This window comes from Nycticebus coucang, chromosome 8 (genome assembly GCF_027406575.1).
Source record: "Nycticebus coucang isolate mNycCou1 chromosome 8, mNycCou1.pri, whole genome shotgun sequence".
Taxonomy (NCBI): Eukaryota; Metazoa; Chordata; class Mammalia; order Primates; family Lorisidae; genus Nycticebus; species Nycticebus coucang.
In genome coordinates, this window is record NC_069787.1 from 4169152 (window position 1) to 4310715 (window position 141564).

General features: G+C 52.7%; 1 protein-coding gene across 2 annotated transcripts; it reads left to right on the plus strand.

The window, feature by feature from the left end:
• Positions 1-15886: 15886 nt before the first annotated feature.
• FBLN2 (fibulin 2) lies at positions 15887-93183 on the plus strand. Of its 2 annotated transcripts, XM_053598890.1 has the most exons (18): positions 15887-16038; positions 39231-40550; positions 64832-64943; positions 66021-66150; positions 69622-69802; positions 72501-72710; positions 73292-73405; positions 74076-74177; positions 76175-76315; positions 80707-80841; positions 82025-82162; positions 83702-83845; positions 83969-84097; positions 84584-84709; positions 85723-85839; positions 86303-86431; positions 91319-91442; positions 92369-93183. In XM_053598890.1, the coding sequence occupies exons 2-18, from the start codon at positions 39272-39274 to the stop codon at positions 92724-92726; spliced, it is 3669 nt and encodes a 1222-aa protein (XP_053454865.1). In that variant the 5' UTR covers positions 15887-16038; positions 39231-39271; the 3' UTR covers positions 92727-93183. The 2 variants fall into 2 exon arrangements, with proteins under 2 accessions (XP_053454865.1, XP_053454866.1); XM_053598891.1 differs by lacking the exon at positions 76175-76315.
• The last annotated feature ends 48381 nt before the right edge of the window (positions 93184-141564 follow it).

Sequence of the window (141564 nt, forward strand, 5' to 3'; positions counted from 1 at the left end):
TTTTCTGCAGCTGGGCCACAGCCTAACTCCCCTTCCCTAACCCCCCCCCCCCACCAATCCCCTCCCATGCTTCTTTCACAAAGTACAGCTTCCCAACCGAAGCCACCAGTTTACTGGTCTCTGGGAGGACAAAGAGGAAAGACTTTTCCTTCCATCTATGTTGTCCCCTGGGCTCTGTGGATTCTGGTGTCCCCTAATTGACACCTCTGGGAGATCTCAGACTGTGTAGGCCACTGTCAGCTGCTACTCTCCTCCCCTCCCATCCCCCTGGGTTTGGATGTGGCTGTGGCAGCCTGGACCGGGGTGGGCAGGGTGTGGCCTTTTCTGAGGTCAGAGATTGCAGGGAGGAGGCCTGAGTCTGACTCTCCTGGCGAGTCTCTGTGGTTTTCTGTGGGTTCCCTGGTTGCACTGACTGGCCAGCAATGCCAGCATGGCTGTTGGTGTGGTTTCCATCCCCAGCAGCACCTTTGTGATTCTTCCAGAGTTGCTGCTTGGGGAGGCCCCTCTACAAAGAACCCTGACCTGGGCAGCATTTGGCTCTAGCTCGATCCCATCCCACCTGTCTGGTCCCTGTCTCCAGCATGGATCCTTGCTGCTGTGGTCTCCCCATGGCCAGGAGTCCATCCCTCCAGGGTAGGGAACCAGCAAGATATGCTGGATATGCTGGACCTGTGTTGTGGCACCATTTGACTTGGCAGACTCACCAAGGGCTGTGGACAGTCCCTGCTGCCCTTTTTGCTCCCCTCCAGGGCATAGAGCTGCTGGCTTGCTGAGTGAGATGACACTTGTGCTGAGAGGGAGGTGCCCCCGTCTCTGACTGGCAGATCCACTCAGTCCCCTGGAGATGCAGCCTTGGGAGGGGCTTTAACCTTGGCTTTTTATTGAAGAGGGAGGGGAAGTGCAGCTCCCTCCCCACAAGGAACAGTTCACAGCCCCTGGGTGATTGTCACGCTCCCTCTCTCTCCCTGGACAGCTACATATTTAGATGGATGGAGGTGGGGTGAGGAGGGGATCTTGGGGTGATGGTTGGGGCTACAGGGTGGGTCTGGTTCCCATTTGTTTCTGGTTCTCTTTAGAATATGGGCTTCAGGATGCTTCTTTGTCCTGAGCTTTGGATTCCAGCCACTAATTCTGCAAAATGAGAAGTCTCCTCCAACACCCTGTTCTCCTGGGGGCTCAAGCAAGGTTGGCAACCTGCCCACGGCCACATAGTGAGCTCTGGTTAGAGCTGGGGCTGGCACCCCGGCCTCCTGATTACCAGATAAGGACAATCCTTCAACCTTTCCTTCTTGTTCTAACATTTGGGGACACAAAAGAAGACCTAGGGCAAGGATTTGGGTGCAACCAGTTTATCTGGGAGCTGTTCGCAGAGAGCGCAGTGAGGGTATGAGACAGGATAAGGAGGGGGCCAGCAAAGGGCATCACCACAGGGGCAACAGGGCCTGGTCCAACAGGGGCCCAAAGGGACCCTTTAGAATTGCCTCAGCGAGGGGCAGGAGTCTGGGGCATTTGTCCACCAGCCCTGCCCCTCCTCAGGCATGAACTCTATGGCCTGCTAGGGCTGCCCCATGCACAGGGCCAGGGGAGCTCCTGCACCCAGAGGTGCAGAGGATGTCTGGCACCAGCTGAAGGCGATGGGCAGGACATCATATCTACTGGACCACTCTAGTCATCCCTTTAGAGACTAATGACAAAACAGACTGACCTGGGAAACAGCAGGCCACAGCCCTGTCTTATCAACCTCTCAGCCTGCACCACCCGTGTGAGAGAGAGAGAGTGTGTGTGTGTGTGTGTGTGTGAGCTTTTCACACATTGAACATACTCATGTATCTGGCACCCAGATCAGGAAACAGAACCCAGCCAGGTCCCCAAGAGTCCCCTTTGTACTGTCCCCTTCCAGGCACAGCCACCCTGTGGGTACTGGCTCCCGACTTTTAACAGCAGGTTGGGTTTGCCTATTCTAGAACTTTGTAAAGATGGACACATCTGTGTGTGCTCCTTGGCGTCCAGCTCCTCTGGCTCCAGCTTGTGTTTGTGAGCTCCATCCACGTTGCTGTGTGGCTGCACATATGTTGTTGGTGTTCAGGGTGGGACTGTCCACACTTGCTTACCCCCACGGTCGGTGCCCATCTGGGAGGTTTCCAGTTTGAGGAGCTGGGGCTGGTGCCGCCAGGCTTCTCTTTGCATGAGTCTCCTGCCTGGAGGACTCAGGCTGTCCTTGTCTGAGATGAAACTCAGTGGGGTTTCTGGTGGTGATGAGTGTGTTTGTTCCACGTCAGTCTGTTCTAACTAACCTGCTTTCTACAGCGAATGCACCGTTGGAATTCCTGCCCGCAGGTCAGCATTCCAGTGGCTTCATTTCCTTGCCCACGATTGTTATATTCTCTAGTCCTTTCCCCTTCTGCAATTCCAGTGGGGTGGAGCCTTGGTTTTCTCACACCATCCCCCTGTCCCTTCCTCCATTCAACCTTCCTCCAAATCTCACAGACAGGAAGGGGCAGGGATGGGGGAGGGGAGTCCTTCTCTCCACATCGCATGACCTGTGGGGGTGGGATGGGGACCTGGGCCTGAAGCCTCCTGGGTCCTGACTGGGATACAGGCTAGTGGAGGGAGCTGTGGGTGTGGGCGTCACTCAGCAGATGTTTGGAGCTTTGACGTGGTGAGTGGGTTGAGGGCAGCTCCTCCTGGCAGTTGTCCAATAGGCCAGGTGACGACGTGTGTCCCAGGCCAGGTCTCTGACTTGCTGAGGAAAGTGCACTTGTACCCCATGGTCTCCAGGGGAGGTCAGAGTGGGGCTTGGCAGCTTGGGAGCTTTGCAGGGCACTGTGGCCCAGGCAGAGTCTAGGGGTGGCCGCAGAGTGGGGTCAGGCTGCCTCTGCCCTCCCAGCTGAGCCCAAGGGCTCGTGACCACCTCCTCCAGGCCTCCCTCTTTGCTCATCTGTACAATGGGCCTGGTAGCAATGCCCACCTGGCTGGTTGGAGCGAGCCTTGCATGAAGCATGAGAGGAACATGCTTTGACTGGCTCCCTCAGCCCTGTGGGAGGCCCAGCTGAGGGCTTGGTCCCATGGGGTGGGGGTGGGGTGGGTAAAAAGGGAGCCTTCCTCAGAATCCAGCATCTGGTGTTCTGGGCGGGGGCCCAGACATTGAGAAGGGTGTTGGGATGCTGCCCGCCTACCTGCCCCTTCCTCCCACATGTTGGCATATGGTTTTGTTCAGCTGGAGCCAAGCTGTTTGGGGGTGGGGGTGGGGGTTCCGCCAGAGAGCTGGGGAAACAAGGCCCCTTTGTGTGATCTGGGGTCTGCCTGCTGCCTGGGCCTGGAATTGCGGGTCAGACCACAGGTCAGCCATCTAGGGGCACTGCCTATAATGGGGAGGAGGCCAGGGGTTCCCCTCTGTTAGATGGGGAAACTGAGGCAGAGAGTACAAAAAAACTTACCCAGCGAGTCCGGAGAGCTCACTTTGTCAGGCCGAGCTCCCTGACCCCCAATCCAGTGCTCTCCCCCTGCCTCCGCCCTAACGTGGGCTCCTAGGTCCCTGGGTCCTTCCCTGAGTTTGTGTTGCTGCAGCCGCTCTCCTTGAACAGTCAGACTGCTCCTGCCCACCTCGTCGCCTTCCTTCCTGCCCTGCCACAAAAAAGTTTTTGTTTTTTTTCTCTTAGAGACGGGTCTCACTCTGTCATCTGGGCTGAATCTCGAACTCCTGGGCTCAAGCTATCTGCCTGCCTCAGCCTCCTGAATAGCTGGGACTACAGGCATGTGCCACCATGCCTAATTCTTTTTTTCAGTAGAAATGGGTCTCACTGAGTTGCCTAGGCTGGTCTCAAACTCCTGCTCTCAGGAGATTCTCCACCTTGGCCTTCCGAAATGCTGGGATTATAGGCGTGAGACACTGTGCCCGACCCCACAAAGAGTTTTGGAGAGCTAGCACTACACAGCCACACTCCCTGATAGCAGGGATATGGTATAAACAGAACAGACATGGTCTGGGCCCTCAGGGACAGCCTTGCTGTCCAGTGGCAATGCCTAATGAACCCACTGGCAGTTATGGTACAGGGCTGTGCCCTGAGATAGGCGCTCACAAGTGCTGTGGCTGCACAGTCCAGGCACTGGGGGTGGGCAGAAGCCCAGAGGGCTTCCAGGAGGAGGTGATGTTTCATTGAGACCTGAAGCTAAGAAGAAGCCAGGCCAGAATGTGAGGCCACTGGGGAGGGGGAAGGTGTTCCTTGTAGGTGACACTACACAAGTAGGAGCTGGGAGGTTGCAGAGTGCAAACAGGCAAGTGAAGGATGGTCTGTAGGACAGGAGGGGAGGGAGGAATGTGAGATTAAAGAGGCAGGAAATGGCTCCCATGGAGGCACAGACTGGAGCCAAATTGTTGCAGGGCCTGATGGCCAGGCTGCCAAGCATGGGCTTTACTCAGAGGCCCCTTGGACCCACGGAAGGCCTAAAAGACAGGGAGTCACATGCGCAGATTGTGCTTTATAATTTGGTGATTACAAAGAAACCAGCAGTGTTTTAAAGGGCAAAAGCCATGAGCAGATATTTCACAAAACAGGAATGAAGATGGCCGACAAATACATGGCAAGATGCTCGTCCTCATGAATGACAAGGGACATGTAGATAAAAACCACACCAAGATGCCATTTCATACCTATTACATGGAGAAACAAGCGTCTGCAGGGAGGTGGAGCATTTGTGGCAGCTAGTGGAAGCTTGCATGGGTACACACACTCTGCAGCAATGGCTTGGCAGGCGCTGGTGAACTTGACTGAGGCTGTGTAACACCCCATGACCCCACACTCTGGCTCCTGGATCCCCTCCCTAAAGGACTCCCTAAATGTCACAGGGAGACAAGCACAGGATAGTTATAGAATCACAGTGTGTAATAGGAAAAATAAAAACAAAAACAGGAAATGAACTAGATGTCCATAGACGAGAGAATCATTGTGTGTGTTAGAGCTGGCTGGAATATCATACAGCACTGAAAAGGAACGAAGGGGCTGCAGAACCAACGTGCACAGTCCTATCTCACCATAGCAACAAGGAACACTTAAAGTACGTCTCTTTACATTAAGTTCAAAAACAGCCCAAACTAAGCAGATTAGGGATGCATTCAGAGGTGTTATCTCATTTAAGGAAACCTGGAGGGGCCGTGTGACTAGGGATGGGCTTGGCAAGCCTTTGCTTTTCATAGGACCTGCCTTCTGGAGTTTTATATCACCCAAATCAGCCCCTGGGCTCATGTCGAATTCTCTCCTGCTGGCTAACATTTTTGCAATGGGTGTAACCTGCTTGTTTTATTATTAGTCACCAACCGCAGGCGACTTGCTTTTCCATCAAACTCATAATGCTTCCCCGCACTCTGCATGCCTGGCCTTTTGTACCCAGCCTAGTGCAAGCCAATGACCGTGTGAGATCCAGAAATCTCCAGGCTCTGATTGGCTGGATCATAGGGGTTTCCACGGCCGAAAGCCAATCACAGAGGAGCTTGATGCCATCCCCTGTGCCTGTTGAAGACTTCACAGAGAACATACTTTAAAAATATGTGCTAAATAAATATCTGACGGAGTCTGAATCCAGTGTAGAGGACATTGACCTGAAAGCTCAGGCTACAAATGTACCAGCCCTACTGGGGCCACTTACGGATCCCTCTCTGGCATCTGGCCACAGTTCCACATGGGGATTCATCCCACCCTCAGGCTCTTGTGGGTGCACATGAGCTGGGTGGAGCCAATCAGCACAGCCCGTCCCCCTGCTGGAGTGCCTGGTTTAGGCCTAGGCATCTGACATAACCCCTTCCAACCAGGGAGAACTATAGACCAGAAGACTGGTGCTCCATTTTGGCTGGACTTGAGCGTTATGGGCTGGCTGCTGGATAATTTTGGCTGCCAGAAGATACGGCCTTGGTGAGAACTGGAGCAGAGGGGAGCAGAGCAGAAGGACAAGGTGGGTAGGTGACAACCTGGATCAAGCTGTGCTTGAAGCCTGCCCCTCTGCTCTTTCAGGACTGAAGTCAGTAGTTTCCTTTCCGGCTTAAGCTTTTTTAAGTGAACTTGTAGCAGTAGGTCCAGACTGGTGTCCTTCCCAACTCATCAGTGATATCTCCTCAGCCAGAAATGGGGGAGCCATTCTGCTACCCCCCCTTCCTGGTTCCCAACACCACGTCAGCCTGCACAGTCTCTCTCAGTACCACCAGCCTCTCCTGAATCCCATCATGTCAACCTCAACTCTTGCACCAGCTTCCCCAAAAGGCTCCCTGCAGATCTCAGAACAGACACCAAACTTCTTCTTCTGCCATGGGGTTCCCTGTGAGGCCCCACCATCTTCCCTTCTCCATCGGTTCTTCCTGCAGAGGTTGCCTTCCTCATCACTGCCCCAGGATGAGGAAGGTACCGACAGGGAAGTGAGACCCAAAGGGCTTGGTCACTGCTGCCCTGCACCACCTCTTCAAGGTGCTTCTCACTGTTCACTTGAGGTCTCTGGGTTTACCTCCCACTAGAACATGAGCACCCTGTGGGCAGGGACAGGTCGGCAATACCCACTGGGGGGCCCTGGTGGGATGCACCGTGCCTGTCAGAGGGTGGGTGCCCAAGAGAGGTTTGTTGGTAAAGTTATATTAGCTCTTACTTATTGAGCACGTATTAGGTGCAAGCTACTTCTTAAGCACTCTTCCATATCTTAACTCACTTACCTCTCCCAGCAGCGTGCTGAGGGAGGCAGTTATTTTATAGTTGGAGACCCTGAGATGTGGAGAGGCAACTTCTTCAGGCCAACTTTCCCCCAGGTGGTGGAGCTGGGATTCAAACCCAGGCAGCCTGGCTTTGCAGTCTGTGCTCATAACCTTGTGTTGCGTCATCCCTGCATGGATGGATATGGAGATGGACGCTGAGGCCATGTTCCAGCAGGGGGTCAGGGTGAGTGGAGATTAGGGAGGTGGAACTGAGACTGGGCCACATCCCAAGCACGTTAGGAGGCCCAGGCTGGACAGAGTTGAAGGATTAAGACACATCTCGCTGGGGACTTCTCTGCTTCCAGAGGCTTAACCAGCTGGCCAATATGGTCCAGAGGGTGTGGGTCTCCTGCTGGTTGCCTTATCAGGGCCTTGGTGAGGAGCCCTGAGGTAAGGTGAAGTTGAAGTAGGCTCTAGGGGGGAAAGACCAGAGGGCAGCTCAGGGCTGGTGCCCAGGGCAGATGGGCAGCACTTGAAGATCATCACCCCGAGAGTTTCTGCGAGCTTGGACACATTACCTGAAGACTGAAGGCTGGAATGTGGAAGCTGAAACTTCTCTCCAGGCTGTGCAGACCACCCTGGGGTCCTGTGCTCGATTCCTGGTGTAGCTCCGGGAGAGGCCCCAGAATATTGGAGGAGTTAAAGTGACCCAGCCTGAGGAAGAGCAGCCATGGGGCCCTGGCTGAGGAGGAGCAGGCGGGCCTAGAGGACAAGAGGGCAAGGCTGGAACCTGAGAAGGGAGTTCCCTCTCCCTGTGATGAAGACTTTCCTCTTAACACCCAGCGTTGCCCAAGAAGGAAAGGCGTCACCCTCCTACCCCCTATCCTGGCTCCCTCTTCTGGGTTCAGCTGAGGCAAGAGGACCTGAACTCTTTCCGCCTAGGAAGGGAGGTTAGGGGGCCTTAACCCTCAGCATTCCTGAGGCCCAGTGGGCCTCCAAGGTCTCAGAGCTGGACAAGGAAATACAAAGCCTGCTGGGCCATGGCCCTAGAGCCAAGTCTGGGGACTGAGAGGCTTAAACAGAAGAGTCTGGGACTCCAGGAGGCCATGGAGTTCACCCGAGCTACCTGGAGGGGCAGAGAGTGCCTGGATTTGGATTCTAGATCAGCTGTCTCTGAGCCTCAGTTTTGTCATCTGTGAAGTGGGAACACAGTCATGTCAGAGCATTATCGACTGCGTAACGCAGTGACTATTTTAGCTGCTATTTCTACCACCACATTAGTTTGGGTCTGTCAAGAGCCCAGAGAGATTTGCTAAATAGTACTGAGTGTGCAAAGGGGATTTCAGGGGAGGGGCAGAAGAAGGCCAGAGAGCCCCGATGGCAGCACAACTCCTGCCAGGAGACCGGGAATGAAGCAGGATGGGGGTGGGAGAGTCTTGGAATGTGATGCAGTTCCACAAAGCTTGGCCAGGATGACAGGGATTTTTCTGGCAGGTGGGCTGGAAGCAGGGATATTCCTGCAGCCGTCTCTCTCTGTTGTCTCAGAGCAGCTCTTGGTGGCCTCAGCACAAATTCCTTAATGGATCTGCAGGGGTCATCAGTCATCTGTGTCACACTAACCAGAGATCTGAGTGATGCATTTTAATGGCCACTATAATCTGGTTTCTAAACTCATGAATCTCCAAAATCCCTGTCAAGTAACCATAGGTTATTCGGACCCTCAGAGGCCAATTTTTTTTATTTAAACAGAGGTGTATTTTCACTCTTCGCATTCCTAAAAGGGGAGGCTTCCAAGAATAACTGGAAATTTCTGCCCCACAATAGCCAATGTGCTGAAGGACCATCTAGCTGAAGGAGTAGCCAGAGGGGGTTTCGGCTGGACTTAAGGGCAGTAGTAGATGAGCAAGGAGGGGACGGAACTGGAAGAGAACACAGGTAACTTGCTATCTCTATCTTAGACTGGAAGAAGCCCTTCGAGTCACAACCCCAAAGCCAGTGACCACAAAGAAAGTACAGGTAGATCTGTCTAGGTCAAATTTTAAAAAGCTCTATATGCAAAAAAAAGTACATAATCAAAGATAAACAGAGGTGGGTGGTGTCTGTGGCTCAGTGAGTGGGGCGCCCAGCTCCATATACTGAGAGTGGCGGGTTCAAACCCGGCCCCGGCCAAACTGCAACAAAAAATAGCTGGGCGTTGTGGTGGGCACCTATAGTCCCAGCCTCTCGGGATTACAAGCGAATCGCCTAAGCTCAGGAGTTGGAGGTTGCGGCGAGCTATGATGCCACAGCACTCTACCGAGGGTGATAAAGTGAGACTCTGTCTCTAAAAAAAAAAAAAGAAAGAAAGAAAACAAAATAAACAGAGGAGTCTGCAGCAGGTACTTGGCAGGCAAAAAGTCAAGCCTCTTATTATATCAAGCATTCTTATGATGATTATTATTAATATTATTATTATTGCAGTTTTTGGCCAGGGCTGGGTATGAACCCACCACCTCCGGCATAATGGGCCGGCACCCTACTCCTTTGAGCCACAGGTGCCGCCCCATTATTATTTTTTGAGGCAGAGTCTTACTCTGTTGCCCTGGGTATAGCCCTGTGGCGTCACAGCTCACAGCAACCTCCAACTCCTGGGCCTGAGCAATTCTCTTGCCTCAGCCTCCCTAGTAGCTGGTACTACAGGCGCCGGCCATCACGCCAGGCTAATTTTTTCATTTTTAGTAGAGACGGAGTCTTGTTCTTGCTCAGGCTGGTCTCAAACTCCTGAGGTCAAGCAATCCTCCTGCCTCGACCTTCCAGAGTGCTAGGATTACAGTCTATGAATTGTTAACATAAAGATGCATGCTTTAATAGTGATAGTGAACGAAGAATATGTGAATGCAGTTCTCACAAGAAATGTAAATGACTAGTAAACATTTTAATAAGATAGTCAACTTCAGACAATAAAGTACCGTCTCACTCAACAGACTGACTAAGAACTTGAGAAAGTGGTCATGCCTAGTGGGGGGTGAATGCAGGGAGTAAACACTGTTACGTAGTATGAGGGGAGGAGAACATGCCATTTTCTGGGCTCCTTTGGCAAGAGATTGAAAATATTTAAAATTTACATGTCCTTTGCCCTCCTAACTTCTTGCAAATCAATAAGTACCCAGAAATATAGATGCAAAATTATTCTTTTTTTTTTTTTTTTTTGACAGAGTCTTACAATGTTGCCCTCGGGAGAGTGTCATGGCATCACAGCTCACAGCAACCTCAAACTCTTGGGCTTCAGTGATTCTCGTGCCTCAGCCTCTGAAGTAGCTGTGACTACAGGTGTCCGCCACAACACCCGGCTATTTTTTGTGGAGGTTGTTATCATTGTTGTTTAGCTGGCCTGGGTCGGGTTCGAAGCCGCTGGCGTCAGTATATGTGGCTGGCGCCATAACCACTGTGCTACGGGTGCCGAGCCCAAAATTATTTTTTAAATCACATTTTATAATAAAAAAATTAGAAGTGATCAATGGAGGGTCAGATAAATAAACTGTGGTTAGAGCATACAGGGAAATACTGAACAGCTGTTGACAGGGATTCCTTAGATACGTGTTATGGATGTAGACAAATGGTCATGATGTGTCACATGAAAAAAACATGTAGCAGAAAAAAGTTCATTAGAAGTCGCAGCCAGGGAGGTGCTACATACACATATATGGATGTGTGGAACAGAAGTGGTTAGAAGAGATGTTCCTGGGAAGGCAGCATCTCTCTGAGCTTGAATGTTTTGTTACATGTGGTTTTTAACTTACTAAACTCACGGCCAGCCTTTCCATTTCACAGGTAGGGTAACTTGCTAGGACCAGGCTTCCAGTCTCTTTGCTGTTCGGAGGTCCTCCTTAGCCTCTCAGGGTTTCACCACGTAGACTTAGGCAAGTACCTTCCCTCCCTGGGCTGCTCTGAGGGGCTCTGTGGCTGTTCAGCCTCCTTTTCCAGCCCACTGCGGGTATCCTAGCCCCTGAGTTCAGAAAGCTCAGCTCCCTGCCCGGTAGCCCTTTGCCCCAGGAGAGCTAGCCCAAACAGCCAGGCTGGGCCACGTCTCCTCCAGGGTGACTAGAACTTCTAAGAAGTGCCAGAAATTTCATCACACCAGGACAAGGGCTGGGCCAGGGTGAGTCACGAGTGAGCCGGGCCATGGGAGGTAGGGAGATGTGCAGCCAGGCAATGTTCCTGGAATAAGCAGACAGCTTGGGAAAGAGTAAAAAATCTTGGCATGGAAGAAAAATTGCAGTGGTTCCCCACACCTTCTCTCTCCATACACACCATTCCATGCAAATCAGCCACTCTGCCAAAGGGTCATCCAGTCAGTCCCTGTTCACATACCCCTGGTGATGGGGAACTCACCACCTCCCTACAATGTTCTACTCTTTCCCTGGAAGGACAGGGAAAAGAGTGCTGCCTCTGGAGTCAAACTACTCTGAGCAGGGCCCCTAGCCCTGCCACTAAGCCTCACTTTCCTTGTCTGTAAAATGGGGGTAATATTATTTAGCACCTCTAGGATTGCTTAGAGGATTAAATGAATTAGAGCACATAAGACATCTACCAAAATGCTTGGCACTCAGTATACTGCTATTTTTGTTTGATTCTTTGTGTTTTTGTTTTTGAGCCAGGGTCTTGCTTTGTTGCCTGGGCATGAGAACAGTGGCATCATCATAGCTCACTGCAACCTCAAACTCCCAGACTCAAGTGATCTTCTGCCTCAACCTCCTGAGTGACTGGACTACAGACTCCTACCCCCACACCTGGCTAATTTTTCAAATTTTTTTGTGGAGATGGGGTCTCACTGTTGCTCAGGCAGGTCTCAAACTCCTGGACTCAGGTGATCCTCTTGCCTCAGCCTCCCAGAGTGCTGGTTTACAGGTATGAGCTGCTGGGCTTGGCCTGAACACAGTATATTATTAACATACATGAGTTTATTTTTCATTCCAATCATTGTCCCCTTTACTAAGACAAGTCACCCTTGAAGAGAGTCTGGATGTTATAAAAAATGGATCCCCAGGTATCCAGAAGGGCCTGGAAACTGCACACAGGACTGGGTAGGTAATTTTGTCTTAGTGAAACAGATTCTATTAGCCAAGACTCTTCAGTCATAGAATTTGGGTACAAGAAATCTTGAGTACAAAGAAACCCAAACTCAAACTGGCTGAAGCCCCAAAGAGCATTTGTTGGCCTAAGTGGCTTAGAAGATCCAGGGGTGGGATGGCTTTAGGCCAAGCTGCGACCGGGTGCCCAAATTTCCTGCCATTGGCTAGCCACTCGTCTCTCTCTCTCTCTCTCTCTCTTCCTCCTCCTCTGTCTTCTCTCTGCCCTGCCTTCATCTGAGCTGGTTTCATTCTCAGCATGTTTCCCTAAGAGGTGGCCACCATACAATGGGCTCACATCCGCAGCCAAGCAATGTGGCAGAAAGGGCACCCTGTCCCCCGACTCCAGCACGCAGTCTGCCTTAAATACAGAGACCCTTCACTTAAGTCACACACCCCTCCCCAAGCCAACTGCTGTGGCTGGGGAGAGAAGACTCCAGTGGGCCACATGTGGGCCAGGAGCCCACCCAGGAAAGGGAGGATCAACTCTACTCAAACAAACCACACAGACCCAGAAAGGAGAAAAGAGGCTCTGTGGAGGATACTGGGAGGCTGGTAGCTGCAGCAGGGGACGTGCATGTAAACTGCACGTTTTCAGTAGGGTTTCAAACTATGAGGTTTTACAGGAGGCTAGAGCATTCGATGCATTCATGACTGCTTATTGGAGCATTTGAGTCTGATTTTGAAGTGGGAGGAGTGGTGTAAGAAGGACATCCATGGCTTAGTGAATTTCCATGGGAAGGTACAGCCAGCCTTCGTGATGCCCAGGGACACCAGCTAATATAAAGTGGCTGCTTCTAGCCAGCAGGAAGGGGAAGGAAGGGGAAAGCTTATTGTTTCCTTTAAAGCCATGAGCCAGAAGTTGGCCACACCACTTCTGCTCCCCACCCACTGGTCCCAAACTTTCACAACCTTACCTGGCTGCCTGGGAGGCTGAGAATGGAGTCTTCAGCCGGGCAGCTGTGTGTCCATCTAAAGTTTCTATAATTGTGTTTCTTACATGAACAGTGGGGGCTGACTAGTAGTTTTTGCCACAGGTTGAGAGGATCTGGGTGGGTCCAAAAGCATTCATGGTGGGATGGAAAGGCAGAGACATGGGAAGTTCCTGGTGTAAGTTAACAAATTAGCTTTTCTTGGGTGAGTAGTAGGAGTCTGGGATGTAAGGATGGGGCTGTGAGTGGGTGAAGGGCTGGAGAGGTGGCTGGGGTCTGGACCAGAGAGGGTTGGAACTTGGCCCCGAGGAGTGATCGTGTGGCCACATGTCCAAGCTCCATTCATGTTACTTGCCAACTACTTCTCTGGGCCACCCTAAGGCTTGAGGCCTGAAGACCGGTAGTACAGCCCCCTTGAGAGGAGGGATGAGAGGAGACTTGCATACTCCACTTTATCTTTATCTATAAGATAAAGTGGAGACACTTCTCCTGTCGTCTGTTATCTGAGCCCGAGATGGCCAATGCGGCTGTCCCCGAGGAGCTCTACCAGGGCTGTTATCACAGGCAAAGCATGTATCACCCACCAGGAATTTGGAGCCCAGTGCTTGCTGAGATATGGTTGGAGGAAGTTCCAGGCTGATAAGACCTAGACAGAAATGATCACAGTGGGCAGTGGAGTTATTTACATCACTGGCAATCTGACCAGCCCCCTGGGAACCAAGGCTCCAGGGCTGGCATGTGCAGGGTTACCTGCACCAGCTGGCCAGCCCAGATGGGATGAGAGGGCTCACTGGGCTTGCTGGGTCTGCATCCTCACCAGACAGTCCCAGGGAGGTCATTGTGCCTCTTTGAGACTCAGTCCCAGCATCCAGAAAGTGAGCAAAGTAATAACTCCATAAACTGTGACAGGCTTAGGAGCATGGGGTCTGGCACCCAAGGGCTTTGGTTTAAACCCACATCCTCCCTGTGTGACCCTCAGCAGGTGGCTTCACCCCTCTGGCTTCACATCCTTACCTGTAAAATAGCTCCTGCCTCTTAGGATTGCTTTGAAGTTAAAATGCTTAGAGCAATGTCTAGTATGTGATGGGTCTTCAATTAAATGTTTGTTATTGTTAATTACAATCTAAACTAACCAGAGATGTTTGGAGGAGAAAAGGGATTTACTCACAATTTGATCAGGATGTCTTTGGAAACCATGCCCGGGGAGGAAAAAGAGTCAGCCACAGGGTCCAAAATCTTGGCACACTGTCTGGGTGCAGACAATGTGGGGGCTGCCCGCTTCTGAACCAGAGGGCCTGGAACCCCTAGTAGCTTCCCCTGCCATGGCATCCCCTCCCCCAGCAGTGGGCTCTGCCTAGATGCTGTGTAATCTCTCTTGCCTCCTGTTCAACATCTGGTGCAGCCACAATGAGGGCTGCATGGGTCAGCTGTCTGCCCCCAGCTGCAAAGGAGATGGGAAAAGTCAATGTCAGAGCCCACCAATAATGTTGAGGGGGAAAACGCCACAGATAGAAGAAAGATGTTTGAAGACGAGGGACAGTGACTGCCAGGCAGAAGCCCAGCTCACCCAGGGGATCCTGCTGCTCACCTATCATCTGCTGCCCAGCAAAGACCCAGGACAGCACTGCCCCAGTCACCAGCTTTAGAACAGGCATCTCAAACCTGGCAGGGCACTAGAATCGCCTGAGGAATTTCTTTTGTTTTAAAATACCACTGTCTAGACTCTACTCCAGAACAATTAAATTTGAGTTTCCAGAGGGTGGAGTTAGGCGTCAGTATTTTTTGTAATCCCCAGTTGATTGTAAGGTACTGCCAAATTTGAAAGACAACGTTGCTTAGGAGATCTCCCTCCGGCCTGGTCTTTTAGCTTTGAAACTCCCCAAGGTGTGAGGAATCTAAGAGAACAGGAGACATGCCCACCCACAAGGAGTCCGTGCTATCTCCACCACCCCTTTTTAAACCAAAGGCCAGTCCAGCGCCAGGCCTAGGGCTCCTTGTGCTGCAGGTTGAGTCTGAAGCTGGCTGATGACTTCTCCTCCAGCCTGGGAAGTGGAGGCCTCAATACAGCACAGGGATTTGGGTCTTACAGCCTGGCACCTCCTATAGCCCCAGGCCACCTCTCTTTTGACAGAGGAAAGATTCAATCTGTCGTTTCCTCATTCATCAGTTATTTACTGAGCACTCCCTTGGGTCCAGTCCCATTCAAAGCACAGAGTTCCTGACTTAATGATGGGTTTGCTTTATGATTTTTCAACCTTAATGATGGTGTCAGATAGATACACATTCAGTAGAAACCGTACTTGGAGTATCCAGACTTTCATTCAGGTTTACACTTTCAATACAGCGTTCAATGAATTGAGTGAGATAATCAACACTTTATTATAAAATAGGTCTTGCGCTAGACGATTTTATCCAACTGTAGGCTAATATGTGTTCTAAGCACGTTTAAGGTAGGCTAGGCTAAGCTGCGATGTTTTGGAGGTTGGTGTGTTATCTACCAGATTATAGTCATTTACAAATGAATTTGAAAAGTCATCTAGTGATGAGTACTCTGGAGAGAATGCAGCAGAGTAACAGGGTAGAGTGGCAGTTGCTACCATCCAATTGTATGCAGACTTTAGCAAAGTTAAAAGGGTGAATTTTACACCATGTGAATAAAAGACATTCAAAGGTGACAGGCAGGTAGAGGTGGAAGGACAGAATTCCAGAGCCTGCCTCTGCTGGGGCCTGGCTGGCTTGGGAACCCTAAGGTGGCCCTAGGGAAGGGACTTCGTCTTGGGGTCCTGTGTCAGAGTCCAGGCCTGCATTAGCAGGGTGGGAACCCCCGGGGCAGTAGGTGGTTGCGAGTGGGGGATTACCCGGCCTCTGACAGGCCTTCTCTTCTCAGCAGCTTCCTATCCCTGCCCTGCAGGTCCTCACAATGCGCCCCAAGTTGCAGGGTTCATCTTCCACGAGGGACAGGGAGGTTCGGGCGAGTTGAGGAGGCCCGGCCAACGCCCCCAAGCCCGTGGGCAGCAGTGCGGGATCTGGAGCTCACGGTTTAGGTTGGGTGGGGGAGACGGGGCTCCGCCATGCACGCGCAGGGAGGCCCCTCTGCCCAGCTCTGCCGGGCTGGGCCCCCTCCCGGCGGGCGACCGAGACCCCGCCCCGGAGGCGAAGGCGGAGTCAGGGGAGGGGGCCCGCCGGCCCGGCCCGCCCCTCCGCGCCTCCGCCCCGCCGCGCTCCGCACACAGCCTGGGGGCGCCCGGGCTCTCGAGGCGCAGACTGCCCGGCGGACCTACCCGCTGACCCTCCAACGGACGGACGGACGCCGCGCGGAGTCACCGCGGTGAGTGCACAGGGGAACCTCCCGCCCGGGGTCTGCACCTCCAGCCTGCGCCGCGCCCCGCCAGCCCGCCCTTTTCCGCGCAAGGCTGGGGGCTCCGCCGACCTGGGCGCGCCCCGCGAGCTGCCCGCGCTTCCCCCCGCGCCGCCGGCCGGTCCGGGTCTAGCTCTCCCAGGGCGGGGCTTTCCCTGAGCGCCGCGCCCCATTGTACAGATGTGGACACTAAGGCCAGCTCAGGGTGGGAGCTGGGAGGGTTTGCGAGCGGGTCCTGCCACCCTAGTTCCTCCTCTTCCCCCGAGCTGGGTTCCCCAAGCTCCCGGGTCCAGGTCCCGCCGGTCATCTCCCCTTTTCCCACTGCTAATCCCCACAGGGTCCCACTGTCCCTTTAGTGCAGAGGCCGGGTCACCATCCCCTAGTGGGATGATTTGGGCCTCTAGGTCTGGCACCACCCCTGTCCTGCCCTCCCACCCCCCTCGCCCCCCAGTCACACCACCACACACCAGCAGGAGTTTCCGCACTCTGCAATAGCGCGCTCTCTACTTGGGCTGCTCGTTTTCCCCTTTCCCCTCTCCCGTCCGGCGCTCATCCCGCACCCCCAGTCCAGAGTCTCTCCCTGGGGTTCTTCAGACTCACCTCTTGTACCTGTTCCTTGGCGCACCCATGCCTCGGATCCACGTGCACAGGGATCTCTGTGATACCCCTGACTGTCACACAGGGGTGCTGTCACATACACAGCTCCATCACATGTCCCCACGTGTCCCTCACATAAAGTCACAAACAGTCCCACTCTGGGAGGGTCACACACCTGTGAGTCTGCCACACACTGTCACAAATGCCCGTGCCATTCTCCACTCTGTCTGAGGGGATTAGAAGCTGAAGCCTTGTGGGTGGTGGCAGCAGGCTGGGGTTGCTCTTAGCCAACTGTGGGGTGGGGGGATGGCTGTGGAGAGCATGGGGTGGGGTGCCGTGGGGGGGGCTCAGCCTCGTCAGGGGTCTCACTCCCCTCTACCCTGTGCATCCTCTTCCCTCCCCCTGCCCCAACCTGCCATGTAGGGGTACCTTCCCCTCCACTCTTGGCTGTCACAAGATCTCACCCATCTCAGCTGTATGGTGGCCTCTTGGGCCTATCCAAAGCTTGTCTGGGCCAGCAGGTGTCGCTGTGACAGGCCAAAAAGAGGAAAAGGAAAGTGGACGGTTTGGCTTGTGTCTACCCTGAACCCCCCTGAAGAAGAATGTTGGTCTTGGAGGAAACCCCAATGAATTGTATGGCAGCTGGGCAGTGTTCTCTGGGGCCTGGCACAGAGTGGATGTGTTTGTGGCTGAGTGACTGGGGCTCTGGGCACCACTTTCCCCATATGCAAAGTGGGGTAAAGGCTCCCTTGGGGGGAGGGGAGGCATGAGGAGCTGTTGCCCTGGGTGCCCCCAGACCTCCTGTCCTCCCCTGATGCATCAGAGCTGTGATGGGGGAGTGGGCAGGGGATGAAGTCAGAGAACCTTACTCTGCCAGCTGAGGCTGTGGTTGGCCTTGCGTGTTTTGTTTGGCTCTTACCATGTTATTATTATTTTAAAAATTAATTAGCTGCTAGCATTTACCAAATGGCAGGTTTCACATAAAAGTCCGGATTTCCGTCTTCTCTTGAAAAAGCACAAATTCTGGCAGTTCGGGGTCTGCCACGGCTGCCCGCCTGCTGCCCCTTGCTCCTGCCCAGCCTGCACAGGCCTCTGTATTGGCCATGTCTGCCGAACAAATTGGGCTGTTTTTGCTTCACTGCCTTCCACAAGGGTGGCACCCATGGTTGGGGAAGACTCAGGAGAGGGTCGGACCACTCAAGGCCTTAGTCATTGGAGCAGTGAGTGGTACCCAGGGGCTTGGACCACAGGACAGCTTGGTAGTGATGGCAAGTACTTTCTACTGGGGTGTGGAACAGTGGTCTGGTGTCCCCATGGAAGAAGGCAAGGGCTCATGCCAGACCACGTTCTCCCAGTCTGTCTAGACACCCATCCTTCAAGGCAGGGATTTTTGCCCATCTTGCAGGTGGGGGAAGGAAGGCTGGAAAGGGCTCCCAGCCAGCAAGTGGGAGGGCTGGGGTTCCAGTCCCAGATTTTCTGTTTCAAGAAAGCTCCTGCCCTCTCTCATCAAACAGAGGAAGGACTCACATTGGCCTTGGGGAGAAGTCCTTTCTCCCACTCCTATCTGATATACAGTGGGAGCACAGTAAGTGCTCAGGCATGACTGAGGTAAGCTAACTGTTCTCTGTGGGGGACAGGGTGGAGCTAAATTCAGGGCCACCTAAAGTGAAATTGTTCGGGCCTACCTTTAAGGATCCTTTTCCTAGGCCATGAAACCCGAGGCAGGATTTCTGAGTCTTCATGGTCACATTCACTGTGGCCCCATGACCACCAGATGGAGATGACAGAGCGTCAGGGTGAGTCCCAGGGGCCTCAGGACCTTAGGAGTGTATCATTTTGGATCCTGGATGCAATGTTGGCTTTGCCTTCGGGGGCTGTGGGGTGTGAGCATTTTCCCCTTAAACTCCTAGTTGGCCTTGGCTGTGAGCTACCACACAGAGTGGGATCTGGGGACACTGCAGTCAGGCCGAGGCATATGAGGTCCAACAATTAACTTGGAGAACTCATCCTAGAAAAAGTGCTTTGAAGGGTGGACTAGGTGCTGGGACTCCTTCGAAGTCCCTTTGAAGGAGACTGTAGTGATATTCAGCCATAAGGCACGCAGCACTTTTCCCAGGGTGCGTTCACAAGCTTAATTGTTTGGTAATTGTCTGATCTTGTAGCCAGTTCCCACCTGCCAGCCTGGGCGCCCTCAGCTGCTGAGTGGGTGGCATGGGTGGGCAGCCGCTGCACTGTTCCAAGTCCCTGTTCCTGTGACTGGGTACTGTTTTGTCTCTGTCTGCATGTGGCTGAACTCATGTACACTAAATGTCCCTGTGACATGTGGCCTCCTGGATGTTTGTTGCCTGTGAGTGGCACATGGGACTTGGGGGTGGCGGGCAGCCCTAGCCTCTTCCTTGGACCTCCTGGGGCAGACCATAGCTTTTTTGTTCTTTCCTGCTGGGCCTGGCTGCATGAGATGGCACAGAAGGCTTGGATCTCGCTGCTGTGAGCCCATAGGCTGTTCCTCCCTTCTCTGGGTCTCAGTCTTCCCTTCTGTAAAGTGGGTGCTTCTGGTGGTTTTCCAGTGCTCATAGTTGTGGTGAGCAGGTGAGCATGGAGTTCTGGGAGTTTCGTGCAGGAGGCATGGCCTACCTCTATGGCTATCTGAATTCCGAGTGGCCTTCCCTTGCTGAAGGCCTTTCCTTGGGATGCAGTTCCAGCCTGGGACAGGATTCTGGGTGCGGTGCTCTGCCAATCTGGGGGGCAGGGGCATCAGGAGCAGCTACATCGGGCCTGGGCTGCTGCTGGCGGCTTGGCTCTCCTGGGCTGATGTGGGAGTTGTTTGGCCATCTGGGGCTGAGTGTGGTCCAAGTAGCCCATGCTCAGGATAAGCCTGGACACTTGGAGAGGTGGGGGGTGGGGTGAGCCAATCAACAAGTGAATTGAATGAAGAATTATGTTGTAAAGGATGTACAGCCAGGCAGGCAGCGACACCCAGTGGGGCAGGAGGATCCCTTTAAGGAGGGGATTTCTGAGTTAAGTCAGGAGTGGTGAGCAGGGGGATACCTAGTGCAAAGGGCCTAGCGTGGGACCTACTTGTTGTGTAAGGGCCAGAAATAGGAAGGAGGCTAGAACTGGCAACAGAGGGGAGAATGGGGAGAAGGGTGGGGCAGGGAAATTTGAAAGCCAGGGAGCAGAGAGGACTCCTTTCTCCTCTAAGACATCCTCGCTAGCTGCCAGATCAAGAGGCCTTGTGCCTCTGAGAGGGGTGTTGGCAGAGCCCAGCTGCCTGCTCACTGCTCACAAGAGCCAATGCCCTGCCAGCCCTGTGCCAGGGGCAGGTTTTGCCTTGAGAAACCACAGACCAGGGGGGAGACCAACCTGATGGCAGACCTTGAGATCCAGGCGATGCATGCTGGCTGGATAGACGTGCTTCCAGCAGAGCATTGTGCAACTGTGAACACTGAAGAAGCTCTCTACGGCAAGATCTTCAAGATCTGTTACAGTGGTTCTCAACCTTCCTAGTGCTGCGACCCTTTAATATAGTTCCTCATGTTATGGTGACCCCCAACCATAAAATTATTTCCGTTGCTACTTCATAACTGTAATTGTGCTACTGTTATGCATCGTAATGTAACTATCTGATATACAGGATGTATTTTCATTGTTACAAAGGGGTCGTGACCCACGGGTTGAGAACCGCTGTAAGAGGAGAGAACAGGTGCTGGATGGTACGTGAAGTGTGATACCTCTGGTGTAAAATAAATGTAAATTCTTACTTGCTCGTGTGTGCATATACAGACCAGGAACTCGTTTCAGTGGTTACCTGTCGTCCGTCACCTGGGGTTGGAGGGACAAGGGTATAAGGAGAGGTAAGGCTTCCTACTGTGTGCTGGCTGTATTCTCTGTGTTTTGAGCCATGTCCCTGTATGGCCTATGTGGCATGAAATGAAAAAGCAGTTGGTGGGTGAATGTTCATTCATGAGTTTCAAGTGAAAGTGTTTAAGATGGTTTTAGAATAATACCCTGTGTTAACTGGCCTTGTTTTTGAACAGACTTCTTCCTGGCATGGCCTGTGAAAGTTTCCACTGTGATTAAGATTATATGGGTACTAAAGTCACTTATTGCAAAGTTTGGCTAAGAGACAAAAGGCTCTCCCCCCCTTTTCCTTCACCTCTTTTCCTGTGGGTATTTTTCCTTCTAGTGTTTTGACTTATGGGCTCTTCTGGGGGTGGGCATCACCATCTTTAACATTCTGTCTTGAAGGCTTGGTGGCTCACGCCTATAATCCTAGCACTCTGGGAGGCCAAGGCAGGTGGATTGTCAGAGCTCACAGGTTTGAGACCAGCCTGAACCAGAACAAGATCTCGTCTCTAAAAATAGCTGGACGTTGTGGCGGGCGCCTGTAGTCCTACCTAGTTGAGAGGAGGAGGCAAGAGAATCTCTTGAGTCCAAGAGTTGGAGGTTGCCTTGAGCTATGACTCCAGGGTGACAAAGTGAGACTCTGTCTCAAAAGATAAAAAAAACCCAGAAAACAAAAAAACATTCTGTCTTGAGCCTGTTTTCTGCCTGCTCTGCTGACCTGGAATTTAGTGACAGGTCCAGGCCCTGGAGGACAGGGAGCAGCTGGGTGCAGGTAAGTTCCCCTTTGGCGTTCTATGAGGTTCATAACCCATCTTTGCTACTCACATACCCATGAGGCCAGTGAGTCACCCCTCTGAGCCTCAGTTTCCTCCTCTGTAAAATGGGTGTCCCACTGTCTACCTCCCTGGCTGTTGGAAAGGGGAAAGGAGAGCACACTTGCCTCATTCAGCAGATATGGAATAAGTGTCTGTTGGGTGCTGGGTATAAAGTGGTGACCATGTCAGTGTCCTCTGCCCACACAGAGCTTGCTTCTGGTGGGGGACACAGATGGGAGAGAGACTGATGCTCACTGTCATGTCCTGTGCTGACCGTGTGTGTGAGGAGGGCGGGGAAGACTGGGGCAGGACAGAGTCTGCAGTTCGGGCTGTCTCAGGTACAGTGTCAGTTGTGGGAGCAACCCAGTTGGTGGGCATTGCTGAGGGAGGGGACATTAAGACAGAGAGCACAGCAGGTGCAAATGACTGGGCACAGCTGGAGGACAGGACCCCCATGAGTGAGGGGGCTGGAGGAGCTGCCTGGCCAGGGATGGGGTTGGGGCTGGCCCCGGGTGTGTTAAGTTGCTGCTGGGAACTCTAGTCTGGGGAGCTTCCCCCACAGCTCAGGCTGCAGGGTGGCAGCAAGTGTCCCCCAGCAGCATCCAGGGGAGAGAAACTGGTGCTCAGATTAGGCTGCTGGCAGTACTGGAGGTCGGAAGCAGTTAGATCTGGACTTATTTCGAAGGTGGGGCTGCCAGGACTTTTCCATGGACTGGAAATGGAGTGTGAGGAAGAAGAGAGGCAGGGAGAGGCCGAGGGTCCCACCTGGTGGTGGACACGAACACCGAGCCTCATCTCTAGCCCTTAGCAGCCCTCAGTCATCCTTTACCCTCCCCAGAAACCCTGAGTGTGGGCTGTCCAGGTGGCCATGTGACTGCAGACAGCTCTGCCCCCGGGCTCCCTCTGGACTCCGGGGCTGGTGCACAGAGAGGCAGAAAGCAGGGTCCCGCCTGAGGCCACCCCAAAGGCCCCAGACACGCCTGCACAGGCAGTTCTGAAACGCTCTGTCGGTGCCATCCTCTTGGAGAACACAGAAGCCGTGGGAGCAACTAGAGGGGCAGGAGGGCAGGCAGGAGGCCTGTGAAGGGGCCAGGGCAGGGAAACTGAGGCTCGGAGAGGCTGTGCCTGACTGCAGTCACACAGCGAGGGACGAGGAAGGACTGGGACCAGAGCCAGCTCTGTCTACCTCCAGGTTCTGTTCTGGCGAGCGCCTCGATGATGGGGCCTGCCAGCACACCCACATTGTTAATTCACCTCCTTTGGGCATGTCCTTTCCCAGGGCCCCTCTTAGGTCAAGCCATGCGTCATTTTGCACCATTGTCCTCAAAGTTACTGGAATTGGAAATGTTGCAAAAATGCCTCTCTCCCTTCTCATATATGGGGCTTGTTGGAAAGAAAGGCTGGTCTGGAGAAAGGTTATTTCCTTCCTCAAGGGTGGGGAGCCTGGCTTTTCTGAGGGGCTGTATTGTAGGTGGCTGGTGAGGAAGTGGTGCCGCCCACCTGCCCCGGCCCGGAGTGGGTAGGCAGTGAGCACCCTGTGCCAGGGGAGGCCTTGGCCTCAGCAGATCCTGCTGTCCCCTCCCTCTCACCTTATTGGGCTGTAGTTTGCTCATCTGTGAATCCAGGATAGTCCTAGCTCTGCTGACACTTGGTGCCCAGGAGTGGTCTGAGATGGGCAGAGGCCTCTAAAGTGTGACAGGGACCCAGCCAGGCATGAGGGAAGCCTGGAGTTTCTCTCCCAGCCTCAGCTTCTCCATCAGTAAAGTCTCCCAGAGGCAGTGCTGCAGTAGGGTTGGTGTGAAAGACCAGAGGACGAATCTTAGGCACACTCTGGGCAAGCACTGTGCTGAGTTAGTGTTAGCTGGGTCTTTGCACGTGGTGGCCCATCTCTCCTGTCACTTTTCTCTCTTCTGGTAATGAGAAGCCATGTGTGTTGGGGCCAGCTCTTGGCCTTGTGGACAGGGCACATCAGTGTATGATAAACCTCCTGAAGTTCTTCCACCTTAGCCTGGCACCCCCATCCTGGCCTGAATTCCCAGCCCTATCCTTGATCCCGAGTCAACTTTGAAAATACATTAAAATTTTTTTTTCACTGGAGAACTCACAGGACCTCTGAACTTACCTTCCCAGCTTCCATAGGTCTGTGGTCTGTGGACTAAGTGGTAGCCCTGAGGGCAGTGGGGAGCCAGGGCAGGGTGGTGAGGAGAGACACCAGCCCTGGGGGATGTGTCAGATTGAGAAGAGTGTGGAGGGGGCAGGCTGGGACCCTGAGGGTCAGGGCATGGGATGGGTGGTCTTGACACATGCTCACCCCTTGAAGGCACAACCAGTCGTACCCTCATTGGGTTCTGACATGCTCTCACTGCAGACCCCCCTCATCTCGGTGGTTTCTTAGCCTCCCTGGTCCTTGGGAGCAAGAGTGCACAACCATCCTCATGCTTTGGTGCTGGGGATCATTTCAGGGCCCCTTATCTCTTCCCCTGCACAGCCTTGGAAGCAAATTGATTCCACCAGCTTTGTCTGATCCCTGGTGGCTGCTGGCTATTGTCTCATTATGGTACTGATAGGAGCTGGCCTCTTCAGGAGACCTATGCCCTGGCTGGAGAGAGCCAGTGGGCGTGGGCTTCCTCTTCTAATGAGGTGAGATGACCTTTCCTCCCACCTCCTCCACCTTTACAGCATGTTATTTAAAAAAAAACAAATCCTCCTCTGTTTTTGCTTATACTTAACTTTAAATTAAGGAAACCTTTTATCACAGCTGAAGATAGAAATCAGGACCTCTTGCCCTCCATCAGCTATACCAATCAAAATAAATGTAGCATTAACAAAGCAGCACGTGGAACCCCAGGCACCTTCTGTTCCCTGCCTCAGCCTTGGCACGAATCAGTTTCACCTTTTCTTTGTTAACAGGGATGGCTGGCAAGTGTCCGAGAGATGTTGAGGCACACCTGTGCTGCGCAGAAATGTTCTCCAGTGGCTCAATTGGTTCAAAGAGACTTGGAAGGGGGACAGTTCCTCACCAAGGGCCACTGGTCCTTAACTCCTATCCCTGAAATCCATATCTCTGTGTATAGCTGTCTCCAGCCCCTCTGGCCATCGTACCCCTCACATCTCTCTGGGCCTCCTTGGCAGGTTGTGTGCTGGGGCAGGGTCGTGAGAGGAGGCTCCAGACATCCAGCAGGGGTGTCCTCTCACAGCCCAGCCCCTGTGCTCAGGCCATGGCAACCTCAGTTCTGTGCCCGAGACTGTCATAGTCAGGCCAGCTGCTATCACAATATACTGCAGAGTGGGGAGTAGGCACAGCAGAGGTTTATTTCTCACAGTTCTGGAGGCCGGAAGAACCCAGGATCAGGTGCCCCGGATTTGGTTCCTGGTGAGAGCTTTTATGTGCCTCCTGCCTGCTGTGATCCACATGGTGTGGGGAGACAGCTCTGGTCTCTCTGATAAGGACGTTAATCCCATCATGGGGTCCCCACTCCCATGGACTCATCCAGACCCCTTAATTGGAGGCCTCACCTCCTGAAACCATTCCACTGGGGTTAGAGCCTCAACACAGGAATCTGAGGGGGACACATATGCTCAGACTGTGACAGACTATAGACGACTAGGTGTCCCAAAAGTTGCCCCCAAAGTTGCCATATATAGGGAAATGAGAAATTGTAGCTAAATGTACCTTTATTTACAAAATACTCACTACAGAATTTGACAAAGAGATGGCCAACACATAGGGAGTATTTTGTAAAATTCTGTTATGAAGATTTTGTACATAAAAGTACATTTAGCCACAATTTCCCCTTTTTCCCTATGTATAGCAACTTTAGGGGAGACTTTTAGGATACCCTGTAGTTTACTGAACTGCTAAGGATAGAAAGATTGGAGTGCCAGCTGGCTGTCCCTGAATCGCCCCACCGTGTCCCCACAGCAGGACAGGCCTGGCCCAGGTTCACCCCCAGGGATGGCTATGGCTTCCTGTGCATGGGGTGGGATGGGTGACCCCTCCTCGGCGAATCGCCCCACTGTGTCCCCACAGCAGGACAGGCCTGGCCCAGGTTCACCCCCAGGGATGGCTATGGCTTCCTGTGCATGGGGTGGGATGGGTGACCCCTCCTCGGCTCCAGACGTCAGGGGCTCCCATGGGGCTGGTTGGGCCTCGTATGGCAGCGTAGCCCACTGTGACCTGTGCTCGGTCCTCCCACTTTGTGCTCTTGGCTCTGGGATGGGCCTGTTGGTTGCCTCCTTTACACAGCCTCGCCGTGTCTATGGGAAGGACTAGTGGCCCGTTGGCCTTGGGTAAAGCTGCAGCGCCCCAGGACTTCCTCATGCCCCGTCTTCCTTTTGTCTCTGCCTTTCTCTGTGGTCCACCATGTGGCAAGAAACGCGTCCATCCTTAGCTTGGAGGCTTCAGAGCTCATGCTTTCTTCCATCGCAGATGGGCTGCACTGTTTTTTTTTTCCAGACAGAGTCTCACTGTGTTGCCCTTGGTAGAGTGCCCTGGCATCACAGCTCACAGCAACCTCAGACTCTTAGGCTTAAGTGATTCTCTTGTCCCAGCCTCCCAAGTAGCTGGGAGTACAGGTGCCTGCCACAACGCCCAGGTATTTTGTTTTTGTTGCAGTTGTTCAGCTGGCCTGGGCCGGGTTCGAACCTGCCACCCTCGGTGTATGTGGCTGGGGCTGTAACCACTGTGGTACGGGTACTAGGCCATGCTTTCTTTTATTTACGATGTGGCTCCAGGGGCGTGTTGGGAGCCATTCCCTGAGAATGGGGACTGATGAAGCAGCCTGCCACCCCACAAGGGGTCTACTGCAAGGGCAAAGTTTCCTAACTACAGAAACTCATTCTTGAGGTCAAGTCAGCCACAAACAGAAGAAGGTTATTATTCTTTTTTTATTTTCACAAATGTCAGGGTTATTTTGACTGTAGGTGATAGAAAGTACAATTTAAGCAAACATATCATGGAACTAAAAAGCAGTGGCATCTAGCTTCAGGCATGGCTGCATCTAGGGGTCATCGGGTGCAGTCAGGACTGTGTTTCCATGTCTCACTCTCCTGTTTCTCGTGGTGCAGCATTGTCAGGCAGGCTCACAGCCTGAGAGCCAGGCAGCCCTCTTTCCCAGGAGCTTTAGCTTAGGTCCTTATGACTGCATCCTGCAGCCGTCCTGACTATTCACTGTGGATGGTGGTGGGAGACCTCTCATTGGCCATCCAGCAGTCAACATAGCTGTGGGTGGGTGGGTGGGGGTCAGCAGAGGAACATTGGGGTACTTTTAGCAGGAGAAGATGGTAGAGATCCCGGGCCCCCCACCAACAGCCAGCACATTTCTCTTCCTGTGCCTATCTCACGTGGATCCATCCAAACAGAATGTGAAGACATTCTCACGTGAGTGACAGCAGCTATTCACAATCTGGAGTGGTTCATGTTAATATAGGGAGTTGTAGAGAAGCAATGGAGGCTGGGGGAGGGGGGTCCTGACCTCCAACCAGCCCCAGTATATAGCAAACAGCAGAGTCTGGCCTAGAGTATTATACTTAGTCTCCCCAAAGCAATCAGCTACCACTGCCCCATAAGAGGTTTGCTTTAAACCTCTCATGTTTTCTACCTTCCTTGTCTGGAAACTGAAGATCAAGGAATTCCATATGCAAAGTGCAGGAGGTTATAGAGGTAGTGGTGAATTCTGAGGAAATGTTTCCTAGAGGAGGGGATATTGAGCTGGGTCTTTAGGGATGAATAGGAGTTTGCTAAGGGGGTGGAAGCTATGCCTGGCAGAGGGAACAGCCTTTGCAAAGGAATGGATAGATTTGAGGAGCTGTGAGAACTTTAGAGTAGTAGGGGCTAGTAATTTGTCTTTTGTATTAAACATTTATTGAGTGGCCACAGTTTTCTAGGCACAATGCTAAGGTCTTTACATTGTCTCCTCCTGGTATTGCTGAGAGGCTGCTGATTAGGCCTATTTTGCAGATGAAAACATTGCTGCTCAGAGGGTCCCAGGCTTTGCATTGCCCAGCAACCTGGAGGAGAATTGGGTTCAAATTTGAGCTTTGATTTCAATCTCTGGAGTCCAGAGCTTGGTCCCGCTGACCGTCCCTCTTTACTTTGGCAGCGGTGGCTGACTGCTTTGTGGGGGTCCGACAGTTATACCCAGACTGGGCCAGACCCTGCTGTTAGCTACACACCAGCCACCTCACTGGCAGACCTGAGAAATTCCTAAATTTCAGGCCCGTGCAAATAAATTGGACACAGCACAGACCTGAGGGAGTCATGGAGAGGCTGGGCCGTCCACTCCCCTGGTTGGTGCCTCCTTCCGGACGCTGCGGCAGCTGAGAAGCCCAGGTCTGCTGTGGTCCAGCCTCGCTGGCCTGCCTGCCTGTCTGCCTGTCTGTCTGCTTGGCTGTTGGTCTCTGTGTCTCTTCATCTCTCTGCCTCTGTCTCGTGCTCATCCCCTCCCCGGTGCATATCTGTCCCTGTTTCTGTCCGTCTCTGTGTCTCTTTTTGCCTGACCCTTCTCTGCAAGGAAGAGCAGAATCTCAGGCCTTTGTGAGGCTAAGGGAGGACACAGGACTGAAACTGCTTCTGTGTCAAGAGGGACACGTCCCTTGGTTGTTACAGTGGGAAGCTCCCAGCAGAGCCAGTGACTTGCCAGATGACCTCAGGCAAGCTTTCTCCAACTCCTAAAGCCCTTATCTGGGGGAATGTTTTGACACTCACAGTCATAACTCATCCCATGCTCTTTGCCAGCCCTGTGCTGGGGCCACATAGATTAATTAACCTACCCCCTCCACTTACCCACCTATCCACTTACCTACCCACTCATCTATTTAATACCTATCCTTTCATCCATCCATCCATTTACCTGGCCACCCACCTACCCATCTGTCCTCCACTTAACCATCCACCCATTAACCTTATCCATCCATCCATCCGTCCGTCCATCCGTCCATCCATCCATCCATCCATGTACCTTATTCATCATCCATTCACCTGGCCACCTACCTACCCCATCCATCCTCTACCTACTCATTCACCCATTCACTTTATCCATCCATCCATCCCTCCATTCATTTTTCTGCCCATCCATTCATCCATCCAATTACTTATACACCCTTCGGTTTGGCTTTAAAGTAGGGAATAGAATTGGGGTGTGCAGTTTCAGGAGTGAGGGCATCCTGGGTTGGGATAATGATAAGAATAAAGATGAGGGGTTGGGAATTAGAGAAATTTTTCTAGTTTAGCAGGAATTGGGTACATGGAAGGGAACAGGAAAATGAGTTCAGAAAGATAGGTGTGGACTAGATGGTGAAGGGCTTTGAATGCCATCCTTAGCAGTTTTTACTACATCCAGGTCTTCAGCTAGGGTTCATGAGTGAGCTCCAGGAAGTCTGAGACCCCCCCACCCCAAAAAATAGTTTTAGATATGTCCATATGTCTGTTAAGGTTCTTGATTGCAAGTGACAGAAATTGTAGTCCAAGTTAGCTTAAACAAAATGGGTTCATGTCATTGCAAAGTTAAGCTTTTTACTTAGTTTCAGGCATGGCTGGATCCAGGTGCCCAACAGCTATCACTATGACTCTTTTTTTCTTTCTTTCATCTCTTGGCCTTTATGTTTGATAGCTGGCTCAGCCTCAAACAGTCTCCCCCATGACAAGATGGCTTCAGGGACCCTTGACCTTACATCATCTTATGTCTAATACAGTGGGAAAGAGAGAGGCCATTTGCCCAATATCTCACCTCAGCTGGGTCTCCTGGGCCTACTGTTTTGAGGGGCACAGGAAGTGTTGATTGGACAGACAGTGGTGTGGGCCCCATAATGAATCTGGGGCTGTTTTTAGAAAGAAGGTATATTTGTGCTAGGGGGTCAAAAGCCACCCAAAGTCCACTACCAATCTTTGTGCATATTTTCCTTTTTTTTGGTGGAGGTAGGGATGGATTATCCATAGCTTTTCTCAGACTCTCAAAGGGGTCAGGGCTGGCTTTTGAGCAGGGAAGAGAGGTGCTTGGGTGAGCAATCCCTGGGGGCAGGAGCTCTGGCAAGCAAGGAAGCAGATACCTGGGGATCACAGGGCTGGGGCAGGGGTGCTGGGTGTGCCTTCCAGTGGGTGTGCAGAGCCAGGTGGGGGAGCGTGGTGACCTCAGCTTTGGCTGTGGGCAGGCCCATTCCTCATTGCTCCCGCCCTGGGAGTGTTTCCTCTTTGCAGAGTAGTGACTCGTGGAGAAGGAAAATATCAGCTCCCTCCCGTGCCAAGAGCAACATTTTCTTTTCTTAAAGATTGATTAAAAGTCACGGACATTAATCCTTGTAATTTTTCACCTGCTTATGTTGGTAATAAGATTAGTAATTATATATGGAGGGTCAGGGCTTACCCAAAATTTAAGGAGCTTTTTATTCATTTCTTTCTTTCTTTTTTTTCTTTTTTAGGGAGGAGAGGGAAGGGAGGGGACAAAAACCTGGCTGTTCCACTTGAAGGATTATTTTTCCCAGTGTTCTCATGAGCTCACCCCACCGAAGGCAAGCCCCAGGGGCCGGTGAACATGTGAGGAACATGGGGCTCCCAGCACCCTAACCCCCACCGGGCCCTCTGCTTGGTTAGCATTTTGCATCCACAGCTGTTTCCCTTCTCCCCAGGTATCTCACACCACCCACCTGTGCCTTCAGCCTCGCAGTGCCCAGTGAAAGGACCACAGATTCCTCCCCAGACCCTTTGGCCCTTTCCTCATGACCAGGCTTGTTTTCTTTGTGCAAATCATGCCATCAATTATTGAGACTTTTAAACTTGATCACTTTGGTTTTGATAACTGGTAAGTTTCACATCCCTTCCCCCCTTCCATTTCTCCTGCCAGTGCCCTCTCTGGTTTTTATTTCCTTTTCTCTAGAATACGACAATGGCTTTTATTCCTTTTCTTTGAAGTCTTTTTGATGGGGAAAAAGCATATATACAAAAAAGTACTTAAAATTCAGTGCAGGGTGGTGGGAGCCCTACACTGAATTTTAAGTACTTAAAAGCAAGCCCTCAGGTAACCGTCATCTGGGTGAAGCCAGAATACAAGCTGCCAGTTATTTAGCACTTGACTTTGATGGTGATCACTCCCGCTCATCTTTCTATTTCTGCTTTCTACGTTTGTAGTCCCTAAATGATGTAGTTTTACCAGGTTTTATACTTTGTACAACTGGAATCTTTCCCAGACTTCTTGAAAGCATGTCTACAATTCTACACTGAATTCCCAGGGTGCTGTGACCTAGTGCTGGCCCCACTATCCAGTTGGGACTGTACCCCATACTTTGCTGAGGTTTCCAGGCTCTAGACACACGTGACTGACTAGTCTCTCCCACTTGGCTCCTCTCCTACCTGCATGTTCTCTCCGCACCAACTCCTCTTACTTTCCCTATTGCTCTTTCTTGCCTACTGCATGTCAGTCACAATGACTTGTCAAGCTGTTTCCTGCCTCAGGGCCTTTGCATATACTGTTTGCTCTGCCTGAGATGCCCCCTAGATCTTTGCACGGCCACCACATTTTTACCAGGCAGGTATTGGCTGCACTGTCATTTCCTAGGCTACTCTGACCACCCTTGCCAAAGGAGTGCCCAATCTCTCTCTCAATGCCCAGATTACCTTATTTATTTGTTCCTTATCTCTTCCCTCTACTAGAATGTTGGCTGCTTGAGGGTAGGACTTTCATTAGTCTTATTGACTGCTATATCCCAGTGCCTGTAACAAGCAGGCAGATAGCAGTTACTTGATGAATAGCTACAAACTGAAAGACTCTGGCCGTACTCCCTGGGGCAGAGAGACCTGGGTTCAAATCCCTGCTCCACCTTTACGGGATCTTGGACAGATCATTTACCTTGTTTGGGCCTCACTTTCCTCCTTAAATAAAATAAACATATCTGGAACTCACAGTGCACAGTTTGGCATTTTGTGGACACTAAGTGTCAGTGAAGGAAATGATAGTTAAATATGAACTTGGTCAACAGCTACAGTCCCTACTTGTATACCAGGGACAAGTTTATTTTTCTCAGTGAACTAGATGACTTCCTCTTATCAGACAAAGAGCACCAGGTCACCCTCTAATTTCCCTTTTGGCCTTGGCTGCCAGGAAGGTTATTTAAGAGGAGGTCTCAGGAGAAGCCCTTATTTCCTGTCAGGCTGCAGGGTGCTTTCTCCACTTTGCTCTCTCTGCCCTTTGATTACTCGCTTTTGGCTCTATAGCACACCTATATTATTATCATTTTTGATTTTTGTAACCTATACATAACATAAAATTCACCATTCTAGCTATTTTTAAGTATAGTTCAGTAGCATTAAGAAAATTCACATAGTTGCTGTGTGTGGTAGCTCATGCCTATAAACTTAGCACTCTGGGAGGTCTAGGCAGGTGGATTGCCTGAGCTCTTTAAGACCAGCCTGAGTAAAAGGGAGACTCCATCTCTACTAAAAATAGAAAAACTAGCTGGCCTGTAGTCCCAGGAGCCTGAAGTCCCAGCTACTTGGGAGACTGAGGCAGGAAGATCTCTTGAGTTCAAGAGTTTGCAGTTGTTGTGAGCTATGATGACGCCACAGCACTCTACCCAGGGTGAGAGAGTAAGACTCTGTCTCAAAAACAAACAAACAAAAATTCACACTGTTGTATAACCATCATCACCATTTTCAAAACTTTTTCATCTTTCTGAAAGGAAACTCCGTCCCCATTAAACACTCCCTCCCCCTGCTACCCTCCCCCAGCCCCTGGCACTCGCCACACTTTTCTGTCTCTATGAATTTGACTACTCTAGATACCTCATGAAGTGGAATCATACAGTGTTTGTCCCTTTTGTGCCTGGCTTACGTGACTTAGGATAATGTCCTTAAAATTCATCCGTGTTGTAGCATGTGTCAGAATTTCCTTCTTTTGCTCCCCCCCTCCCCCATCTATCCATCGATGGGCACTTGGGTTATTTCACTTGTGTCTGTTGTGAATAATGCAGCAGGGAACATGGATATGTAAATATTATTTTTAATGAATTACTTTCTTACCTTTCTGGACCTTGGGTGATCCTAGGCTAAATTATAAATTAAAAGTAGGATTTTGGACAGTTTCTAGGACCAGGCTGTCTTACCTGCTCTTGATTGGTGTATCTGTGTGTCTTTGTGTGACGGAGACTGGTGCCCTCTCCCTGGAGGTACATGTGTCCCCAGCTGCTGCAGGTGCTAGCTACTGATGACTAACACCTGTTCCCTCTCCAGCCATGTGCCCTTGGCTGGCAGGTGTCACTTCTCTTGAGATGCCTGGAAAGAAACTCTCTGTGGCCTTTGGCCAGTGACTAACAGGTTCCTGAGGGGAGTGAGCCCCTGGGGTCCCTCACCCTGCAGGGCTCCCCATGGGATAGGCTGGTGCTGGTCTCCAGTGGAGACCACAGTTTTGCCTGGCTATCCTCTCCTCTACCTGCTTCCCTTTTCTCTTTCTCCTAAGAGGCCTCTCCCAATAAGCCATGTATACAAGCATCCCCACCTTGCTTTGCCTCTGCAGAGCCCAATCTAAGACAGTTGCTCATTCCTCCTCCCATTGTGGGTCTTGTGTAACTGTCGGGTGTTGGGTTAGACTCTCCTATAACTGACCTACTAAGGTCGAAAGGCCACGTTGCTAGGACTGGTCTCCTTGGAAGGGGTGAACACTTCAGGGTCCCGCATATAAAGAAGAGGCAGGTCCTAACCCTACTAAACCAAGCTATTTGGGAGGTGACCCTGGGGCAGCAGGAACTCCCACATCATCAAGGCCTTTCTTTCTCCACTGTGTGTGGACAGGAGAAGCTCAGGGTCTTGGAGAGTCCAGGCCGGATAGAGAGGACTGAGGGAGTCCAGTGATGCCACTGGGAAGTGAGTGTGGATCCCAGTTAGAACAGGAAAGCCCTGCTGCCCAGCCCCACAGCATCAGTGTTGAATAGTCTCATATTCAATGTTACACTGTTAAATCAATTATAAATTAAAAGTATTGGCAACTAATTTAAAAAGTATACCACGGGGCCCCACTAACACAGTACTGGTTTGTGCCTGCCTTCTGGTTGGACTTGGGGCCAGGGCAGCCATCCGGGTGGAGCGGGCAGCCAGGTGGTGCTGATTATACGCTATCATCCCCGCATGTTTATCAGTCCCAGTGTTTTGATATAGCTGCCTATTGTTTGAAAGAGAGATCCCCCGCGAATATTTTAAAAGTTTTAAAGCCATTACCAGACCAACCTGAGATGTTTTTATTGTCTAGAGTTGTCTGATCAAACATAGGCTACCCAGTTAAATTGGAATTTCAGGTCGATGACAAGTATGCTCCAAATATTGCACAGGACATTGCTTAAATATTAAACAATTATTCATCGTTTATCTGAAATTTCAATCTAACCACAAGCCTTGTGTTTGCGTTTGCTAGATCTAGCAATGAAAAGGATCAGAGAATGAAAGGAGGGAAGAACTTTTCTTCTTGATCTCATGTCATATATGTGTCTGTGTTCTCACTATGGCAGGATCCCAGGTTTGACAATGGCACCACTGGGGATGTCCCTCCAGGCAGCCTTGTCCTTCTCACATCCTTGCTCGCCCAGAGTGTTTCCATCTTAGGTCTGCTACAGACAAATGTGAAGGTTATTTTGCCACAGGAGGCGGTGTCACCTTATTATAAGTTTTCATGTTTGTGTTTTAAGGCAGTTGGGGAAGTGATGAGGATGGCAGAGAAAGGAGCTTATGGCCAGGCAAAGGAGGGCAGCTGGGGTCTGATTGACATCCTGAGGCACTTCAGACTCTCTAAGGCCAGAGACCTCCCTCCCCCAACCTGTTGCCCCTGGGTGCCCTGAGGAGAGTGGCATGTCTTCGGGGGTAACACTGCACAGTGGCCTGTTGGACACTCCTAGGGAGGAGACCCTTGCTTTGTGTGCCCCCCTCACCCCCCCCACTGCCCTGTCCACATCCCGTTATGGCCCTGAGAATGTAACCCTGGGTATGAATCTACAATGCTCACAGCAGGGGTTCTGGGCCCCCTACCCACCCACCCACAGCAGGGATTTGAACAGCAAAGACTGAAGTTGTGGCAGCCCCAGTGAGTAACCTCAGCCTGCCTCTGCTCCTGTCTTGAGCCTGCTCCTCTTTCTTTACTCAGGTGTCAATGACTTACCCACAAGGCTGGACAGTCCCAGATGCTGCATGCAGAAGCCACTTCATGGTGGCTTCAGCTCTTGCGTACGCTCCTAAACGTCCACTGTCTTGTGCCTCTTCCTATGAAGAATGGTCAACCAAAATAGGGAGGATGGTGAAAGGACCCCCAGCCACCCATCCCCTCGATTTAGCAGCTGTTAACATTTGCCCACATTGCTTGTGACTGGTTTTCATGCTGGAATATGAGCACACACTGCAGACATGATTTGTAAAGTATTTATCTTTTCGCGAGTGACTCCCAGACGGCATTGTGGTCCTTCCTCACAGTTGCTCAGTCACTCCCAGCCATCTTTCTCTGCTGTCCGCTCACACCAGAGTCCAGTCAGGAGCCCACATGGTTTTGGTGGGTCCATCTTCAGCCTCTTTTAATGCAGAGCGGTTTCCTCCTATTCCCATTTCCTACACGAGGAAGAGGCTGGGCCATTTGTCCTAGAGACAGTCCCACTTCTGGATTTATCTGCTTTGAAGTGCTGCTGACTTTAGATTCCCGTGGCCTGACGACCTCCCTATTGCTGCATAAACAGTCGCCCCACATTGGTGGCTGAAAATAGTGACAGCTGTGTAATTTGCTCTGGCATTGAGGTGAAGCTTGGATGGCCCATGGTGTTAGCTACGGGCACTGTTGTTATTCACCTGCTTTCTAGGCTTAGGGGGTTCTGAATGACTTCACACCCTTGCTCTGAGCCTTGGTGGGGAGGAGTGGAGCTGACAGTCAAAAGTCTCACCTGCTCAACCAGGGCTCTCAGAGATCTCCACCGCTCTCCCATCATCCTTCTGGCCCCCTCCACAGTTCTGAGTCTCATTGGTTAGGCTTGGTCACGTGCCTGTCCCTAAGCCAATCACAGCGAGGAGGGCAATGAGCCTCTGTGATTGGCCAGGTGTGGGCTGGGTCCCTGTGGGGCCAGGCTGGTGGGGTCCCCAGTGGGTAGGAGGCCCACTTGGGACTCAGAAATTCTTTTTTCCCCCCAGCCAGACCTCAGGAGAAAGAGTTGAGTTAATTATAGTCTTCATTTAGTAACCCATGATTATCTTGGTCTCCGCAGGTTCCCTGCTCCCCGCCCTCCCCCTACAGGCGGATGCCCCATTCCCTGTAGTGGATGTCTGCTCCTTTGCCTGCGTCTTGCAAAATGTATCTCTGGCTTTGGATACATGCATTTTTACACATGCATTTCACACAAATGGCGTTGGGCTATATATCTTGTTCGGTTTCTTACCTTTTTCACTGAGCATTCTATTTTGAGGGTACACTGAATCGTTGCCTTTCAGTGCTGGGGGTGTGTCTATGAGGGTTGCTCACGTTGTCCTCTGAGGACTATCTAATGAAGACTTAGGGTGCATGTGTGGGCAGGGTCAGGAAACCTCCAGGAGTTGGGGCAGCTCTCAGGAGTGGCACTGGTGGGGGCCCTTACCACCTGGGCCTTAAGGGGTGGAAGGGGGGCCCCTGTGAGAATCTCCTGCAGGGCCGTGGTGTGGGGGAGGGAGGACAGCCACTGGAGACCTCTCTCTCACACCCGCAGCTCTCTTGAGAATGGTACCCACTTCTTGGGCCCATGGGAGGCTGGAGGGCGAGGGAGTTGGCTGCAGCCTGAGGCCAGCTGCTGATATGGAGCAGGTGGAGAAGGGCAGGCTGCATATATGAGGGTGGGCAGCTTGACAGTAACTGGCAGTGTGGCCTCCATGGTACACCCTTGCTACCCCTGTTTGGTGGCACGGTGGCCATCATGGTACAGATTTTCCTTAGTAATCCCCTGGGCATCAGAACTGCAGGTCACTGAGCAGGTGTGCCTTCTTCCAGAGAGGTCACTCCAGGTGACACTTAGGTCAGTGGCATCACAATAATAACATTATTCTAACCTTTGTCTTTATAAGGGCCCTAAGGGGAGAGCTTTTGGTGGCTTTGCTTTCCATCTCATCTCCCCAGTTCCCGATGAGTCCTCCCCAGACCATGCATAAATAGAACCTCATACCCCATGTGGCACTTCAGGGTGGCCAGAGTTCCATCGTTTTAAAGAGGAGTTGGAAACCTGAATTTTCATATAATATTTCTAATTTGTGAATACTGGTAGCCAATTTAAAACTAAAAGTCGTGGTGTGGACCATATACAATGCACTTGTGGGATAGACAATGCCGTGGGCCTGGAACATGATCAGAGATGTAGTAAAACCTCTTTATTGTGTGGACAGACCCTGTTTCCCCGAAAATAAGACAGTGTGCTCCCAAAGATGTGCTAGGTCTTATTTTCAGGGGGACGTCTTATCTTTCCTGTAAGTAGGTCTTATTTTCGGGGAAACAGGGTAGATTTGAGGCTCAGAGAGGGCTGGTGCCTTGCCTGGCGCTGCACAGCAAATGAGAACACAGAGTCAGTTTGGGCCTGCTGTTCTTCATTCCTACCCTGGGATGGGGGTGGTAGGCAAGCCCAAGATTTGGAATCCCCTGGGTGTGGCATGGATAAAATGTGACACTGGGGGAAGGTGTCAAAGGGCCGGGCCACCCTATAGACAGGTAGCAAAGCTAGGAGACAGGCTTGCGTGGGGAGTGGGGTGGGACCAGCTGGGAACGAAGCTTTGGGATAAGCTCTAGGAGAGCCTGTTTTCCTCTGGGAGGGGTGGATCCTGTCTGGTGTTTGATGAACAAAAGGGCAAATGGCGGTGGGAGTTTAGGTCTCCTGCAGCAAAGATTTCCTTTCTTAAGAGGCACTGTTGGGAGTGGATCTGAATAGTTTGCAGTTTGCACACTCGTCCTTTAACCATCCAGAGGACCGTTGACTTTGTTAATTGGGACTGAATACCCCAATTATTCCAGGGGCTTTATGGAGACTTCCCCATCGGCAAATCCTGTCCACGAAGCTACCTTCAGAATAAATCCCTGTATTGTCTCTTGCCGTTCCCTGCCCTGTTCCCCCGTCTTATTTATTTATTTGAGACAGAGTCTCTCTCTGTCACCCTGGGTGGAGTGCCGTGGTGTCATAGCTCACAGCAAGCTCAAACTCTCGGTCTTGAGCAATCCTCTTGCCTCAGATTCCCCAGTAACTGGAATTACGGGTGTCCACCACAACACCTGGCTAGTTTTTCTATTTTTAGTAGAGAAGGGATCTCGCTCTTGCTCAGGCTGGTCTTGAACTCCTAAGTTCAAGCAATCCACCTGCCTTGGCCTCCCAAAGTGCTAGGATTACAGGCATGAGCCACTGTGCTTGGCCGGGTGAATCCTTTCACTAGACTCTGAGGAAGTCACTCAAGGCTGTGGGGCTTCCAGGCATGCTAGAGCTCATCCGCAGCTGCCACGCTTGTACTCAAGCACTTGGCTCCCCAGGTGGCCCTCTGCCGGCGCCGTCGTTCTGCTGGTACAGTCGCAGGCCCTTTGCCCACACTGTTGCCACTGTCTGATGTGCTTCACCAGAGAGACCATTTGGGTCTCAGCTCAAATGCCACCTCCCCTGAGAAGCCTTCCATTAGCCTGGCTCTTCCCACCCCATCACGTCCTGTTTCCATTTCCTGCTTCCCCCCATCTATTTCTTCATTGTACTTACTATAGCCTGGCAGTCAGCTCACTACAGATTTCCTCTTGGGTTTATTATCTGCCTCTCCCTGCCTCCCTCCCCTATCCATGCTGGGAGGATGGCCAGGAGCCTGTCTTGCTGGCTGATAAACGCCTGGTTCCTAGAGGGCTGGCATGGAGGAGCCGCTCATGGTGCTGGTCAATCTGCTGTGCCAGGGCCCACAGGCTGCTGATGATGACAAGCTGGGCTGTCACCCTGGCACTCCCTTGCTGGGCTGGCAATTAGTGGAGGAGGAGCTATGCCTATGACTTCTGGGACCATCAGGCCTGAGCGGACTCTGTGTTCTCATTTGCTGTGCAGTCCCAGGTAAGGCACCAGCCCTCTCTGAGCCTCCACTCTGCATCCACACAGTAAAGAGGTTTTACCATGCCTCTGGTCATAGTCAGGGCCCACAGGCATTATCTGGGGCTGTGGAGACTGGGAACAGGGGAAGGGGTGCAAGTGGGTATAGGAGAGAGGACCAGTAAGAAGATGGCATTTGAGTGGCTTGTTCTGAACGATGGGGATGGGGAAGAGAGAGCCTCAGGAGCATTCAGGCCTGAGGGCCCAAGTGCCAGGCTGAATCAGGAATCGGGAGTGCTCCTTGCTGGCAGTGGGGAGCTGGGGCAGCTGTGGGCTATGGTGTGTTGGTGTCAGGCAGATGGGAGCAGGGCCTAGAGATGGAGGGAAGGGGCACAGAGAGTGGGGAGCTGTTTGGGGGAGAATGAACAGGACCTGAGGGTGAGATTGTCAAGGACAGTGAGGTGTCAGGGTGCAATTGCTGGAGCTGCTGATGAACTGGGCAGGAGTGTCCTCTGGAGCTGGACTTGCTGTCTGAAGGGGCCTCCAGAGGCATTGCTGAGCCCTGGGCTGCATTGGGTTTTCCTGCCCAGCATCTGCCACTGACCATACCCTCTGGCCAGCAGTTGTGGTGCAAGGCTGGGAGTGGAGTTGGAGTTTTGGGAGAGAGGATATTGGGTGGTGGGGCAATGTTGGCGACGCCAGGCCAGCACCTGCGGCACTGAGTGACTGTGCACTCACCTGTCTGTGTCAGAGCCCGTGTGCTCTGTACGAGCTGGACTCCGTGTGTGGATGTGTGCTCGTGTGTGAGTGCGGTGGCTGAGGTCGGGCCCCATCTGTGTGTACTCCCTGCCCACCTGCACCCCCGGTGCTGACACCTTCCTTTCCATCCCCCAGAGCCTTGCAGAAGAGGGGACTGTCCTGGGCTGGCCTGGACCATGGTGCTACTCTGGGAGCCTGCAGGAGCCTGGCTGGCCCTGGGCCTGGCCCTAGCCCTGGGCCCCAGCGCAGATGTGGCCGCCCCGCAGCAGGACTGCACAGGTGCCAAGTGTCCCCCACTGGAGAACTGCATCGAGGAGGTGCTGGAGCCAGGTGCCTGCTGTGCCATGTGCATGCAGCGGGGCTGTGCCTGCGAGGGCTACCAGTACTACGACTGCCTGCAGGGCGGCTTTGTGCGCGGTCGCGTGCCCGCTGGCCAGTCCTACTTCGTGGACTTTGGCAGCACTGAGTGCTCCTGCCCCCCGGGCGGTGGCAAGATCAGCTGCCAGTTCATGCTCTGCCCAGAGCTGCCACCCAACTGCATCGAGGCCGTGGTGGCAGCCGACAGCTGCCCTCAGTGTGGCCAGGTGGGCTGTGTCCATGATGGCCGTAAGTATGCTGCCGGCCACACCGTCCACTTGCCACCATGCCGGGCCTGCCACTGCCCTGATGCTGGTGGGGAGCTCATCTGTTACCAGCTTCCTGGCTGCCATGGGAACTTCTCAGATGCTGAGGAGGGTGACCCAGAGCGACACTACGAAGACCCCTACAGCTATGACCAGGAGGTGGCCGAGGCAGAAGCGGCAGCAGCCGTAGGGGGTGAAGGCGAGGTCCAGGTGGGCGCAGCGGTCCCCCCAGCTGCTCTGGGAGGTGGAGGTCAGCCTCTGTTCACTATCCAGGCAACTGCCTGGCCTGCCATGCTCCCCAGGCCTACAGCAGCTGCTGCCTTGGGTCCCCCAGCCCCGATTCAGGCCAAAACTAGGAGAGTGACCGAGGACAGGGAGGAGGAAGATGAAGAGGAAGAGGAGAGGAAGGAAATGGCTGTCACGAAGCCATTGGCATCAGGTGGCCCCAAGGGGCTGGACGATCTGCCCACTCCAGGCCCAGCCGGACCCGGTCTCCCTGTCCAGAAGGAGAGGGCAGAAGCCAGGGCGAGGCCTGAAGAAAACCTCATCCCAGATGCGCAGGCCATGCCGGGCAGCACAGGGCAGGAGGGCGCCATGCCCATGCCGGGGTCAGGCCCAGCTGGTCGCATCCCGACACAGGCCATGCCAGGCTCTCTCAGGGGTCTGGTCGAGCCCAGCACCCATCCTATCCTATCCACGCTACCGCCCGATGCAGCCCAGGTCCCACCCACCCAGGAAGTGCCCAAACAGCCACAGGTTCTGCCGCGTTCCCAGGCAGAGGAGGATGCAGACCCCAATTCTGTGCATTCTGTCCCCAGAGGCAGCCCTGAAGGTAAGGTCTTTCCTGGTTTCTCCAGGAGCTCTTGGCCCCGGGAGGGCAGCCTTGGGGGGTTGGCTGCTCCAGGTCTCTGAACAGCTGCTTGGGGCAGGAGACATTGGGTCTGCAGGGCCATGTGGCCGTGGCTATGTTCTTGGTCTCTGGGGTGGCAGCAGAGGGGATGTGTTCTCTTGTAGGAGCTCCTATGAAAGCTTAGTGCCAGAAGCCAGCCCTCATCCCTCTCCCACTCAGCACCCTACTGTGGCTTCCACCTTGCGCAGAGTAGAAGCCAAGCCCTGCACAGCTTGCCCTCACGACCTCCCGACCTCCTCTCTTGTTGCCCTCCCGATCACCCTCTCTGTAAAGCCCCAGTGGTCCTGGCCAGGCAGCTTCTCTTGGTGTTTGCCACTACCACTTCCCGGCCCCGTCAGGTGTCCACGTGGCTCACTCCTTCCCTCCATTCAGCTTTCCAGGGAGGTCTTCCCTGACTACCCACCTTTCCTCTTCCTTTGTTTTAATTTCTCAGAGCAATACCTAACATGATAATGAATGATTACTTGTGTACTTGTATGTTGTTTTTCTCCCTCAGTGGAATGTTAACGTCGTGAAGTGAGGGTGGGGTCCACATCTGTCATATTCTCTGCTGAGTCAAGGTCTCTGGCAGGGCCTGCACACAGTTGGTGCTCAGTAAATATTAGGTGAAGGAATGAGTGAGTCAGCAGGGGGTTCCCTGGGTACCCCTTCCCTTAGTGATCCCTCCTCACTTTAGTTTCCCTGCCATTCTCTGAGCACCCCACACTGTCTCCCTTCTGTTCCAGGCATTTGCTCACACTGTTCCTGGTCAGCTTAGACAGCACCTCCTTCAGGAAGCTTCCTTGAATCTTCCTTGTCTCACTCTCTCTGGCCCCAGCTCTATGTTCTCCCTGCCTCCTTTTTAAGGGTGCTCTGGGGAGTTCTCTGATTTCTAGAGATTTTTCCCCACAGCTGGAAGCCTGTGTCTTGTTTAATCCTGTATCATTTACTCCATAAAGCTTCATTAGGTGTCATCTGTGAACAGGCCCTGGTGGCCCTGGGAAGGCAGGATGGATCAGTATAGACCTGGCCCAAAGGCTGGGTGCTGTGAGGGACAGATGCCTGTGTGATAAGTGGGAAGGCTTCCTGGAGTAGGGGGCATGAGAAGCCCTGGGGGTTTCTGTGGTTTTCCCATCTACCTATCTCACTGTGCACAGCTGTGTGGCCTCAGGCCAGGTTCATAGCCACTAACACCCTGTTTCCCCATTTGTTGAGTGTTGTCACCACACCTGCTGGGCACGTGCAGCGAGGATAAAACTGGGGTCTCTGTGGGCTCCTCCAGCCCCAAGGCTGCTGCCCCTGATGGCTCTGCCTCCAGCTTGCTGGAGTGGGTGGGGCACAGAACTTACCCTAGCTGAGTGCTTTCCAGGTGCCTCAAGCCTGTTTCTGTGACACTTGATTCTCCCCACAAGCTGGGGTTGGGAAGGTGGGCTCGATTTCCCCAGTCTAAGCCAAGTATGGTCTGAGAGGTGTGGCTGGTAGCTCCAGGTCACAGGTGGGAGGTGACAGGCCAGGACAGGGAGGCAGGGCGCATGTGTGCGGGTGTGTGTGTAATGAACTGCATGTGTGGCAGGGAAGGCTCACAGCCTGCCCTGGAGTGCCATGCACACAGTGCGTTCAAGCTGTAGCCTCCAGGATTTCCAAAATAGACACAGCCCCTTCCCTCCCAACCCCCACCCCCATCCCTGCCAGAGGCCTCCCTGTGTTCTGGGCTTTGGAATCTGGAGAAAATTTTGTTCTCAGATGGATTTTGGGGTGTGGCCTTTCGTGAGGGTTGCTGGGGGATGCCCTCCCTGCTCTGGATGGAGTGCTCCTCATCCTGTCTGAGGGCTGTCATGCCAGGGGGCCCAGCATGTGCAAAGGCCCAGAGACTAGAATTACCAGGGAATGGGAAGGGAGGCATGAGGAGTCAGGGAATGGGTGGGTTAAATGGGACAAGAAGCCTCAGCCCGACCAGATAAATATCTATACCTGACCTCTTACCCTTCTGCCCACCCAGGTCCCCCCGCCCCATCACCCACCAATTCATGGGCTCTGGCTCCACAACTCATGAAGTGGCTTAAGTTTTGTGCCTCAGTTTTTCCACCTGTAAGTAGCAGAGAAGACCCCGCATCATGGGGCTGTTCCAGGGATTAAATGAGCTAATTCATGTCAAATGCTGCACATGGAGCTGAGTACTTGCTGAACAGTTGAAAACACCAGTGTTTTATTCACTGTCCACTCTGGAGAGTCACAGAGCACCTCTCTGTGCCAGTGGTGAGGCAGGCGGGGCCTGGGCACTCCCCTTCTAAGGCCAAGGGGGGAGGAGGGCATCACTCAGATACCCACATGCAGGGGCTCCCTGATCATAGCCGTGTGCACGCATAAGGGGTGGAAGGTAGATGGGAGCCTAGAGGTGGGGGTTGGGTGGAGACCATCTTGGGGAAGTAGAGTCTGGGCCTCAGAGCTCCCGGCTGCTGATGTGAGGGGAGAGATGGGGGTATCTGGATGATGGAGGGGCCCCTGTTGGGAGAAGATGGAGAGGCAGTGGGGCCTTGCTCAGCCCCTGGGCCCTCTAAGAGGCGGGCGGTGGGGCCGGAAATGACCCCCTAGCCATGTTGCCATGGCAGCCCTGGGGCCTGGAGAAGGAGGTTTCCAGCCATCGCCCAGGCCTGGCTGGGGCGGGGGTCCTGTATGGGAGCCGGAGCAGTGCCAGGGATCCAGGCTGCTTCGCTGGGCTGTCTCTGCCTCTGAGCATGTCCAGATGTGGCCTAATGGAAGCCACATGCCCGGCTCCCTGGGCTGGAGAGAAGGGGTCTGATGTCTGTTGTCACTCAGGGGGCTTTGTGAGGGCGACTTCTCCTGCAGGGCTGGCACAATGAGAGGTCACAACAGAGGGGGCCCAGGGGCAGGGCGGTCCCCGAGGAGGTTGGAGGTTTCAGGAACAGCTGGAGGCAGCCCCTGACCTGGAAGAGGCCTCAGTGCAACTTCTGTGGGCCCCAGCAATGCGTGGTAGGAAAGGGGCCCCTTCCTTGGGCCTCACATAACCAGATTCTGTGGGGCAGGGGTCTTTGAATGCTGTGATGCTCTGGTAAACAGAGAAACTCTTTAAAATTCAAATGACTGTTTCTATCAATTACAGACACCATCTAGCACTTGTGACTTGTGCCAGGCATTGTTGTAAGCACTCTGTGACTAAGCCCTTTAATCCTCACCACAGCCTGTATCAGTTTGCAGGAGTGGGAAGTGAGCTTCAGAGAGCTCGGGCCCTTGTCTGTGCAGAAGGTGGTGGGGCCAGGTTTCCCTCACATTCTTTATCCCTTCATCCGCTAGCGGTGGTTTTTGAGTGCCAAGTGTGTGCGTGGGCTGGGCAGATGCTGAGCATACAGTGTGGATCAAAACCCAGCACAGACCTGCCCTTGGGGAGCTTGTTAAAAAGATTTGTTCTGTAAAATTTAGATTCAGTCCTAAGTTTGTACTGAAGGATCCAAAAAGTGGCACGCTGGCTCCAAGGCCGGCGACGCCCCACCCTAGGGTAGGCTGAGGAATGAGGGGGCAGTGCAAGTCTTTCTTGGGGGGTGGGATATCATTTGGGGATGAAGGAAGATTTCCTGAAGGAGGTGATGTTTGAGCTGCAGCATGGAGGAGGGGATGGTGGGCAGGGAGTGGTGAGAAGGGGGTGCTTCTGCCGGAGGGAACTGAATTAGATTCAAAGGAAGCCCTGTGGCTGGTAGGAAGAGAGGGTGGGAGGAGGCAGGGGCTAGATCCAGGGTAACATGTGTATCTTCAGGACGATGATTTGTGCTTTTGTTCCCAAGGGCAGTGGGCAGCCACTGAAGATGTAAGGCTGGGGGTAGCATGATCTGATTTGTGTTTTGAGGTGCTTCCTCAAATGCAGAGAGGAGACATAGGGGCAGGGCTCTTTTCCTCTCACCGTAAGCCAGTGCTGGGCTATTCCAGTGGCCCTGGGTCTCCATGACCATCCAGAATCACCAGGCAGTGACTCCAGGGAGCAGCGGAGCATGACTGCCGAGGCTTGCCCTGTTCCCTGGAGGATTCTTATAGACTCTCTTTTCCACTGTGGGCCTGTGGGGTTTTTAAACCCACGTGGGGTCTGAGAAATTCATGAGCACGATCTTGAGCTCCATGGAGCTGGAGCAGGAGTCTGGATACGGCTCCTGTGGCCAGTGTGGCAGAATTACACCCTGCAGGAGCATGCGACTTCTGGCGTGAGCTGGGGGTCGGCCTTGTGGAGATTGCAGCCCCAGTCCAACAGCACAGCCCTGGGAGAAAGGCTTATTGGTGACTCAGCTGACTCTTCCTCTCCTTCATCCCTAGCCCACTGGTCCTTGAAATGTGGCTGCCGAGGGCCTACTGAAAGCCACGGTGCAAGAGGCCTGGTCCTCCCATGAGCACTGCACATCCCTGGGCGGGTCGCTGTCTGGAGCCCGGTTGCCTGTCCGGCTGCCTGCTTTGATTCTGAGGGCAGAAGCCAAGGTGTGTTTCAGGCCCATGCCTCACTGGCGCGTGACCTGGGGCCTGCAGTCTGAGCCCAGCTGCCTCACTCATGGAGGGGTGTGTGTGTGTGTCTGACACACGTCACTTCTGTGAGGACTAACAGGGATAACTCAGCCTAGGAGCAGGGCCTGTGAGTGAGAGTGCAGCTGGCATCCCTACCCTCTGCTGGCCCTGTCTGGACAGCAGTCCTACTGAAATGACCCACCTACCTTGCCTCTGCCCACCTGTTAACTTCTTTCTGCAAAGCGTGCTCGTGAGCGTTAGAATTTGTCACAGACATTTAGCGATGGGAAAACTTCACATAAAATTCAGCTTTCTGGCTGGTGTTGAGAACTTGGCAGATGCAGCCAGGCTCAGCCCACATGTAACAGGCTGGCCATTGAGGGTGCTGAGAAGAGGCTACTCTTCAGACTGGACAGGTGCCCGTGTCTGCTGCAGCCCCTGCAGGCCAGCTGTCCTGGGTCTCATAGCCAGCTAGTCCAGGTTGACGTTGGGTTTGGGTCCGATGCTCAGGGGCACCTGACAGTCCTGGGAGTTTCACCCTGTGGCAACCTTGAGGAAGTGCGTGGGGATACTGTCATTTTGCAGAGGGGGAAACTATCATCCTGTGGTGGGGGGGCTTCTTTGGAGGTAGAACTGACGGCAGAGGAAACAGTCTTCCAGTGGCAGGGGCGGTTGGTAGCTGGGTCCTGTCTGTGTTCGCCCTTCTGGAAGAGTTGGTGCATTCACAGCTGTACCCGTGTGAGGGTCTGAGACCAGGCTCAGCCTGCAGTGGGTTTCTTTATCTTGATTTTTAAACTGTTTCTTCTTTTCTTTACAAATAGCTTTATTGAGCTATTATTTACATCCATAAAGTTCCTCCCATTTAAAGTGGTTTTTAGTATATTCACTGAGTTGTGCAAACATCACCTAACGCTAATTTCAGAACATTTTCATCACGGGCAAAAGAAGCCCCACATCCGTAGCATCAGTTTCCATCCCCTCCGCCAGCACTCTACTACTCTGCCTTTTGTCTGCCGATGTGCATATTCTGGATATTCCTGGAATAACCGGAAATCACGCATTACCTGGTCTTTGCGTGCGACTGCCTTCTTTCCCTTAGCGTGGTGTCTTCAACGGTTATCCATGTGGTAGGGATCCTGTGTCAGTACGTCATTTCTTTTTATGGCTGACTAATATTCCATGGTATGGATACAAGATATTATTTTTATCCATGCATTTGTTGATGGACAGGGTGTTTTCAACTTTTAGCTATTATGAATAATGGTGCTATAAATATTCATTGGTACACATTTTTGTATGGACACATGTTTTCATTTTTATCTTGGGGCTATGCCTAGGAGTGGAATGGCTGGGTCATCTGGTAACGCCATGTTTAACTGTTAGACAGACTACCAGATTGTTTTCCAAGGCGACAGCACCATCTTACAATCTCACCAGAAATGCCCAAGGGTTCCAATTTCTCTCCATCTTTGCCAACACCTCTTATCGCAATCATCGTAGCGGGTGTGAAATAGTATCTCATTGTGGTTTTGGGTTGTGTTTCCGTGATGACAAATGATACCAAGCCCAGTTGCGTGAGATTACTTTAGAAAATTCTATATTCACAAGTGCACATTCCATCAGCTGTCAAAGTGATGACATCATCACAGTGTCGCGTAGTCTCTGGAAAATTCCACTGTACACTGCGCTCACTCTGGGAGAGAGGGGTGAAGAAGGCACCCAGTGTCCTTTGACCTCATGGATTTCTGAAAGGGTCTCGAGAACCCTCTGGGGGTTCTCCACACTTGAAAACCACTAGTCAGTGCAAGTGCAAGCACGTAGGTGTGTGCATGTATTTCTCACAAGGACTAACGTATGCACACCGTTCTGTTCTGTGCTTGTTTCAATTAACGGCATATCTTGGGGCTTTTCCCTGTCACTACTTGGAAAGTTCCCTTACTGTCTGTGACAGCTGTGCTCTGCTGTCTGCACATCCCAACTTTTATTTATTTACTTATTAGAAACGAGGTCTGACTATGTGGTCCAGGCTCGTCTCGAACTCTTGACCTCAAGTGATCCTCCCACCTGAGCCTCCCAAGGGTCCCAGGTTTCAGATGTGAGTCTGTCTTCCTGTATCAGGCATTTTATTAATGGCTGTTCAAGTCCTTTTGCCACTGACCCTTTCCAATCCAATTTTTCCACCACCCAGAGCTCTTATTATTTATTTTGGGTGGAAAAGAGGTTGGTGGGTTACCCTGTAATTATCTCGGTTTTATTTATTTAAGGCTACATAAAATAAAGCGTTTTGCCCCGCATAGGACTGGAAAGGGTTAAGAAGCGATGCTGCCGTGAGCATCTCTGCACCCTGCCCTGGTCCAGAGTCTTGGGGTCAGTTGTGTATCTGCATTTCCCTTTGTTTCCCCTTGGTAAACCATTCACTGACGTGTAACCAGCAGACCCCATCAGAAGCATCCACGTCAATAATACTGACTATTCACAAGTAAACACGCCTGTAGAGCCAGCACTCAGATCACAAATAGCATGGCCAACCCTAGGAAACCCTCTTTGTGCCCCGTCCCTGGGAACCACGTCTCCTTTGACTTCTAAAGCAGGGTTTTTTTTTTTTTTTTGTAGAGACAGAGTCTCACTTTATGGCCCTCGGTAGAGTGCCGTGGCCTCACACGGCTCACAGCAACCTCCAACTCCTGGGCTTAAGTGATTCTCTTGCCTCAGCCTCCCAAGTAGCTGGGACTACAGGCACCCGCCACAACGCCTAGCTATTTAAAGCAGGGTTTAATCTTTCTGCTCTGAGACTTTTGTAATTGGAACTAGACAGCATGTTCTTTTGGAGTTTCACTGTTTTCACTCAGCACAGTGCCCCTGAGGCTTGTCCTGTTGTCTGTCAGGAGTCGGTCCTCTTTGTCGCTGAACAGTTCTCTGTTGTAAGGATCAGCCCTCCTTTGGTTGTTCATTCTCCCTCTGGGGGCACTGGGGGCACTTCCCGGGTGGGGCTGTGCGTTGCCTACTGGTCCTTTGGTTCTCACTCGTGTGTGTTTCTGCTCAGAAGGGCAGGCTGCTGTGTGCTCAGCTTTAAGCAGATACAGGATGTATTTTTTTTTTTTTTTTTTTTGTAGAGACAGAGTCTCACTTTATGGCCCTGGGTAGAGTGCCGTGGCCTCACACAGCTCACAGCAACCTCCAACTCCTGGGCTTCAGTGATTCTCTTGCCTCAGCCTCCCGAGTAGCTGGGACTACAGGCACCCGCCACCATGCCCGGCTATTTTTTGGTTGCAGTTTGGCCGGGGCCGGGTTTGAACCTGCCACCCTCGGTATATGGGGCCGGCACCTTAACGACTGAGCCACAGGCGCCGCCCCAGGATGTATTTTTATAACTCTGGTAGATAGTGTTCCTCTCTGTATACCTTGGAGGGTGTACGGATTTTACCCTCACCTGCAGCACATGAGGATGCTTCTCTCTCCATTTTCTTCATGCAACAGATATGTATCACGTGCCTCCCCCACTGTTGCAGGGGCTGGGGAGACAGCAGGGGGAAAAATATAGCAGATCCCTTTTCCTCATGGAGCTGCCCGTCTGGAGAGGAGCACACAGCCAATAAAATGAACACATAAAATCTGTGGTATGTTAGATGGTGAAAAGTGCTAAGGAGGAAATTACGCTGTGAAATCTTCTGAACTTTGCCGATCTGAGAGGTGGAAAACAGCATCTAGGGTGGTTTTAGTTTGCACACATGTTTGCTCTTCCCCTGCCTTGACCAAGGGCTCTGCAGCAAGTCTCACTGGTCACTCTCCCACCGGCACTGCTGCTGGGATAAATTATCTATTGCCACAGTAATGCAAGTGGCAAACAACTGCAGAACCTCTGTAGCACACACAGTAAACATTTATGATTGTTCCCAGGTGCACCAGTCAGCTGGGCAGTCCTGGCCACCTGGGCAGTCCTGGCCACCTGGGCCAGATGTGGCTGCGTCAGCAGGGCTCCGGCACGTGTCTGTGCTCAGCTGGAAGCTCCACTGGGGCTGGCTGGTTGAGGATGGTCTCAGCCACGCTGACTCACTCTTTAAGTCGTCTCTCCTGCGCTTGTTTTCACTGGCCTTCAGACGGGGGGGGCGTAAGTGGCAGGGGAGCATGAGAGTGATTGGGGAGTTTAACACAAGCAGGTACGAAATTTGAAACAAGCCAGTGCAAAACCTGTTCACCCCAGGAGGTGTTATGTTAGAAGCCTGCTGGTCTTGAGGCCAGGTATGACTTTGGGGAAAGAGCTGTCTGGCCTCAAGCAGAGGGCCAGGTCATCTAAGTTAGATAGCCCAACACACAGTGGAGGCTGATGCAGCGGATTTGCTATGAACTTTGATACTTGCTATCCTGTGGCGAGTGTCAGTTTTGTAGGACTCAAAACAGCTTAATGCCTTGAAGATCAGGGGACTGAATCTCTGTAGACGTTTCAGGAGGCTTTTTGTTAATGTTAGGATGATGAATCCCCCAATGAAGAGACCAACAATGGCCTAAAAGCTGATTCAGAGCCATTGTCGCCATTGTTGGGGGGTACGTGGGTAAACCGATCAAACATTTTGCCTGGAGTTGGTGTGGGGATGTTAATAGACTTCGGTAAGGTTCGAAGGTGTGTACCTGTTCGGCCAAGGCTCTCAAATCTCTTTGTATCTGGCTGGAGGTATTTTGTACACGCCGCAGGTTGTTTCTGAGATGGCATAGACCCCTCCTCACCAGGCCAAAAGATAATCTAGCGTGGGTGAGTGTCTCATACCACTGGGGCCAGAAATTCATGAGATTGCTCCACTGGGCTGAGGCTGTGCTGTGGTAGGTTTGTGTGCTCTGCTAGAGGTGGAGAGATTTGAGGTGGTCTGTGTGAGCCACTGTCCCTTTGTTAGGGTGGTATCTATGAAGGTTCCTGCTAATGAGACTAATAATCCCAATCCCAAGAGTATGGGCCCGAGGATGGCTCACCTCACCTGGGGGCATGTGGCCAGCCGAGGGAGAAGAAGGGGTTCTGCCAGGGGGTAATGACTGAACCGGGGGGCCCAGGGAACAGGAGGACAGCTGGGTGCTTCTCTTGCAGGTAGCTTGGCAGGGCCTTGGGGGGTGGAAAGTGCACTCACTGAGGCCTCCACTTGGAACCCCGCAGTAAAAATCAAAGGTGCTTCCCAGGGCATAGTGCTTAGTTGGATTTTTGGCTGTGAAGCCAGGAACTTTAGTCCATTGCTGATTTATCTGTATGGTTCCACGCAGCGAGGTTGGGTGGGTATGTGGGCCATAAGTGATTCGTGCCAGCATGTGATGGTACCAGGGTGGTCCCAAAGGCCATGCCAGAGCCACTGGAGGAAGAACGATTCGGATGGAATGCTAGTGGGGTGTCCAGGCACAGAGAAGCATGGGGAAGGGGGTATAATAATTAAAATGGGTGGAGTTAAGTCTGTTAGTGGGTTAGGCCGGCAGACCAGGTAGAGTCTGGAGAGGGAGTATAGCAGGCCCAGCCTTGTCTGTGTCACATGGCCTGGGCTCCAGGCTCGGCCCATTTAATGAAGATACTGCCTTTGTCAGTGGATGGCAGAGGCAGAAGGCGGGGCATTTGGTGGCATTTGCCTGGTTGGAGGTAGTTGGGAGAAAAGTGGTGTTGTGGGGGGAGGAAGGATGTGTTCCGAGTGGAGGAGAGAAATGGAGTGGAGAAGAATGTGGTGGGTGGAGGGGCGGTGGTGAGAGAATAACTATCTCAACAGAAGTTGAGAAGGCGCTGGCCCAAAGGGACACAGGTGTCAGCCCAGCTCCCTGCGGTTGGTGTGGTCAGACAGGGAATGACTAAGTTAGCTGGGGCCCCAGAGAGGTTTGGGGTAAGCACACACACTTAACTGGACAGAGATGATAATGGCAGGGGGGAGTGGCCTGGCAGGTGTCCTAAGGCTGACAGATTCAGTGCTGCAAACAGCAGGTAAGCCAAGGAATTTGGGGGAAACAAAGCATGTGTTCAGCAAAGTGCCATTTCAAAGGTCATTGTCATCAGAGAGCTCAGAGAGGCAGGTTTATGTTCTGCAGCCAGATCCTCAAGGGTTTGTTAGTCATTGGTGTCTCGTCTTTCTGGACACCTTGGAGGCCAAGAGTCTAATCATAGGAGCGGAGTTGCCCACGTTGTCTCAGGTGGGGAGGATACATCAGAGGTCAGGTGGTGGGTGTCCCTCCTAGGTGACTGTCCAAGCTGAAAGGAGTTGTGGCCCCCAGGGAGCCCTGGCCCTTATATGTCTGATGCCATGTGGAGTGTGACTTTACATTTATTAGCCCTCTTGCTGGTTTTACGGATATCTGATATCTCCTTGGGGATCTGTGGGGTGCATCTTGCAAAGGACTGTGCTCCCTCTGGGTCTGCTGAGCTGCAGTCCCACCCGTAGTGTATTCCTGGGTTAAGATGAGGTTGTTTAGATTTTTCTTACAATCTAGGCTTTGCAGCATAAGAATGTTTGCAGCATCACTAGTATGCAAGGAATTTAGCCAGCCTGGTATGAAAGAGGGACATCCTGTGGGCCCGTCTCCATTGTAAGTGTAAGTTCAGCAGTACTGGGCGACTGTGTGTGGTGTAGGTGTTGTTTCTAAGACAGTCGTCCCTGGTGGAGGACCCAGGCTACGTGGCAGGCTGGGTGTAGCCCCTCAAGGAGTGCCTCCCTTCCAGCAAGGGCTTTGCCCTCACCCAAGTGTGCAATTTCTAATTAATTCCATCTGGTTGCAGCAAGAATCCACAGTCGGGGTCAGGTACTAGAGCTCTGCTGCTAGCCCCATGATCCAAAGGGCACATAACGCAGCAAATAAGTCCCAACCAAAGAGAATATTGACACTTTCCTGTGGGAGGTGCCATGTGGACGTTTATTTGTGGTTGAACTGCCTGTTGGCCTGTCCATCCATCCATCCATCCTAAATTCTTTGAGTTGCCTCTTCCAGGAAGATCCCTGGGCCCTTTAAATAATGACTGGATGTCACAAGCAACCACCAAGTATGGATTTTCCTTTCCTCTCTTGGTGAGCCACATGGTGCTACTTATAAGTCCTGGGACAATTATTTCCATCTCCAAGAGTGATTTAAAAGAGGAAATTAGTAACCAGCCTTACTTGTATCCCAAGTAAACTATGAGAATGGGGGATGGGGCAGCTTCTGACCTGATACAGTCTGAATAAGTGCGATCTCACAATAGCACGGGCGTCTGGTCTGGTGGGCACTCTGTTTTCAATGGGTCATATTTCACATCCTTCCCTATCTGGTTGCCAATGATAAGTCATTGAAATTGGAAATTGTAATGAAAGAACTTTCATCCCAAGAGGTGATAGGTGACGTGTGTTTTGTCTCCCTGAACATGGAAGGAGGTGGGTTTGTCACAAATGGCCCGTAAAGGCAGGGATGGGGGCCTGTAGAAAATTGGCATGGAGGTAGACATGCCTGAGGGCCTAGAGGTTAATCAAATTAGAATTTGTGGCAGGAATTTGGTCCACTTAGTAGACCATTTGCCTTCTATCAGTTTTTGAAGGCATTCTTTTAAAATCCCATCGTGGGTAGGCTTAATGAACGTTCTAAAGGATAGTGTGTGATAAGGACCATTGTTGAAGGGCATTAGCAGTAAAGTGGGTGCCTTGGTCTGAGTCACCTGTGTCTGGTGGACCAAAGGCACCAAAATACAGTGAGTGAGGAATTGTATTACTAGATCTGTGGTGGCTGTTTGGGTCTGAGTGGCTGTGAGTCCCTTCCCACAGGGGCCTCTGCCTGGATGTGGCTCAGTGTGAGTAATTATTGGGCCCAGCTCCGATCCCAGATCTATGCATCTATAGATGCATAAAACATCTCTGGATTTCCTACTTGGCTCCTGATAAAAAGTTCTCCAGCTTGGAGCCTGGCTGTGCCCCTCGCTGGCTGTGTGGCATTAGGCAAATTGCCTAATTGCTCTGGGCCTTGTTTTCTGGTCTGTAAAAAGACATTGCGGACAGCTCCTTCCAAGAACAGCATCCTCTAGTGGAAGAAAGCCTATCTCAGGCACTGGGTATTGGGATCTGTCACATAGTGGGGCTGCACCTGCAGCCAGGATGCTGTGACTCTAGCCCTGAGGGCTCTGCTGGGAGATGGCCTCTGAGTTCTGGAAAGCATCCTGTTTACACACCTGGGCTAAGGCTGCAGCTTTCCTGCGGCTGAATAAGTTCTGGGGGCCATGGCCGCCTGAGCCCTGAGCCTTCCAGGATCTTGGATGACTGAGTGGACCTAAACTTAGGATCTGTGCTGTGGCCTCCCTGATGGCAGTGTTGGCACCCTCTGCCCACCAGCACCTCCTTTAGGCCGGGCTTGTGGGGCCTCTGGGTCCTGTGGCATCTGGGTCTTTGAGCAGAAGCTTCTGGCTGAGGTCAGACCCACTTGTTGGTCTCCATCTGGGAAAGTGGGCTTGGGACTGGAGTCATGCTGAAGGTGAGCCTGCCTTGACCCTCAGAGAGTGAATCCTAGTCTCTGCTGCTCCTGGCTGGGTGACCTCAGGGAAGTGAATCACCCTCTCTGAGGTTCAGTGTCTACATCTGTCAGATGAGGGGAGTGATCTCAGGGTTGCTGAGAGGAGCAGGCGGGATAATATCAGCCAATGCAGAGCGGCCGCTCAGGGCCTCCTCTACCGGAGGGTCATTGCACTCTGGGGGTGCCATGAGGGGGATGGATTTGTGTTTTGTTTAAGTGAACAGATGTGTGTCTTTTTTAGCGGCCAGAGCTGTCCCCTCTGGAGAAAAAGCAAAGGGGCCAGGCCTGGTGAGACTGGGTGGGGGGCATTCAGTGGCTGCTCACTCCCTGCTCCCCACTCCTGTGGTATGTCATTCCAGCTGCCTCCAGATGCGTACAGAGTGTTCCTCACTGACTGTTTCCTCCCCACACTATGTTCTCTTTTCGGCCCCCACCAAGTGCATCAGCACACGCCCCAGTCTCTCCTTCAGCCACACAGCCTGTTGGTGAGGCCACGTCCAGGGACGGAAGGGCCACACTCCTCCATGGAGCCTGTACGTGGGGGCCCTCTTCCTCCTCACCCTGACCGGGTTATGTCAGTGGTGCAGGTATTATCTGCCGGGCGCCGTGTTCACCCCTGGCCGTGTGTGGGTCCATTAAGTCTCATGACACCACTATGGGTGGGGGCGGGGGATGATGCTGTCATTTGCCCACTTTATAGATGAGGCCATTGAGGCCCAAGGACGTTAAATGTGTTGTCCAAGGTCCCTGAAGTCAATGAAACCGGGATGTTTGCCAACCACTAACTCTGCCTTAGCACCAGGCATTTCCGCCTCTCTAAGTGTGCCCAGTTGCTGGATGTGAGTAGTTATTTCCCTGTTGTTGGCAGACCAGGGTTTCAGGGCTGCTCTGGATAACTGGCTCTTGAGGGGTAAAGCCAGGCTGGCAGACCTTGAGCTCCAGCCCCCAAGCTTCCTTTCTGGCACAGTGTTAGGGAAACTGGGATTCTCTGGGATCCATATGCTGAAGGGTGGGAGATGCTGTCAGCTATATGCTAACAGAGGAGCATCCTCCCAATCTGGCGCAGGGAGCAAACCTGCCTGGGCACAGAGGCCCCAGAACCCGAGAGAGAGATTGAAGTTGTCTGGCTTCTGGTCACACACTCTTGCCTGCCCCGTGCACCCATTCTTGACACATTTATGGGCTACATAGTTTGAACCAGGCTTTGCTGGGTGCCAGGAGTTCAGTGGGAACAGAAAGGTGAAGATCTTCCCCAGGATGATCTGTTATGACTCTGCAGACTGACAGCCACCTTTGGAATGCACTTGGCGGGGAAGCAAACCCAGGTGCCTGCAAGGTGAAACAGTTTTTAGGGAGGACCCACTGGGTTGGTGGGGACTGTGGGGACCAGATCCCCAAGCTTTGAACACGGTAGGAGCTGCTGCCTACCTCCCATTGTTACCCTGGGGCTGTGGAGGCCCAGTGTGACCCACGAGTTTGAATTTTCTAAAAGACGCCTGGGGCCTGGGGTTTTATGTAACAACTCTCAATTTATAAATATTGGCAAATTTGTCTTCTGATTATTTGTGGCTCGTATTAGTTTACTTTTGCAACCATTTATTTAGCTTACAATTCTGTGAGTTGGCAGCTGGGCTGGGTTCTGCTAGGCCAGGTGTGGCTGATGTCAGCTGGGCTTGCTGGCGTGTCGTCTGCTGGTGGCCTGGCTGGGGGCTGGCTTGTACTGGATGGTCTTCCGACACAAAATAAAGTGTTCAAGTCATATAATCTGCAATAGTATCAAAAAACATCAAGTAGCTAGGTGATCTAATTAAAGATATGTCAGAGCTCTGCACTAAAAGTTACAAAATATTGCAATTCTCAATTTGAGGAGCTGCAAGGGACTGTGGCTGTTTTTGCAGTTATGCAGATTTTTAACTTGAGTTGAACAGTCACTTTTGAAGTGTTGGATCCTTATGGAAGTCCTATACATGTCACCTTAACCAGGTGTGGCTTCACATTGTGTTAGGGAACCGATGGGAATATTTTCAAGCCAGTTTTAGGCAGATACCAGGCTGGGCTTTGGGTCTAAGCAGAGCTGCATTCTAATCTTGGTTCAGTTTGGAGGGTGATAATTATCCCTAACTTGCAGAGCTGTTGGGAGAATTAAGTGGAGCAACATTTTGAAAATCTCATCACAGCCCACTGTAAGGACTGGCAACCTCAGAAGCGTCCCAGTTTTAACCCAGTGTACCCCCACTTGCTCTGCCTTACACTGTAAGCTTTTGCAACACTCAGCTTACTTTCGTCTTGGAGTGGAGCTGAGCTGCCGTTGACAAGCAAATTTATAGACCTTTAAGTGAATATTTTCCCATTTCTTTTTGGTGGTTGTCTTTTTGGATTTTGGAGCCATTATATTTTCTCCACCAGGGCCAGGGGTCATACAGTTTTGGAAGCTTTTGGAAAACTTGTAAGCCCCAGGTGGGTATGTGGGGTGCCAGCAGGCTAAGTGAAACCCACCCTCCTTGGGCATTTGGGGGCTGTGTTCAGATAATGTGGTCACTGAACTGTTGTCCAGACTATAACTCACCTGGGCCTGCTGGGAGTGGAGTGGGGCAGAGTCTAAGTAAGTCTAACTTAGTTGAGTCTAAGTCTTACGGGATGTGATCTGTTTCTCTCTGCACTCAAACCTTACTTGTCACCATTCCTGGACTCAGACCTGCAACTTGGGTGCTCCTGGCTCCTGTCGGGGAGTGGGGTCCCCCTCACAAAGTAAGCTGCTGTTCAGAGCCTGGCTGACCTTGGGTACATCACTCTGTTCTCTGGGTGGTGGTTGCTACCAAAGCAATCCTGGCTCTTTAGGCTCTGGTGGGAGGGGCCGTCCTAATCCCCAGCTTGGGCCAGGCAATGGCTCTCATCTGGGGGCTGGGCATCTCAGTCAGGCTGGGTTCCAGGTAGTGCTCAGCAGAGGAGTCAGGGTGACCCCAGAACCCAGGCCCCCCAGCTCCACGTCCTTTGCAGGGCAGGGTGCAGGTGAGAGCCCACTGTGACAGGGGGCTTGGAGAAGGGGCTGGAGGTGTAGCAGGGAGGGCCTGCTTTCCTTGGAAGAACTAGTGCAGACCGGGGGACTTGAATGGTCCCCTCCCCTGCCGCCCCTTCTTCTTTCCTCCCTTGGAAGCTCTGCTCAGGAGCCTGCACTCAGCTCACGATGGGGCAGAGCCCTGTGCTGCCTCTGAGCAGTGCGTGTGGTGTGTGAAACAGGGCTGCAGATGGGACCCTCCCAGAGCTGAGGGAAGATACGACCGGTGTACAGTGGACCCAGCACATAGGTCAGGAGTGGCCAGGCGCCTCCCCGAGGCCAGGCTCAGCAGTGGGTGCCAGGTGCTGAAGACACCTGCCTGTGGCTGCCCCTTCTGGGGTGGTGGTGGGAAGGCGGCTTCTCTCAGGGGCTGAAGTGGGGGGACTCAGCTGCTCCTGCCCTGTCTGTGATCCTGGGGTAGGAAGGCAGAGCCCGGCTGCAGAGCCCTTCCTCTTCCTCCACTTTCCAGTCCTCATAAATAGATTCAGAACACCTTCCCAGGGCCCGCGGTCGCCCTCCCCCACACTTCCCAGGGGAGCACCAGGGCTGCAGCATTCTCTGCACTGTTTGCTCAGGCCCCACAAACATCCTGTCCAAACAGGGGTTAGGAGAAGATGGCCCCATCATCACGCTTCTGCCAGGTAGAGCATAGAGGCTTCTCTGCAGCATTTCCAAAGCCAGAATTCTTTAGGACTTTCATGTCAGGGAATGGGGACTGTCTAGAGGGGTCATGACCTCTGGGCTGGCTTTTCCAGGCACCCATTGTCCTGTGATCAAAGGAGGTTAGAATCACCGGAATCTCATAACCTTTTTATAGCAGAACTTTTCTTGAATGGGTAATACCTGCCTATGAGCAGGAACAAATACCAAATACAAAAGGGGGTAAACAGTGCTGCGTTGGTTTCCTTTCTTTCCTCCCCAAGACAAGCACTCTTATCAGTTTTTTGAGTATCTTTCCAGAAGTACTCCAGGCATGTCCCTGTATGTCTTGAAAAAGACCAGTGGCAGGTTATGGCAGACAGTATTCAGCATGGATCCTTTAAAAAATACTCTTCCCAATACACACAGATGTTGTTTCACGTAAGTGCGCACAGGGCTTGCAGGAGATTAGAGGGATGAGGCAGCAGGCAGTCCCTGCCCTGAGCGGAGATTGGGTTGTTTCTGGTTCTTTGCTGTCACAGATGTGGCTGCAGCACACAGCTGTGACACTCTTGTTTGTGTTTATGAGGGTGTCTCCCAGCAGATTAGGTTCTAGAAAGGGGACATGCTGGTCACAATATTTTTTCAGGTTAATGTGAGGGTAAAACAACCAAGTGACAGTATTTGTGTTTGTTAGGTAGAGTCCCTATTGTAGCTGTGTTCTGCACCCAAAAGGTGTGCCATGCACCCTTACATCATGCCCATTCAGTGGGAGCGCACCAGTCCCTTCCCCTCCTCTCCCTGTCCCTCCCCCATTCCCCCTCCCCCCAACTTGAATTGAGCATTTCCCTTACGTGGGCGTGTGTTAGATTGTCTGCTGGCTTCATATTAGTATTTAGTACATTGGATATTTGGTTTTCTGTACTGTGATACTCTACCAAGGAGAATGCGTTTCAACTTAATCCAGGTAAATACAAAAGATGGGGCCATCTCTGCTGGGCCTCTGTTTGCACAGGATATTTGTGGAGCCTGAGCTTTTTTTCTTTATATTTTTATTTTTTATTAAATTATAGCTGTGTACATTGATATGATCATGGGGCATCATACACTAGTTTCATAGACCAGTTGACACATTTTCATCACACTGGTTAACATAGCCTTCCTGGCAATTTCTTAGTTATTGTGCTAAGACATTTATATTCCACATTTACTAAGTTTCACATGTACCCTTGTAAGATGCACCGCCAGTGTATTCTCACCAATCCTCTTCCCTCTGCCTCCCTCCCCTCCTCCCTCCTCTCTCCCCTATAGTTAGGTTATAACTGGGTTATAGCTTTCATGTGAAAGCCCTAAATTAGTTTCATAGTAGGGCTGAGTACATTGGATACTTTTTCTTCCATTCTTGAGATACTTTACTAAGAAGAATATGTTCCAGCTCCATCTACGTAAACATAAAGGAGGTAAAGTCTCCATCTTTCTTTAAGGCCTGAGCTTTTATTCAAAGAATTTAAAAAAAATTTTTTTGAGACAGGGTCTCACTCCATTGCCCTGGGTAGAGTGCTGGGGCATCGTAGGTTACAGCAACTTCAAACTCCTGAGATCAAACCATCCTCTTGCCTCAGCTTCTTGAGTAGCTGGGACTACAGGCACCTGCCTCTATGCCCAGCTAGCTTTTGCATTTTTAGTAGAGACGGGGCCTTGCTCTTGCTCAGTCTGGTCTTGAACTCCTGAGCTCAGGCCATTCACCCGCCTCAGCCTCCTAGAGTGCTAGGATTGCAGGCGTGCTCCATGTGCCTGGCCCTTGGTCACAGGTTTTTTTACACTGAAGTGCATAATTTGATATTTCCCACTTTTGGTTGTGCCAATCAGTGACATTCGGCACATTGACATCATGGCACGGCCGTCACTGCTGTCCATCCATGGAATCTTTCCACCTTCCTTAACTGAAACTCTGTCCCCATTAAACACTAACCCCTGTCCTCCCCGCCAGCCCCGGGTGACCCCATTTCACTTTTCCGTGTCTGCGAATTGACTGTGACGTCAGGGCCCTTGTCAGGCGGAATTGTGATACTTTATCCTTGTGTGTCTAGCTGTTTCACTGGGCTGGGTCCTGTTCTTAAGACCTTTTAAGCCTTAGTCTTTGTCTTAGACTTTTCTAGTCAGACTCCCTTTTTCAGTTCTGTTTACGTTGTGCTGAGTTTTGGGGAGTGGAAGAGTATTCAGGGCTTGTGTGAGCAGTTCAGAGAGCATCAAAGTGGGCAGGAAGACAGAAACTGGGGCCGCCACTGCCCCTCAGCTCCACGGTGACCGCCACCCCGGCATCCTAAGTTCCTTCCTTTTCTTTTTTTTTTTTTTGTAGAGACAGAGTTTGACTTTATGGCCCTCAGTAGAGTGCTGTGGCCTCACACAGCTCACAGCAACCTCCAACTCCTGGGCTGAAGCGATTCTCTTGCCTCAGCCTCCCAAGTAGCTGGGACTACAGGTGCCCACCACAACACCCACCTATTTTTTTTTTTGGTTGCAGTTCAGCCGGGGCCGGGTTCGAACCTGCCACCCTTGGTATATGGGGCCGGCGCCTTACCGACTGAGCCACAGGCGCCGCCCTTCCTTTTCTTTGGAGTTTTACCACCCTGACAGTCTGGCCTTGCCGTGTTCTGTTTCTGAACTCCATGCGAAGGGAATTGAGCATGTTCTGTGACTCGGTCTTTCCCCTTCACTGTGTCGTGTGAGTCACAGGTGTTGGTGCTCATGGTGGCAGGGCAGTGGTGTATGGACCCTTCTCCTGGTGATAGGCACTTGGAGGCCACCGGAGACTGCGGGAGGGAGCGTGTGTGCTTCTCTTCAGCATGTACCTAGGAATAGAACTTTGGGGAGTGGGTGTGTCTCCTGCCTGATCAGACAGTAAGTGGTACCATCTGGGTGATGTGTTGGAGGAGGACAGACAGGAGACAGGAAGGCCAGGAGGTGGTGACAGAGGGAGGGGAGGGGTGGGTGGGTTGGGAAGCACTGTGGAGGTGGCCTCATGGGGGATGCACTGGAGAAGGGAGACAGGGCATGAGGAGTTGACCCAGGAGGGTCCTGACCATGTTGACACTGGGAAGATCTGGGAGGGGGTGGCTTGGGAAAAATCAGGAGCTGAATGGATTTCGACTATGGGAATATGCCAGGGAGACATTGAGCGGTTGTTCCTTAGGCAGCTGTGTGCACATGTACAAGACAGGTGAGGACAAGGTGAGGGTGGTCCTGGAAGCTCAGAGATGAGGGGATCAGCCAGGATGTGCTGTGGTAGGGATGAGAAGTGGACCAGGGCTGACACTGTACAAGGCTGATGCCTGGGGAAGGAGACCCAGAGGAGAAGGCCTTGGGTGGGATCATGGAGGGGTGGGAAGGGGCAGGCGAGAGCTGCCTATCTTACTGGGCATTGTGTGGCTCTGCTCTGTTTTGGATGGTATCTGGTAATGCCATGTTTGACTCCGTACCCGTTTCTTCTGCTGCAAGTGAGTGGCCCTCCCAGCATCAAGATCCCAGCTCCTGAGCACCTTTGTTTGAAAAAGAGGGAAGCTGGGGTGGGGATAACCAGGAGAGAATGGCAGAAAACCAGCCAGCTGCAGGCTGAAATCTGGCATCTGTTCAAGGAGGGGCAAGAATAGAGTGTCATTCAGCTTACATGACAGCAGAGCTGACTCTCAGGCTGGCGATGGACAGAGTCACAGAGATGACCTTCAGAATCAGCTGCATCAAGTTGCCTGTGTGACAGACATGGGGAAGCTGAGGCCTGGAGGCAGGGAGGGAAGAGGGGAAACTGAGGCTTAGAGCTTCTAATTCCCCACCTCATCTGTAAAACAGGAGTAACAGCATCACTCTTAACTGTGAGGACCGTGCCTTGCTCTTGGCTAGGACTTGCTATGTTTCTGCTGTTACTGTTATCCTGATCCAGCACCTCTCTCCTGCCGCCTGTTAGAGTCTCCTAAGCTTGTAAGGCAATCTAGGAAAAAGTTTAGGGAGGAAAGAAAAGTCCTATAAACAAAAGAATACTGTGAGTCTGAACTGTGCAGAAAAGGGACAAACTTCCCTGGTGGAGTGAACTCCCCATTACCAGAAGTATTCAAGTAAGGGCCGACTCCTACATGCCCAGGGTATAACAAGAGGGGGTGAAGCATCACTCTGAGGGGCCACAGGGACTGTAGTCCTGACAGTGGCGTCCAGGTGGGAGGAGGCAGGGCTTGATCTGGCACCCAGCGCCTTGTTCCCTGGGCCAGGCGTATCTGTGCAGTTCCATTCAGGCGCTGAGCTCTGGGTCCTGCCTCTGAAACAGCGGTTCTCAGATGCCCAGCCTCTCATCGGATATCCTCCGGTGTGCCAGGGGCTGGGAGGATTTGGTTGTGAACAAGGTAGGTAAGAGCCATACCCCAGTGGACCTGACATTGCAGAGGAGGGAATAGGTAACTGAAAAAGTAAACAAGAGGGTCTCACCTAGCATTGGCTGCTGAGAGGAGATTTGAAAGTGAGCGATACCACGAGAGACTAACCGGGGCGTGCTGGTGTCTGTCTTTTGCCCTACAGATATTTTGTACTTTTATGTAGTCTGTGATATTAAGGTTTTTGGTTTTGTGTGTGGATTTTATTTCTGAAGGAGACGGTCTTTATCCTAATGTTTTTTCTTAGCGCTTCTTCTAACATTGATTTTGGAGTTTATTTTTGTGTATGGTGTGAAGTGGGTCCCAACGCGTTTATTATTTCAGGTTAAATCCTTTCCCTGTTGGGTTTGGGTGCTACTAGTACCTGTACTCAATTCCCAATGTGCATAATTGTGTTTCTGAACTCTGTTCTGTTTCATTGATCCCCTTGTTTCTTTGTTTTGACTGTTAGAACTTGAAAGTGTATTTGGATGCGGTTAGAGAAAGGCCTGCCTTCTTCCTTCCTTTTCAGAAATTTTCTTGGGTAAACATTTCTTTTGGGGGGTGAATTTTAGATTCAGCTTGACAAATCTGTGACAATTGTGTCTTTGCTTTGATGGAGATTGCATTGAAGTTGTAGATTAAGTTGAAGAGAATATATATATATATATATATATTTTTTTTTTTGAGACAGAGTCTCACTATGTTGCCCTCAGTAGAGTGCTCTGGCGTCACAGCTCACAGCAGCCTCAAACTCTTGCGCTTAAGCGATTCTCTTGCCTTAGCCTCTCAAGTAGCTGGGACTACAGGCACCTGCCACACCGCCTGGCTATTTTTTGTTGCAGTTGCCATTGTTGTTTGGCTGTCCCGGGCCAGGTTTGAATCCACCACCTTCCATGTATATGGCTGGTGCCGTCACCACTGAGCTGTGGGCACCGAGCCAGAATGGATATTTTTAAGGTATTGAATCTCCCATGCAGACACACGGTGTGTATTTCAAATTCAGTATACTGTTGTGTCCATCAGACCATTAAGTTTTGTCTTCTTGTGGATTGCACATGTTTATTGTAGATTTATGTCTAGGTTTATTTTTGTTTTGAATGGGATTTTTTTCTACTAACTTTCCTGTTCAGTTGTTACTAGTGTGCAGGAAAGTCACTAATTTAAGTGTGTTTGTTTTGTTTTTGACCATCGTATGAATTGTTAGTAAGTGTTGATTTTAATACCTTGTTAGTTTTGATTTCCTTGGATTTTCTAGGAAGAAGAAACCATAACATCTGCAAATAGTGACAGTTTCTCCTTCCTATGGTTTCTTCTGACCTTTTTTCTTACTTTACTGCATTTGCTGGCATCTCCAGGACAATGCCCAGCAGCGGCATTGCCAGTGGGCATTTTTTGTCAGGTTAATGTCTTCCGTGGGGGATGTGCCTAACGTTTCTTCTTTGAGGGTGATGTTTGCCGCTTGTTTCTGGTCGACATTGGATTTCAAGAACTCTTTTCACCAGGCACACTGCTGGTGCCTCAGAGAAGAACAGTAACAGGTTGTTATTGAAGCTCATTTCCCCTGTTTTACAGAAAGGAATGGAGGTGGGTGACTTGCCATGCCCACCAGTGGGCAAAGCCCACAATCCTTAGCGGGCTCTTGCTATTGTGGGCGTGGTGCAAGTGATGTCCCTTGGGGCATATCTGTTCCTCACCCCGCCGGGTTACCTCAGGTGCTCAGGGGCATGCAGAGGTCCTGGTGGGCTTCAGCCCCTGCGCAGCCATTCAGTCTTCAGACAGACAGGGACCCTGGGACTTTAGGGAGGAGAAACGCTGTCTGTAGATGCAGGCCCTGGAAGCCTTGGGATTCCTTCTGTTCCCTGCTGCTCCTTGGCAGGTATGTCCAGGCATTCAGTAAGAGCTTGACTTAGGAGTGTCATGTTCAGACCTCAGGGGCAAATGCTTGGGTTAGTTAGACTTCTCCTTTCCTGGCGAAGCTCTTATTACCATCTTTGCAAGTCCCCCTCTTTTTTTACATCCGTCCTTTATTTCCTTTCATCCTCTTATGCCCTTCCCATCTACCATCCCATCCTACTGACATTTCTCTTCTATCTAATCGGCATTGGGTTTTTGGTCTTTGCCTGTTCTTGTACAATATACACCATATTGTTATTTTGTGTGCAATAGTTCAGATTCGTGTAATGGATCACGTTTGGTTTCTTCCTTTCCTCCTCTCAGCGCTATGTTCTGAGTTCTTCCACCTTGCTGTGTGTTCTTGTGTCCAGCTCTGAGTTGCTGTGTCCACATGTCCAGCTCATGTTGCTGTGTGTACATCTAGTCGTCGTGTCTGACAGGTGGAGTCCTCCATGTAGGATGACCCTGAATTTTCCTTACCTGCTCCCTCAGTGATAGACACCCGGGCTGCCCTGAGCCTTTCCACAAGTTCACATGGGCCTGGGCATCCTGGTACTGGCTCTGTTATGGACCAGGAGTAGAACCCGTGGGTCCTACATGATGCGCACCCTGAACCGTGGAGATGGGGCCATGCCGCTGTCCAGGCTGGCCACACCAGTCTTCACTCCCACCCCTGACACAAGGGTCCCCACTCTTGTCTGGCGTTTCTCACTCTGTCTCATTTTTCCAGTTTAGTAGGTATGCTACCTAGGAGTTCTTTTTCATTGTTGTTAATTTTCAAGAGTTTATTATACGTATTTAATAGACGGCACGTCCTTGTCAGTGTAAAGACATTCTAGCCATGGCTCCTAATCTGTCAGCAATCTCTTATATTGGTGCATGGAGTTCTTTGTTATACAGAAAATTTAAATTTTGAAGCATCAGGTTCATCAATTTCCTTAACCTGGAGTCTGTGCTCTTTAGTTTTAGGAAGTTCTTCCCAAGATGTGACTTCTCTTATTCTTTCCGGTCACAAATCCATTGACCTTTGAGCAATAGGAGGATCAGGGTGCTGACCCACCCATGTAGTCAAAAGTCTACATGTAACTTCTGATTCCCCTAAAACTTAACTACTAACTGTATACTGTTGACTGGAAGCCTTACCAATAACATAAGCAGTTGATCGACACACCGGGGCATCTCCTAGGTGACCCTAGACACCTTGGAACCACTGGCCTCCTCTGGGTGGTGACTGTGCTTCGTGTTGCCAACCATAGGCTCCACCAAGGACCTCATCGAGACGTGCTGCGCAGCAGGGCAACAGTGGGCCATTGACAATGATGAGTGCCTGGAAATCTCTGAGAGTGGCACTGAGGGCGACGTCTGCAGGTAGGGCGGGACCCTGGAGCCGGCAGATTACCCATGCGCCTGCTCCAAATCCTTGGAGCTCGTGCCTTGGGCCTTGGGCCCAGGTAGCTTGGGTGGAGTGTGTGTTTCCGGGCTTCCCGGGGTCTGGATGTGGCTGCTGTGGACCATCTGGCCAGGCTCTCTCTAGGGATGGATGGTCTAAGACTGGTGTCCCCAGGGCTGGCCCCTTGCTGTCCTCCTCTGTTGTCTGTGCTTACTGTTTCTTAATTACTTATCCCCTTTGCCAGGCTTAGGAGGGATCTTGGTCAGCTGTTCACCCCTTCTTTAATCCTGGGATACCATCTCATCCAGCCTGCTCATTTTTCCAGAGTATGAGGATGAGGTTCAGAGAGATGACGTGATTCACCCACAGCCACGCAGCTCACTGGCAGAATGGCTGGGATCAGAGCCCATGTTCCCCAGTGTCCATCCCACGCTATCCCCTTTAGAAAAATTGTATTCTAACTTTGTTCCTTTCCTTTCCCTTCTGCCATCCCACTAGTTTGGGGATACTTAGGCATTAGAGCAGGCTCCACTCAGACCCCTGGAGTTTTGGGCTAATCAGCCCTACTGTGTGCTGGCATCCCTCTTGTAATGAGTGCTCACCACTTGATGAACAACCAGTTCTACCACTGGGAGTTCTCGTCGAGACAGGCCCCTCCTGAGGTGGTGCTGGACCCTGACCCCCATGACCCTCACCGTCCTGTCCTGGCTCTGCCCTCTGCTACTGACTCAGCAGCCACCTCTGGCCCAGGGCAACCCTAGGGAAATTGGCAAGCAATGACCAGGGGTCTGGAGGCTGTTCTCCTCCAGGCCGACCATCCAGCCTTTTCTGGGATTGAGTGCCCCTTTCCATGCCTTGGTGGGGGGCTCCAAAGCTAGACCCTCTTCCTCACAGCCTGGCAGGACCCAGGTCTGAGGATTCTTGGTTCAGCCAAAAGACAAAAACCATGTGACTTGGCAGGGCTTATACCAGCTGGTCACCAGAGCTGGCCTCCACTCGCTGAGGACCTTTGGGGAGGGCAGGTGCCCGGGGCTGAGGTGTGCCCTCTCTTTCAGGACAGCCCAGAGGCACTGTTGTGTCTCCTACTTGAAGGAGAAAAGCTGCATGGCTGGTGTCCTGGGAGCGAAGGAGGGCGAGGCCTGTGGGGCCGAAGACAACGACACCTGCGGTGTTTCCCTGTACAAGGCAAGCCCCACCTGCTCATTCACAGTGAGATGGGGGTGGGCAGGCTGGCCGGCAACTGAAGGTCCTGGAGCTCTGAGGGGTTGGGCTCCCCTGTGGGACTCCTGGTGGGGACTGATACACCTGGGGTTGAGGTGGGAACTCTTCATCTGCACGTCAGAAGTCATCAGTAGTTATTATATGGATTGATTTATTCACAGAGTATTTTTTGAGCACCAGCATGTGCTCTGGGTCCCACTTTAGGTGTCAGGGATATAAGCAGTGGGTAACACAGGTGACAGTCCCCACCCTTGAGGAGCTTCCTTTCTAGTCAGGAAGAGAGAAGATCAAGATGAATGTGTTAATGTTGGGTTAGCAGGTGACTCTGCTAGGGAAGAAAAACCAGAGGGAGGGGATGAGCAGCGTCAGGGTCGGGAGTGCTGGAGTTTCTGCTGACAGGGGCTGGGGTTGGCCTCCCTGAGAAGGGACATTTGTGCAAAGCCCTGGTGGATGCTGAGCCAGGAGTGGTCTGCAGGAAACTCTGCAGGAACACTTCCAGGCAAGGAACAGCAAATGGAAAGGCCCGTAGGTAAGTGCCTGCTTGGCATGTTTGAGGGCTGGGTGGTGGGGGGACTGTGTGTCTGGGGTAGAGTCAGTGGGGCTGGAGCAGCTGGAGCTGAGGCCAGAGAGGTGATGGAGCAGAGCTTGTCCATCATCGGGAGGCTTGACTCTGAGTGAGGCGGATGTCAGAGAGAATTTTGTAGGGCCATTAGGGGATGGTCATTGAAGCCGGTTCTCCTGTGTGGGCAGTGGGATCAGGACAGGGTAAAATCCAGAGGCTGGAGCATGTAGGGATGGGGGATGTAGTCCACTAGGCCCCGTAGCAGTGGGCACAGGCCACCCAGAGTCCTTGGCTGGAATATGAAAGACTGTAAATGTTTCTCTGAGAATGCTGGTCTCTAAGTGGAGAGTCCACGGGGCCTGGGAGGGACTTACACAAGGAGACCAGTTTGTGTGCTAGAGCTCATGCTGGCCTCTGGGGCCAGGGCTAGGGCCAGGGCCAAGACACAGTCATGCGGGTACTGCGTCTGTTGCGCCGTCACCTTTGGCTGCACTGGAGTTCCAGGCAGAGACAGGAAGCGGGCACAGGAGAGTGTCCCTTCCTGTACATGTAAATTATTTATGAAATTATTTATGATTATGGTAAAATACACATGATGAAATTGACCACCGTAACCGTTTTCGGTGCACAGTTCAGGGGCTTTAGCGCCCTCACATTGTTGCACGACCATCACCACTGTCCACTTCGGAGCTGTTTTATCTTCCTAGACTGAAACTCTGTCCCCATCAAGTACCACCTCCTCATTCCCTCCTCCCCTCAGCCCCCAGCGACTACCATTCTCCTTTCTGTCTGTAGGAATCTGACTACTCTAGGGACCTCATTTATGTGGAATTGTAAAGTATTTGTCCTTTTGTATCTGGCTTATTTCCCTTAGCACAGTGTCCTCCAGTTTCATCCAGTAGCATGTGTCAGAATTTCCTTTCTTTTTAAGGCTGTATAATGTTCCATGGTATGGACAGACCACATTTGTTTATCCATTCATCATCATAGGCTCTAGGTTGCTTTCACCTTTTGGCTATTGTGAATAATGCTGCTATGAACCTGACGATAAGAAAATCCCCTCTTTGAGGGCTGTCTCTGCCTCTGCTTAGATCTCATTGGCTAGAACTTCGGCTGTTGGCCACGCCCAGCTGCAAGGCAGACTGGGAAATGTAGTCTATTTCCTGGGGTCCAGCGCCCCATTGAAAATGAGGAAGAAGGGAAAACAAGTGCAGGGAGAGCTGGCTGTGTGAAGCAGTAGAGGGTGCGGGCAGTTTCAGGAAACTGTAAGGTGGAACTGAGGGTGGGACAGTTTCAGGGAACATTGCAGAAGGGGCCTCATCCCATCCGGGAGCGGAGGGGAGGAGTTGAATTAGCTTACCGTGTCTCAAGCCTTGGTGACAATGACAGAGGCCTCTAGATGGTGGCAGCAATTGGGAGAGGATTTTGACTTCAATTTTTGTCACAGTGAGGTCAATTTTTCCTAAAAACAACTGGTGCTAGTGAGAGGACCTTTTTGACAGGCAACCCCTTTCTTTTTGTTTGACCTTCAACCAGTTCTCTTTTCTGAGCTGCAGCTTCTCTGCGAGATGGGATAATAGTCTGTGTCTCATGGGTTGTGAGATTAGAGGTAATGCAAACTGGGATAATAGTTTGTGAGATGGGATAATAGTCTGTGTCTCATGGGTTGTGAGATCAGAGGTAATGCAAACTAAGTATTTTTGAAGTATGTTGGTAAGTGGAAGTGTCGAGCACGGAGAGATGCAAGCCTAGCGTGTCAGTTAACTATTGCTCTGTAACACGCCATCCAAACCTTGGTAGCTTGTTTTGGCTTAGTTCATGACTCTGTGGTCAGCTGAGGGAGCACTTTTGCTGATCCACACTCAACTGCTTCTGGCTGGGCTTATGTCAGAGGATGGCTCTTCTGGGGCAAGGTGATCTAGGATATCATCATCTGGGGTGACTTGTCTCTGCTCCATGTAGTCTTTCAGCCCCCAGCAGATGAACAGCAAGTGGCTGTGCAGGGCTCCAAGAAAGGAAACAGAAGCATTCAAGGTCTTGTGAAGTGTAGGCTAAGAACTGGCATGCTGTCGTGTCTAGCTCATTCTGGTGGCCAAAGCAAGTCACGAGACACAAGTAAGGGGTTGGAAGTACACTCAATCCCTTAAAAGGAGCAGCTGCACTATCACGTTGCAGAGAAGAGGGAATAATTGGGTGTATTACTGTAAGCAATCTGCCACTGTATCTTAAACAATTAAACAAAAGTTACCTTTAGTGATATGCAGCCTGGGATGGGATAGATTTCTATTTCTAGAGACCCAGGCTTCTATTTGTTGAATTGTCTTCAGCTTGTACTTTCCATCTTTAGGGTCACTTTATGACCCAAGATGGCTGCTAAAGTGCCAACCATTACATAGGTGCTCAAAAGAGGAAGGGAGAGAGCAAAAAAGATGTACTTCCAAGTAGTCGGCTCCAATGATAAGTTCTCCTAAAAGCTCCACCCTGTGAATCTAAATGCAAGGGCACCTGGGAAATGCTGTCTTTTAGCCAAACTGAATAGAATTGGGATCTGCAGTAAAAATGAGGGGATAATGGGTGTGGCTGAGGATTAATTTATAGTTTCTTCCACAAAAGGCCATTTGTTTATTATTTATTCCAAAAACCTTATGTTGATCCTACCCTGTGCCAGATCTAGGAAATGAAGACAGGCAACTCCTTTGCCCCAGGAGAGCATGTAGGCTGGCAGAAGAGACTAAATAATGGTTAATTTAGCCCCGTTAATCAACCCCTTTCCTGAGGCTGGTCCCCGGATGTGCCCTGGGGACCCTGCATGAACTCTGAGGAGCCAGGGAGTGGAAAGTGATTCCCACTTTCCACTGTCTCTCTCCTTTCAGCAATGCTGTGACTGCTGTGGCCTGGGCCTCCGTGTGCGGGCTGAGGGCCAGTCGTGCGAGTCCAACCCCAACCTGGGCTATCCCTGTAACCATGCCATGCTGTCCTGCTGTGAGGGCGAGGAGCCTGTCCTCATGCCTGAGGTGCGCCGGCCTCCAGAGCCTGCAGCTGCACCACGGAGAGGTGGGTGCTTGCTCTTCCTGGTTGGGCATACGGGGCCAAGACTGGGTGACCCCTGGCCTTCTCTGGGGAGCCTATCATCATCTGTGGCTTGAGGATCAAGCTTTAAACAGTTCTGTGATCTCTGCCCCATTATTTCCAAGATGGTGATCTTAGTCACTTTCCTGTTTTCCATCCATCTGACCACCAGCTGCTGCCCAGCACCCCTCCACTGTCTATTCTCTGTCCACCCACACATTCACACGTCTTCTCCCCCACCTACTTTTTATCTATCCATTCATCCATTTCACCCACCCCATTCACCCTCCCATCTTCTTGTCTGTCTGTCCCTCCACTCATCCCTGCCCACCATCACTTGCTCATTCATCCCCTATCCCATTCTTTATCCTCCATTCATCTACCTGACCACCACCCACACACTGCTCATCCATCCACCCACCTCCCACTATTCACCCATTCACTCACCTATCTGTGTATTAATCCATCCGTCCTTTGTCCATCTGCTTGTGAATTCACTTGCAAGCCCAGCCAGAAACCTCTCACTTGTTCACTCACTCAACCTTCCTCCGTCCACCCTCCATCCCTCTCACCTGCGCCATTCTTGTTTCCCATGTGCAGTCTAAGTGCTCACAGAGGCAGCGTTCTCGTACATTTCCTCCCCTTGCTGTGTCTCCCGGTGTGCACTTAGACTGCGCACGGGAGACACGAGCGGGGGGAGGAAATGCACGTGGACACCGCCTCTGTGAGCACTTAGACATTTCCTCCCCTTCCTTGTGTGGAATGAGAGTTAAGGCTGCAGAAGCTCTCCTGGTATCAAGGTTCGACTCTTGGCTTCTGGAGCTAGGCAGACCTGGTTGGAAGTCCAGCTCCTCTGCTTCCCTGGGGCAAGACACAGGCCTTCTTGGAGCTTCATAGTTGTATCTTTCAAACATTGGGTCATAGTCCTCACCTTGTTCAGTGCGAGAATGAACAATGTGATGCTTGTCAAGGACTTATGGCAGTGCCTGACAAAACACTTAGAATGGCCCCCACCGTTGCCATTGCCATGTTTTAGTAGGTCAGGGGACGAAGCTGAGGCTCAGAGAGGGCAGAACCTTGCCCTAGGCACATACAGGGTCTTTGGCACAGCTGAGACTGGATGCCATGGCTCTGATGACTCCCATTTCTGCCTCGGGCTTCTTGTTGCCCTGAATTTGACCCAGACCCAGTCACCCTTGGCTCAAATCAACCCAGATCTCTATCACTAGAATGCCAGATGGTGGGAGTCTCTACATGGGGATTAAGATGCCCTCCCTGAGCACAGGCTACTGGGGAGGAGCTCATACCTGTGGGGTACAGATGGGAGGTCAGGGCAAGGCAAGAGCAAGTGTGGAGGTTGGACCAGGCCAGGGCATCTGGCCCGACCAGCCCTATTAGCCTGGTATGGTGCAGGGAGGCCCCATTTGCTGAGGTTGGCTCTAAGGAGGCTGGTGGAGCAGTAGTGTGAAGGCCAGGGTAGAACCCAGAAGAGTCTGTCTTCAGGGTAGGTGTCTGGGAAGGGTGCAGGTGCGCAGTAAGCCCTCACCGGGGCCTCACGGGGCCCAGAGCTAGAGGTGCACATTCCTTCCTCCTGTGGGGAGTTCACTGCTGAGGGTGAGCTGAGTCTGCCTCCTGGAGATGCTGCCCAGCCTGCAGTGCTGGGGGGCCCTGGGCCAGGCCTGTTTACTGCCCCCCTATAGTGCTTTCTCTGCGGGTCCAAACTGCTGGCTATTGCTGTCTCACTCGCAGGCGCCAGCCAGGGCTGATTGGGCTGCAGCTTAATATAAACACCCTCCATATGAAACACGTTCCTCAGATGTGACTTCATGCAGCTGCTCTCTCCGGGGGCTCAGCTGCCTGGGAAGGGTGGAGGCCCTCAGCTTGGAGGGGCTGTGGCCCCCCCGGAAGTCCTGCTGTATACCTTTCCCATGGCTGCTAGGCCCAGGAGCCTTCCTTCCCACTCTCCCCTGCTACCCGCTGCAGCCGTGAGAAGCGGCTTTCCCCCAGATTCGGGAGGCCCAGGGAGACCTAGCACTGTCCCAGATGACCCAGCCAGGGAAGGCCCAGGCCGGTGTTCAGACCTGATCTGATGGCCCTTTTTGTTGCTAGGGAAGGTCCTCCCTGATGTCACTGAGGTCAGGGGTCTGAGATCCAGTTTAACACTTTAGGAAGAGCTTCTCTGTGCCTCTGCCCTTGTTCTATTGCAGGGGACTCAGTGCGGAAAGCTTGGACCCGGTTCTGGTGGGGTCACTCTTACAACCAGAAGTCTGTTCATCCATCCATCCATTCCTCTGCCCATCCATCTAGACACTTGTCAGAATATCCATTTATCTCTTTGTCCATCCATCCTATCATCTGCTTATCCATCCATCCACCCATCTGTCCACTCACCCACTCATTCACCCACCCATCCGTCCATCCCTTCATCCATCCATCTGGCCATCTGTCTATTTGTCCATCTCTCCGTCTATCTGTCCATCCACTCAGCCATCCACCTGTCCATCCTTCCATCCACCTATCCATACTTCCATCCACTTACCCACCCCACCCGTCATCTATCTGTCCACCTGTCCGTCCATTTATCTATCATCTGCTGGGCAAACAGAAGTTCTCATGAGGATCTGTATTGGTTTCCTGAAGCCCATGGTCTTGGCTATCTTGAACGCTAACCCCTGTGCCCTAGTTTCAGAGGCGGATGTGGCAGCCCGAGAGGCCCTGTCACTGGGCACGGAGACCGAGCTTCCCAACAGCCTGCCTGGGGATGACCAGGATGAGTGTCTGCTCCTCCCGGGGGAGCTGTGCCAGCACCTCTGCATCAACACTGTGGGGTCCTACCACTGTGCCTGCTTCCCCGGCTTCTCACTGCAAGACGATGGCCGCACCTGCCGCCCAGGTGAGGGCCCTGCTGGCAAGGGCAGGGCTGTGGGCACAGCTGATCTTACCCATGCAGTGTGGCATTCCTGGGGTGGGTACCATGGGGCCCTGTCACCACCCGCCATTCTACACGTCAGAACCTGGAGGAGCCAGAGGCCCCCAGCAATGGGGATTTGTGAGGCTGAGTAGACAGGTTTCCCTCCTCTAGCTCTATCTGCAGTGACTGGGCCCCGGTGGCCTGCCCTAGATTTGAGCTCAGGTCACAGGGGGTCTTGTCAAACCGCAGCTGTGTCCCCCAGTGCGGGGCCAGTGGTGGCCTGGCAGGGATGGATTTCTTTTCCGTCTGGACACTCTTCTCCTCCTTCCTCACTCTCTGCCTCCTTCCCTTCCGCTCCTCTCTGCCCTGAGTAGCTGAGGTCGATCTTGCCCAAGGTTTGTCTGTATCCCCAGCCTCAGTTTCCCCTCTCCTTAACTAAGGTAGGGGATTAAATGTTAGTGCCCGGCGTCATGCCCAAGTGTGAGAAGGACGTGCGCCTGTTAGTGCCTGAGGCCTGGCTGAAGCATGAGACACCCTCCCTTTGCCTGCTCTGCCCATGACAGACAGCGACTCCTCACGGCCAGAGGCCACACAGAAGCCTGCACCGAGGTCAGAATTTGCCCAAGTGTCCCCCAACATCATCCCTCTGCCGCTGCCGCAGCCAAACACCTGTAAAGGTAAGCAGAGGGTGTGGTGTCCCTGAATAGGGCCTTAGGCCAGGGCTGGGTCCAAGCTGCTTGGGGGTGGTGAGCCCTGGGGTGCTGGGAGTGTGCAAGTTGGCTCCTGCCCCCGGGGTGCTTTGCGCTGGGGGTTGGTGGGGCTTCCCTGACTGAGGTTGGGTGAGGAGCTGAGAAGGTAGCTGAAGAGGTAAGAATGAGGGGGCCGTGTGTGACCCTAAGCAAGCCAGTTAACTGCTTTTTGTCTCCATTCCTATAAAATTGAGATAATGAAATCTTTGCTTCCTGAATGGCTGTGCAGGCTCCATTCAGCAACGCCTAGCAGATTCTTGTCCCCAGTCTCCTCCCCTCATCCTCGCCTCGCCTCTTCTTTCTCTTCCTCCTGCTCTGTCTCCTTTTCTCCGTGTCATTCTCATGTCATCACTGTGCTTGAGGGATGGGTTCCACCTGAGCGGTGGTGCAGGCAGACCCAGAAGGTCATCCCTGACACCAGCTGGTATTGGAACTGTCTGATCGGGGGAACCTGTGAAAAGGCCCAGGAATGGGCTTCCCTGTTTCCCAGTCTCCCACCTCCTGAGGGTCTGACCTTTAGGTCAGAGCTGGGCAGATGAGCCGCTGTGGGCCAATGACACAGCCTGGTGGCCTCTGACTTCTGTGTGGTTCCCTCCAGACAACGGGCCCTGCAAACAGGTGTGCAGCATTGTTGGGGGCTCAGCCATGTGTTCCTGCTTTCCTGGCTATGCCATCATGGCGGACGGCGTGTCCTGTGAAGGTGAGTGTATCAGGGCTGCCCTCCTACCTGTGCAAATCTGAGTTGGCCTGTGATGAGGGCCCCCAGGTAGAGCTGGCTATGACCTAGAACTTGCTGAGTTCATGAGGGAGCAGATTTGACTGCTGTGATGAAGAGCCCCCAATAGAGTAGCTTAAACAGTTACTCTCTGTCACATCACCATGTGCACGCGTGCTCCAGGGTGGGCCACAGTGCTGTTGCAAAAAGCCCAGGATCCCAGGCTCCTTCCATCTTGCTGCTCTGCCATTTCCTAGAGTAGTAGTTCTCAAACTTGAGTGTGCCTCTCAACTCCCTGGAGACCTGTAGGGAATTTTACCAAATCCTCAGAGCTCCTCATTCAGTGAGCCTGGGGTGGGGCCTGAGAATTCATAGCTAATGAGGTCCCTGGTGATGTCAGGGCTGCTGGTCCCTGGATCATGTCTGGACTTACCTCGTCCTTGAGGCTTTCCCTGGCCTGTGTGGCTGAAGCTGCCGTGTCCATGTCCCACCCTTGAGTGGACAAAGGGAAAAAAGGAAGCAGTGCCCAATTGTTTTAAGGGCAGCACCCAGAAGTGTGCCCAGTGGGCAGTGGGAGGGAGGCTGGAGCATAGGAACCCTTGGCTGGGTCTGTTATGAGTACCAGGCAGGGTGAATGGTATTGGTAACAATTAGCTGCCTCTGCTACTCGTGCAGGGCCCAAGAGGGCACACTAAGCACATCCCTTTCACCCTGGGAGCCCTGCCTAAGCTCAGGCCTTGTCTCAGTGGGGCCTCTGTGGTTGGGACCTCCCCACTGTAGAATGGGGCATCAGACCCCCTTCCCAAGGGTTTGGTTCCCACAGGGAATCGTGTCTGGAGAACCAACCCAAGAGGTCTTGAGAACCCACCTCCTCGAGGAGGTAGGGAACGTGCAAAGTAGCAAATGCATCAGTTCAAGTACAATTTCAGGAGACGAGATCTGGGGTAGCAAAGTCAGTTCTGTCTGGGAAAACACCCTCATCCTTCCCAGAAGCTGAAGTCCCACGTCCAGTGCCATCTGAGACTGTTTGGTTGTGAACACACACCATCTCATAAGCCCGGAGGGGACAGCAGACTTGCCCATGCATAGCGTGGTGGTGGGCAGCAGGCCAGCCTCTCAGGTGGTGGGAACAGGGCTCGAGTCCAGGCAGCGCTGTGTCCTCTGTGTTTTCCCCCCTACTCCCATCTCCTGGGGTCCTAAAGATGTGAGGCATGCATCTCTCTTGGGTCAGGACTCTTTCAGGCCCAGCCCTGTGAGGTGCCTCTGCCTCTGCCAGCCGTACAGCCTGGCCCACGTCTGCACCTCTCCCGTTGTCCATCCTCCCCTGGAAGGCCTGGCAGTGAGAGCTGTGGGCCCAGGCCAGAGGTTGGCCACAGGCATTCTGAGGGGCAGCCTGACCTGTGGAGGAGTCCTGCATGGCTCTGCTGTTTTTAATCAAGTGAATTACCAGCCATGACAAGCTAAGGAATTTTTGAAACATTTCTAGATTTTGGGTTTCTCTTAAAACTTGTAAAATCTGCCAATGAGGGGCCCATGCCACTGACCCTCTTTGGACAGAGCACAGGCCCTACATAGCCCTTAGAGTCCCCTGTGGCTCTTTCCCAGTTCTGTTGCTGCCTGGCTCCCTACGTGCTAGAGTTTGCACCCCTTTTGGTGATGTGAGCCCCTTGGCTGCCTGTAGACGTGGGGTTATGTACAGAGTGTGCGGGAGACAGCGTCTGGCCCTGTCCTGCTGTGTGACTGTGAGCAGGCCCAGCGCCCTCTGAGTCTCACCTCACCACCTGTCCTCCTGGGCAGTGGGTCCCAGCGCTACACACTCAGCCTTGGGCCCAAGGCCCAGCTGGGACACAGGTAGGCTGGGAGGCCCTGGGCAGGCCCCTGCCTCTCTGGGGATCTCAGGTTCCCCCCTCACTGGATGCTCTGTGGCAGGTCATGTGCCCCCCTAATGGCCCTTCTGTTTTTCCTTCCGCGGCTGCCACTAGACCAAGACGAGTGCCTGGTGGGCGCTCACGATTGTAGCCGGCGACAGTTCTGTGTGAACACCCTGGGATCCTTCTACTGTGTCAACCACACAGTGGTCTGTGCCGAGGGCTTTATCCTCAACGCGCACAGGAAGTGTGTGGGTAAGCCGGAGCCCTGCCTGCCGCCCACTGCCACGGCTGTTTGCTCTGCTCCACGCCAAGCCCGCCACACTGCGGCCACATGCTAAAGGGCCTGCCCTTTGCATGTGAGCTCTCAGCACAGCCGGCACCCAGCTCCGTGTCATGCCTTCCCGTCCTTGTGTCCTGTCCCAATTGTCTGCCGGCTCCGCTAGGAAGCTGCATTCCCTGGGGACATGTTTGTGAGTCAGAAAACTCTGAAAGTGTACCTTGGTGGGTCACTGACCCCACCTGGGCCACAGGGAAAGGAGGTCAGACATGCTGGCAGCAGGGTAGTATGTGTGGGGTCTGGAGGCAGGAGGTCTGGGCTCTGGGCAGGACCCCCTGGAAGCCCTATCACCCGGGATGAGCAACTTGCCTTCTCCAAGCCATGGTTTCCTCATCTGTAACAGGGAGGCTGTTGATTCTCCTTTGAGGGTGATGTGACATGTGAACAGACAGAGCATGTCAGGTCAGCTGCTTAGATTGTCCTTAGATGAGACCAGAGTCGCCTCCAGAGATGAGTGGACAGATGCTGGGATCTGGCAGACCCTGCTTTGCCACCAGGTTGTTGTGTGACCTGTTGTGTGACCCTGAGCACTGGAGCTTTCCTCTCTGAGCCTCTGTTTCTGCCCTGTAACTGCAGGGTTGGAAGACTAGGTGAGGACTCCCAGCCACCCCAGCTGGGGCCAGGGCTTGGTAATACCTCTTCCTTCCTCTCTCTCAGTGCTTGTGTGGGTCCGGGGCTAGGGCTTTGGGAGTGCCCAGCGGGCAGCTAGGAGGGTGGACTGGATGTGTTCACATGCTTCACGGAGGAGACCTGAGTCCCTGGCCTCCTCCATTTCAAGGTCCCAGTTAGAGAAAGACTCAGAGTAGCCAGGACTCGCAGCTAACCGTGGTAAATGCTGCAACAGAGAAAGACAAAGCCAGAGAGTGAGGTCATCCCGCTGGTGGCACGTGGAGGTGCTTTCTGGAGAAGGTAGAATTGCACTGGTCTCCAAGGATACACGAGATTTGGAAATCAGGAAGGGCTCTTGGGGTGGGAACACCAGCTCGAACCAAAGTGTGGAGGCAGGAGCAGTGCAGAACGTGTCCAAGGCACGTGACGAGGGCAGGAAGCGTGCAGAGCATGTTCAGGGCACGTGACGAGGGACCTGTCGGTCTTTCTGTGCTTGGGGACCACGTCCAGTATGGATGTGCCCCTTCCTCCCTCTTCACTGCTGGGCAGATGGACCCTTGGTGCTGGGGTGAGTGGCCACGGCAGACATGTTTGCCCCAGGCCTCCAGCCACGGGCATAACATGTGCCCTCCTGGGCCTGCTTGCCAGGGGCTGGGCAGCTCCTCCTGTCAGGGGTGGGTCTGTGTGTACCGGAAGGCAGATCCCGCCAGGGACCCCAGGGCTGCCTCCCTCTCACCTCTCCTGAGTGTGTGGTCTCCCCTGGCTGCCTGGAGCTGAAAGGGCTTCTCAGGCAGTTGGAAAAGGGGTTCTAGGAACAAAAGAGCAAGGGTGCTTTCCATTCAGCAAAGTTTATGAGCTCACCTTCACACTCCTTCCCCCTCTCCCTCTGCTTTCACCCTTGCACACACTCACGGGCCTCCTTTTCATCCTTCCTCTGCTGGCTCACCTGTTCATCTTGTCATCTGTCGGCGCCTACAGACTCTGCTGCTGCAGCTGTTTGCTCCGGGCATGTTTCTAACCCAGACAGGTGAGACTTGTGCTGGGATGAAGAGCGTGCCTGTGTTCAGCTCCTGGCATTTTCATTTTCTTGTCGAAAGACATTAAACCAGGCAGGTAAACTCTGAGCCTGCAGTTCCTCATCTGTAAACAAAAATAATAGAACCCTCCTCAGAGGGGCACCGTGGAGATGAAAGGAGTTAGTCCCTGGGATGAGCTTGCTGTCCCTTGATGTCGTTATTTTGATTCCACCGTGTGTTATGCTGAGGCACCTGCAGAGATAGTGAGCTCCCGTCCCTGGAGGCCTCTACACGGAGTAGAGTGGGACAGTACTGGGTGTGGCCTCTGCCAGAGATTTCCCCATGTGTTACCATTTGTCTTTTGTGCCCTGAGCTTTGAGAACTACCTTAGGCCCAGAAAAACGCGCTCTAGGCAGGCTGGGTGGCAGGAAGATGGGGGTGAAGGGGGGTACCCTGGCTCTGAGGCCCACAGGGCTTAGACGGCCTGGAAAAGGGCGCAGCTCTGGGCCCATGCTCTGGCTTCTGTTCTTGCTGTCTCCAGGTACCATCTGTTTGACTGTGGTTCAGTCATACCAATTCTGGGAGACCTATTTCCTCATCTGTGAAACGGGGCAGGACAATGTCCTAAAAACTGCCCTGGTGAGCCCTAGTTAGTGCTGGCTGCTGCTGCATTTATGGCCGTGATTCCTCCAGGATGTGGGAGGCTCTGCACGCTGTGTGTTTCTGGGCTCCTGGGACCAGAAGTCTTTATCTTGCTCAGCCAAGTCTTTCTTGGGAACTGCTGGCCCAGAACTCTCCCCGTCCTTCCTTCCCAGCCCATTCCTCTCCATGTCCAGTTCTGTCATCCTGTGTGTCTTTTGGTTCTTTTTCTATACCCTTGTCCCACACCTCTCTACCTGGCACCCTAGTTGTCCTTGGTGGCTTAGCTGAAATGTCACCACCCCCGAGAAGCAAATCTTGTGGTCTAGGAGCAGAGTGGACATTCTCTGCCCTGAATATCCCCTCCTACCTGCCTGTCCTGTCCTTGAGGACTAGGACTAGGGCTGCACAGCCACTTGGCTGCAGGAGCCTGGCACAGATGAGGTGCTAGTTAACATATGTCCAGTGAACGAATACGCAGAAGGATGTGTGTCCCCTGCTAGAGGGAGCACCAGGGGGCAGGACCTGGCATATTCCTCCAGCCTTCCCAGCCCTTGCCCTGGTGGTTTGGGCTTAGTGGTTCTCCTCCACCTCCCTGCTGCTCTCCCCTTTCTCCCTTGCTGGCTTCTGTCCTTCTCCACTGCTTATCCCTGGAGTCTCCTACGAATGGGTCTCCATGTGCCCTCTCCCCCTAGTGCCTCCAGCCACCTGACCACTACCAATTACTGTCTCTACTTGGACCCCCTGTGTGAACTCAGAGGCATGTTGCCTCTTGACTCTTTTTTTCTTGAGATAGAGCCTCAAGCTGTTGCCCTGGGTAGAGTGCCGTGGCATCACAGCTCACAACAACCTCCAAATCCTGGGGCTTAAACGATTCTCTTGCCTCAGCCTCCCAAGTAGCTGGGACTACAGGTGCCCGCCACAACCCTCGGCATTTTTTTGGTTGTAGTTGTCCTTGTTTGGCAGGCCTGGGCTGGATTCGAACCCGCCAGCTCTGGCGTATGTGGCTGGTGCCCTAGCCGCTTGAGCCTTGACTCTTTTTTTTTTAAATTTAAATTTCAGGTTAATATGAGGGTACAAACAATCAGGTCACACTATTAGACTTTGTTAGATAGAATTCCTCTTGTAGTTAGTTGTGTCCCACACCCAGAAGTCCTCTTGGCTCTTAGACTCACATGGCCAGGAGGGCTCCCTGCCTTCCCTTGCTCCTCTCCACTGCCTTGTCCCAGGTGTGGCCCTGGCACCTGTCCAGCTTCAAGCTAATAGCCCTGGCTCCTCTTTCTCTCTCACCTTCATCTCATCCATCAATGGATCTGTGAGTTCTACCTTTACAATACTTTCAGAATCTGGCTGCTTCTCCCCACCTCTATGGATAGTGGCCCATGCCACCAGATTTCCTGCCTGGACCCTCACCCCACCCCCAGCCAGAGTACCCTGGTCAAAGTAAGTCAGACCAGTCCCTCCTCTGCCTGGGATCCTTTTTGGCTCCCACTGTCCTCCCTGCTAACCCTCCTCTCTTTTCTGTCCTTGTAGCCACACCTGCCTCTTGGCTGGTCCTGAACCTGCCTGGCAGGCCGCCTTCTCAGGGCTTTCTTGCATCCCTGTCCCCACCGCTTGGACTATCTGCGTGGCTCACTCTGTCACCATTTCACTCTTGTTCAAATGTCCCATTCTCTGAGAATCCATCCTTGCCCCTCTGCTTTAAAATTGCACACACACGGCTGCACATGGGCCTCTCCTTTTCCATCCGTAGCAGTCATGACCGTCTCCATTTATGTTTACGTATCTGTCGTGTCCCCTCCCCTGAGTGTCTGTTCCACAGGGGCAGGGATTCCTGAGATATCCCTGGTGCCAAGAACAGTGCTTGGCACATAGTGGGTGCTCCATAGATCTTTGTTGAATGAAGGATGTGTGGATAGGGGGGCATCAGCCCCATCTCTAGATGGGAAGCACCTTGAGGGCAGCCCCCTCCCTGCTGGTGTCTGAGGTCAGCCACTGTCCTGAGAGCACCTCGCAGGCCCTGATGGCCTCTTTCCTGGCAGACATCAATGAGTGTGTGACAGACCTGCATACGTGCAGCCGAGGTGAGCACTGCGTGAACACGCTGGGCTCCTTCCGCTGCTACAAGGCACTCACCTGTGAGCCTGGCTACGTCCTCAAGGATGGCCTGTGTGAAGGTGAGAGGGAGAGGCTGGAAGCCCCACCCCTGTCCCAGCCCCACCCTGGACCTGTCCCTCCCCATCCCTGGTCTCCCCATCCCTGGTATGCCATCTCCTTTCTGGCAAACTCCCCTCACTTAGGCTTCCAGCAGGTGGGAAGACCCTACAGATGGTGTTTGGAATGGAAAGTGGGTTCTCTGTGGCTGGGTGGAGGGAGACCAGGGTCTGTTCCAGCTTTGCAGTCGCTTGCTGGTGCCCGGGAGCCAGTCATTCTCCTTGCAATGCATCAGTTTCCCTGTTTATGCATCAGGGTGGAGCATCACGGAAGGATCTTTCTCTCCCTTTCACTGGATTATTCTGGCCTAAGAAGTGGGAGAATTTTTATTCAACTTTTTCAGCAAATGTTTCCCAGGCTGCTTTTATGTGCCTGGCAGGGATCTGGGTACCGGGGTTCTAGGTGGAGGTCATGACCTTTCTCTGACCTAGTGGTGGGGGAGCTGGGTCCACACATGCACACAGGGAGATGTTGGAGGGGCCGCGGGTCGGGTGCTCCTGTGGTTGGGGGCCCAAGGAGGCCCCTGGAGGAGGTGAGGTCAGAGTTGAGACTTGAGTGATGAGAAGCTCCTGGAAAGGGTATCCCGGGCTGAGGGAACATTAAGTGCAGGGGCCCATTGGGACTGAGAAAGAAGAGATCCTAGCATATTCCAGAGACAGAAAGGTCTCAGAGGGTGGAGCCTGTCGGCCCCCGTTGCAACCTCCCTGAAGGTGTCCACACGTGACCTCACCTGAGGCATTTAGGCAGTCAGCCCCGTTTCTGTCTGCCCCTGGACAATGTGGGCCAGACCGCCTGGCATCTGGTCTCAGCCCAACACTCCCTAGCGGTGGGACCTTGTCTGTGCTTCAGTTTCCTCTTTTGTAAGCTAGAACTAGACACAGCTTCTACTTCCTAGGGCTGATATGGGGATTAAGTAGATAAGTATATCAGTGCTTGAGACCTAGGAAATGTGGTTCTGCCATGGTTCCAACTGGGATATGGGCTGCGTCAGGGACGTGGCTCCACCAGCTTTCTGGGATGCAGACCTTTGTGACCATCAAGGTCATGGTGGTCTGAGGTCAGGGAGGTGTGGGCAGGGCTGCGGGGAGTTGAGGGACCGGGGTTTGTCCACCCGCCGGGCCCTGACACCTGGCGTCTGTGTGGCAGATGTGGATGAGTGTGCGATGGGCACACACACCTGCCAGGCGGGCTTCTCCTGCCAGAACATCAAGGGATCCTTCTACTGCCAGGCCCGGCAGCGCTGCATGGAGGGCTTCCTACAGGATCCTGAAGGCAACTGCGTGGGTGAGCGGGGCTGCGAGGCTGTGCCTGGCCTGGGGCTCTGAGGGCGGTGTCATGAGGGGGCTCCAGGCGGCCTGGTGTGCTGCTGTGTCACTTGGGTAGGCACTGCCCTTGCCTGAGAGTGGGGAGGCAGCTGCACTTCCTACTCCAAGATGTCTGACCTTGGCTGAATTATTTCTCCTGTGGCCTCAGTTTACCCATCTGTGGGGTTAGACCAGATGATATGTATCAGTTCTTTCTTATCCAGGCAACCGTAAGAGCTGTGTTTTATGTCGTGACCTGGCATGTACATACACTTCCAGAGGCACCTGGAACACCAACTTCACAAATAATACATACTGCGTATGATACTCACTGACGTTTTCAGAGTGCTATGAGGCCTTCTTGAATAATTCCATGCTTTGCTCATGGGTTGAGAGCTGCAGTTTGACAGATGCCAGACTAGCTGTCTTCAAGTGGGTCTGAGATTCCTCATTCTCCTCACCCCTTATCAGTCCCTTTCAAAAAGGCTGTTGGCCTGGCCAGAAAGCCAGGAGGCCCCACCCGCTCAAAGCTTCCTGACCCCGTCCCTCCCAGGGGCAGGGCACCAGAGGCCCCTGGACAGATTGCATCTGAGCGGGGGTGACCAAGGCCATGCTTCACCGTGGATGAATGACCCAGGGAGGTGGCAAGGCAGGCTCGTGGGGCCAGTGCTGGGATAGGCAGCACCATTATGCAGGGAGAAGACTGCTGTGCAGAGGGTGGCTTTGACTGTCAGAGGCTTTCTCAAGACTTTTGGGGTGCCCCTGGCCAGTCTGGGAGTGGAGCCCACCCTGAGGTGCCCCTTCTAATAGCTCCTTACCCTGTGTCCTCACCAGTGTCACAGGATGTAGAGGACCCCTCAGAACCTTGCAGTCTCTGGCGTCTTCCCTGGGACCACCCCTTCCTACCAGGGTCAGGGCAAGGTGGGGAGGGGTCTGCCCACTTCACTGAGCTCCTCGGTGACTCAGGGTTCTTGATGCTGGTTCCTACAGTGCTTAACAGGGCCTTTCATATGGGGAGAGACAGAGAAAGCTAACATGTTTATCAAAGTGGCAGCTGCTTGCAGGTGCTCTGATAAACAGTAAAACAAGCAGAAGGTGAAAAAGGAAAGACTCCTCCACCTCAGGTGGTCTGAGAGGGCCTCCCCGAGGAGATGACACTGGGCAGGGATCTGAGGAAGCAGGCGAGCCAGCCCTGAAGGTATTGAGGGGCAACACGGGCAGAGGCCCTGAGGTGGGGCCGCTCCTGAGGGGCCAGTGGGGCTGGTTCAGTGTGTAGGGGAGATAGATGGGGCAGGGTGGCAGCCCTTGAAGGCTGGGCAGGGCAGCCGCTTTTGCGTTTATGGTTGTCCCAGAACCTGGCCTGATGCCCCCACTGCACCTGGTTGCCAGGGGTGGAACAGCCTTGCCCCGCAGCCCTGACCAGGGAAGGGCTAGAGCCAGGAATGGACACGTCCCAGTGTGTCCCCAGGCTCAGGTGCTGGGGCCTGGGGCCTCCCATCACCCACACCTGCCTCTGCAGACATCAATGAGTGCACGTCGCTGTCCCAGCCTTGCCGGCCGGGCTTCAGTTGCATCAACACCGTGGGCTCCTACACATGTCAGAGGAACCCGCTGATCTGTGGACGCGGCTACCATGTCAGTGAGGATGGAGCTAAGTGTGTGGGTAAGCCCAGGTGCCTCTGCCCACCAGCCAGCATCGACCTGTCCAAGTTCCCCACTTGTAGGAGGCCCATGTGCAGGGAGGGCCCAGGCCTCAGGGTGCCCTGCTCGTCCCCTACCCCTGCAGATGTGAATGAGTGTGAGACAGGCGTGCACCGCTGTGGTGAGGGCCAGGTGTGCCACAACCTCCCTGGCTCCTACCGCTGTGACTGCAAAGCTGGCTTCCAGCGGGATGCCTTTGGCCGCTCCTGCATCGGTAAGTGGGCCCGGGGCTGCGACCTCTCAGGAACAATGGGCTGGGCCTGTGCCCTCTGTGCCACGACCCACTCTCTGCACCCCACTGCCTGAACAGTGCCTGCCTGCCCCAGCCCCTGGCCAGGCCAGTCTTCCAGCTGGCCGCCTGCCCCTGTATTCCTCCTCCCTGCCCACTCCACCTGCATGCTGTGTCCCTGCTATCTTGTCCCTGTGTGGCTCTGCTCCCTCTTTGCTTGGTCTCCTCTGCTTTTCTTGGTTTTGGTGTCTGTCAATTCCTCCTTTGCCTCTTAGTGTGTCTGCCTGTCCTTTGTCCTCTGTCTCTGCCATCCCGTCTCCTTGCTCTCCTCTTCCCAGTCCGGGCCTCTTCATCTTTTCTCTGAGTCCCTCTCCTGCCCAGCACCCTCCGTGGTCCTGGGTGGTACCTGACGGTGGCAGGAGCTGGCTTCTGGGACACCTACCCTCTGCCTGCCATTCCCGCCACCCACAGATGTGAATGAGTGCTGGGCCTCACCGGGCCGCCTGTGCCAGCAAACATGCGAAAACACGCTTGGCTCCTACCGCTGCTCCTGCGCCTCCGGCTTCTTGCTGGCTGCTGACGGCAAGCACTGTGAAGGTACACTGGCTCTGACCTCTAACCTTGACCTGACCTCTGACCCAACACAGCTTAGCACCCACTATGGGCAGACCACCATGGAAAACTGAGAGCCATGCTGGTCGTCCTCCACCCTCCACCTTCACCCACGCCCTCCCCTGCCAGCCCCTCCTGGCCAAATACTCCTGGCCTCCACTGGTCCTGCTGTTTCTAGCCTCAAATTCTCCCACCCCACTGAAGGCCTGGGGCCTGGCTCCCCTGGACTGGAAGGATAGGTTGTCTCTGTTGTCTGTACCCCAAATGGGTTTTCACAGGCAGCCCAGCTCTCTGCCCCTCAGGCTACCCAGGGTCTGCCCTTGTCATGGTCACAGTGACCTGGATCTCAGGCAGGGGACAGAAGCAACTGACCCCCAAGATAGGTCTCAAGGCAACCCAGAGAACCCAGGGGCTATGGAAAGTGCCATCATACACACAGGTCCAAGGTCGCCTGACCTCCCTGACTCTCCAGAAGCCAGAAATCTTGATATCTATGTAAAATCTGCTGGTTTTTACACATTGATGATGGATTTAAACTTTTAAAGAATCCACTGAGTTAAACCACGCCTGTGTGCAGACTTGGGCCATGGCGGGCATCAGAGGCCCCTCTACGTGATCACCCACCTTGGAGGCATCCATGGCTGATGGGGCTGTCATACTGGTCCCAGCATGTTTGTGGTGTTGATGGGCCAGGCCCTGGGGGGACGTGTGTGGAGTGAGGCCACCAGGCTGCTCGGTGAGAAGGCGAGGCCCAGCCCAGGCCTGAGGGGTTTGGCCCCACATGCCTGGTGCTGTCTTTCCCAGCCCCTTCCAGCCTGGAGCCTCATTCCTCCTGGTGAGGTGAGTCTGTCTAGACTCCTGGGGAAGCCGTGCGTCCCTTCCCATTCCCCTGGCCTGGAAGAGAGTATGGCCAGGCCTGGCTGTATTGAGGCAGACTTTGTCCCATCAGTCATGAGCTTGGAGCATCCTTCTATGACTGGTGGCTGGTGTCTTTGCAGATGTGAACGAGTGTGAGACCCAGCGCTGCAGCCAGGAGTGTGCCAACATCTACGGCTCCTACCAGTGCTACTGCCGCCAGGGCTACCAGCTGGCCGAGGATGGGCACACCTGCACAGGTGCCTTCCAGAGAGGTGCCCTTCCCCTGTGCCAGGGACATACATGAGGTTTAGCATAAGCTCTGAGTTTGAGTCCCAGCCCTGCAATTTCCTGCCTATGTGACCTTGGGCAGAACTCGCCCCCCCATTCTGACCTCAGGCTCCTTCTCTGTCAAATGGGAGTAATGGTTCTGACCTCAGGGGAGTGAGCGATTCAGTTAAATATCACATGTTGGAGTGCCCAGGCCCACGTTGGCCCTGATGGGCACACAGCTTATAGCTGTTACAGAGCAGCCGCAGGAAGTGGGCTCTGGAGTGGGAGGCCTGTCCTGCTTTGTGGCCTTGAACAACTCTCTTCCATTCTCTGGGCCCTCTTGTCCTCATTTGTAAAATGGACCCCAAACACTGTGGCTGTGACAGGGACAGACTGGCCAGTTGCTGGGCCGTGTGCTGCATGGGGCTTACCGGGGGCTCTTTCTGACAGACATTGATGAGTGTGCTCAGGGCGCTGGCATCCTCTGCACCTTCCGCTGTGTCAACGTGCCGGGGAGCTACCAGTGTGCATGCCCGGAGCAGGGCTATACCATGACGGCCAATGGGAGGTCCTGCAAGGGTAAGCAGGGGGCCCTCGCTCTGCCAGGTCTTGGGCAGGCTCTGAGCAGGCACATGGCTAGCGTGTGCATGGACCTTCAACACCAAGTGCATGAATGTTAACTGAGGCCTATGCCTGGAATGAAGAGGGTGACAGTGACAGTTTTGCTGCCGCTTGGTCCAGGCTTGGGCTCAGCTCTGGACCCTGCCCTGGGAGTGCGTAAGGGGTACTGTGGGGTGGTTCTAAGGAGGCAGGAGACCTATCCAGTCAGGATACTGGTGAAGGGCAGCATCGGGGTCCCAGTCACTGTTCTCAAGTCTCTGTACTTCTATGTGAGGATGGGGAAACAGGCAGGTCTGTGGGCCCAGAGGGTAGAGCGGGACCCTTAGGAGTAGGGGAGGTGGGCACAGGGAGGCTTTTCCCAGCCCTGGTGCAGAGGGCATTCTCCAGGTGAGGGCTATGCAGAGCTAGGAAGGGCTGTACAGTGGGGAGGGTCTCCCTGCTCCTGGGAGTATACAAGCCTGGGCTGGTAGTCACCTGGAAAATTTTTAATTTCAGGGACTACGTCTCTGGATAGGGACCAGGTTCTGTGACGTTTAAGGTTCCTTCTAAGCAACAGAGTCATGATTCTAAGTTGAATGCCATCAACCATTAAATTCTGGGCCTGGCAAGTCACTGGGGCAAGGCTGGGTGGGGGGCAGGACACAGGAGGAACACCGACTTCCCTGGGAGAATCAGTCCTCAGTGCTGCAGAGCTCAGCGCCCCCTCCAGTTCTCCTGGCTGTAGGAGTCGCATCCTCCGCAGATGGTGAATCTGAGTGCTGGTAGTCTTCGGGGTGTGAGCAGGGCCCTGGCCCAAGCTTGGGCATCTTCTTGATCTATAAAGGCAGGTCCTGTTATCCCCCTCCTCCCATCGTGTCAGAGTGCCAGAGGGTATGGAGTTACGCCAGCATGCTTTCCCGGGGTCAGGGTGCCCAGAGGGTATGGAGTTGTACCAGTATGCTGTCCTGGGGTCAGAGTGCCAGAGGGTACGGAGTTACACCAGCATGCTGTCCCAGGGTCAGGGTGCCCAGAGGGTACGGAGTTGTACCAGCATGCTGTCCCAGGGTCAGGGTGGCCAGAGGGTACGGAGTTGCACCAGCATACTGTCCCGGGGTCAGGGTGCCCAGAGGGTACAGAGTTGTACCAGCATGCTGTCCCAGGGTCAGAGTGCCAGAGGGTACTGAGTTACACCAGCATGCTGTCCCAGGGTCAGGGTGCCCAGAGGGTACGGAGTTGTACCAGCATGCTGTCCCGGGGTCAGGGTGCCCAGAGGGTACGGAGTTGCACCAGCATGCTGTCCCGGGGTCAGGGTGCCCAGAGGGTACAGAGTTGTACCAGCATGCTGTCCCAGGGTCAGAGTGCCAGAGGGTACGGAGTTACACCAGCATGCTGTCCCGGGGTCAGGGTGCCCAGAGGGTACGGAGTTACACCAGCATGCTGTCCCGGGGTCAGGGTGCCCAGAGGGTACGGAGTTGCACCAGCATGCTGCAGCCTAGTGGTTTCTACCTATGCATGGGTGCTGAGGTCACTTTAGCAACCTAGCCAGCTGTTTGTAGTGTGTGTTTTCATTAATGCAGAGCAGAATGCTGCGTAGGGCAGGTGCAGTGGCCCAGCCCAGGCGAGTCAGTGTTGTGCCCCCTCTCTCTACTCCTTGTGTGTGTACTCAAGTTGCAAAAGAAGCCCTTACTGTAGGTGAATGTAAAACATAGCCACAAATTAAGTGAAAATGGCCTCAGCAAGACCCTGTGAATCACCCCCTGGGAGGCCTGTTAAGGTCATGGAAGCTGGCCTGGATCTCCATGGCTGCAAAGCCCTCTGCTCTTTAAAGAATGGGTAGGGACTCTGTGAAAGGTAAGGATTTTACTTGCCATATGCTCTGCTGGGCAGGAATTACAACTTTTTGCTGCTTGATTTCATGTGTGACACCGAGCCACGGCTCCACCTGGTGGTAGACCACAAGTGTGGCCATTTCCAGGAAGGCCCTGTCAGATACGGCCGTGACATTTGCTCTGGCAGGTTCTTCATAGGATGGAAACTCTCTGCATTTAGGATGATCTTTCCCTGGTGCCGCCTTCTTAAGCATTTGGGGGAGGATCTGGTGGACACGCGGACATCCACATGGGCCTGTGCTGGCCAGCAGACCGGGCTCCCCAGGGTCAGCGCGTGCCTGCTGTGGGTGTACTGACCGCTGGTGCCTCTATCCTGCCCGGACTCGCCCCCAGCTGCTCTCTCTGTGCCCTCTTCCTGGAGCGACTGCCTCTGTCTTCCATGGCCTGTGCCCTGGTGAGGCATGGACCCCCCTCTCTTCAGGCCCTGCTGTGTCACCAGCCCCCACCGAGGAGATTAGGGAGCGAGAGCTCCCCCTCATCTGATGTCCTTTCTTCCTCTCCAGACTCTCCTTCTGGAGTCTTCCAACTGTCATGGGGTGGACAAGGGCACAGGGGCTCTCCTGGTCTCCTCCCCTCCCCACGTCACTCCGCATACCTGCATCTGCAGCTGCTGACCTTAATGCCAAGAGGTTGTCCGCTTTGTGCCCTGTTATCCTTTTCTGACTGAGGCCAAACACTGAGGTCTCTGAGCTCACACAGGAGGACGAGAGGCTGGCTGTGGGGGAAAAGAATATGCTAGCCAATATCTCCACACGCCTCTTGCCACTCTCCAATAATAATAATAAAAAAAAAAGGGACAAAAAATGTGAAGGAGTTTAGAGTCAGCTGCCTCTCCTAGAACATATGTTCCAGGGTACCAGGGCCATGTCTGTCCTATTCACCAGCTCCAGGAGCAGTACCCAGCACATAGTAGGTAGTCACTGAGCACTTGACCATGTGACTGAACTGAGAGGCAACTCAAATTCATATTTGCATTCCTTCTAGTCTTTTCCTTATACAAATACATGTGTCCTGCACACACACTGCATCTATGAAATATTAGTGAGGACTCACCATGCTGAAGCTGGCTCTTCCAGGGTCAGCCCTTCTCATGTCCTCTGCGTAGGGCACACTGGCTTTAGCAAGACCCTCAGTCTCACTCCTGACTTGTCCTGAGCTCCTGCCTTCTCAGTCCTTCAGGGGCCCTCAGAACCCTCTGGAAGGGACTGCATTCTACATCCTTGCTGTTTTTGTATTTTCCTGCACACCTGAATTGTGGCTGACCCTTGCCGTCTCTGAGAGGCTGCCATGCCAGCCCTGGACACAGGCCCTGGTGCAGCTCCTAGGTCAGCTGCGGGGCCAAGGGCATCAAGAGCCTGGCAGCACTGATGGGTGAAGCCCCTGGTGTTCTAGGGAAGCTCTGCACAGCTGCTGACCCTCCCCTGCCCTTCCCTTCTAGGCATCTCCTCAGTGCCCACCCCATTCCTGCCCACCCAGGCTCCAAGCTCTAGGGTCAGCAGAGTGGGTGGCTCAGGGTGTGGGCTCAGGAGCAGGAGGTCCTCTTCATGTGGATCCAATTACTGCACAATCCGTAGGATACTCCCAGCCTGGGCCCCAGCCTCTCGGCCACTTGCCATGTTTCTCCCACCCGCCTCTAGACCACCCTGGGACATTGGGGTTGGGGTCATTACCCACTTTACAGAGGAGAGAAGTGGGTCCTGGAGAGGTGAACAAAGGTGAGCTGACCCCTGCGGGAGAGCCTGGTGGCCAGTGGCCCGGAGCCCAGAGCAGGCCTGGATTGTTGAGCCCTGGCCCTGCTGTCACCACCATTGACCCTGAGCACTTCTGTGGATTCCAGGCAACACTGGGACCTGCCTTGTGGGGTTGGTGGGAGTGCAGAGCGCTTCAAGCCTTGTAAGGATGTAAGGGGGTAAATTCTGGACGCAGGCTGGCTGTTAGGACAATTGCTATTATGTTGTTGTTAGGATTCAACTTGGCATCATGACTGGCTGCTAGACTTGGCATCAGGCAAACCTGACTTGCTGTCCCACCAACTGCTGTGTGACCTTGAGTGAGGCTATGCACTTCTCTGAGCCTCAGTTCCCTCCTCTGTCTGAGCACATGGCTGGGGTGAGGGTCAAGTGAGGCGCAATCCCTGACCACAGTGTGGAGGATTGGAAAACAAAAACTGAAACCCTCCAAGGCTGCCCCTGAAAACCCCCTGCTTCCCACCCTGGGGACAGCCCCCAGGTCTCCTGTGGCTGCCCTCTCTGGGTTGAGCAGCAGATCCTCAAAGAAAGCTCCAGAACTCACCAGCTGGGCCTCACACCACAGTATGTGTTTCTATGAGGTGTGCACACCATGGAAGTGAGAAAGAAACAGCTCTGCCCTCCTGGGGCCCAGGCTGAGGAGGGGATGGAGAAACAGGACAGCCATATAAAATAGCCTAGGTACCTCTCAGAGGGAGACAAGTGGTATGAGGATGAGAAAACAGCATGGGATGGAGGGTAGTGTAGGGTGGTCAGGGAGGCCGTCCTGGAGGAGGTGACTTGAAATCCGAGAGTCACAGGATGAGAAGAAGCCCGCTGTTGGAAGATGTGGGGTAGTGCTCCAGCAGTGGCAACAGCATGTGCAAAGGCCCTGGGGTGGAATAAGAGGCAGCCTGTAGGGGTGGCTTAGTGCCTGTGTGGAAGGGGAAGGGCCCTGGAGGCCCTGCACTGTAGGCTTGGTGCTGGTGGGGGAACTTGGGTTTTTATTCTGGGAGCATGTGAACCCATCAGAGGACAGAAGATGATTTACATTTTTAAAGCAAGGGCCCAGCTGCTGGGTGCAGAGTGGGCAAGATGGGGCATGTGTGGATTAGTGTCCTGAGGCCTGTGTTCTCACAGTCAAGTCGGGCTGCTCTGAGGCCCAGGCCTCTAGTGCCTGCTGGAGTGGCTCGGGCTGGGTATTCTAGCTATGGGGGACCCCTTCCATCACCCTTCCTGTGCTCCCCCAGACCTCGACGAGTGTGCACTGGGAACCCACAACTGTTCTGAGGCTGAGACCTGTCATAACATCCAAGGTAGCTTCCGCTGCCTGCGCTTTGAGTGTCCTCCCAACTATGCCCGCGTCTCCAACACGTGAGTGCCCCCACCCTGGCCACGGATCTAGAGACCTTGCACCAACGCTGTGCCACCCAGGGGAGAGGGCAAGTGATGGGTGTCCCTGTCTAGACCAGGTCCCTTTCCTGACAGCCCCTGGCTGCTGCTCTGGGGTCCCACTGATGGAAAGCCAATAAAAGCTCCTTGCAGAAAGTTCAGTCTAGAGAAGGAAGGAAAGGAGACTCAGAGAAAGTACCCTTCCTTCTACTCTCTTACACACAGATTAGTGCTGTGTAACACAAATTACCCCCAGCGTTTAGCACCCTAATGCTACAAATAAACCTTGTTTATTTCACAAGGTTTCTGAGGGTGGGAACCAGGGAGCAGCAGGGCTGGGTGGTTCTGGCTCAGGGTCTCACGAGGCTGCCAGCTGGGCTGCAGGATCCTGCCACCTGCAGATCCATGCGGCTCTGCCCTCTGCACAACACTGCTGTGATGTGCCATCACCCAGCTTCTCCAGGTCCCCAGGTCCCACAGACCCTTTACCTCACTTAATCTTGTAACCACAGACCATCACTTCTGCCACTGGCCACACAGTCCCGCACTGTGGGAGGGAATCAGCCATAGTGGCTGCACATGCTGAACCCCCTGCCAACATGCGCTGGAGGAAGGAAGGAGAAAAGCGAGGAAGGGAGGAGCCTAGGGATGAGTAAGAACTGCCCGTAAACCCAGCCAGGCCTCTACTAAAGTGCTGCATAAGTAACCTCCCCCATCCTCTCAGTGACACCAGGCAGCTGTCAGTCACCTGATCTCACAGGTGAGGAAACAGGCCCAGAGGCTAGGTGATGCCCTAAGTGTACCAGGCTAGGGAGGGCAGGGCCAGCCCTGGAGCCTGCCACCAACACTCACTCCGTGTCTGGGGCGGAATGGAGAGCCCAGGGTGACCCAGCCCCTGCGCCCCGCAGGAAGTGCGAGCGCACTGCGTGTCAGGACTTTGTGGAGTGCCAGAACTCGCCCGCGCGCATCACGCACTACCAGCTCAGCTTCCAGACGGGCCTCCTGGTGCCCGCGCACATCTTCCGCATCGGCCCAGCACCAGCCTTTGCGGGAGACACCATCTCCCTGACCATCGTCAAGGGCAACGAGGAGGGCTACTTTGGCACGCGCCGGCTCAATGCCTACACGGGTGTGGTCTACCTGCAGCGGTCCGTGTTGCAGCCGCGGGACTTCGCCCTGGATGTGGAGATGAAGCTCTGGCGGCAGGGCTCTGTCACCACCTTCCTGGCCAAGATGAACATCTTCTTCACCACCTTTGCGCTGTGAGGCACCAGGGCTGCCCTGCAGCTGCTATCAAGCCTCTGCTTGCACCTGTGGGTGGGGCCGGGTCATTACCGTGGTGGTGCTGACTAAGCTTTGTAAATTAACTTAATTTTGCTGACTTGATCCTTCTGGGGCTCTGGGCCTCTCCTGTGCCCTGCAGGAGGGTGCCCAGCAGCGGGAGTTGAGTCCTCACAGCACTGAGTGGGAGCTGGAGGCCAGCGAGGGGCTGCGGCGCCCCATGGGGAAGGACATGGCCTCAGACCCCAAGCGCAGCCACCACGCTAGGGCCTTTGGCGTCACCTGGATGACCAAAGCTGACATTTTGCGTCATGTTCCACTGTGATTCATCCTTTCCTTTAAAACCATGTTAAATTTTTTTGTTTAATTATGAAAGTAGTACATGTACATTGTAAAAAATAAAATCAACTAGTACCAAAGGGCTATAAAGTAAAAAACAAACAAAAAGTAAAATGCCTCTGGGTCCCTGTATTTTTTGAAAAGTGTTTGAAGTTTGATGATGGCATCTGAGTGGTCCCAAGTTCCCAGGTTCCTGGTGTGCATGTTGGCTATTGATCAAACCCTTTCTTACTCAAAAGATGAGGCCCCAAGGCTGGCGCTCACCTTAGGGGTAAACAGAGGCCCACTTTGGGATCCTTCTGTGTCTCCTGCTCTCACCTCCTGCCCCCCCTACATTACCCTGCATGAAGACCTCAGCTACTGGCTGGTCACTTGGAAAGTGTCCGGAGCTCCAGCACTGGGACCTACTGCTGACACCTAAAGACATCAGGCCAGGCAGGAACATAAGGATGGGGCGGGGGTTCAGCTTTTCCAGAGAGCTAACTGTAGGTTTCTGGAGCTTTTAGGCTGCTCGAGGGAGTAGAGTATGAGAACAGGGGAAACTGAGGCAGGGAAGGGACATACTTGCAGCCCACAGCCAGGACCCGAGCTGCGTCTGGACCCCGTTCTGAGGAACTGGGAGGACGCATGCTGCTGCCCCGGGTGCCGTCTGAGCCAGCGGGTTCCTTTCTGCAATCAGCCCATGACGTGTGGATCCTGAACTGAATGTAGTGGATGGCAGTGAGCATTTTAAAAATGATGTGGAATTGGCAATACCTAAGTCTTCAAGGGTTCTACAAGCCACAGTGCATGTTGTCTGTGTGTACACACGCATGCACACACACGCACACACAGACATGGGCACACCAGCTCTGGCTGGTGATGTGTGAGAGGCAGTTAGGGGAAAGGGGACCTGGGGAGGCTGGAAGGGCATGCCCAGTCCAGAAACTGACCCCTGTGGGTGCGTGGCCTGGGATGGCCTGCTGTTTCATTCTTCAAAGCAAGTTCTCCAACTGCATCTTGATGTAGAATCCTCCAATTTTGAGATGTGGAGACTAATTAAAGCTTTTGAAGAACAATGCTGACCTGCTGGAAGCCAGTTGATGTAAGTAAGCCTGCAGTGGAAGGCTCCCAGTCTTGGGGCCTTTCCTCCCCACCCGTTCCTTGCTGGCCTCTGTCCCCCAAGAGGGTGCTGCAGAAGCCATGACTTCTTGTCCCTGGCCCAACTGTCTCTGGTTTTCGGAAAAGCCAAGCTAGTAACTTGATTGTGCAGTCACTTGCAGGCAGGGGCCAGAATGCAGTGGACCCCATTTGAGAGGACAGGCAGTTTAGGGGCACCAGCAAACGACAGGACAGTGGCACCAGGATGACAGCAGTCACTGCTCCTACCCTGTCCCAGGTTCTCTCAGCCCATGGGTCACTCCCTCCAGGTCCTCAGGCACATGACTTGACCATTCTGGGTCTCGTTTGTCTCACCTGTGAGCAGGTAGGTACCCCAGCAAGCCTTACCACATGGGTTGTCATGCTGATAACTGAGCAATACTGGCCTGGCACCCAGCACACCTCTACGCAGGCTCTCAGGAAAGAATTTTCCTTCTGACCTTAGAATCTCTAAGGTCTGGTGATTCTAGAATTCCATGCTTGCAAGGAGCGTCACAAACTACATTCCACAATAGCCTCCCTTACTTTAGGTGCCAGACACAAACTCAGGGATCCCCAGGAGCACCCTCACATCTGATCAGGTGGCTACAAATTTTGGGGCCCTTAGGACCATCATCGGACTTGTTAATTCACCTGAATGACTCAGGAAAGCACTGTATACAATCATGGTTTTATTGTAGCGAAAGGATACAAGTTAAAATCATCCAAGGGCAATGAGGCATAGGGCAGAATTCAGGAACAGCTGCCCTCGTGGCATGGCCATGTGTCAGTGTAGACAGAATAGCGCCAACCTGGGGGCCTCAGTGTCCAGCACGTGTGGGAGCTGGATCACACCCTGCTTGTGTGGATTGATCGCATCCTGCTGGGGTGGCTGACCGTTTGTCTCCCAGAGGTTGGAACGGATGTGGTGTGTCCCAATGCCCTCAGGAAACAAAAGGCACTCTTGTCCAGCAGGACCTTCTGGGGCTGACACCATAAATCAAGCAACTCCTTCTTGGCCAATCAGAGCATTCATAAAGCACCACCAAGGTGGCAGGAGGTTCAGATGGTTCCAAAGGTGGCTGTAGGGGAACACCTGCTCTGGTGTGTACCCCTGTCTCTTTTTGCATGCCTCTAGCATGTTTCTGCACAAACCATTTCCATCTCATTATGAAATTCTTCTGGACACTGCCCAAAACATTATGTGTATTTCAGATTATGGCCTTCAGACATAACGGTGCTCTCAGTCGAAGTCCAATAATTGTCCCTCAGATGGAAACTTTCTGGTCCCAAATCCCAGTGGTCACTTCTGGGGGCACATGGGATCTTGCCATAAAGCACAATGTGCACAGATACTCCAAAGCATCTTTTGAACCGTTCTGTGGATAGGAGCTAGTGATCTTCCTAGATGTATAATGTGTATATGTAAACTGATCAGATGCTGTTATCAATCAGTTTTGCCCAAAGGACATTTCCTGCCTTCTGTTTTGCAAAACTAGGTGAGAGAAGTGTTCCCCAGACACAATATCCATTTGCCGAACATACTCAGGTAAAGGGTGCAACCACTGCACAAAGAGTTCCTCCAAACATTCCAATTTTCATCTAAATGTTTGCCTTAATTCCATTAGTTGTTGCATTTGCAAATTCTCTGATCTGAGTGGATCCACTGGGACTTGACCAAGGGGTTATGGAATCATGGTACATCAGCTCCCATAAAAGAAGTCCCCGAAGTCTCTTGCCCTTTGGCCATTTTCCCACTCCTGTGCATATGGCTTTGAGCCCCAGCTAGGGCTTGGGCCAAGGGACCTGCTCTTCTCTCAGGCCTGCTGTAGATTAGACTGTGAGACCACTGACTTGGGTAATTCCAGGCCAGATTTCTCTTTGTCATTTTAGGGCTTCCTGCTTTTTAATACCCTCCAAACCAAGATGGGCGAAGCAGATTAGTTTAGGGCCCTTCAGTGTGGGGGGAACAGCAGAGGCCTCCATCAGTCCTCCCAACTCCTGAGAGTGCTGTGTCAACTCCTTTTTGGGGGCCCATCCATGTCCACTGTATTCATCACGTTTCTTAATAACTGTTTAAAAATTTCCGACTTGCTTAGATGCGTTCTTGACCTTCTTCTTGGTCTTACCCTTTGTTGTGTCTATTCTCTTTTGATAACCTTCCCTACGCATTGTCTCAGCACACTGTTTCCCTTTGGAGGAGGCTCTGAGGCCAGTGGCCACACACCGGGCCCACCAGAGCCTTCCCTGCCCAGCATCAGAATCTACCCCAATACCTGCCCTAGCAGCCCCAAGGTTGATGACCACGGTTCAGACGGACCAGAATCTTGGCCCAGCATCAGGATCCTCCCCAACACTCTCCCTTACTTACATTTCAGCTATTACAGATGATAATAACCAAAGGATTTTATGTTTTCCTTTTTTCTTGTTGCTTTTCATTTTCTTATATGTCAGTGAGCCAGCTCTTTAGGACTTAGCGCTGTCATTTCTAAATTCTGTTGGTAAATGTTACCTTTGGAAATTGATTGCAGCATAGCTGTCACTGGCCCTATGACCACCAGGAATCCAGGACTCTTTCATTTACCAGGCTTTTCCCTTTGTTCTTCCCAAACCATATGTTGCAGCGAGTCATGGCTGGTTTAGAAAATCCCACTCCTGGGGCGGCGCCTGTGGCTCAGTGAGTAGGGCGCCGGCCCCATATGCCGAGGGTGGCGGGTTCAAACCCAGCCCCGGCCAAACTGCAACAACAAAAAAAAAATAGCCGGGCGTTGTGGCGGGCGCCTGTAGTCCCAGCTGCTCGGGAGGCTGAGGCAAGAGAATCGCGTAAGCCCAAGAGTTAGAGGTTGCTGTGAGCCGTGTGATGCCACGGCACTCTACCCGAGGGCAGTACAGTGAGACTCTGTCTCTACAAAAAAAAAAAAAAAAAAAAAAAAAAGAAAATCCCACTCCTGACACCAACTTCAAGGAGTTCAGCAAATTACCAGTTTGGGTATAACTATAATATATGGCACCCACAAGTTTGGGTGTTTTCAGGCCCATTCTCACTTCCGAGCAGCTGGCTACATAGTCAGAGGACCCATAACCACATTCAAGGGCAGTAATTCACTAGAATGACTCATAGAACTCATGAAGGTGCTATGCTTATTCCTGCAATTTTATTGTAGCAGAACGATAGAAATCAGAACCAGCCAAGGGAAGAGTCACATGGGGCCGAGTCCAAGGCGGGGAGTGTCCAAACATAGAGTTTCTGGTGTCTTCCTCTTGTGGAGTCCTAGATGGCATTACCTGCTCCAGTCACGACATACGAGGATTACCAACCAAGGCAGTTCATTTGAGCCTTTCACATCCAGAGTTCATTGGAACTCATTAGTAGTTGGGGCACAGATATTCCCTGCCATGGGGGGCAGGGGCTGTGCAATTGCTAGAGATGCCATCAGTGGTGATCTGAGAACATGTCCCCACTGAAAGAATGCTGTGGCAAGGAGTGATGATGCAAGGATTGGAAAGATAGGGAACAGTGATGACAAAGACAGTGGAATTGGCTCCTGACTTCCAAGCTGCACCGGGATGATGGGAGTCAGAGCTGTTACCAGGCAGTGGATGGCTAAGGGGCAGACAAAGAGGGCCCCATGGCAGCCCACAAAGAGGCACTTAACCCCTAAGAGGAAGGGCAGGCTGAAGACCTGACGGTGAGCTTTCTGCCAAATGTAATAGGAAAAGTTTCTCGGGCTTGTTTTTGATGACCTTGACAGTGTTGAGGAGGACCGGGCAGATGCATTGTGATAGGCTCTCTTTGGGGGTCTGTTGGATGTTTTTCTCATGATTAGACCAGGATTGTGGATTTTGGGAGGAAGAACATAGAGGTAAGTGCCCTTCTCCTCACATCCTGTCAACATGACCTAGTGCTGGTGATATTAGCCTTGACTGCCTGGCTGAGGTCATGCTGGTCACATATGTCCACTGTATAACCACTCTTCTCCCCCCCTCGCCATGGTGTACTCTTTTGTGCACATATATTTTAATTTATAGATTGATAGATCTATAATTGATACATTTAGGGATACAAGTGGTTTGGGTTGCATGGATGAATTGTATAGTGGTGATATCTGGGCTTTTTAATGTACCCACCACCCAAATAGCGCACATTATACCTGACAGGTAGTTTTTCTTCCTTAACCCTCCTCCTTCCCTCCTTCCTTCTGAGTCTGTTTGCCCATTGCTTAGCTCCTACTCGTAAGTGAGAGCACGTGATGTTTTGTTTTCCACTCCTGCATTATGTCATTTAGGATAATGGCCCCCAATTCTATACACGTTGCTGCAAATCTCCTGGCAGGCATGGAGATGTTTGGTTGCCTGGAGACAAGCTCTCAAGCAGCTGCATGCATTAATGAGTTAAGATTGGGTCTTTCGTTGTCCTTTTTTATGGCTGAGTAGTACTCCACGGTGTACACATACCACATTTTCTTTGTTTACTCCTTGGTAGATAGGCACTCATGCTAATTCCATACCTTTGCAATTATTTTTTCATTTTTTTATATTTCTGATGAATATGAGGGTACGATTAGGTTTGCATCTGTTAGGTGAAGTCCCTGTTGTAGTTGTGTCCTGAACCCAGGAAGTGCGCCATATATCCCCTCTTTCGTCTGTCCTACCCCTCCTTGAATTGAATTGAGTTTTTCTCTTATGTGGGTGGGTATTAGATTGTCTACTGTCTGCATATTGGTATTGAGTACATTGGATCCTTGCTTTTCCATTTGTGTGATACTTTACTGAGAAGAATGTGTTTCAGCTCCATTGCAATTATTTTTTTTTTCTTTTATTTATTTATTTATTTTTTTGTAGAGACAGAGTCTCACTTTATGGCCCTCGGTAGAGTGCCGTGGCCTCACACAGCTCACAGCAACCTCCAGCTCCTGGGCTTGAGAGATTCTCTTGCCTCAGCCTCCCGAGCAGCTGGGACTACAGGTGCCCACCACAGCACCCGGCTATTTTTTTGTTGCAGTTTGGCCGGGGCCGGGTTTGAACCCTCTGCCCTCGGCATATGGGGCCGGCGCCCTACTCACTGAGCCACAGGCACTGCCCCATTGCAATTATTTTTAATTGCCTTAATAGCACTGTGTTACAAACGCTATTTGATTTCTTAATATTTGTGCACTTGACACCATTTAAAACTTTTCTTGCTGTTACTGTATGTGTGTCTAGTGGATGGTTGCCAGCTGCAGCGCCTCTGTGGGGTGCCCCCCACCTACCTGCCCCAGGTGGTGACACCCAGGCTGCCCCCAGGTACCCACTCCACAGACCTCACTGCAGAGAAGGGGCCGGTTGGAGGACTTCTCTGGCTACGCAACCAGGAGTGAACTGGTGGTCACAGGATGTCTGCTTTCTAGAAAATCTTCACACCTCATCCATGACCTCACTTTCTGATGCAGGTAGGGTGTCTGAGCTGCATTGGGGATGAGTGACCCATCCTGTGGGCTTTGGGTCCAAGTGGCCCATTGCTTGGCTGGCACAGTGTTTAGAAAAGTTTCACACCAACATGTAAACACAGAAATTTCACATGAACTTTTATGTTTTAAGCTTTTCTGAGAACCCTAAGCTTCCCTTTTCTTGTGTTTTCCCAAGGTAAGTCTGCTATAAAAACTTGTGATTTGGTTGTCCCTGTGGCCCTGCAAATTAGATTCAGACCATGGTGAAGCTCTTCTCACAGGCAGGGCCATCCTGTGACAGGCTGGGTGGTGAGTGCCCCATCACAGGAGGTGTGAGAGTGTTCCAGAGGGTCCTGGGCATGGGCTGGGGTCCCTGAAGTTCTGTCTTGTCCAGATTCTATGACTTTTCCTTACCTGATCTTCTGCAAGCCAGGGGGAGGGGTTCTTCCTGCAGTGAAAGATTCTGGTGCATTTATGGGGCAACGGTGCCCCCTCCTGGCCACAGCCTTAACTTAGCTACTTTGCCTGCAACTAACCCAGGCAGTAGATTTGGGCAGGAGAGCCTGGGGGAAGGTGTTTCTAGAGGCAGGGAGAGTTTCCAGGCCCCACCTGGTGCATTAGAGGCCCCACTCATGGCCAGAGTGACTGGAAGGAAGGGTGGAACAGGAGAAGAGGTTGGAGGTCTGTGGGACCAGGTTGGGAGGAGATTGGGTCTAAGCTGAGGTGTGATGCTCCAGGGAACATGGGCCTAGGTGGTGCCCTGACTTTGGCAGCGTGGCCAACCCTCCCTTGGACAGCAGATATCTCCCTGGCTCCAAAGTCTCACTTCTGTCCCATGGCTGGGACCAAGGGATTTGTACCCACAGGAATCTTCCTGGTAAACAGATTTGGCTAGCCTGCCCTGCTGGGCCATGGATGGGATCACCATGTATGGCCAGGTGCTTTAATGATAGAATTGTGGACAAAGTGCACTCCTCTCCCAAAAGAACTGAAATGACTCCGTTCCACTGACATCCACCCAGCAGAACCTGCTGTTTCAGCCTCTGTGTTTGGGGGTGGGGAGTGCTCTATGTGGCTGAGATCTCCTTTCATCCCAGTACAACTTGGAGGTGGGAACTCAGGCTCAGAGAGAGCACATGACTTGCCTCAAGTCACACAGGGATTTGCATTGAGCTCATTGCTTAAGAGAATGAGAAGAAAAGCCACAGATTGGGAGAAAATACTTGCAAAAGACATAGCTGAAATAGGACTGTTATCCAAAATATACAAAGAACTCTTAAAATTCAACAATAACAAAACAACTCAATCAAAAAGGGGGCAAAATATCTGCACACACGTCACCAAAAATGACATACATGATGGTAAATAAGCATATGAAAAAATTCTCATCATATGTAAACAGGAAACACAGATTAAAACAACAATGAGATACCACTACATGTCTATGAGAATGGCCAAAATCTAAGACTCTAGCAACAGTGACGTGGTGAGGGTGTGGGACAAGAGGCACTCTTTCACTGCTAGAGGGAATGCAAAATGGTGCAGCTACTCTGGAAGACACTTTGGCAGTTTCATGACAAACTAAACACACTTCCACCATATGATCCAGCAATTGCACCCCTTAGTATTTATCCAAATGAGTAAAAAACTGTCTACACAAAACCTGTGTGCAGATGTTGATGGCAGTTTTAGTCATAACTGCCCAAATTTGGAAGCAAGCATGGCATCCATCAGTAGGTGAGTGGATAAGTGTCCAGATGATGGGTTATTACTCAGTGATAGAGAAAATAAGCCATCAATCCATGAAAAGACATGGAAGAACCTTAAATGCATATTATTAGGTGAAAGAAGGCAAGCTGAAAAGGCCACCTGTCATATGATTCCAAGTATATAATATTATGAAAAAAGTGTAACTGTGGGGACAGTAAGACATTCATGGCTGGGGGAGGGAGGGATGGATAGGCAGGGTACAGAGAATTTTTAGTGCAATGACACTATTCTGTATGATACAATGTTGGATATATGTTATTATACATTTGTCGAAACCCATAGAATGTACAACAGCAAGAATGGCCCTAGAGTAAATTAGGATTCTGGGTGACAATGATGTCTATCTGTAGGCTCATTGACTGTAGCAAACGTGCCCCCCTGGTGGGGGTGTTGATGAAAGGGGAGGCTGTGCATGTGTGTGGGAGGGAGTGTGAGGTAACTCTGCATTTTCCACTCAATTTTGTTGTGAACCTAAAACTGCTCTTAAAAAACTCTATTTAAAAAAACAAAGAAAAGCTTCTCACCTGTTCTACCCAGCCTCTGAAGCTCACCTTCTAGTGGTGAGTGGGATACAAAAACAGACACAGGCACGTGGGCAGTCACTGCAATGATGAGGCAGCCCCAGGGGGGCTGTGGGAAACTCAGAGGGGCTTCTACCCTGGTATCAGGGAAGGCTTCCTGGAGGAGGTGTTTGCCTCCACTGGGCTTTGACGGTACAGCAGGAGCACCAGCGTGCGCAAAGGCACCGGGTATGAGGCGTTGGAACACGGGCGGTCGTTCCGTTCCGAGGGCAGAGTGGGTACCCTCCACGCACAGACAAGCCGCAGGAAGCAGCCCCAAGACTGGTGCAGCTGGCCCAGCCTGGAATTCTAGGTCTGGCTTGCGGAGTCGCCTCCTAGCCCTGGTGTGTGCGCAGCGACACCTGGCGGTGGTACGTGGGACTGCGGCAGGCTGCGCAGGCGCAGACTGCGGAGCGGCTGGGTGGCTAGCGCGGGGCCGAGCGCTGGGTAAGAGGGTCAGACCGAACAGCTCCCAACAGCTCCCGGAAGCTAGAAGGGGATGACAGGTGCATGAACTTGGAAGCGCAAGCATGGTATGTTTTGTTTGTCAATAACCTCTACTGGGACTGTAGTATTTCTTTTAATTATGTACGCAGTGAACAACAGTAGCGTTCCCATTTCAGATATATTGTTTTTGCTCATCAGTTCTCTGAAATTACAGTCGGTGTTAGATCCACTGCTAGACTGTGGTATTTGTGTTAAGAGCCCAGATAGTGCCCTGTCACAGACCTCTGATAGTATTTTGATAACTGTTACATGCCTTCAATCTAATAGGCATGTAACAACCTACAGACTCACTGATACTGACAAAGGTTTCTTTGGCACATACACGCACACTTGCACACAAACATCCCCCCACAGACATGCACACAGCAGACACGCGTGCATATACACAGGCACATGCTCACACACACACACAAACATGCACACACACACTGCAGACACGCATGCACACAAACATGTATTCACCATACATGCACACACAAACATGCACACAAAAACGCACGTTTGAACACACACACACGTGCACAGGTTGAGGACACTTCTGGAGAGGAAAGGCGACGCCAGTGAGTGTCCAGTATGCAGCAGTGGCTGCCCATATAATTTATTGTGTGGCTCTGGACACTTGAGTGAGAAAGGGGCATTAGTGGTAATGAGGCCTGGGAAGTGGGTATAAAATGGGATTGTCCCTAGCACACTGGGACCAAGGGTGCTCAGTGGTTGTGTCTGTATTTGCAGCTCTGTGAGCATGTGATTTTGAGCATGCAGGGACCCAGTAGACTGCTTTGGAGGTGGAAGGGCTGCCACTGTCCTGTGTGTGTGTGTGGAGGGTGTTCTGATTTCTATCAGACACCTGACCCACAGCCCCATGTTCAGACTGGACCTTCTAGTAGGCCTTAGCAGAGACCTTGCCCAGCCATTCTCAGGGTGTCAAGTGGTCTGGGTAGGGGTCTGTCTTGCTTCCTCTGAGGGAGACAGGTGGGCTACATGAGTAGCCTTTTTGCCTCATCACATTCATCCTCCTTTCTGTGATCAGATAGAACAAATGAGTCCCAGAGGAGTTGAATATGTTGCTTGGGTCACACAGGGAATCCAGCCATGGCTGATGAGGGGCTGGAGATGGAGGCAGGACAGGACACCTGGTCTTTTTGAGCCTCAGAGCCCTTGTGTGTTGTGTCAGGAAGTGAGAGGAAGATGTCTTGGGCTGAGTTGGCAGAAGAGGTGCTCCGCTCCAATCCTTCCCCTGTCATGGCTCCCTATTGCTCCCATCATCAAGTTCCAGTTCCAAGTCTGGCATTCTGGCTCCAGACCCCTCCAGCCTCATGGTCCATCACTCCCAATCTACTCCCTGCATTCCAGACACCATAGCTGCCAACCCTTCCAGCTCCCTCCAAACCCTTCACACCTCCATGCCTCTGCTCAGTCTGTACCTTTTGCTCAGAGTGCCTGGTAAACTCTATGCACCCTGCAATGCTCAGCTCTGACCGCCCCACCCAGAGGTAGCACCTTCACAATCCCTGCAGGGTAGCCCTTCTCAGAGTATTTGCAGATAAACATCCCCCAAGTCCCTAGCACCTCGCATGAAGCACAACACAAAGTAGGCACAAACAGATGTTTGTGGGATGGACACACAAACACGTGTGTGCACTCCTACCCATGCAGAGCTGCTTGAAGGGAAAGCCAGGTCTTTTCCAGCAATCAGAATTTGTCCAGTTGTCCTGGCTGGGGTCAGAGGTGAGGGGAGGAGCAGGTCTGGGTAGTGTTGTTGGCGGCATTTGGGGCTGGGGGCCCCAGGCTATGCCTGTCTGTGAACAGCATACCCCCATATCTAAAGCATCTGCTCTGGTTCTTCTGTGTGTCCTTGGAGAGGGCTTGGCTGTAGCTTCAACATGGCACTCTGAACATCCCCTCTGGGATCCAGCCCTCTGTGGCTCACTGTCTCTTGGCCCTAAAGGTCAGTGCTGGGCTGGGTCCATCCTTCTCTCTGTCCATTTATCAGGTCAGAAGCTCAAGGCTTGTCCGGCTTGGCTGGGGCCAAGGTTTATGTGCTTGTCCTCCCCACCCTAACTACTCTGACCCTGTGAAACATACCAGGAAGGGTGGAAACAGGAAGGGGACAGTAGGGCCTTTGCGCCTACCCTAGGGCACTGTCAACTGGGTCAGGATTTATGCCTTGATGTTCCCACCCCTGGACCTAGTCCCTAGGCCAACCGCCCAGTGATGAGCCCTGCCTCAGGGGTCTGGGCAGAGCCTGAGGACCAGGTTGGGTGGGGAGAGAGGCAGGAGACACAGAGGCATTCTGAGACACAGGTCTAACTACTCAGGGTCCAAAGTGAACACTGCTGGGGACTGTGTCTCACTGAGAGACATCGGCTGGGACATAACATCCTGCCTCCATGGGCTTCTGTTTCCTCAACCATGAATGGGCATTATCTTGGCCCTCAACCCCTTGGACAATGCATGTTTCCAGGGCCTCAGTGCACACACCACCACTCACGGTACCCCCTACCAGTCAACAGCGTAGGAGACCGTGCACCAGGCTTGTGGAAGCGGTCATCGGCTCTTGAGGGAGGCACTGGGAGCGGGACAATGTCCCAGCCAGCATGGAGATGTTTGGCTGCTCGAGACAAGCCCTCAAGCAGCTTCATGATGAGTTAAGATGGGGTCGCTCATTAGTAAGCAGGTGTTGTACACAGGACATTCACGGTGCAGCAGGGTGGGAGTGGAGCCTGTGGGGAAAGAGCATGTAGTGATCATTAAGCACGTAGCTCTTGTGTGTGGGCCCCCACACCTGTTGTATAATGCTTCAATAAAAGGCCACAGCAGAGGTTGCTCAAGGCTCTCCCTGGGATATGGGAAGCCCCCCTCTTGCAGGCATTTGTACCTTCAATCTGTGGTCCCAGCTGGTTTTATTTGCATGACGACGGGAACCAACACAACATCCCTTCTCATCAGGGGTCTTCAGGAATGTGCCAGGGCTCAAGAGAGCAAGACGTGAGGGAAGAGGTGGTTTTAGGGGGTCTGCTGGCATAAATATGAATTCAGGAGTTGCAGAGGAAGGACGGGCTGGGAGGAGTAAGCCCTGGTTGGACCACAGGGAGCACAGCAGATACCTGTTTCCCCGAAAATAAGACAGTGTCTTATTTTAAGGTGTGCTCCCAAAGATGCGCTAGGTCTTATTTTCAGGGGACGTCTTATCTTTCCTGTAAGTCGGTCTTATTTTCGGAGGATGTCTTATTTTCGGGGAAACAGGGTAGCGCCTTTGGTCACTCAGTTGCTCAGTTAGAAACCTGGATAGCTTGACTCCTCTCTCTCACCCCCTCCTCACCATCCGTGAGCGGTGAGTCCTGTGTAACCCTCAGAACGCCTCTGCACCCAGCTGCTTCTCTTACCCTACCAGTTCCAGCTTGGCACTAGCCACCAGCATCTGTCACCTACTTCCTCAGTGGTCTCTCTGCCTGGATCCACAGCCACCCATCGTCACAATCCTTTCTCTTCGCACCTGCCTCACCAATTACTATAAATGTCTGTTCTCAATCCACTCATCCTCATGGTTTCCACCACACCAGAAGAAATTTAAATTCTTTACTGAAGACCCTGTCTCCTTGTTTTGAGGTCCCTTCCCACCCTCTGCTGCGTCCACTGTGAGGCTGACTCCTCACTGGCCCTGAGCTCTCCCAGGATGTCCCTGTCTCGGTACCTTTGCACTTACTGTTTCCTTCACCTGGGACATGTTGCTTCCCAGGTGTTCATAAAGCCTCTTCCCTCCCCACATTTAGGTCTCTTCTCAAATGTCACCTGCAGTTTTCCCTGTCGTACGGCCCTTGGTGCCCCCACCGGCTCTCATTCCCTATCTTCTTATTTTTTCACACATTTCTTCAAAGCATGCTCACTTAGGTTTATTATTTTATACATTTCAGTTGTATGATGACAGCTGGGGGGAGGTGTCCCTGAGAGACAGGCTCTGGTGTGATGGGTGCTGTGAAGGGGGAAACCCAGGCACCTCAGGGGACTCACAGCAAGTCACTGGCCCTCTCTTGGCCTCAGTTTCCCCATTTGTCCCCTGAGGCCTGGACTTTCCCTCTCCCGGGCTGCTAACATGATGTGGGTAATTCTGAGCCTTTGCTTTGTCCTGGAAGTGGGGTTGCTATGGAAACAGAGGCAGGCGGCCCCAGCAGAGGGAGCATCCACTCCCTTTGTTAGCTCCAGGGCCTGCCTGCTCCACACCTCCCCCACCCGTGTTTTGGGACAGGGGTCTGCGCTGGTTGAGGGGCCAGCAGCCAAGACTTGGGAGCCCTACCCTGGCCACCCAGCCCCCGCTCCCAGCTTACAGTTTAAGTCGTCGATTTGGGAGGCAGATGTACCAGGGTATGGGTGCAGGGTCAGGGACAGAGAGACCAGGGCCATGTCTTCAACCGACTGTATTTTCAGGCAGGTTTCCCCCACCTCCGCCGCCCGTTCTTCTCTGCGTTCCTAGGTCTGGCACGTGCACACAGCTCTGCTGATAAAATCATTGCGGAGGCCACCTCCCTACGCCCATGCCCACCGCATAGGACGCGGGCCGTGTATCCCGCCGTCCGCATTGGCTACAGTCGGAGACATCCCTCGATCTCGGGAGCCCCCTCAGGTCCCGGCGAGGCAGGAAGGGAGGACCCGGCTGTCCAGCACAGATAGGTGACGGGGCGAACCCAGTTCTTCCCCCAGGATAGAGCTGCAGCCTGAGCGTCCCTGACCACTGGACTTGGGGTGTGGTCGATCTCTTCCCGTCGCCTGGTTCTCAGGGTTGAACCTGCCGCCCTGGCCTGGGGTGGAGGAGGCAGGGGCAGGGACAGGGGCGCCAGGCCTCTGGGAAGCCAGCGCTCTGGGCAGGTGGTTGAGACTCAGCCCAACACGGAGCCGGTCCCTTCCACCAGCTGCCGGCCGCCCCGCTGCCTTCCGCTCTCGCCCGCCCACGGCGGTCTCGGAGCCCCTCCGAGCCGGACCTTGGGCGCCTCTTCCTCTTCCCGGGGCGCGCCCCTGTCCCTCCAGCCCAGTCCTGGCGTCCCCCGGGCAGGAAGGGCCGGTCCGAGCCCAAGGCCGGAGCCGCCGCCAGGGAGCGCTGCGGCGCTGAGGGACGCGCGTGGTTCGCGCGCGTCACCTGTGGCACCAGGTCCCAGCCACGTCCCCGAGTGGTTCACGCGGGCCGCCCACGTCCACTCTCGTCGGCCCACTCACCACTGCCCTGGGAAGGTGGGAGCTCTGTGCTGGTGGGAGCAGGACCTGGGCTGGAGGTGGATGTCAGGCCCATCCCGGGGCGCCCGTCTTCCCGGGAGCCGCCTCCCGTAGCACCTCCGAGGGGCAGCGGCTGCCTAGAGAGAGAGACTTCAGGGCGTCTAGGGCCACTTCTCTGAAGAGCAGAGGTGCCCAGACATCTCTCGGCCTGATTGCTTCCCCAGAGGGCAGAAGGTGGAAGTCTCAGGAACATTCCATTAAGGAGATTACACGCTCTCAGGTGTCTATAACGTTGCTGCCTTCACATCTCAGCAGCAGAGTCGAGGACCCCTGCCTTCTGAGTTTTAGTACGGTGTGGCCGAGAGGAGCCAGGAAGCCTGGGGTCAAAGCCCAGCCCTGCTATTTCCAGCTTTGTGACCCTGGGTAAGTCCCTTAACATCTCTGTGCCTGGGTTTCCTCACCTGTGAGATGAGGTTAATGACAGAAACAGCCTCACAGGGATCAGGTGAGGACTGAATGAATCAGTGCAGTGAAGCCTCCAGCACAGCATCAGAGTGATAATTATTGTCACACATGACCAAGTGTTTGACTCATGGATTTGGAAGCGCAGAAGTTCCGGAAGTGGGGGAACATGGCAGCACATACCCTTCAGATGACAGGGAACAGCCAGGATACGTTTGGCCCAAACTTTTCTTTTTCTGGGAGGAAAAGAAAAACAAGAGGTTCCAGCAGGTTGAACCACAGAGGTGAAATCTGTGTCAGAGATTGTGGCCTTGGAGACACGGACCAACTGGGCAGTGTGGACAAGTTGCTGAGTGCTCTGAGTTCCAGTATCCCATCTATGAAATGGAGTACAGACACCTCTCACAGGGCTGGAGGGGCATGGTACACAGTAGGTGCTCAGTAAATGTGGGTAGTTGTCTCACTCGCTTGGTTACAGAATATGAGAGGGACTGGACCAGGCTGTGTCTTTGGTCTCAAAAAAGAGTGATGGCAATTGCTGCCCGGCCATCCTTGAAGGGTGGAGGGTTGGGGAGGGCAAGCTTGTGAAGAAGTCTCCCATCTCCGTCTAGTCACAGCCCTGCAATGGGGTGAGCAGACTATTTGGTGGGAATGTTCACACATACACTCCTTTGTTCAAAAGTCATTACGGAGTACCTACTGTGTGCCAGACACTGAAGCTGATATTTTATTAGATAAAGGAACAATCAACAAATACATTGATAATGTGATGTTAGATGGGGACAGGTATGAAAAGGAACAATAAAGTAGGGTTAGGGGCAGAATTTAACAGCGTGGGGGGCTAGGTTAGGTAGATGGGGTGTCATTAGGCTGGAAACAGGATGATGTGAAAAGCCAGGAAAAGGTGGGCTGGGCAGGGGGACGTGCGGAGGCAAAGGCTGGGAAGAGGGAGCTGGCCTGCTTACAAGGCGACCAGCGTGTCTGGAGTGGTGTTCGCAAGACTCCAGGGCAAGGAGGAGCCCTGTGCCCCAGCGCGCCTTGCCTTCCACCCAGGAGAAACACCCCTTCCTCCTCAAACTGGACCCCAGGTTCCCAAAGTTGCACAGCTGGGAAAGGCTGCGTCAACCTCAGCGACCACACGGGGGCAGCAGAGGACACGGCTAGGCCTGAAGGCAAGTTGACTGCGGACTCAGCCGAGGGGGCTCCCAGGCCCTGGGGACAGGACCTCTCCCTCCCCACTTCTAAGCCCCCAGCCTTGCTCTTTTCCTCCCAAGCTCTTCCCTCCTAGTCGGCAGGAACAGATCCTGGCTCCATTGCTTGTGATGAGGTGTGTCTTTCTGAGCCCACGTGCCCACATCTGCGATATGGGAGCCATCCGCCTCATCTCCAGGGGACGCCTGAGAACTCAGTTACATTGTCTGTCTACCGTCCTGTGTTCCTCAGCCATCAGCTGTGTTCCTTTGGACAACTCACTCACATTCTCTGAATCTTCACCCCCCTCTGCAAAGCAGGGATGATTTTAGAACGACTGTGTGGGGATCTCCTGCAAAGAAACTGACATGGGGGCCAGCCCCATATACCGGAGGTGGTGGGTTCAAACCCAGCCCCGGCCAAAAACTGCAAAAAAAAAAAAAAAAAGAAAAGAAAAGAAAAGAAACTGACACAGGCATGCTGCCTGACAGCTAACCCGGGGCCCCTGGCACTAGTTAACAGCAAAGACAATGGCATGGATGACTTGGAGGTTCAGAGGACACTGAAGTGTGTGAAGAGAGGGAGGAACCCACCATGTACTCAGTAAGGAGAGCCCGGGGGTCCCTTGGAGACTGCCTGTCCATAGGACGGATGGGGCACTGATCCCCAGAGAGGGTGGGCCTCCTGGCCAAGCTGGACTTGGGACTGGAATACAAGACTCCTGTTTCCTGGTTGTGGCTCATCTGGCCTGTCATAAGGCCTCACCTTCTAGGGCAGGTGGCTTTTTAGTCTGTAGCCCAGATGTTTTTCTCACTGTGTGAGACTGGAGACCTCTGGGCCTGGAAATCTGCATTCTTAGAAAGCTGGTCCCTTCTAGTCTTGGAAGTTTATAGAGCTTCCCCTTGTTTTGAGGGGGCCTGGGAGGGAGTCCCTTGATTTTGGTGTTCTTCTGGGTGAATGAGGTGTCTGGTAGATGGGCCACTCATGAGAGTGGGTGGAGGTGATGGTGGGGGTAGGAGTTGGATGCAGAGAGGAGGGGGGCTTGGGGGCATTCAGGGGTGAAAACCTCTCATCTGGTTTGTTCTCCCCATGGCTTGGAGAGGAAGCCCGCGTTTCTTTCTCTCCATGTCCTTGTGAGACACCTACAGCCCTCTTGGAATAATTCCTTCGAAACCTCCAGCGTCTCCCAGGGTATTTTTCTTGTGGTTAAGGTGGTATTTACAGTGAAAACAGCTATTGAAATGAATCGCAAAAATAATGTCAGTGCTTCCACTTTTGACAAAAATGGGAAGGCAGGTGTTTTCTTGTCTGCGATAAGCGCATCTGTTCCTGTGGTAATTACTATTTGAGATAATTATGAAAAAGAATTTAAATACTTAAGGCATGCACAGGGGCTAGGACAACTTTCTTTCTCCTTATTCGTAATTTCTCCTGCAAGTCAGAGTCTTGTCCCGACTGGGGTGTGGGTGGGAGCACAGGTGAGTGGTGGGCCAGTGCTCAGACCCACTCTGGGGACTGTGTGGGGCTCAAGGGCAGGGTGGGCCCAGAAAGAGCACAGACCCTGCAGTGGGACACACCCGGATGGAGTCTGAATGTTTTAACTAGGACCTGGGGCTGCTCTCTCTCCACCTCCATTTCCTTATCTGTAAACTGAGGCTACTGTTTGGGCACACTCAGCATGGTGTTGTAATGAAAATGAGAGCCGAGAGCCTGTGTAAGGCACTCTGCCCAGTGCACAGCCAGGGCTCCACACGGGCTGGATCCGTTCCTCTGCCCAGGGAGGCCTTGGTGAGCTTTTGCAGCTTCATCACCCCTGAGATAAACCCCCCAGCGAGTTTGTGTTTTCTTCCCTCCTCTCTCCTGCTTGAACTTCTGCCCAGGATGCAGAATTCAGAGTGACAGGGCTGCAAATGCCTGAGAGCTGGAGAGGAGGAGCCTCAGCGGGTCTTGCTCTCTGTCCCTGGGTGGGCCCAGAGGGTAGGGCTGGGACCCAGGGCTGGTGGCCAACAGCTCCATGTGGGGCCCTCATTTCCTGTTGGAATTCAGCAGTGCTGGGCTGGACTGCTGGGGAGGAATTGCTATCCCTGTCACCTGAGATGTCCAAGTAGCACTTAAGTGACATCTGCTAGAGATGCTGAGGCATGGACAGGACTTGGGCTTGGGGGCCTTTGGAGACCTTTCGTCCCGAGATTGAAGGGCAAATCAGAAGCCCAAAATTCTGGGTTGAAGGGGGAGCTAAGGAAGTGGGACCTGGAGACAAGTGGTTAGTGACAGGTACATGAGTCTGGACAGGGGAAATGTCTTGCCCAGGCTCACACAGAGCCCAGACCTCCCAATGTCTCACCCAGGGCTGCCTCTGGGGATCTTCTGGGTGGAACATAGTTGTGGATGAGGCAGCTGTGGACATGGGTGGGAACAAGGCAGGAGGATGACCAGCGTGACCTTGGGGGAAGAGGATTTTGTGACAGATTAGAGCAGATATCAGAGGAACCAGTCCAGGGGCTCACGAGAAGGCAAGGTAGATGCCTCCCTCAGTTCTTCCCTGAGCCATGGTCTAGCCTTGAATGTGTTGGTGCCTGAATTAGTCCTCACTTGCCCATCTCAGCAATGGAAAGGTTGGACTGTAAATGAAAACTCTAACAAAAGGCTTGAACGAGAGAAATTTCTGTTGCTTTCCTATTTAAGCCTTGAGGTAGGTGGTACAGGTCTGGCATAGGGACCAGCTTCCTCTAGCTTCTGGCTCCATGAAATCGAGGAGGAAGTCTGAGCTTATGGTCCAGAATAGCTGCTAGAGTTCCAGCCATCACATCTGAGCTCTAAGCAGTGGAGCAGAGGTAAAGAGGGAAGGAGAAAATGGCACAGAGTGTGGGTTCAGATACCTTTTAAGAAAGCCTCCTGGAAGCTGGGGTGGGACACTTTTGCTTATATCACATTGGTCAGAACTTAATCACATAACCACTCTTAGATTCAAGAGAGGATGGCAATGAGGTCTCCATTCTGGGAGCCCAGCTAAAAACTGGGAAAGAAGGAGAGGATGGTGCTAGAGTCCATCAGCTCTGACTGCTGTAGAGAAATCTTGTGGGGCCTTTCTGCTTTGGCGCGTGAGGGATCTGAAAGTCTGGAAATTTGCTGTGTCCCAGCCTTAGAAGAACAGAATATGGGCCAAACTGAAGTAAATAAGATTTCAAAATTCTAAGTTTCCAATATTCTAGAATTTCTGAATGGAACGTGTGTGTGCTGGGAAGCAGGGCCCTGTGCAGATCGCAGGTCTGAGGCCTTCCCAGGTGCCTCTCAGTGGGCAGCCTCTCTGGGCCCTGAGGCTGCCCCCTCAGCTCCTGGAATCCACTTGTGCTGGCCTGTTGGTACATGTGCCTGTGTGCATGGAGGCCTAGGGCCAGGGGAGGCGGGAGGAGGTGCCAGGAATGCCTGCTGTTTTTATGGCAGAGTTGTCTGTGCAGACTCCAGAGGTCTGGCTCCATGGGAGCAATTCAGGAGGCGAAGGGTGCCCCAGAGCAAGCTCCAGGTACTGGGGTAGGTGGGGAGGGGGCAGTTATCAAGGTCAGAGCTCAGCTTCCACCTGAAGACCTTCTCTTTCTGATTCAAGTATGTGTTTTGCACCTACTCTGTGTGAGACATGGTTGTCGCCCCGGGAAAAGAGAAAGTCTCTGCCCTCAGGGGGAGCCAGAGCCAATTAATCAAACAAATAGGCAAATAAATGGTCTGTGCTAAGCATTAGGGAGTAAACCCAGGCAGGAAATGGGGTGAGGATGAGACAGGGGTTGCAGCTTTAGCAGTGATGGTCTATGATGGATTCACTGGGAAGGTGATTTTGGGGAGAAACTTGCAAGAGAGGAAGGAGGCATCTGAGAGAGGCGCTGAAGGCAGAGGGCACGGCCTGGGCTCAACCTGTGCCTGGTGTGTTAACTGCAGAGCAAGGCCAAGCAGGCGCAGACTGCCAGATGAGAAGGGGGCGAGGTCAGAGAGGCCATTGGGCCAGACCATGCAGGGCCTTGAAGGCGCAGTAAGGACTTTGGTTTTCACCTGGGTGACGCAGGGGACCTGATGAGGAGGTTCTGCACAGAGGACCTAGGTTTCTGCTGGGTACCTCTGGCTGCTGTGGGGAGAATGTAGTTGAGATAGATGGTGGTGGCTCAGTTTTCTCGCAATCTGTCCTCCTCTAGCACCATGGAGCTCCAGGTCCCTGTCCTCTCTCCTGAGTCTTCCTTGTTCTGGCCCCCTCTGCCTTGTCCACAGCTATGCTCCAGCTCAGCCCTCATTTTCTTTTACTGGTGATTCTTTTGCTCTGCCTCCTCTGGTTTTTAGTTGTCCAGAGATGACAAAGTGGCTGCAGGGGTTCCAGGCCTCACTTGCAGGATTTCTAGCAGAGCCTGCAGAGGTTGTGGCCTTCATACAGGGTCCGTCATTTCTGCGTTAGTTCTGGGGGCAGGAGTACGCTGTGCTCTGATTGGGTCTGTTCTGATTTATCTGGACCAGTTGTGGAAAGGAGAGAGCAGCATGTTGCAGGCCAGGCTGGTGAGTCAGGGAATAGCCCTGTAGGCAGGGGTGCGGTGAATTCCTCCTAGCTGGTGTGCATGTCCACCCCACCATGAGGCCACCACCCTGTCCACAGCTGCACCTAAGCGAGGAATGTAGCCTTAGAGCAGTGTCCTGTGGTAGTGAGCCCAGGGCTGCCTGAGCCTGGGGGATCTCACTCACCCACAGGCCCAGCTACTCTTTTCCATGGCTTCTCTTGTTGGATAATTTTTCTCTTGTTGCGTTAACAAATCACCACAAATGTAGCAGCTTAAAACAATACACATTTATTCTTTTAACAGTTCTGGAGGCCAAAAGTCCAACATGGGCCTTCTTGGGACCAAATCAAGGTGTCACCTGAGCCAAGTTCCTTCTCAGAATCTGTGTCCCTCCTTTTCTCAGCGTCTAGAGCAGTGTCTTTCATTTTTAAGCAGCGTCTTGCCATTTTTATCTCATGGCGCACTTAAGATACAACTATAGTTAAACTTCTGCAGCACACTTAAATTATGTTGATCAAAAAAAAAAGAGTAAGAAAAGAAAATACTGTGTTTTGAACTTCTTGTAAAAATAATTTGATTAAGGATCATTAAAAACTTTTGCAGCATACCTAAGATCTGTTCATGGCACACCAGTTGAAAATCGTTGGTCTAGAGGCAGCCCATGTCTCGGGCTCGTGGCCCTTGTCAGCATTTTCACAGCCAGCTTCGTGGGCTCTGCAAGTCTCTCTGACACTGACCTCCCACCTTCCTCCTGTAATGACCCTTGTGATTACATTGTGCCCAGCTGTGTTGCCCAGCATTCTTAATTTAAAACATCTGCACAGGCTCTTTTGTCTTGTAAGGTGACGTGTTCACAGACTCCAGAGATTAGGATGTGGCATGTGTGGGTACATGCACATAATATTTGCTCACCACAGCAGCTCTGCCCTGCCCAGTGCTAGCAGGGAGGGCCCCTGGGCTCCTTTGGCATCAGGTTGGCCCCCATGGCTCAGAGTGGGTGGCTGAGTCCAGGCAACCTAAAAGGCTGACCCTGACTGCTGGTGTGAGGTGTGTGGTGTGGCACGGGCCCTGAATAAATGCACAAGAAGTGAGAATGGTTTGCTTCCCTCCCCCCCACCCCCCGCCCCATCTAATCCAGAACACGTTCTGCATTCCCCCTGTGGTCCCTTCCCACCTGGACCTTCCTACCTGCTTTCTAGATTGGGGAGAGAAAGGGACAGTTTCAGCAAAGACACCAGGAATTGCCCCAAACCCACAGCTACTGTGGCAAATCTGGGGCTGCACCTGGGGGTGTGTGTCACTGGCCTTTGAGTGCTACCCTCTGGACCCCACTGTGGAAGGAAGTGGGGGGTGGGTCATGTGGGGACCTATCCCTACCCAGGGCCCTGAGAAAGCCCATGGTGAGCCCCGCCTTGGGGAGCTCTGGAGATTACCCAGCAGGTGTTTGCAGGATTCCCCTGCCAGGTTGAGTCTGGTGTGCCCGTTTACAGAGCCGGGAACGGAGGCTTCCTATTTAGGCTCCCACACCACCCCGTCCCACAGGTTCCCCTTGCAGGGTGTAGGAGCCTCCTCCAGCCTGTAGGTGGGTTTTATATGAAACTCAGTGTTTTGAGTGATTCAATGAGGAAATTTTATATTTCCTACAACAACGTTTTAGTTCCTTTTTTCCCTAAAACAATGCGATAACACCACCACCACCACCCTACGCCCACAGTGCTGGGTGCTCTCCCCTCCCTGTTGATGGGGTGCCTACTCCCCTGCCCTACTCAGTCCAGTGCTCCCTCCAGCCTGCCCAGGCCGGGCTGTTGCTGTCACTTTACTTCTGCTACCTGCCTGGGGCCTGGGGCCAGGGGCAGGGCCTCATCTCTTCCAGCCCCTCCCTAGACACCACTCCCCAAGGCTCAGAAGCTGGAGGGGCTTCCAAGCCCTGGGAAGCCACGGTGCCCTGGTAAAACATGTTGTGCTTTGCAGACGGGGCACTCACACTGGGTGGGCACGTGGTCAATGCCAGGGACCAAGTGAGTGGGTGGCTGCAGTGGACCATCCTGTCCCAGACTTCTCCAGGTCTCAGGTCTCAGGCCTCAAGGCCTGGACTCACTGGCCTGCAGTAGGGACAGGGAGCACTGCCTTGACCTCACTCTGACCTTCAGCACCCCCTGACCTTTCTGGGCTGTGCTTTCCCACCCTGTGAGCAGGGGCACGGGTCAGGTGACGTGCCTGCTGCAGCCATCGTGTGCAGCATTCCAAGGCTGTTTTTACATTCCCCTCTCCAGAACTCCGCTTCCCCATCTTTTAAGTGAACTCCCAAGTCACCACCCTGCTTCTTTCACATGGTTGCCGTTTACTGTGATAGTGGTCCTGAACTTGCTAATACAGGCATCCACATGGGAGGGAGGAGAGGCTTGGTGCTTATCAAGTCCTGTTGTCTGCCAGGCCCTGTGTTTGACCGTGAGACCTCATGGCCATCCTGTAAGCTGGACTCATTCCTTGCTTAGAAACTGGGGCTCAGGGAGGTGTGGGGAGACATGTGGATTTGAATGGAGGCCCCTTTCTCTTCCCTGCAGTGAACTCAGTGCAGACCAGCTTCTGGGGAGGGGAGAGCATGAGCTCCCTGAAGGTCTCCCAATTTACTGTCTGGAAGTGGGAGGTAGGTTGATGTGCTGGGCAAGGCTGCCTGCAGGGGGAAAACAGGCAGGAAGGTGGGGGGGGAGGCCTTGGGCGCTGCCAAGAAGTATTGATTCCAGGCACCAGGCGCTGTGCTGGGGCCCAGCCAAGAGATGAGGTCATGAAGGACCGGGACGGCGACTCCGGGGCCACGGTGTCCCTGCGATGAGATGATGTGATAGCCAGACGTGAGGAATCTCTGCCTGGAAGACTCAGGCCCTCTCCTTCCTTCTCCTTGACAACCCCCTAACCTCGGCCCTTTGTACCTGGGTGGAAGGGGAGGCCTGTGGGGGCCCACCTTGCTGCTATTGTGCTGTGTGACCTTGGGCAAGTCACTGCCCCTCTCTGGGCTTCATGGGGAACTCCATCATTTTGAGGGCACTTCTGATGGAGACCTTTGATTAGTTCCCACCCAAGGTCCTGGGGTGGGCCTGACAGGGAGGCTAGGGTGCCTGGGAGGCGTTCATCAAGCTCCCAGCAACCACCTCAGTTTCCCCATCAAGGCTTTAGGAACAGAAGGTCACAGCTCTCTTCCCAGCTCCCTCAGGACTTCCCCCATCGTAGAGGTTGGAGTGGCTCTGCCACTTATAGACTGTGTGGCTTTAAGCAAGTTGCTTGACCTCTCTGTGCCTAGTATCCCATCATGAGGCTGCCGTGAGGGCCTGGCATGTAGCTGGAACTGAGAAATGGTGAGTGGGTGACTGGAAATCTGGCCATAGTTGGCATTCTGATCCAATCACACGTCCTCTGGAGTCCAACTGGCCTGAGTTTGGGTCTCAGTTTTGGTGCTGCTTAGCTGTGAGATCTTGGGTTGGTTGGCACCTTTCTTGAGCCTCAGTTTCCCCGTCTGTCAAGTGGGGATGGATGCAGGCTACAGGTATCCTGACCCTGGCCCCATGCCTTTCCTCCACTCTGGTCAGAGTGGTGTAGCCCCCCCCAACACCCATAAAAATGTGGGTGCTGCATTACCAGAAGCTGTGGGTGGCAGACCGACCCATCCCAGTGACCAGCACCCACAAGTCCCAGACCCCTCTTGGCCACAGAACCACAAAGCCATGCATCTCTCCAAACTTTCCCTTTTAATCTAACTCAGGGGACTTAAAGTAACTTTTTTTTTATTTTTTATTAAATCGTAGCTGTGTACATTAATGCGATCACGGGGGCACCATACACTGGTTTTATAGACCGTTGGACACATTTTCATCACACTGGTTAGCATAGCCTTCCTGGCATTTTCTTAGTTATTGTGTTAAGACATTTGTATTCTACATTTACTAAGTTTCACATGTACCCTTGTAAGATGCACCGCAGGTGTAATCCCACCAATCACCCTCCCTCTGCCCACCTCCCGCCTTCCTCCCCTCCCTCTCCCCCTTCCCCATATTCTTAGGTTATAACTGGGTTATAGCTTTCATGTGAAGCCATAAATTAGTTTCATAGTAGGGCTGAGTACATTGGATACTTTTTCTTCCATTCTTGAGATACTTTACTAAGAAGACTATGTTCCAGCTCCATCCTTAAAGTAACTTTTGGAGGAAAAACCCAGATAAGCAAAAAGAAGATAAGAACACCTGCGTGCAGTTCCTGCTCACAGAGATGATTATTCGCATTTCTGATCTCTCTTATTTTATAAATGTGCATGCACATTTATATTTAGAAAGAAGGGACCCTCTAGTTTTCATTTTAGCAGTATGTATTGCACGTCTTTCTGGGCTGCGTGTGGTTTCACGTGGCCACGTTGCATCCCATCGCTTGACAGGGCAGAATATCTGTGAGCAAACCCTCCTTCCACACTTCATGTTCGAGGGGGTTTCCCTGCTGCGATGAGCATGCCCCATCACCCTTGCACCTAAATCTGTGTCTCCATTCCGTACTGCTTCCTCAGAGTGAATATCTTAAAGAAAAATTGCCCCAGTCTCAGCGCCTGTATCTCAGCGGCTAGGGCGCCAGCCACGTACACCAGAGCTGGCAGGTTCGAACCCAGCCCAGGCCTGCCAAACAACAATGACAACTACAACTAAGAAAACAGCCGGGCATTGTGGTGGGTGCCTGTAGTCCCAGCTATTTGGGAGGCTGAGGCAAGAGAATCGCTTAAGTCCAAGAGTTGGAGGTTGCTGTGAGCTGTGATGCCACAGCACTTTACTGAGAGTGACACCTTGAGACTCTGTCTCAAAAAAAAAAAAAAAAGAAAGAAAAATTTCTCCTTCAAAGAGTATGCTTATTTATTTATTTATATATTTATTTAGACAGAGTTTCACTATATTACCCTCAGTAGAGTGCCGTGGCGTCACAGTTCACAGCGACCTCAGACTCTAGGGTTTAAGCGATTCTCTTGCCTCAGCCTCTCAGTAGCTGGGACTACAGGTGCCCACCACAACACCTGGCTATTTTTTTGTTATTGTTGTCTTTGTTGTTTAACAGGCCCTGGTCGGGTTCAAACCCACCAGCCCCAGTGCATGTGGCCGGTGCCCTAATCACTGAGCTATGGACGCCGAGCTGAAGAGTGTGCATTTTTAATATTCAACTCTTGATACCAGTTTCTATCCCCTGCAGAATGGTCTTGTCATGCTGGCAGGATTCATGCAATGTGAGTTTACTGGGAATAAACACCAATTCCAGCACCAGGGTGCAAAATATAAGCACCACATGGCCAGGATTGGGAGAAATGGCTTAGTACTATTTATGGTGGTCAGGAGCTCCATCCCTTTCTGGGCCCCAGGACATATTACCTAAGTCATAGAACCTACAAGGAGGGAGGTGATTGCCACCTCTGCCTCTGCACTCTTCAGAACCCCCTAATGCTACAGCTGGTCTTTGAGAAAAGGACAGGTATAGGGTGGGGTGGGCCCAGAGGGGACAGTCAGGCAGGAGAGACTTCACAAGAAGCAATTGAAGGAGTTGGGTCACTCAGCTTGGAAAGGCAGCCTCAGGGATCCTGGTTAGTCACTACCTTCCCCAGTGTCTTCAGGGCTGTCCTGAAATGGTTCGAGATGGGGGGAGGAGGGAAAGTCTGTGTGCTGGGACCCTCTGTGTCTAGGTGTCTGACATTGAAGGGGGTGGGTGCCTCTGTCTGAGTAAATGTTTGTTCCCAGTCTTAGTTGCTAGGAAAGAGAGGGGCTATCTTGGAAGACGTGTATTCCTTCCATCCATCCATCCATCCATCCATCCATCCATCCATCCAACCATCCATCCATCCATCCATCCACACATCCATCAACCCACCCATTCACCCATCCAGTGAGGATTTGTGTAAGATGCCTAGTATTCCATCTGGGTCATGATAGTGAAAACACAGATTTGTCACCCATTTCCAAGTGTGAGGTGCCATACTTATTCAATCACCTGACCAACCATCCACTGTCCACCCACCCATCCACCTGTTCACCTAGTCATCCACCCACCTGTCCATTTGTCCATCTATCCGTCCATCCATCCCTCCATCCCTCCCTCCCTCTCTCTCTCCCTCCATCCATCCACCCACCCACCTACCTATTCATCTGTCTAGCCATTTACCCATCCATCTACCCACCCACTGACCCACTCACTCATCTGTCCATCCATCCATCCTCCCACCCACCTACCCACCCACCCATCTATCCACCCACCCATCCACCCATCCATCCATCCACCCCCCAACTCCCCCGTCCATCCATCCCTCCATCCCTCCCTCCCTCTCTCTCTCCCTCCATCCATCCACCCACCCACCTACCTATTCATCTGTCTAGCCATTTACCCATCCATCTACCCACCCACTGACCCACTCACTCATCTGTCCATCCATCCATCCTCCCACCCACCCATCCATCCACCCACCCATCCACCCATCCATCCATCCACCCCCCAACTCCCCCATCCATCCATTCATCCATCCACCCATCCACCCACCTACCCACCCATCCATCTATCTAATATTTATCTAGATTTTTTACACTAGGTTGAGGAAAGTGATGAAAATAGGCACCATTTCTGCTCTCACAAAATATACCGTTGAGCTGGACTAAAGTCTAAATAGGCAATGACACCTAGTGGGCACTTGAAGGGTGGGTGCGTGGAGGCAGGAAGAAGGGTGGGGAGACTGCTTGCTGAAGAGGGCTTTAGCTGTCAGTCAGCTAGGCGGGTAGGTGAGATGACCTCAAGCTCCACTTGGCAGGAAGGTGCAGGTCAGTGCACTGTCCCTGACCTCAGGCTGTCAACTGTACAGACCCCAATTCTTAGCCCCACAGGCTGTCTGGAGCATCTCATCCAGGAACCGGATGGATCCTTCAACATGCCAGCTAGAAGCCACCCCAGCCTGGCCAGGGCAGGGAGAGGTGCATCATTCCTGTGGAATAAAGGAAAGACAGAGTGTGAATGGGGGCCTGGACTGCTCATTATTTCAACTAAACAACTTGAACTTTATTCTGCATCAGGGACTGGGTACCTCAGTGAGCTGTAGTTTGAGGATGGGATTCCATGGCTTAAACAAGTTGGAGACTTGGGTTCTCTGTAACGGGCGTCTCTGGATTTGGTCTGCCCAGCACCCACGTTGCTTTCTTAGGGAATATTTATTTATTATCTTTCAGGGATGATGTGTCTTGGGGAGGAGGAGTGGGTTATCACTCCAGGCTTCAGAGGTGAATGTATAACTGAGGCCTGGCCAACCAGAGAAGAGCAAACCAACCGGGCATAGTGATTGAGGCCCAGGGTGGTCACGTATTAAACACTAATCCTGAGATTTTGCTTGGTGCCATCAGGGGAACATCCTTGCTTTCTGCTGTGCCTGGACCTCCATAGTTGGGCAGGAGCTACTGGTGGGCATCTTACCAGCACAGGAGAACCCTGCCTGGGCCTGAAGCCACAGGGACGCCAACAGTGCTGAAAGGATGCGAGGGCCCTGGACCCAGCCTTGCTTGGATTTGAAACTGCCACTGAGCTTTCCCTTTACTTGGTGCCCATATATCCTGCATATATTTTTTAAAGCCAGTTTGAGTTGGATGTCCTTTGCAGCTAAAATAGTCTTGACCTGTATATTCTCTGGCATTGTACCTGAAGAGAAAACTGAGACCCAGAGAAGGAAGGTGACTTGCCTAAAGTCACCCAGTGAACTAGTAACAGACCCAGGACCCAACCAGAAGTCTCACATAGCTCCCCACGGCTTCCCGAGCCTTGCCTGGACAGCATGGCTTCTGGGAGGGAAGGCCAGTAGGTTCAAGGAGCCCTCAATGGGCAGGGCAGGGTGGGCCAGCCCTGTGGGCTTCCCTCTTCCAGCAGGGTCTCATTTCTGCAGTGAGGGGCCCTGTGGGCAACGGGAGTGAGGGAGGTGAGGGGCACCCTGTTATTGCCAGCACCAGCAGGGTCAGAATTCAGCTCTGGAGCAAAGGCGTGGCTTCTGAACTTCACAGAACCCAGAGTCATGTGTGGTGTCTCAGTGCTTAGCTCATGCCTGAAGTTCAGTCACTCTTTCATGGAGCACTGGAGTTTCTAGGGTCTGTTGGCAACTATGGTAGGCATGCTGGGAGGAAAATGATTGCATTTTACTTCTTTGTTTTTGTGTTTTGGAGTATCCTTGAATAGTTTTGCTTGAAAAATAAATAGGAGTTCAATCACTAAAAACATTTTGTAATACTTCGGGCTCAGGTCCGTGGCCATTTTACAGAGAGGAAAAATGAGGCTCCAAGCAGAGTTGGAACTTCCCCAAGGACCTCCAGGAGGGTGGGATTGGACCTGGGATTCTGGTTTCTGTCCCTGTCCCACAACCTTGGTGCACAGGCTTGCTGTGTGACAATCGCCAGGTCTCGTGCCCCTCCAAGCCTCTGGGGGACAGGTGGTCTCTAGACGCACTCCGTGTTACGCTGTGCATCACTGGTGTCCCCTGGGTTCTCCTGTATTTATCACTATGTCCTTATGGCTTCTCAATGAAATGAGAATTCATTTCTGTCTTTGCAGAAAGGACAAATGAATCAGAAGGCTGATCAGTGAAGGGACTAATGCAGTTCCTCACCAGCTCCGTCATTCCTTTGTCCCTTGAATGAAATTCCTCTTCGGTATGTGCCTTTCAGAAAAAAAGAAAAAGAATCCAGGGAGATGGATTGACCCTGATAATATCAGAGAGTTAATTTCTGAGCTCATTCCTGAGCTGTCAGGGGTCTGGAAGACTTTCTGTAAGCCATAAATAACGCATTTTAATAACTGGGACTTTGATTCCTCTCTGGGGGCTGAAACTGTATTGTGATTCGGGTGGCAACTTGTCAGGGCGCCAACATGGGGTTTCTCCGGCACTTATTAAGGGATTACATATTTTGGGCATGCTCAGGTCTTCATGGTCTACTGGAAAGCCATCCTGCTGAAAATGTTTTTGACACAAGGAAATGGACTTTTAGTGGAAAACAATCCCCCCACACTTCAAGTTCATTGTTTACCGGTTTCACCCTGAATTCGATTGAAAGTCATTTTAAATTATTTTCTCCCTTCCCCTGACCTTGTGGCAGTGTATGACTCAGAGGTGACTCTCCCCTCACACCCTGCATAGCCCCATGTCTAAGTCCACTGTGGGTAATGAATTTTGGTGTCTTGAGAATGCAGAAACCCTGGCTTAGACAACCTTCTGGACTGAGTTTTGTCCAGACCAGGTTTAATCTGGGATATGCCTTTGAAGACCCAGATTCTAGTCTTTGGTGTGAGTTTGCTGTGTGACCCTGGGCAAGTTGCTTAATGTCTCAGGGCCACTTCTCCTTTAAGAAATAACAATCTCGGGTGGCGCCTGTGGCTCAGTGAGTAGGGCGCCAGCCCCATATGCCGAGGGTGGCGGGTTCAAACCCAGCCCCGGCCAAACTGCAACAATAAAAAAAATAGCCGGGCATTGTGGCGGGTGCCTGTAGTCCCAGCTGCTCGGGAGGCTGAGGCAAGAGAATCGTATAAGCCCAAGAGTTAGAGGTTGCTGTGAGTTGTATGACGCCACAGCACTCTACCCTAGGGCGGTACAGTGAGACTCTGTCTCTACAAAAAAAAAAAAAAAGAAAGAAATAACAATCTCAAGCCCAGTGACCCCCATGGATCGATGGTTTCTGAGGTCTGGAGAAGAGGCTGTTCCCTATGAAATGGGAATAATGACTAAAGAGGTGCTTGGTCCCTTTTCAAGTCAATAAGTATTTGTGAAGTGCCAACTATGTACTAGGCTCTGCTCTGGAAACTGAATACAAAGCCACAAACTAGACAGACACAGAGCTGGAAATTGGAGGGTTTATATATGCTCGATTCCAACATCTGTATGTTTCTTTATAAGGCACGAAAGAGAAAAATAAAGATAACCGTGGTAGACACTGAGGTTTACCCAGCCACTACCCATATACTCATCTTCTCAGAAATAAGGCTTCATTTTTTTTTTTTTCCAGAGATGTGCTATGTCCAGGTAAATAAATACGTGTCTTGGATTCCCATACAGCTAGGACTGGGGGCATGAGACAGCTCTACGTAATGAATTATAGGCATAAGTTGCTGAGAGGGGCTTCTGGGAAACTCATTTAGTTGTTTGTTCCCTGGCAACGGTTTCTCTTTCTGCCTGGACAGGGAAATGGATGTGATGGCTTGAACTGTGCAGCTGTTTTGCAAACATGAGAACAGGGGCATACCTGAAGAAAGGTAGAGTAGGGTGGAGTGGAGCCCCTGTACTCAAGATTAATGTAGAGTGGCTGCCTAGGCCTCATCTATATACCTCCTGGCTTCTAGTTATAACAGCAAAATAAACCTCTGTCATGTTCTAAGCCACTGTTATTTAAGTTTTCTATGTAGTACAGCCCCACAAACAAATGCAAAGACAAAGAAAAGATTCAGGCAATGCGAAATAAAAATCTAACTAGAGATGAAGTGTGAGAAGGAAGAATGCCACAGAATTCTACACAGTTTTTTAAGTTGACCTGCAAATTTGCCTTTGAGCTTCCTGGCAGCCAAATAAAGGAGGAAATACCCACATTGATATGATTCTCATTATCCCTGAAGAAGAGATGTTGAAAAGAGAATCTCAGTTTTTCCTAGTTCTTACTTATGGTTCAATCACAAACAAATTTTCCCTGGTTCCTTGGCCCTGTGCCTGGCATAGGGTGGGCGCTTGATAAATTTTTGTCATTGTCAAATTTTGCTATTGTTGACTCTTATATGGAAATGCATGGCCCCTTAACCGTCCCTTAGATGATCCAAAGTAATTTGAATTTTGTTACTGTGCACTCTCTACATGCTTAACCTACCACAGGGGCCACTCTCAGGGGTATATTAATAAAATGGGCCTCCTTCTACACCTCACCTCCTGTCCCCACTCCAAAGGCACTGCAGGCTCTGTGTGCAAGGCTCTGGGTCCATCTCCCTCCCACCTTCTCTGTTACCCTTTCCCTAGGTCTTGAACCCCTTTCTCCCTGCTGGCTCTTTCATTCGGCATTTGAACATGCTTAAACAAGGAGCATCTCGAAAAGCCCTTCCTCACGTCCTGTTTCTCTCCTCCATTCCCCAGCACACCTCCTGAAGGAGTTGTCTGCACCTGCTGCCTTGGCTTCTGTACTGCCCACTGCTGGACTCAGAGGGGACTCCCCGCAGTCCTTCTTGTACTCAATCCTCGTTCATTCATTAGTTCTGCAAATTTCATTGGCCTTACCCTAGGGAAGGTGCTTTCCTAGGCTTGGGGAACAGTGAACAGAAACAGACACAGGGAGCCGCCAGGGCTGGCAGAGATACCGTGTTTACGGTGCGTGTGTGTGTAAGGCATGCTTCATATACAAGCCGTAGGGAAGGGCTCAGGGCAGAGGGGTGCAGTGTGATGCGGGAGGGGCGGCATTGCAGAAAGTCTCCAGGGGAGGTGGGGAATGGCACTTGGCAGTATCTCGAGGAAGCTCGTTCCAGGCAGTGAGCAGAGCAGGTGCAAAGCCCCCGAGGAACACATACGCTTATCTTGCTCCCAGAGCAGTGAGGAGGGCTGCACAGCTGGAACCCAGCAGGGAGGGAGAGGAGAAGAGGAGGCTGGAGGGGAGGGGGCGGGTCTTGAGAGCATCAGAGGAGGTGGTGAAGAGTTTGGTGGTCCTCTGGGAGGGTGGGAAGCGGAGGAGGGGTGTCGCCTGGCTTAGGTGTGACCAGGCTCCCTCTGGCCACCGTGGGAGGATGGATGGTCAAGCGTGAGGGAGGAAGGAAGAGGCTGCTGCCACAAAGCTGCTAGGAGGGGCGGCGGTGTGGACCTGGGTGGGAGGAGGTGAGGGTTGTTCTGTTCTGCGAACCTATGGCGTAGCCTCTCACAAGCATTGCGGGTACCTGTGCCTCATTCTGAAACTCCTGTCTATAGTCACCACCTGGTTCTTCAACCACCCCCATCATTCCCTCTCACACCCCTCAGGTGTGCACATCCCCGGGGCCCTGCCTTTGCTCCCTTTCTCACCCTCTTCTCCTTCCCACGTCACCACAGTCATTCAATCCCCAATGCCCTTCTGCTCTTCCCCTCCCCATCCCACCTACATCCTTCCCTCCTGCCCACCCTGGCCTCCCACTCTCAGCCTCTACCTGGCCTCCTCTCTGACCTCCCTGCTTCGAGTCTCTTCCCACGAACCTGCCCCTCTGCCACAATTCACCTGTAACTCACGACCACTCCTTAAAACCCCTCCCCCAGAGTTCCCTGCCCCACTCCCCACATGCAGGCGGAAGCCCAAACTCCACTTCCGGGCATTGAGCCTCCTGTGTCCACTGCCTCTGCAGCTGCGCCTGTGGCCCCACCCCCACCCCGCTGCTCTCTCCCCGCTCCTTTGCACCCCTAGCATACTGTTCTCTTGGCTTGGAAGAAGTTACTTTTGCCTCATGCCCACCTAGCAAACTCCAACTCACCCTTGAATGAGAATCACTCAGGATACTTTCAGCTGCAAGAACCCATACGTCAAGGACATTTATTTTTACCTACAAGAAGCCTGGAGATGAGGAGGGCAGTGTGGGTTCAGGGGCTCAACAAAGACCCTGGGGACCCGGTTCTCCCCCTCCTCCGCTGTGGCTTCCTCAGTGTGCTCACTTTCCCCTTCGGGGTTGTGCTTCGTGGCCCACCATGGCTGCCACAGCGCCGGGCACTGTAGAATTGAAACAGAGTGGAGCTGGCGGCACAGGGCCTACTCACATGTACTTTTCTGTTCTCAGGGAGGACACATCTTCCCAGAAGCCTTCAGTGGACTTCCCCTGATGTCACAAGGTCACCTGTTGGCCAGTCGCAGGCAAATGACTACAAGGGTTGTGATTAGCATGGGTCATTGTCATTCGTTCCCCGAGACTGTGCGTTTTGTCCCACAGAAAGGAGGGATGACTGCCGTGTGGACACGAACCAAATCTCCTGTGTGAAGCTTGCTGAAAGGTTCCCTTTCTTGTGGGAGAAAAGGGTCTCCTTTTCTTCCCTCCTCTGGAGTGGTCTTCAGTGGCCAGAGCCTGAACCCCAGAACATGGTTCAGCCTGGGCGTGGGATTTCATAGCTAAGGTTAGCGCTGTCATCCCTAGTTTATGGAGCAGGAAACTGAGGCCCAGAGCTGGACAGGACAGCAGTATGCATTGAAGGTCAGAAGGAAGAAGACACTGGCTTGGGGAGAGGCTGACATTCTACTAAAGGTAAGTTGGCCAAGAGCACCTTCTATAGAGATGACAATGTTCTGTGTCTGCACTGTCCAGTAGGGTGGCCACTAAGCACTTGAAACATGGCTAGCGCTACCGAGGACTGGAATTTTAATTAAAATGCAACTGAGGACTGGAATTTTAATTAAAATAGCCAGATTCCACCAGTGATGCTGTAGTGGGTGATGCAGTGCTACAGCCAGGGTTGCAGCCCAGAGGGTCCAGACCACAGGCTGTGGCAGGAGGTGGGTGGGTAGCAGACACATAAATGACTTTAGAATCTGTGAACTGGAGTTTGCCACATCCTGGCTCTGGCTGAGGCCCTGATTGGGAATCTGTCACTAGAAATTATGGTTTTGGAAAGGGCTTGGTGGGCTGGGGAGATTATTCACCCACCCCAGTCAGCTCCTGGAAATTATTCACCCTGAAACAGAATGAGAAACAACGCCCTAGCAATTTGTTCTGCTCAGAAGCATTTGCCCAGTGGCAGGCAGTGGGCTCCAGCCTCCCACCTAAGATGTGAACTGGCCCATTAAGACCTTGGCTATGGGAGGTGGGGGAAGTTGGAGGCCTAGAGACACCACTGGAAGGGAAACTGAGGTCCAGATGGGAACATGCCACTGATATCTTAAACCAGTGATATCTTGTCTGTCACAGCGATGGGCACCTGTTAGGAACCTTACTGTCACCTCCTCAGCATGCAGTCCTCCCCCCTCTCCACAGTGATCATGATTGTTGGAGGTGACTGTCTTTACCTTAGCCCTACTACAGGCAATGCTAGGCCTGAGCCAGGAGGCACAGTCTCATCCCTTTTTCCATAGGGATGGATCCCGAGAGTGCCTAAGCCAATCAGGGCATGGGGACAAGTCACCCTAAGGGCCATCCCAGCATCCAAAGGACAGTAGAGGAGAAAGTATCAGAGAAACATAGCTGGAGCCTTGATCAAGCCATACCCCAGACCACATGCTTTTGGAGCTTTCTGTTATGTGATATAACAAACTCTCTCATAATTTAGACTAGTTAAAGTTGGGTGCTTTTTTGCTTGCCACAAAATCTGACATCAATTCTGTCATCCGCTCCACCAATTCTCCTGTGGTAGAAAGTGGTGATTATTCCTGGGTCATGGGCTTATCCTGGGTCATCAGTCCATTAGGGGCAGAGAACTTAAATATAACAATGGTGCCAGACCATTTCACTCAATTTTTACAACACCCCTGTGAGCTAGTGCCACTTTTATTCCAGACAAGGATACTGAGACTCAGAGATGGGAAAATCCAGTCAGAGAGCTGCCACTATCTGCCAGTTAGTCTGAGCTCCAGTTTGGAAATGTTATTTAAAGAGCTCTGACAGCCACTTGTGCATGAGAATGTTCTTAGCAATCTGTCTGTTAACTTTTTGGAATTCCATGTTCCTTCTGTTGCTTGATATCTAAGGAGCTGGATGGCTGCTTTTCATCTGGTAGCTGGATTGGGGTAACTCCCTGTATCAGTGAGAAATTGCCAGGTAACAAACACCCCCCAAATTAGTAACAACCATTAAAAACAAAGTTAGATAGCGACCATTTATTATTGCCTGCAAATCCATGGACAGCTGAGTGAGTATTTCTTCTCATCTGGCTGACTTGAGGGAACAGGCATTCATTGAAGATGTGGGATGCTACAGAATCACTGAGGTCAGTTTGGAAAGTGGGCCAGGAAATCCGGGGCAGTTGATGATGGGCAGGCTCTCCACCCTGACTCCACTTCTGGGAAATGTCTAAGAACTGCTCATATCCATGGGCACCAAGAGACTCATAGCTCTGGTCTCTGTGGGCCATTGGTAGTAGTGAAATCCTGAAGACACCTACTGTGTGTATTAGTTAGCTATTACTGTGTAACAAAACAACCCAAAACTCAGTTGCTTAAAACTCGAGCTTTTGAATTTATGGTCATGTGGGCAATTCTGAGGTAGTCACATTTTGGAATAATCATACAGCTATTAAAATGATGGAACTTGAGCTACCAATGTCAACATGGATAAATCTCAAAAAATAGAACATTGGGTTAGATGAAGCAAAGTATAAAAGGATAACTTCAATTGATACATCTGCGTAAAATGCAAAGTCAGTCAGATCAATACTACTTACAGCTTACAGATATAGGCTTACAGGGAGTAAAGGGACAGAAAAGTGAGTGGGCTTTGTGTTTATAAAGAAAAAGGTCCAGTCTGCAGGGGACTCTGGACAGTTGCTAGGGAACATGTGATTACTAGTCTGACCTGCTTACTCAGTGACTCCTTCCTCAGCCTTCCTTAGTTTTGGGTGGCTTTTCCTCCTTGTCAGGTGGAAACTGGAGAGAGGACAGAGAGAGGGAAGCTGGAAGAGGCAGGGGAGGACACCAAACAAGGATATGGCTGCAAGAGAAGTCTAATTGTCTCTGACGCCACAGGGAGCTCTGGAGAGTAAGGGTGCCACCGAGCTGAAATCCAGGCTAACGGGCCCTCCTAACTGGCTGCAGGTGGCCCCTGGGGGTGTAGGTGGGACATTGCATAAACCTTCCTGGCATTTCCAGGTGCTCGAGGGTGCTTCCTTAGTAAATGTGGCAATGTGCTGATGGTGGGAACCCTCCCAGTAGCTGGGGATGGCTGTACCTCCTGGCAGGGTGGGTCTGGGCTTGGCACAAACACCACCCACTGCCCTCACCAACCCAATCACACCCCTGCTCCTTGGGTACCTGGGCTGTGCGCATAGGTGGGGAGCTCTGTGGACTTCTGCCCTAGCAGTGTTCATAGCTGGGCTACTGAGCTTTTTAGAGTCCCCAATTTTTTTCAATAGGAAAAAACCCTTGCACTAATGAGATGCTAACAGTGTGGGACCATTGTGCAGCTGGGCCTGTTCTCCTGCAGGGCCATGAAGAACTGGTTCTGGGAAGTAGGGCTCTGTGGCCTCTCAGAGTAGGGCCCTTGCAACTAGGGCATGGGCTCACCCATCCTCCGTGGCCCCTGCCAGCCCTCCCCTCGTTATGGTCACTGTCAGGCCCCTGCGAGCCTCTGAGTTTTTGACCTCCTTTGAGTCTTTGATCTCCCAGGACCTTTGAGCTCAGATATTCTGTGTGTTTTGAGTGACTATTTGTCTTCACTGAGCAGCCATTGGTGTTCACAGGTAGCAAGTCATTCTTGGCCTCTTCCTGCAAAAAGCTTCTATTCACTGGGAGCTGATGGCAGTGAAGGGGCAGTGAGACATTTGGGTAGCCATGTCAAGGAACTACTTCTAGAATCTCTCACACACTCGAGACCCCTGGAGCCCTGCCCTTCTGCTCACCACCTCTGCTCAGATCTGTCTTCTGAGCTCCAGACCTCCATGTCCAGGGGCTTCCTTGCATCTTCACTGGGATGTGCCATCAGTGCCCTAGACCCAGCACACCCAGCCTGAGCCTGTGGGGGAGGCACCGTGGTCCCTGCCCTGGTGGCCTGTGTGCTTATAGGTTCCCAACTCCTTCTCTGAATCCAGGCCTTGTGTGGGCAGAGGCTAAATAGTGCAGTCCCCCCTCCCTCCCCGGCCGCCCAGCTGGGGCAAGGCCTGAGCAGAGCCAGCTTGGAAAGGGGAAAGTGTGTGATGCCCAGAAGGGGCTCAGCAGGAAGCAGAGGCCCATTGGAAGTGGAAGCCACCAGAGGTCCAATAAGAGGACTGTCTTCAAAGACAAGGGCACAGTGTTCAGAACCCACCATGTAAGACTTCGGGGCTGGTGGCCACAGGGATACCCTGGGAGAAAGGAAGACAGGGGCAGTGAAAAGCGCTGCGGGCAGGAGCCTGGGAACAGGTGCCCAGCCTCCCGTCTCCTCCTGTGCTCCCCGCCTGAAGCCAGGCAAGAGGCAGAGGGCATGGAAGCCCTTTGGTGTCCCCAGGGGTGGTGGGCAAATGAGTTGTTAGTGTAAGAGGCAGTGGGTTGCCCAGGGGCCAGGGCCATGGCTGGACACAAGTTCCCCTTAAAGACACCCCCTCTGAGAAGCCTGTCTCTGCCTCCAGCTGGATTTCTGAGCCCCACAACCCTTGGCTGAAGATGGGCCAAGGCACCATCATGTTACCTGGGTGTCTGTTTCTTACCCCTCCTGGCTGTGGGCTCCGGGCAGTGTTATGGCCAAGACCCAGGCCTCGAGTGCACAACCCGGCCACAGCAGCGTCACCTCCTCTGTAAAACAGCGCTGGGGTCCTGTGGCCTCCAGTAAGAGGGCTCAGCTAGTGGTCCTCATGCTCTTCCTGAGACTACAGGGAAAATCATCTTTCCCTTCTTTGAGCTTTGTGGCTCCTCTTCATCCCATTTCAGGCTCTGTGCCTGTGGGCAGTCACACGTGTACCTACAGGAGTATGTCATGGGGCAAGACAGAGGCAGGAGGCCAGGAGGGAGGTCACCGCGGCTCAACCACATGGTTGCTGTGGAGACCAAGAGCGATGGATCCTGAGAGATGCATGTGGACCAGGGGGCCCAGCAGTCGGCTGGCTGTGGGGCCAGAGAGAGTGGCAGGTCAGGACGGTGCCCAGGTGGCCCGGGATCCTGGCTGACTTGAAGCTGAGCAGGTGAGGGTTTGGGTAGAGCAGGTCCCCTGCCTGCCCCCTGGGCTGGACAGCTGTGCCTGGCCCCACAGGGAGAAGAGAAGCCGCTGAACCCAAACTAGAGCAGGAAGGCCCTGAGCCCTCGTGCAGCCCTGAAGGAAGGGGCCTCAACCCCATCTTAGATGGGGTACAGGGGCAGGTTTGGGTCATGCAGCAGGACTGCAAAGAACAAGTCATAACTGCACCTCTGTGCTGTGTCCCTGACCCAGGAACTGGACACCAGGGAGTTGGGAGCCACCCTCTGCACTCCCCCTGCCCCCTGCTGCCCTCAGAGGCCAGAGGCTTGCCCTCTGCAGCCCCAGCCTGGCAGACCGGAGCTTCCCTGTCTCAAATGACCTTCTCTGCATCTACATCCAGCAGATGAGCTCAGGCGCTATTCCTGCCGCTGATGTCACCTGCTGGGGCTGTCCTGTGGGGGCTCAAGGCCCACCCGCCTGCCGACTCACCTCAGATGCTCCAAGCTCTCTGTCTCTCGTGAACACACACACACCCTCTCCCACGTCCCCATTCACACTCACACCCACACCCCTCTCATGAACCTTACACACTAGACCCACACTCGCATTCTCAGTGCTGTCACACACTCTCACGCTTCCTCCCTGCCTCACGCCCTCTCTCAGGCCCATGTCCGCAGACGCTGCTCCCCATCTTGGCGCTGCCCTGGGGTCACCCACAGCTGCACACACACTCCAGAGCCCTGGCACGGCCATCCCACCCAGGAGTCCACACAGCTCAGGTGCACATCCGCACATCCCCCACATGCACCCTTACCCTAAGTTCACCCCTGCACACTCAGGTGCCCTGTGATAGGTGTCTCTCTCTCCCTAGGCAGGGCTGAGGCACCGAGAGCCACACAAGAAGACCACGGTCGTTGTCCTCCCACCTCTGCAGGGCCGTCTGGGGAGGGGGGCTTGTGCCCTGAAGCACAGGGCCAGCCCACAGGAATGAGCTGGGAAGCCACTGGGGAGCCAACCCCAAACCCACCAAGGGAGAACTTTGTCCAGATCTAAGCTGCCTGGATGCGGGAGTGAACTCCCTGTCACAGGAGGTATGCAAGTGTGGTCCAAACCATTCCTTGGTAGAGAAGGAATAGTGGAGCCTCCAGTCTGTCTTGGAGGGAGATGGAGTTAGAAGAAAAGTCCCACAGGAGCCTCCAGCCGGACTCCCTGGGAGTTGCAGGTGGTGGCAGGGGATAGGAGGGGCCAGGAGGGTGTGGGAAGGGGCAGGTAAAGGTGGGGCTGGCGCTCCTAGAGGGTGGGGGCTGTCCCGCCGCAGCTGCCATAACTCAGCTGGGATGGACAGTTTCCTTTCTCCTTCCTGATTTACTGCCTGCTTTGGAGGGGTGAGGCCCATTCTTTGAACTTCAAAGGGAGCAGCAAGCGAAGCCACGTCTGGGTGACAGCCTGCGGAGCCCGGGGTCTGTCCTCTGGTGGCCCACGAGACCTCGGATCTTGGGTCTGTGGTCACTCACTAAGTCTTGCCAAGCCTCTGTCTTCTCATCTGTAAAACTTCTCATCCCAGCCACCAGCCCCTCAGAGGAGGATGTGAGATCAAACTCTTCAGCGTGATTTAAATGCCGAGGGCTTTGGCACCCAGGGGTCTGTGCCAACTTCTCAGTCCAGGACAGAGACTGTCACTTCTCACAATTTTATTTATTCATTATACCCATAATTCCTTTATCATCTTCAGAAAGACAAAAGTGAAGGGACATGTTCTTATTTTTTATTTTGCAAGTGGGTAAATTGAGGCCCAGAGACATTAGGCCTGCCTCTTAGCTACATAGAGAGGTTAAATCCCTGGTCTCTTCCGGGGCCTGGGCACATGGAATGGGGAGCTGGGCAGTGTTTGTTTCATCTCTTTAGCTGAAAAACCAGCTGGCTGTGCTCTGCCATTGAGTCCCCTGTAACCAGACCTTCCCTTCCCACCTCTGGGCCTCAGTTTCCTAATCAGTAAAAAGGGGCTGTGCCCTCATGTTCTGAAAACTTTTTTTTGAGATAGAGTCTCACTTTGTCACCTTTGGTAGAGTGCTGTCATATCATAGATTACAGCAACCTCCAACTCTTGGGCACGAGCAATTTTCTTGCCTTACCCTTCTGAGTAGCTGAGACTATAGGCGCCTGCCAGAATGCCTAGCTATTTTTAGGGACGGGGGCGGGGGGGTCTCGCTCTGGCTCAGGCTGGTCTTGAACCTGTGAGCTCAGACCAATCCACCTCCCTTGGCCCCTCATAGTGCTAGGGTTACAGGCGTGAGCCACCGCACCTGGCCCTGAAAACTCTTATTTGGAAAAAATCCCACATCAGCAGCCTCGGTGCCTGGGTCAGACCTGCAGATGGGTTTTCTTTGTTATTACCTGAATTATATAAAACATTTAGGGCAGGTATCCATGTTCAAAGATTGGAGGTTTCCTATAAACACCTGTGTTACTACCATCAGTTGAAGAATCAGAAACTTTGGTTATACAGGTGTTCCCAGCTGGAGCTGAGAGCAGCTCCCTCTTAGATGGAGGACTTGTTCTCTGGGCCCACTCTCCTTTCCAGCCAGTGCCCTTGCCGATGTGCCCTGCCCAGTCCCTTAGTTGCCAGAGTTCATGGCTCCATCTCACTTGAACTGATCTGCTTTGGACTCCTGCTGTTTCTTACCCGTTGTGTTATCTTGAGTAAGTCACTTAGCTTCTCTAGCCTCAAAGTAGATTAAAGTTTATGGTGCCTGGAGAGAGCTCAGCGCAGGCCTTCTTGGCAGGAGGTATCAGTGCTGACTTCAGGGAGCTTGGCGGGGACAATGGAAGGAGCGCTCAGGGCCTGGCCCCTGTGCCTAGCATCAGGATGTGGGCAACAGCTCTGGCTGTGAAGGCAGAGGGACCAGGGACTAGAGCCCTGGTTCCAGCACTTTCTGGCTGTGAGACCTGGGGAAAGTCATTTACCCTCTTGGTTCCAGCACTGAGAGGGTAGCTGGAGGACAGGGATGGGGACAGTAAGGGAATGGCCCTTACAAAGGGAATGAGGAGGAGCCTGGTCAGACTGCAGGTAGTCTGGGAGGGAAGTGGCTGGCCAAGGGCAGAGGGAGCCACTGAGGCACTCAGACCAAATCATGGTGATGCGGAGCGGGGGGTGGGGGTTGAGCTGGGGGCACCTGTCTTTCTCCAGAGTCAGCTGTGATACAAAGGGATGCACTTACTCCAGAACTGCTCCTCCGGACACAAACGTTCTCCTCAGAGAAATTCTCCTGGGCCCACAGATGGCTCAGCAGCCGAGGAGTTGGGTCTGGGTCTTTAGGTCTCTGCCCATGGCCTACCCTAGCCTGAATGTGAAGCCATCCCAGTGCTTCTGGGGCAAGTGAGCCAGAACTTTGGATTCCAGGCAAGTGGGGTCAGAGCCCAGCTCCATCCCCTGTGACCCTCGGTGATTCTCTTGTACTCCTTGAGCCTTGATTTCCACATCCATAAAACTCAGAGATGAGCCACTTAGTCTAGAAGTTTCCTTTCAGCACAGGCATCTTCTGGGTCTTCTTCTTAAAGGGTGAAAGTGTTAGAGAAAGGGAGAGAGGGCACAGGGGCAGTTGCTTTTAACACCCTGCTGGTGAGCTTGGGGCTTGAAAGGAGATTCTGTTTGTGTCACTGGTAGCTAGAGGGGGACAAGCTGTCTTTTGGTGCTGCCACTGGGCAGAAACACACAAAGACAAAAGGGTTGTTGTGTGTTTGCTGTGTTTTGGGTCTTGTGCAGGGGCCCATAGAGCAGGTACCTCAGGCAGAAATGTAGGACCTGCCTGGTGTCCCTAAATGTGGCTGCCCAGAGCCTTCCAGCTCACCCAGAGAGAGGAGCTGGTGTACCAGAAGTAAGCCCTCAGTCGGGAATGTGCGCTGTCTTTGAGAAATGATTTGGGGGCCATAAATTTCCAATGGCAAAGCAATCCTCAGACCTTTCATAATGCTGAAGAGTTTAGACTTGTCTTGAGGGGTAACAATTTCACCCAAGGAGTGCACCAGCTCCCGTGATTTGTTATTGCAAAAGTTGGCTTTTTTTTTTTTCCCCTTAAGGTGGAATCCTCAGATTTCATGCTCTGCTTTAACTTGTTTTATTCCACCCGGAACACAAATAAAAATAGCCCACAAGATGTACAGATCAACCTGAGCGAAGTTTCTTCCTTCCTGCTGGTGCAGGGGGAGGGAGGGAGAGAGGGAGGACAGATAGCCCACTGGCGGTCACCGTGTGCTGAGCTTGGCTTGGGGCTCACTGGAGCCCCTTGGCAGCCTCTGCCCAGGGTGTGACGTGGTGGCACCCACCCACTTCCCGGGGTCCCCCAAATTTAGCCATTTCTGGGGTGCGGAATGAAGACTCAGAGGCATTTGGCAACCCACCTAAAGTTTCACAGCTGGATATTCTGGGAGCCAAGATTTGAACTTGGGCCTGTGTGACTCTCAAGTTTGTGCCTGTTTGGGGGGCAAATCATTGAATCTCAATTCAGCACTCACAGTCAGAAGCTTATCTCCTGGGGCCGTGCTCACCCTCTCTCCAGCTGAAGTGGGAGCTTCGAGTGTGAACAAGATCGCAGCCAGAGGATGTTTAGCATAGTTGGTTCAGGGGCTGGTTTGAAGTCTCCTTAAGCACCGTGGAAGCCCCGTTTCCATGCCAACAGCTCCTGTGCCACTTACAGGCACTTTTATCTACTGGCTAAAGCAGGCCCTCAACGGATGCCAAAGAGAACACTTTCGGCTTTGAACTGGCTCATTTGCATGCCCTTTGCATATTCAGTATTTTTCTGGATTCTCCCAAAATGGACCAGCTAACACAGTGAGCATGTTGTTTCTGGGGCCTGGCTTGACAGGATGAAAGGGTCTCAGAATTGTGCTGTTTGTTGTCGGAAGGGAGGAGGCTGAGCCTAGGGGTGCAGCCTGGAAAGTGGGGGGGGCACATGGCTAAAGCTCAGGTCTCTGCAGGTTGCCTGGTTAAATGGGGTGGGCGTGGGGGTGGCCAGGGAGGGCAGATTCCGCTCAGTCAGCTGGAATGTTCTCTAAGCAGAGTGTTCATGCATGCTCTCCCGGGAGTGAGGCATGGCTGTCCGGTTCCACAGGTGAAGAGAGGCGAAGTCACTTGCTCCCCAGCCAGAGTAGAGGTCCAACAAGAGATGGGCTCCTAAAGTGGTGGTGTGCCAAGGCCCCAGAGGCGCAGGCCTGCGAGCACGGAAGACGTCTGGGTGGAGGGAGCAGAGGGCAGCTGGAAGGAACAGCACCACCGTCAGGGCTCAAACAACCTGGGGGACTCACTCCTCACATTTCTAGGCTGGAAGGCTAAGATCACCATGTCCGTGGGGCTGGTTCCTTCTGAGGCCTCTCATTGGCCTGCAGATGGCCCTGTGTCCTCATGCGGTCATCCCTGGGTGCATGTCTCTGTCCTAACCTCCTGTTCTTATGAGGACACCCCAATGACTTTATTTCACCTTAATTACCTCTTCAAAGGCCCTGTCTCCAAATACCGTCCCATTTTCTAAGATACGGGCTCAGATGGAGAATGGCTCAGGCTGGACTCTGCACCCTGCCACCGCTCCTCTGGCCTCGGGTGCCTCTGTCCCATCTGTGCCTGGAGGGGAAAGGGAGGAGACGGCTCTCCCTAGATTCAGGCTGTGGACCATGCAGGGGAAATGCACAGATGAAGGGGCTGGTTAGGACGGTCAGCATCTTGTCTGTAGTCTGTGGGTGCATGGAAAGACAGGGTGGGGTATAGCTTTGGAATCAGATATTTCTGGGGTCCTCTCCCTCACTGCCAACTGCCAAGTCAGCCAGCCTCTTAGAGACTCAGTTTTCTCATCTGAGAAATGGAATAACATTGCCTCCCAAAGTTGTGGCTGACATCCAGATGTTCCATCCGGAAGGACATGAAGGACCATCTGGGAATGAGAAGGTGATGGCTGTGATGACGATAGTGAGGACGATTATGATAATGGTGATAATATAGAACAGTAGCAGGTTGTGTGCTTACTGTGCCCCGGGAGTACTGAGCAGTGCACATGTACTACATCATAGAATGCTCACAACAGCCCTGGGAAGAAGAGCTTGTTATTCTCATTCCCATTGTGATGAGGAAACTGAGGCACAGGGAGGTGAGGAGACTCCCTGGATCAGATAGTGGCTAAGTGTGGATCTCAGCAGTGAGGGAGCCCAGGGAAGGGGGTGATATCTCTGCCAGGAGGAAAGAGAAAGGCTTTTCTGGTGAGGGTCATTTGACCAGGCCCATCTGAGAGAAGCCTGCCTATGAGAAACGTAAACTATTTTTTTAAAAATAAAAATGGCATTTCTACAAAAGGCAATTTGATCTCCTTGCATTTTGGATCCTGTTTTTTTTAGAGTCCTGGGATTGCTTCTCCTTTTGCTTCTGTGATTTCTCTGAGCCTCAGTGTCCCCATCCATAACAGGGGACAATGATGGTCCCTGCTGCATTTTGCTACTCTGAGGATTAGGTGGGATAAAGGTCTTAGCACATAGCAAGTGATCCTCCTCCTCAAGTCCGCTTCTCCCCACCAGCCTGCCTACCTTCCCTGACGGGGACCCCGGTACTGGGATGTCAGAGAGGGTGGTCTGCTGGCTTGGCCGCAAGGACAGGGGTTAGGGATCCTGTTACTTTTCGGCGAGTTCAGCTCGCAGACAATGGGAATCACATTAACCTCCACCAGGGAGATCACCATCTGTCCAAACAGTGGGGAAGTGGCCACTGCCTGTGCGTCTGAAGCATCACACGTCATCACATGCTCCCTCCCAAATATTTACTCAACAGACTTGCTCTGGCCCATCCCACCCTCCGGGGCCTTAGTCTCCACATCTGTACAAGGAAGAGCCTCAGTGTCTCTTGGTGTACAGTTGCTGTGCCCAAAGCTCCGCAATGGGCACTGAAAGGACTGCCCATGGCCTCCAACCCCCAACTTAGATGTGAGACTGAGGCCCTGTGAGAGAAGAGTTATCTGTGGCTCTCAGAGCCAGTGGTGGCACTGAGACTCAGAACCAGGCCTTGCAGCTCTTCAGGGAATCTGGGTGCCCCCCGTGGGTGCTGTAGGGCGGCCAGAGCCACAGCAGCATGATAGGGGCTTTAGAAGTAATTCTTTTTTTTTTTTTTTGGTTTTTTGGCCGGGGCTGGGTTTGAACCTGCCACCTCCGGCATATGGGACCGGCGCCCTACTCCTTGAGCCATAGGCGCTGCCCGATAGGGGCTTTAGAGTGGGGGTTATTGCCCAGCCATGAAGGGTCCCCCACGGCTTATAGGAAGGGCAGCCCGGCTCAAGCTGAACCTTGGCCTGCCATCACACAGGCACTGTCCCTGGTCCCCATGCTGGCTTCCAGAGGCCACACCCATGCCTAACAGTTAGCTTTCCTTACCCCTCCATTGTTATCCCTCAACTCCGGGGGCTCTGGGCCACTGAGTTAGGCTCTCCGGCTAGAGAACACCCTGCATTTCTGCATTGCCTGGCCTCACGCTGTCCCCCAGCCGAGGAAGCCCTGTTCCCCCATCAGCTTAATGAACCTTTTCCCGTCTCACTTCCTGCCGTGCTTCTCCCTCACTCCACTCTGGCCTCCTTCCTGTTCTTCGACACCACCCATGTCCTGCCATGGGGACTTTGCACTTGTCCTCCCCTCCCTGTGGACTCTTCCTCCCCCAGGTGTCCTCAGGATTTGCTCCCTTATATCACACAGGTCCCTCCCCACTCAAATGTCCCTGCTCCCAGGATGCCTTCTCTGACCGTCCTATGATAGCCTGGCTTGCCTGCTGGCGTGCGAGCTCCAGGAGGGCCAGGCTGTGTCTGCCCTACCCACCCTTTACTTCCAGTGTCCAGTGCATCGTAGCCTACGGAGATGCAGCTGGTGCGCGAATGAGGAGCCTTGACGGGGCCCTCATTAAGATGCCTTGTCACCATCTTTTCATACATTTCTCTCATCAGACACTGGGAACTCCTTTGGGACGGGGCATGTATTTTTCCTTCTTGTGTCCCCAGTGCCTGTCACCAGGCCTGTGTCAGAACACATGCTTGACAGTCAATGGTAAGCAAGCCACCGTGGTAGCCTGTTTGCAAAGGCCCCGCCCCCAATTCTTCCCATTCTGGCATCCTGGTGCCTGTGCCCTCTGTGATGGGACTTACCTCCTCCTCCCACCGAGAGCTGGCAGCTGTTTCCCTCCTTTGGCCACATGGCTCCCTTAGGCCATAGAGTATGAGCGAAGTGATGGTTGTGCCTCTTCCGAGGGTGGGCCTCAAGAGGCCTTGCAGCCTCTGCCTTCACCCTGAGAACGTGGCCCTCAGAATTACATGTGCAGAAGCTGCAACTGGGGGCCACATAGTGGGGAGCCAAGGGGACTCCCATGTGAGTGGGATGGCTCACCACTGGGGCTGGGACTCACAGAAGAGCTGAGGGGGCTGGTCCACCACTGGCATTGAGAACACATGGGAGAGGCTAGGGGACCCCCTGTGTGCGGGGGCTGGTCCACCGTTGAGGCTGAGGTATGCAGGGGGAGCTGAGGGGACTCCCATGGGAGGGGGCTGGTCCCCTATTGGGGCAGGTGTGCTGTGGGGGAACAGGCACCTCAGACATCAGCCAACCTCTGCAGCATTCTCGTCCAGCCAGCCACTCACGGGCCTGCCTGTATTTGCTGACTAACAGAACAGAAAGAAATAATGAATCATTGACATTTTAAACCACAATACCGTGAGGTGGAGTTTGTTACTCACAATAGGTAACTGATAACAGCCAACTTTCCTGATTAGAAATCCAGAAGTTCCTGAGATAGCTGTGGGACAAGTCTGGCTTTGGAAGAGTATCCAGATTCCCACGGTAGATGGGCCTGTTAGTGAGACCCAGGAGATCTGATGAGTCCTTCATGTATTCCTTCGGACCTGTTTTCCGAGCATCCCAGCACTGTGAGCTGAGAGCCCAGAGATGGCTGCCAGGCTTTACCCTTCAGACGGTTGCTCAGTTCTGGAGGGAGCGGGGCAGAAAAACTACCAATGACAGTGTGGGGTAGCAAGATGATGATACTGAGCATGATTGTTAATAAAATCGTTCATAAAATCTAGTAATAATAGCAAGTTGTGTGCTTGCTATGTCCCAGGCATGCTTGAAACACTACATGTACTGTCTCATATAATTCTAACAATAGCCCTAGGAAGATCTTGTAATTTTCATTCCCATCTCAGGAAACTGAGGCACAGAGAAGTTAGGAGACTCCCTTTAGTTCAGCTGGAAAGTGGTGGATCTCAGAACAATGGTGGAGGCAAGGGAACAGAGTGAGTCTGTGCCAGGAGGAAAGGGAAAGGCTTTTCTGGGGAGGGGTCATTTGAACTGGCCTTTGAAGGATGCATTAGGAGTCCACCAGGCAAAGAGATAGTGGGAATAACACGTGTAGGCCTAAAGGAAGAAGAAGCCAGAGTTAGCCTGCCAAGAACATCACCCTGGAAACCATGGGTCTGCCTTGTCCCCAGATACAGGAGCCTAGCAAAGGAGGGAAGGACAGCCTGAGAGACAGAAGCCGGGAGGGCTGCGTTGACTGAAAAACTATCACTGCAATTTAACCCCAGTCTAAGTGGAAAGTGACAGTGAACCTGCTCAGCCCCACTGTCCTCTCTCATCCACCCCCCGCCCCCCCCGCCCCCCAGGATCCTGGTCCTCTGTGAGGGACAGCCCTGTCCTGGGAGGGACGCAGGGATAAGCTAGGGTGACAAGGCAAGGGCCTAGAGGCTAGGTCCTGTGAAGAAAAGCAGCTTGGAGGGACACAGCTTTGGAAGACCAATGTTCTCTTCTGGATTCATTATTTAGTCGTTTAAACCTTTGATGGAGGGCACACATAATTTACCCTCCAAACTAGGACACTTGGAAAAGCAACAGGGCACTATTA

What these genes read in the sequence shown, in the direction of transcription:
- FBLN2 (XM_053598890.1), top strand. Translation starts at nt 39,272, where the DNA reads ATGGTGCTACTCTGGGAGCCTGCAGGAGCCTGGCTGGCCCTGGGCCTG. An exon ending in CAAGGATGGCCTGTGTGAAG is followed by an intron (nt 80,842 to 82,024) that starts GTGAGAGGGAGA and finishes TCTGTGTGGCAG; the next exon opens with ATGTGGATGAGTGTGCGATG. An exon ending in TATGCCCGCGTCTCCAACAC is followed by an intron (nt 91,443 to 92,368) that starts GTGAGTGCCCCC and finishes TGCGCCCCGCAG; the next exon opens with GAAGTGCGAGCGCACTGCGT.